The sequence below is a fragment of the Pan troglodytes genome, chromosome 4, assembly GCF_028858775.2.
Source record: "Pan troglodytes isolate AG18354 chromosome 4, NHGRI_mPanTro3-v2.0_pri, whole genome shotgun sequence".
NCBI classification, from domain to species: domain Eukaryota; kingdom Metazoa; phylum Chordata; class Mammalia; order Primates; family Hominidae; genus Pan; species Pan troglodytes.
This window is the reverse complement of record NC_072402.2, coordinates 96,486,642-96,630,820: the sequence shown is the minus strand read 5'-3', so window position 1 is coordinate 96,630,820 and position 144,179 is coordinate 96,486,642. Positions and strand designations below refer to the sequence as shown.

General features: G+C 36.9%; 1 protein-coding gene and 1 non-coding gene across 8 annotated transcripts; one reads left to right on the top strand and one right to left on the bottom strand.

Annotated features, from left to right (window-relative positions):
• Positions 1–25,166: 25,166 nt before the first annotated feature.
• Positions 25,167–99,025, top strand: CHD1 (chromodomain helicase DNA binding protein 1). Of its 7 annotated transcripts, XM_054684458.2 has the most exons (37): positions 25,167–25,697; positions 27,700–27,900; positions 49,164–49,365; positions 50,354–50,470; positions 51,292–51,356; positions 52,920–53,069; positions 53,176–53,447; positions 54,543–54,768; positions 55,484–55,584; positions 55,815–55,993; positions 56,931–57,058; positions 57,810–58,026; positions 59,576–59,665; positions 60,656–60,846; positions 61,566–61,754; positions 65,050–65,212; positions 66,052–66,204; positions 68,620–68,691; positions 71,019–71,168; positions 72,137–72,285; positions 72,883–72,979; positions 73,083–73,178; positions 74,526–74,702; positions 77,693–77,853; positions 79,140–79,181; positions 80,526–80,656; positions 81,693–81,831; positions 82,051–82,201; positions 83,436–83,552; positions 84,356–84,484; positions 84,971–85,234; positions 85,613–85,753; positions 90,662–90,840; positions 94,175–94,271; positions 95,232–95,283; positions 95,856–96,066; positions 97,502–99,025. In XM_054684458.2, exons 2-37 carry the CDS (start codon positions 27,848–27,850, stop codon positions 97,845–97,847), a joined length of 5,397 nt encoding a protein of 1,798 aa, XP_054540433.2. In that variant the 5' UTR covers positions 25,167–25,697; positions 27,700–27,847; the 3' UTR covers positions 97,848–99,025. The 7 variants fall into 7 exon arrangements, 5 of the variants coding, with proteins under 5 accessions (XP_054540433.2, XP_054540434.2, XP_009447676.3 ...); XR_010157279.1 differs by lacking the exon at positions 94,175–94,271; XM_054684459.2 differs by lacking the exon at positions 84,356–84,484.
• On the bottom strand, positions 64,449–64,551 carry LOC112209302 (U6 spliceosomal RNA). The gene has a single exon (XR_002944048.1). It is a non-coding gene; the product is annotated as a U6 spliceosomal RNA (small nuclear RNA).
• Positions 99,026–144,179: the final 45,154 nt, after the last annotated feature.

Here is a 144,179-nt window from a genome sequence, read left to right as displayed (position 1 = left end):
TATATTTAAAAAAATAAAATACACCACATGCGGTGGTTCAGCCTGTAATCCCTTTGGGAGGCCAAGGCAGAAAGATTGCTTGAGCCCAGGAGTTCAAGGCTGCAGTAAGCTATGATCATACCACTGCACTCCAGCCTGGGGGACAGAGTGAGGTCCTGTGTCTTAAAAAATATATAATAAAATAAAATGTCTAAAGTCAAAGTATGTCAAGAAATAAAGATGCTTAGCTAAGTATTGTATTCAAATACATATTCTAGTACTCACTACACAACATGGTGTAACTCAGTATTAATAACATAAAGTTATATGTCATATCATTATATAACATTTGCATTATGCTTTATTGTATACATAATTTTCATTTTGGGGGTGCTGAATTTGTGTTTTCTTCGTGAAATTAAAGAATCATTTAATGATGTCATAAAGTGTGTTTGGTTGCAAAATATTTTTGAATATTATTGGTGTTCAATTTGTGAAATACATGACTAATCTCACAGCATAACCATTTGGAAAGCCAAATGATCCACTTCAGTTTGTGTGATAGTTAATACTGAGTGTCAACTTGATTGGGTTGAAGGATACAAAGTATTGATCCTGTGTGTGTCTGTGAGGGTGTTGCCAAAGGAGATTAACATTTGAGTCCCGGGGCTGGGAAAGGCAGACTCATTCTTAATCTGGGTGGGCACCATCTAATCGGCTGCCAGTGGGACTAGAATAAAAAAGCAGAAAGAAAAATGTGAAAAGACGAGACTGGCTACCCTCCCAGCCTACATCCTTCTCCCATGCTGGATGTTTCCTGCCCTTGAACATGGGACTCCACGTTCTTCAGTTTTGGGACTCGGACTGCATCTCCTTGATCCTCAGCCTGCAGACGGCCTATTGTGGGACCTTGTGATCATGTGAGTTAATACTTAATAAATTCCCATATATATATCCTATTAGTTCTGTCCCTCTAGAGAACCCTAATACAGTTTGTATACTTTATAAATGTGGAATTTCATATATCAGTAGTGCTAAATTAAAGTATACCTTTATATATATATAATATATATATTATATATATTACTTCAGTAAATTTATTTGTTCAGTAAATATATATATTTGTTCAGTAAATATATATATAATTCAGTAAATATTTATATATATATATAACTTCAGTAAATATACTTGTTCCAGAAAAGTTACATGTAAGCTGACCTTTTAAGGACATAGAACCTCACATATATATTTTCTTAATTTTTTAAAATTTTATTTTACTTTTAACTGACAAATAATTGTCTACTTTCTTATTTTTTGTCTTTAATCAGCAGTGGCTATGCTCCCACTACTTCAAGTCTTTCTGCCCTTTATACTCTCTATCAAGTAACTAATGATGTGAGAATAAATGTTTAAATATCTTAGAGCTCTCCTATTATAGCCTGTGTACACCTACATAAACACATAGGCATTCAATGCATATTTATTGATTTTCAAAAGGATAAAAGAGTTTATTTTATATATGTACTGTGCCAGTAAAGTAAATCATGTTCCAAAAGTGCTAATGGTATATGTCTTAGTCCATTTGTGTTGCTGTAACAAAATACCACAGACTGGGTAATTTATACAAAATAGAAATTTATTCCTCACAGTTCTGAAGGCTGGAAAGTCTGAGATCAAGGCACTGGCATTTGATGTCTGGTGAGGGCCTTCTCACATGGCAGAAGGCAGAAAGGTAAAAAAGGGAATGGATGCTGTGTCCTTGCATGGCAAAAGAGTGGGAGAGAGAAAATCCACTTCCGTAACCCCTTTTATGGCCTTAATCACCTTCGAACAGCCCCACATTTTATATTACCACATTGGCTAATAAATTTCAAATATTAATTCGGGGTGTGATATTCACACCACAACAGCATAAAAGGTCACTGGGATTATTTTATTCTCCTGAAGTCTTGGGACTATTTAGTTTCCCAATAAGTTTGCTCTTTTCCATGTTAAAAACACCCTAGGTCAAGTCACAGAGAACTTTTAAGGCCAAAGATTATACTACCTAGGGAGTGGTACATTCATATTACTTGCCCCTTTCTCTCAAGGGCTTTTTTTTTTTCTTGAGATGGAGTCTCGTTCTGTTGCCCAGGCTGGAGTGCAATGGCTCAATCTCCGCTCACTGCAACCTCTGCCTCCTCCCAAGTTCAAATGATTCTCCTACCTCAGCCTCTGGAGTAGCTGGGATTACAAGCACCTGCCACCATACCCAGCTAATTTTTGTATTTGTTGTAGAGATGGGGTTTCACGATGTTGGCCAGGCTGGTCTCGAACTCCTGACCTCAGGTGATCCGCCTGTCTCAGCCTTCCAAAGTGCTGTGATTACACACGTGAGCCACTGCACCCAGCTCTCAAGGGCTTTCTACATGAGTATATCTTAAACACAAAGTAGCTCAGGTGTCACTCACCTGGCCTACTGGATCCTTCCTGAAATTCTCCCTTAGACTGTCATTAGCTGTATGTATCTTCTGCTTTTTACCTAGCTATCACTTTACCTTAGGAATGAGGCCAACAAAAGGCAGGGTACAGGTGGGAGGGAACAAAGCTGTACTGCCTTTATATAACCCTGATTCTAGAGTCTTGAAGATTATTGCCTAGGGGAACTGGTCTTCACAGAGTCCAAAAGGCTTGCATGGTACCTAGAGTGCTCAACAAATTTATTAAATGTCATCAAAATGCAGTTGGGGTAAAAAGAATCAGGTATATTTGCTGACTCTTGATCTATGCTCTTGGGGTTATTTACATCTGTGCATTGTATCTACTGTATCCCTGTGGTGGGATTACTACATAATGGTGTGCTGCTGCTTATCCTCAACTGCATCCAGAGAAATCATGTTGGTAGCCTGAAACTGGCTGTAGTGGGGGAATTTTTACCACAGAAATTAGCAAACTTCTGTGAGGTGCAAATTTTTCTGGAAAAGACCATGCAGTAAATATTCAAAGCCATTTTTTTGTTTGTTGTTGTTGTTGTTGTTGTATTTGTTTTTTAAATTGACATTAGAGACAGGGTCTTACTATGTTGCCCAGGCTGGTCTTGAACTTCTGGCATTAAGTGATCCTCCCATCGCAGCCTCCCAAAGTGCTGAAATTATAGGCATGAGCCACAATTCCTGGCCCTATACCAAAGCTCTTTGGAAGTAGTTTCAATCGATTTCTTCTGCAGGAACTTTTGACACTTTCTCAGGTCACTTACTCTTCAGTCTAAGGCTACAATAGCAAAGTACCACAGAATAGGCAGGTGAGATGACAGAAATTACTTTCTCATAGTTCTGGAGGCTAGAAGTCTGAAATCAAGGTATCAGTAGGGTTGTTCTCTTCTGAGGCCTCTGTCTTGGCTTGCAGATGACTGTCTTCTTGTGTTACCACATGGTCTTCCCCAATACCTGTTTGTAAAAATTTCCTCTTCTTATAAAGACACCAGTCATACTGGATTAGAGCCCACCCTAATGACCTCATTTTAACTTAAATGACTTTTTAATTTTTATTTTTTTGAGACAGAGTCTCGCTTTGTCACCCAGGCTGGAGTGCAGTGGCGTGATCTCAGCTCACTGCAACCTCTGCCTCCCAGGTTCAACTGATCCTCCCACCTCAGCCTCCCAAGTAGCTGAGATTACAGGCGCATGCCACCACACACAGCTAATTTTTGTATTTTTAGTAGAGATGGGGTTTCACCACATTGGCCAGGCTACTCTCAAACTCCTTGCCTCAGGTGATTCGCCTGCTTCGGACTCCCAAAGTACTGGGAATACAGGCATGAGCCACCGTGCCTAGCCTTAAATGCCTTTTTAAAGACCCACCTTCTGGGGTACTGTGGGTAGGCACTTCAACATATACCTCTGGAGAGGGGAAACAATTCAGCCCGTAATACCCTGTAGCGAAAAATGCTGCAGGTCAATGCTTAACAATCAGCTGTCCAAAAAGAAAAAGGCCCGAATTGTAGCATTTGCTAACTTCTGTGGTAAAATTCCCCCATTACAGCCAATTTCAAGCTACCAACATGATTCCTCTGAATGCAGTTGGGAAGAGATAAGCAGCAGCACACCATTATATAGTAATTCTACCATGGAGATACAATAGATACAAATAACCTCAATGCATAGATGTAAATAACCCCAATAGCATAGATTGAGAATCAGCAAACTTTTCTGCAAGCTTTTCTGGAAAAGACTAAGCAGTAAATATTTTCGCATTTGCTCAACACTGCATCATAGTAAAAAAAAGAGCCAGGCTGGGTGCAGTAGCTCATGCCTCTAATCCCAGCAATTTGGGAGGCCGAGGTGGGTGGATTGGTTGACCTCAGGAGTTCAAGACCATCCTGGGCAACATGGCAAAACCCCATCTCTACAGAAAAATACAAAAATTAGCCGGGAGTGGTGGTGTGTGCCTGTGGTCCCAGCTACTGGGAAGCTGAGGTAGGAGGATAGCTTGAGCCCAGAAGGTCAAGAGTGTAGTGAGCCTTGATGGCACCACCGCACTCCAGCATGGGTGACAAAACAAGACCCTATCTCAGAAAGAAAAAAATAAAAATAAAAAAAGGAGGTATAGATAATATGTAAATGAAAAAATAAAAAGGAGCCATAGGCAATATGTAAATGAATAGGTGTGGATGTGTACTGATAAAACCAGTTTTCAACTGGCCTTTGCCTAGTGACAAGAGTTGGGGATATCTAACGGGATAACTGCTCCGTCATCAGCTTTCAACCAACCTGCCTTGTTTTGGCCTTACTCTCCTTCCTCATCAAATGCTTAGACTACTAGTTGCAGGCACCTCCTGAACCTTCTCAGGTTAGATCAGTGGGGCAGTCATAGGAGGTACACCACTAACATCTCCATTTTAGATAGAACTTGCCATTCAGCTGCAATGAATACCAGTAAGCTAACTGCCTCCATCTGCAGCACTGTCAAGATCTACCACAGCATACCAGTTGAGGCAACGTCTTCTCTGGCAGCCCTCAGCCAATGACTGAACATGGCAATGGTATGAGGGTCTAGTCATTTCTGTCCAATGTTGAATTTCCCTAACAAGCAATATTTTCCCCAGAGTTCCACAATGGGTTAGCTGAGATTTTGCTAGATATTTACTTATTTATTTGTTTTAGAGTCTCGCTCTGTTGCCCAGACTGGAATGCAGTGGCACAATCTCGGCTCACTGCAACCTCTGACTCCCAGGCTCAGGTGATTCTCATGCCTCAGACTCCCGAGTAGCTGGGATTACAGGCATGAGCCACCACACCTGGCTAATTTTTGTATTTTTTAGTAGAGACAGGGTTTCACCATGTTGGCCAGACTGGTATCGAACTCCTGACCTCAAGTGATCCACCTGCCTCGGCCTCCCAAAATACTGGGATTACAGGCATGAACCATCCAACCCAGCCTGATTTTTAGATCTACACCACAGTCTGTGTCTTTTTTCCCCCATCATTTTTCCAGTATTCTTGTACTCCTGAGTTAATGTTATATTCTCCTTCCTGGAACATCCAAAGTGAACCAGTTGGTATAAGGATTAGTGGTCTGAATGTTTATGTCTCTCCAATATTCATATGTTCAAATACTAACCTTCAAGGTGATAGTATTAGGAGGTGGGTGGGGCCTTTGGGAAGTTATTAGCCCTCATGATTGGCATTAGTGCCTCAGAGAGCTAGTTTGTCCCTTAAACTATGTGAGGGTTGCCGGGCATGGTGGTTCACGCCCGTAATCCCAGCACTATGGGAGGCTGAGGCGGGCTGATTACCTGAGGTTGGGAGTTCAAGACCAGCCTGACCAACATGGAGAAACCCTGTCTCTACTAAAAATACAAAATTAGCCGGGCATGGTGGCACATGCCTATAATCCCAGCTACTCGGGAGGCTGAGGCAGGAGAATCACTTGAACCCGGGAGGCGGAGGTTGCAGTGACCCGAGATTGTGCCATTGCACTCCAGCCTAGGTAACAAGAGCATAACTCCATCTCAAAAAAAAAAAAAAAAAAAAAAAAAAAAAACTTGAACTTTCCAGCCTCTGGAACTGTGAGAAATAAATTTGTTATTTATTAGCCAACCAGTTTATGTTATTTTGTTACAGCAACCCTGTAAAAAAAGAAAAAAAACCACATTCTGTTCCCCACAATCCCACTCTCACACTAAACACAGAACACTTCTGTGAACAGATGTGTGGGGGGCTATTCCCAAAACTAAGCAATTCTCCACTGGACACCAAATGGGTATTATATAATTGAATTCAATTCTGACACTATCTACCTGGACTAGTGTAATCCACCTGGCAATTTACCTGGAGATAATGTCAGATCCCCCAGTTTGAGGGTTCAGCCCCACAAGATTGCCTTCACTTCAGATTTAAGTATTAGGTTGTCACCTATACTCTGACCTGCTACAAATCAGGGTTCCCACAACCTTCTTCCAGCATTTAATTAATTTGCTAGGTTGGCTCACCGAACTCAGGTAAACAACTTATATTTGCTGGTTTATTATGAAGGATATTATAAAGGATAAACATGAACAGACAGATGAAGATAGATAGGATGAGGTAAGGGGAGGAAAGCAGGCACAGAGCGGCCATGCTGTCTCTGGGTGTGCTAGCCTCCCAACATCTCTGTATCTTCAGCAACCCAGAAGTTCATCAAATCATGTTGTCCGAGTTTTTATAGAGCTTGACATCCATCCAGCCCCACTCCCTTTCCTGGAGGTTGTTGGGTGTAGTTAAAAGTTCCAATCCTCTCATCCTGTAATCACCTGGTTTTTCTGGCGACTGGCCTGATCCTGAGGCTATTTAGGGGCCCCACCCTAAATTATCTCATTAGCATAAACTCAGATGTGATCAAGAGAGGGATATTATGAATAACAAGGAAATTCCAAGGGCTTTAGCTCTGTGACAGGAACTGGAGACAAAGACCAAATTATTTCATATTATACCACAAACTCAAACAAACGGATAGATGGGGCTTGGGGTTAGATCAGAACTGTCCCACTGTTAATGGGATATGTGATTGCTGGAGCATGGATAGTTCCTAGAAGAACGTGGTGGCTCAGTCATTAAAACTTACAGGAGTGGCCGGGTGCGGTGGGTTACACCTGTAATCTCAGCACTTTGGGAGGCCGAGGTGGGTGGATCATGAGGTCAGCAGATCGAGACCATTCTGGCTAACATGGTGAAACCCCGTCTCTACTAAAAATACAAAAAATTAGCCGGGCGTTGTGGCGGGCGCCTGTAGTCCCAGCTACTCGGGAGGCTGAGGCAGGAGAATGGCGTGAACCCAGGAGGCGGAGCTTGCAGTGGGCCGGGATCACGCCAATGCATTCCAGCTTGGGCTACAGAGCAAGACTCCGTCTCAAAAAAAAAAAAAAACAACTTACAGGAGTGACTTGGGAGAATGTTCTGATGCAGAGCAATGCCCTTGTTGGGGCAAAAATTCAGTGTGTGTGTGTGTGATAATATCTACAAGAACAATGGAATTGGCCAGCTATTATAAAATTACATTAAGGCCTACAAAACGTTAATGAAAATCTGAGAGCTTGTTAACAAACAAGTGAAAACTTACTGTGTAGGCCAGACAGCTTCTTTAGTAGCTTACAAAGAGGCCCTTATCTTTTTGTCCTGGGAAAACAGAAAAAAGCTGGAACACCAAACTCAGGACTTAACAGTCAAGAAGATTAAAATACAATTGAAGCCAAGGTTAGGTTGTTAGTTGGAAAACTTGGGACTCTGGCATACAGGATGAGGACAGCTAGGGGGATACCCCCAAAGATTTTGGCTGTCAAATCTCCTCTGAATTCAGTCTGCAGAGGCTGCCTACCTTTCTTACTGAAAGCTAGTACTCAAAAGTAGATAGTTCCTGAATAAGGCAACAGAGGGCCTTCTTGGAAACCTACCCTATCTCTCATGACTGTCAGACCAGTATCTAGGATTAAGTCATGGCCCAAATGGGAATGTGCTAGGCCTAATGTATACCCCCAAAAGAAGCTGCAAGAATTAGTCAGAATATATTGGTAGGAAAGAGAGGAGTATGTGGGACTGGATGTTGAGGGTGTTTGATCAAGAAGGCTGAAACATAAGACTGGAAAAAAGTGACATTATTAAGTTGGAGGCAATTTGAGGATATGAGATTTAATACTCTATCGGGGTCCCTGAGGAGGGTGCAAACTTCCGGTTAGGATGGTTACTAGAAGCAATTGCCCATGTTGAGTGAAGTCGAAATGCCTGAACTGCTAAAGGCAGACAGTGAAGAACAGGATTTAAAGGGATCAGGGAAATGGGTAGGCTGGAGTAGATACATTATGTGAGGCCAGCAGCCCACACAAGAATTATGTTCCATGGGAGGGCCTGGAGGACACACCATTCACTAAGGCCATCAGGAATGTACTAGTAAGAGAGGCACTAGCCTCACTAAAAAGTTCAGTGCCAGTTCACCTTTGATAGTCAGAGGTAACGGTAGAAGATACTATCACAGAACTTGGCTTATCAAAAGGAATGGGAATGATGGGCCCCAGAAGCACATTAAATGCCAGGGGGCAGGGTTTATTGCCAGAAGTCAGGGGGAGTCACAATTATCATGACCAGCAAAATCAGAGTGACAGTCAAGGGGGTTCAACCCAAAACAAGTTTTAGAGTTGGCTAACAGAGTTCAGTGTCCCTATGTGCAAAAGAGATGGGGAGGCAACAAGAGTACTGCCTCACATATATAATCAAAAAAAGCAAGAGTGGATGGGGAGACTAAGAGTGGTTATCACAATAAAAAGCATCATGATCCCTCACTCAATTGCCAGATCTGAGCCAATTTTCAGACTGGGAACCTGTTGACAGGTGGCCAGATCCCCGGAGGGAAGGAACCCATAATCATATACTGTAATGATTCTTCCTATCCTTTCCTAAAGGGATCTAGGCCTTTTCTCAGGTGACTGCACACTGGAAAGTGGGGAATATTTAGACACTTCAGGGAAGACAGACACAGGGTCTGAGTTGACATTAATACCTGCAGACCAACAGTATCATCTTGGCCTTACTAGAGCAGCAGCATATAGGAGCCAGGTATTAGGTTTGTGCAAAAGTAATTGCAGTTTTTGACATTAAAAGTAATGACAAACTTTCAATGTCAAAAACTGCAATTACTTTTGCACCAAACTAATAATAAACTTTAGTCTTGGCCAAATCCTGGCTTATGATGTGTACCCTGGGTCCATGGGAACAGCTGATGGTCCCCAGTCCCTGAATGTTATATTTGGTATAGACATGCCTGGCAGTTAGAGTAATCTCTACATTGAGTTTTAGGTCCTGAAGTTAAGAGCTATTATAGTTAGGAAGGCATAGACATGCTTGGCAGTTAGAGTAATTTCTACATTGAGTTTTAGATCCTGAAGTAAGACCTATTATAGTGGGGAAAGCTAAGTAGAGTCTTGGAAACTTCAGACAAAAGAGTAAACCAAAAGCAATATCTCACATTTCAGGTGGGGATGGAGAAGATTAGTGCCAACTCTTAAAGACTTCCAGGATGCCTTGATGCTGATCCCTATCATATCTTCATTTAATTCACCTGTCTGCCCCCCACAAAAACCAGATAAATCCTAGACAAGGACCACAGGCTACTGCTAGTCCAAGTAGTAGCCCTGATTGTAGCTGCCAGAACTATATCTTTAGTAGAGCATAGTATGGCCACAGGTACACAGCATGTGGTATAGCAAAATGAGCACATAACCTTCTTGACAGTTATGCTGCCCACTCCTTTAATTTTATTTATTTATTTTTTAGAGTTGTTCCATCCATACCTCAATTATCCGAATATTTTTAGCAACTTGTTGCTATGGACTGAATGTATGCGTCCTCCCAAAACTCAACCCTACCCCCTAATGTAATATTAGCAAGTGCGGCCTTTGGTAGATAATTAGGATTAGGTGTGGTCTTGAGGGGACACTAATCCCATGAGGGATTAGTACCCAAGAGGGCTTGCTTCTTTCTGCTGTCTGCCATGTGAGAGCCCCACAAGTAGGCAGTCTGCAGCCCAGAAGAGGGCACTCACCAGAACCTGAATATGTTAACACTATCTTAGACTTCCAGCCACCAGAACTGTGTGAAACAAATTTCTGTCATTTATAGACCATCCAATCTATAGTAATTTGTTATATCAGCCTGAACTAAGACACTTGTCTTTCAGTTTTTCAAAAGCATGCAACAAAATTTTCATAGAAACAGTTGCCTTCTTAGTTCATCAATTTCCATAATTTTTTCAATTACATAATAGCAATAATGTGCAACTAGCATTAACAGGCTTACCAACACACAATAATCTCTTAAAACATACAATTCAACTTATAGGAAAAGTAATGCATATTGTATTAGAGTAGCTTACCATCTGCAAACACGTAGATTCATCATGCCGATGACAACAGTTTTACAGATGGAATACATAGGGTCTGGCATTCATTCCAAGGAGTTAAGTGGGGCTCAGTTATGAGTGCATTTACACTCAGAAAGAATATGATTTTCCTCTTTCTCCCAGCTTTGTGTGGGGGGTGTTGTGGGGGGGATTTGTGGGAAGGGATAGAGGGTAATATAGTGAAATTTTTGCTCTTTTCAACTCTAAACAGATATGATTTTATCATATGCCTGCCCCAAACCACTATTAGTCCCCATTGCCTTCAAGAGAAATCTCTTTAAAACTAGTGTATAAGGCCCTATACCATCTCGGATCCCCACCATCTTTTCAGTCTTAATTTCTACCTTGTGCCATTTTCTGCTGCCAACTTTTTTTTCAAGCCAAATCAGAGGAGATCATGCTTTTTCACGTACCCATGTCTCTTCCACTCAGTCTGGGATGAATTTTCCCTTTTTTTGGGTGATTAGATAACTTACTGTCCAAACTGTGACACACGTGAGAAAGGGGACACTAATGAGATAAAACAATGGGAAAGCAGATGCAAACTGGGGTAGTACCCTGCAAACTGGCCTATGGTCACCCCACTCGTCATTGGCCCAGTGAATTCATCATCACTGTGAACTCACTACCTAACACTCAGTGCGTGCTTCAAAAATCTTAGCTAAAATTTATTATGTACTGTACGATCTATTGCTGTTTTTACTGCTCTCTCTAACCTTGGTCACCACTTACACATATAGAAACTTTGTGTCAGTTACAAAATGTGCCCTTTCTTCTTGGCAGCAAATTCCAGACTATATGGTGAATGGACACCAGGCTGGATTTCACAACTTTCCCCTCCCATGAACATTTTTGTGTAGTAAAACAAATTGCTCAATGCGTCTCCAACTATATATCCTGTATAAAAATTAAGAGGTTGTAAAGATATTGAAACATTCCACTAAAATACATGTCAGATGCCATCTGAATTTTGGGTGAGATAAGATGCAAAGTGGATCTGTAGTAAGAGAAAGAAGTATCAAATACCTATCTGGAATTTTATGCAGTGAATATGAGAACACTGTGAAAATCTATTCGGAAGTAATAAATTTGTTACACATAGAAACAGTTGAGTATTTTACAAGTGGAACATAGGGCTATAATATTACTTTGGGAAAACACATTGCCAATATCAACCTAAGAAAAAGAAAAACTGATATTCTTCTCTCTCCAAAGTGGGCTTTGATAAATTATGTATAAAATGTTCAATTTGTTTTAAGAAATCTATCTTAACAAATCTATCAGTGTTTTTGTTGTTTTTCAACACTTTTGCAGTACTTTTAACATGGTACATACATTAAAAATATTAGCCATTAGGCACTTAAAAAAACCCCAAAACTTCAAACTTCGTAACCTTTAAGATCCTGACTTTCCTTCTAGGTCTACTCCATGTACCCTACTCCTCTATTACCCATTCTCTATATCTGTAACACCAAATATTTTTATTTAAAATTGCTTGCATTAAAATAGCAATTTAAGATACAATTTTTAAAATGGGCTCCATTTAAAAGTCTAAGCTTCATCAGGTTAAAAAACTTAACAATTAAAATATGCAATTAACAAATCAAAGTGTTGAAAGGCTCACAATTAAAAAAAAAATAGCCTGTGCCTCATCTCTCCTCCCCATCTCTGTTTTCTATTTTAAAGAGACAAACACTTTTTAGCTACTGAAAGCTGTTTATTCTGCTAGCAAGTTCCATTTTTCTAAATAATATATATTCCTAGCTACTTCTTCATTTATATATTTTAGACCTTATCTCTTGACTTCTTATTAGTAGGATTTTATCAGTTAGGATGCCTCAATTTGTAGTAATCACAATCCCACCTAGTTTAAAAAATGAGAACTACAGCTGAGCACAGTGGCATGTGCCTGTAGTCCCAGCTACTCGGGAGGGAAGGATCACTTGAGCCCAGGTTTTCAAAAACAGCCTGGGCAATATAGGAAGACTCCCGTCTCTAAATAAATAAAATTTTGAAAAATTTACAAAAAAAAGGAGAAGAAATGAGAACTGCATTTATTTTCACAACTGGAAGCACAGAGTTTATGAGAAGCCTCAGAGTCAGCTTCACCCAGCAGCTCTAGCTCCATTTCTCTGTAGTTCCCTCAGTTCTCTTCTCTTCTGTGTGATGTCTTCATCTTTACATTGATTGCGTCTCTCGTGGAAGCAAAAGAAATGTAACAGTTCCTGGTTTCACAACAACACACCCAACACCCAGAGGCAAAAAAGAAGCTCATTGTCATCTTTCATTTAAAAAAAAAAAAAGCCTCCTCTCTGAATTCCTAAACAAACCTCTCATAACTCTTTATTCCAAATTGGGTTATATGCCCATTCCTTAACTATGCCCTATGGCCTAGGGAATGCCATGAATTTATTGGCTTAGATCTGCCCATCCATAAATGTAGTAGAGTGGCAAGCAGGATGGGATTATACTAATCAATTTAAGTTAATCAGGCTGAACTCTAAAGCTGGACCATGTGGCCACTATCCTATGGGAGAAAGACAGATGGAGGTTGGATCAATAATGCCAACTTCCACTATGGGCATTTAGCACTCACATGCTACATCCACCCCTACCACTCCAATAGAACTACTGTCTATCACCATATTTTTAAAAATCAATAACAATATTTACTTCACGTTGACAATAGATGGTAATAGGGCACGATGATTTTGTTTCCTTTCTGTGTAATTGTTATGCTTCACTGGCAATTTTTAATTGCTTCTTCTTAAAAATCCTACAAAATTTACTTTTAATACATCCTTAAGTTTTCCAAATGTTTCATCATATCAGTTTATCAGGGAGCTTATGTATTAGTAACGGAGAAGACAACAGACAAGACAGGTAAAATAAAGTAATTGCAAATCACGATCATTACTACGAAGGAAATACACAGGGTAATTAGAAAAGTAACAGAGGAAGCCCTCTTTGGAAAATGTTTTGGAGGCCTCTCTAAGGAAGTGACATCTGGCCTCAGACCTAAAAGATGACAAATAGCCCTATGTGTGAAGAGCCAAGGAAGCATTCCAGGAACAGAAATGACCAGAGCAAAAGCCTGCAAGTGGAAAAGAATTTGGCAGGCTTGAGGACAGAAAGCAAGCCAATTGGCTGGAACATAATGAGTAGAGGGGAGAATGATAGGGGATGGGATTTTGGAGAGTTAGACTGAAGTGAGATCATGCAGGCTCTTGTAAGACTCAATGGAAAGGAGGTTGAATTTTTCTGAAAGAGTGCAAAGCAACATGATTTGTTTTACATTTTTAAAGACCTCTCTCTCTCTGATTTCTATATGAGAGTGGCAGGCAGGGGGAAGGCACAGAACAGAAATGGAAGTATGAAAAACAGGCGGAAGTCCTACCACCATTCTCTTCCTTGCAGCAGTTCTATTTTACTGTAGATTTGGGGCTATACAGAGTTTTTTTCTTAAGTTTGAACCCTTTTCAAAATGTCTAATTAGCTTATTTTATTAATGTATTGTCATTGAAAACTGCATGTTGATTTAACTGTGAAAACCCATAGGACAACAACATGGAGAGCTAATTGTACTTCTTTTCCCTTCCCATCAAATATGTCTATTTGTCTAGGCTAATTATTTTTGATGAGTTAGGTAGGTTCATATACTATCTCCTTGGGAGCTTTGTTAATGGCAGTATATGAAACAACAGTTTTGCACAGTTTTTACTTACATTTCTCTAAAGTGATATTAACTAGGCAGAGGAAAAAACAGAAACATGATTCATAATAACAAATGTTAAGAAATGATAAAATCAAATTGATTGAAAAATCATTTCTTAAAAGTAAAATATTCATGCCTTATACCTGTTATACCAAGTCTAATTTCAGGCAGTTAAAAAATTAAGATGTATAGAGAACTTAAAAAATGAAAAGAAAGAGAGAAGTTTCTAGCCAAATGAATATTTTTACTTCCTCAAATTAATGTTAATACAAAATTTGTAAAAATGAATTCAGATAAAAATTAAAAAATAATTTTTTAAATTGTTGAATGAGTGCTCACTCTATTATCAACTCTATTTCTTACTTACTTATCTTCAGCAGTATCTGCCTCTTCCAGCCCTTTCCATGTCACAACGCTCTCCTACCTTAAGGTCTTTGCATTTGCTCTCCTTCCTACTTTTCCCACGGTTCTTCCTACAATCAGCTCCATCTCATCCTTCCAGATACAGCTCAAAGAAGCCTTCTCTGACCACCCTAACTGCTCTTCCCATGTAAATGTCTCATTACTCTTTCTGATAGTACCCTATCTTTCCTTTACAGAAATCATCCCAATATCTTATTTATTTATAAAGATAGAAGGACTTGCTATGATGCCTAGGTGGGCCTCCACTAAAGGTCGTAGACTCAAGCAATCCTCCCGCCTCAGCCTCTCACGTAGCTGGGACTACAGGCATGTACCACGGCACCCAGCTTCCATTTAGAATCCTGTTATTTACTTATTCATCTGACTTTCTCCTCCTCCAATTTCAAACTAGAATGTCAACTCCAAGTGAGAAAAACCCTGTCCTTCACACTGTTTTCCTAGTACTTGGCCTGAGGACAGGGATAGAGAGAGCCTTCAAGAAATATTTGAATTTATACTGCAATCTGTGGACTCAATACAAATTTAACTAGCTCAATTACAGTATATACTGTATGCAGCAGGAGTATGATAGGACATAATAGGCCCTTGTAATCTTACAAGGCATAAATTAATTGAACCACTTCCTAACCAGTTATTAGAAAATCTGGCTACACCCAGTTTGGATTCCCTTTTATAGAGTCCTTCAGGTACATTCCCAAGTGAAAGACACTGAGGTTCCTCATTTGGGGTAAGGGTACTCACTCATGGCAGGTGCAGATTCCTTTGAATTGGAGAATGGGAGGTGCCTGAGAAGTTGAGATAGTCTGTGGTCTGGGTCTACTGCAGACATTGGGGTTTTATGGCATGCAACTGCTCTACTGTGAAGGATTGCTTGCCAATTTTCTTTTAGGGGAGATTCCTTTTGTATTTAGTTAATGCTGAAGACCTTAGTGGGTCAGCTTTCTCCTTAAGTTGTCAATTCTTCTGAACTTCTGTTTCTTAGCAACAGCTGGGACTCTGTCCATCGACATTGTTCTGTTTTAGCCTCACAAGCAAACAAGAGAATAAGCAGGCATGCCAGCTTGCCCTTTAGTCATATCCCTATACACACAGTGCATTCCAATCCTAGTTGCTATTGATAGATGGTGTGAAGTATCATCATATTTCTGTGAGGCATGAAAGGGGGTAGGCAGTAGAAAATATTTGGGGAGGAAGCTGAGGAATTAGAGTTCTTTATTATCACTTGCACCTCCTTGAGTCTTATTCCTAATACTAAGATTTCACTTTCTGGTACTCAGTGTAAAAACTCTAGTATTAGAAAAAATGTGGCAAAAAAATGCTGCAATTAAACACGCCTCTCGAATAATTTGATCTGGTCAAACATTCTCAGACCATAGGCTACAGGCAGAAATGGCTTCCAATAATTGTCAAATTTGCAGAGTTTGCTCCAATCTGCTTTGTTTCTGGAAAACTTGTTTAGAATGCCTCTCTTTTCCAATGTGCTTTTCAAAACTCATATATAGTAACCAATATACTTGACATTTAAAAATATTTGGCTACCAAATTCTGTAATGCAACACTCAATGACCGAGTTCTAAAACACTGTTGGAGAAAGTCTGGATAAAAGGATTCACTGCTGCATAACACAAACTAAGTTTCCATCTTAATGGTGGAAAGTCCACATTACCCACCTATCTCACCTTGAATCAGCCATTGTCAGTTTCTGTGAGGTTTGTTATTTGCAACCCCATTCACAGTCAAACTGAGGCAGGGCTCTTTCAGTTGCAACTGGCTGAAACCCACTCAAGCTAGATTAAGACACAAAATTTTATTTTAAGGATAAATTATTATAAATAATTCAAAGATAGGGAGCAGACCTATCCTTGCAAAGCACTAAGATCAGGAACCAGAAAGCTATCAGGAACTGAGGCAGCTACAGTATCTGTGTCTGGTATGTCAGCACTGCTTCATGAAAGCAGACTCCGGGGTCAAATTACTTGGGTTTTACTATCTTTAGCACTTACTTTAAGCAAGCTTTTTAGTTTCCTTACCTGTAATGTAAGGATAATAGTACAGGTTGAGCACCCCTAATTAAAAAGCTGAATTGCTCCAAAATCTGAAACTTTTTATTATTATGTTTTAAATACAGCTGGGGTTTCACTATGTTGCCCAGGCAGGTCTTGAACTCCTAGATTCAAGCAATCTTTCTGCCTCATGAAACTTTCTGAGCACCCACATGACACAGCAGGTGGAAAATTCCACACCTGACCTTGTATGATGCATCACGTGTTTCATGCACAAAATTACTGAAAACATTGTATAAAACTGCCTTCAGGCTATGTGTATAAGGTATATATAAAGCATAAAATATAAAGCATAAAAGAATTTCATGTTTAGACTTGAGTACTCATCCCCAAATATCTAATTATATATACGCGAATATTCCAATAACCCAAATCCTAAACACTTCTGGTCCCAACCATTTTGGATAAGGAATACTAAACCTGTACCCAAATTCATAGACTTATAGCACTTAGAACACTGGGTGACACAGTAAGTAATCTGAGATTACTCTTGTTCTGTATCACAGCTCTCAGATTCTCCACATGCTGCTTGCTACCAAACAAAGCAGCCCTGGCATAAGGTTATATTTTCCCAGTTCAAGTGATCAGCAGTCTGACAAGCTTCTCTCAATCCTAATTTTAAATTCTCAGAAAAATCTGATTCATTCAGACAGGGTTCTGTTGTTCAACTAGCTAAAGCCAGAGGTGTTAGGTCACCTAATGCATTCTTAACTGCTGAGGCCCATTCCTGAATGTGTGTGGACGTTTCTCAGTGGTGAGGGATCATGAATCAAGGCTAAAATTTTAAAAATGTTTTTTATACTTCTCTCAGCTATCTTCTGTTCTTTTATAGTCACAAAAAGTACCCAAGTAAGTGACTTATTCAATGTCATACAGCTAATGAAAGATGAAGCTGTGATACAAAACTAGGTCTGAAGCTGGTCCAAAGGTAGTGAGTTATCTCAATTGGTTGTTCAGTCAGGTCTAGATTGAACTCTTGTTCTACTCTTTCCCTCCTTCTCACTCTTGCACTTGACTAGTCTTAAAAAACAAACAAACTAGGTCTGATTCCAAATCCCATATTCCTTTTACCAAATAATGCATTAGAGTTATTTATATTTATTGAGAATATAGTATGTAGTTGACCCTGTATTTAACCAAGCTTGAGACAGAAGACTTCAAGTAGTTAAGAAGTGGCTTTGCTGTTTTTCTTATATTTAGTAATTAAAAAACACTGTAGTATAACATATATAAAGTTCACAAAAAGTCAACGTGCGGCTTGATGAACTTTCTCATACGCATACACCAGTGTAACATTCCAGATCAAGGTATACATTTCCATCACTTCAGAAGGCTCACTGTGCCCCTTCCAAGTCAATACCAACCCCAGAAAGGTCAATATCATCCTGACTTCTATCGTCGATTAGTTTCGCTTGTTCCTGAATTTCATATAAATGGAATTATACAATATGAATTATTTTGTGTTTATTTCACTCAATGCAATGACTGCGAGATTTGTCTATGTTACTGTGTGTAGCATTTTCTTTTTTATTACCAGATAATATTCCATTTTATGAATATGCTTCACTTTGTTCCAGTTTGGGGCTATAATGAATCAAACTGCTATGAACATTGTTACACGAAACTTTTAGTAGCCACATACATTAATTTCTCTTGCGTATACACTCAGGAATGAAACTGCTGAATTACAGGGTAGGATAAGTTCAGCTATAATGAATACTGCATATCAGTTTTCCAAAGTGGTTGTAACCAATTTGCACCCTTACCAGCAATAACAGTTTGTTACACTATAAATTGTTAACAAGAAAAATAACATTGCAATCAGTCTATTATGCTAGTCACATTTCTTTGTTCTGAAAAATGTATTTTATTTGAGGCTCCTTTGTTACTGGTTATAAGAAAGGGTGAGTTTTGGTTAAGCTGTTAGGTAGAGAGTAGATCCTCATTCATTAGCACCCTTACCAAACCACAACTCCAATCTGTGTAAGATTTCACTGGAAAATACTACCTAGCTTGCCATCGCTTACAGCAAGTTTTTTCAACAAGGGCACTCTTGTCATTTTGAGCCAGATAATTCTTTCTTATGAGAGGAGAGGGGGCTGTGCAGTACACTGTAGGATTTTTAACAGTATCCTGGCCTCTAACTACTATGTATGAATAGTGCCAACTCCGCAAAACCCACCCACTGGGACGACCACAAAAATGTTTCCAGATTTTGGCAAATGTTCTCTTTTGGGCAAAATCCTCCCTACTCAATGGCCATTACCAACCACTGTTTTATAAATAGGTGTCCTGTCCTACCCACATGTCATCTAAACAAAACGTTATGAGTCAATACTGTGTTAATAGGATGCTGTCAATGATTTTTCAACAATGGCACATTAGAATCACCTAGGGGAGCTTTTAAAAAAATGCATGTGCCAAGGCCCCACCTCAGAACCATGGAATATAATCTTGAGCATTTTTAGTACACAACTCCTCAGTTAATTCTAAATTTTGGCACAGCTGAGAATTATGTATCTTCTAAACATATTACTCTTCCCAGGAATATATGCTTTAAAACAGATTTCTATCAATGACTTTTCAAGCATTAGTAGAGGATGAAGTATAGATTTGTGGAATAGGAGGTTCTCAGTCTCAAATCACACCAATTAAGTGACCACCCATAGCCCGTAACTGTAAATGATGGTATTGTTCAGTTCCTGTTTGAAAAAAAACAATGAAAACAAATTCTCCCAAATCAGACTTTGAAGATATTAATGTATTTGTTTTTTAGATGATTAATATGTGCTAATCCTTCCACCTAATTCTTATACAGCAACTGGACATTATTCACCACTCTTTCCATGAAGCCTTACTCATCTTCAGTAGCACAACACCCTGCTGGTAACTGTGTAACTCCTCCTTATCCAGTTCATCTTCCTCTACCTAGTCAAAAATAAACTGGAATTCTTCACTGCACACACTTAGGCTGTCTTCCAAGTTTACTTCATGAATACTCAAGACTTTAATTTTTCCCTACACACTTCACACTTAACAGCTTTAATTTTCAGTCTAGACTTCACTTAGCTCCATGGTTCTATCCAGAAACCTCCTGGGCAATTCAAAGGCATCAGAAATTCTGTAAGTCTTTTTTTTTTTTTCCCCCAAGACAGAGTCTAGCTCTGTTGCTCAGGCTGGAAGGCAGTGTCGCGATCTCGGCTCACTGCAACCTCCGCCTCCCAGGTTCAATCCATTCTGCCTCAGCCTCCCAAATAGCTGGGACTACAGGTGCATGCCACCATGCCCGGCTAATTTTTTAATTTTTAATTTTTAGTAGAGATAGGGTTTCAATGTGTTGGCCAGGATGGTCTCGATCTCCTGACCTTGTGATCCACCCGCTTTGGCCTCCCAAAGTGCTGGGATGAGCCATCGCACCCGGCCCAATTCTGTCTTAAACCAAATGTAATGATCTCCCTATCTATACATCTCCAAATACATTACTATATAAGTGAATGTCATTCAGCTGCAAATGACTAACATCCCTCCTCCTCCTAACCCTGCCTGAATCCAATCCCATCAAGTTTTGTTACCCTTCCCAATTCTACTTCTCTCCACCTCCATTACACTATCCTAGTCTATCATGTCATTTCTAACCTCTCTTATCTGCCAAAGACTCCTGACTTAATTAGGAATACTGTATCTACTTCAACCCACATCTAATCCTTCTTTGGGATTTATACCTAAAGTAAAAACTTTCAATTTGCCAGTCCCATCAAGCTACCACCCAGTTTCAAATCCTTCAATAGCTTCCTCATTGTCTTGAAAAACATACTTCACTTAGCCTTTGGGCCTAGTGTCTATGTAGCCTCATCTTGTCCAGCTGCTGTTTGCTCCAGCAGAACCATGCTTCTTAGAGTCCCTTATAGATAGGATGGCCCTGCAATTTACTATCCAAACCTGAACACTTCTGAAAGTGAATACGGCCTGTTCTTGGCAAACTGGCAAGTGCACTGACGTGATCTCTCTGACCCCAGAATCTTTGCCCATGTTGTTTCTTTTACCCAGAAAGCAGCTCTTGTACTTCCCTTTCTTGCCTACCTAATTCATATTAATTCTTCAGCTCTAGACCACAACGATCACATCACTTCCTTGAGACTTTTCTGACTAGGGTTCTTTATTATGGATTCTCACAGCACCGTATGTCTCTTCATACTATTTCTCTAAGTTGCGATTTTATAGTGTGACTGTGTCCTGAACTAGGCTTTAACTTTGAAAGTGTTAGTTTTTGCTGTATTATAATCCCTCCCTACCCTCAGCAGAATGTCTGGTATGTAATACATTCTTACATTTGTATTGAATGAATATCAATACAATGCACTGGGGCACAGTACTCTTTGCTCAAGGACCTCACAATGTAGTATGGAAACAAATGCTATATTGTGATACAATGACATGCCGCACTTACAGAATACTCAATTCCATGTCCTAAAAGGGAGGTCAGAGAGTTTTCTGACAAGTCTTATAGGTTGTCGGCACAATTGTGTCAAGGTACTCAACAGTTCTTGGGCATTTACTTAAACAAACTTATGAAAGATTGACCCATAAGATAAATGGGTTATATCCACTTACAATGAGAGATACCTTTCCAGTGACCTGAAGAAGTGTCTAGAGTACCAAGTGTCCATTAGGAATGATGAGAGGCAATACTGAGATTAGTCTGTGAAAAAATTAAGTAACTAAAATACTAGGAATATATGACATGTACATACATCTTCATATATGTTTAGTTTACAAATATATGTGGTATATAACAGGGGACTGATTTAGTTAGATTTCAAGTTTGAAGGAAACCTAAAGGATAAGCTGAAGGGAAAGATAAAGAGAAAATAGAGGCCTAAACTAAGCCCGGTAGTGGGAGTTAAAAAGAAAGGATGAATACAAAATTTCTGCATTAAAATGAGTGGTACCATTTGTCCCTCAGTATCTGCAGAGAATTAGTTCCAGGACCCCCATTTACCAAAATCTGGGGATGCTCAAGTCCCTTATAGTTGAGCCTCTGTACCTGCAAATCCCTGCAGGTACAGAGGACCAACAGTATTTGGACAGCAGTGAATAAAGAATCTGGGCAAGGGCCGGGCATGGTGGCTCACGCCTGTAATCCCAGCACTTTGGGAGGCTGAGGCAGGCAGATCACCTGAGGTCAGGAGTTTGACACCAGCCTTGCCAACATGGTGAAACCCAGTCTCTACTAAAAGTACACAAAATTAGCTGGGTGTGGTGGCGCGTGCCTGTAGTCCCAGCTACTTGGAAGGCTGAGGCATGAGAATCACTTGAACCCAGGAAGCGGAGATTGCAGTGAAATGAGATAGCACCACTGCACTCCAGCTTGGGTGACAAAGTGAGACTCTGTATCAAAAAAAAAAAAAAAAAAAAAAGAATCTGGGCAAGGAAATGAGTGATACAGCATCAATGCAATAATTTTTAAATATTTTTGAGGTTGGCTACTTAACCTTCTTTCTTACTCTGCGTGCACACTTAATTTTTCAGTAGAGGATGGAATCTTTGTATCTTCTTCAATGCCTATTAGATTTTATACATACTTGCCTCTTAGTATCATCTCTAACAATTTTCTGTTTGAAATTTAGCTTTTAGTGATTCAAGAATTTATCATTCAAAATCCCCAAATACAGTGACCATAAAGAAGGTGGATGAGCCGCTGGTAGATATCAGAATAATCTGGGAAACTTCCCAAATACTACCTAGAACCTAGAAATTCTGCATATCAGCAGAGGGGAAGAATAGGAGTGTCAGGCACGTGTAGTTACAAAAGAACTTTCCAGGTGACTGAGTCCTATCCCTTGCCCAACACTGGGAACTAAACTCCTCTAATTTCTTATTAGGAAAACAGAAAATGTACAGCAAATCTTCACTAGAAGATGACTTAGGATTTCATGGTTTCTATTCAGAGGACTTTGTAAATTTAAGAATCATATTGGAAAGACTTTCTCTGGTTTTGCAAGGACATGGGAAATACTGTCACAGGTTGAGATTCTAGGGTATTTTAATAATGTCCCGATTGTTTTTGTGGTTTCTCATATGCAAATCCTCCAGGCAACAAGGACATAATTATGGAATTAAAATCTTAACCCTGGCATCCAAAAAGCTAACAAAGGAGCAAGTTATCCTGTTTATGTTATATATTTCACAATTCTGGATATGTGGTTCCCAGCCTATCCTCACCTAAGGATACCCATTTAGTACTTTACCTAGTAAAGCATATCACAATTAAGGACCCACAAAATGCTGTCTTAGATTCCGGAAAAGTAATATTCTTCCCAAAGAATATGAAATTTAAAAAATGAGAAATTAAATAGTAACAAAAACCTCCTGGTTAATGTTAATTATGTGGAATTTTTTGTTAGTCATGTGTTGAGATTATCAACTGTTTGGCTATTTAGTACCACTAAGTAGAGATAAAGCTAGTTTATTCAAATAAAGTGACACTGCAAATTTAACTATGTTGATAACAAATCATCAAAAAAGTATCTTTGGATTACCTACACGCTTTTTAAAAAATGAACTGGCAAGATTGTTGCAATTTTCCACCTACTGTGTACTTCTGCAAAGCAATAAAGTATGATTTTACTCGAAATCTAAATCTCCAATGTTCAATATTTTATTACAAATTGGGCAAGATCTTTTTTCGAATAGCATGTTTGATGGCACAATATGACAGAATAGCATATCCAATGGCACAATTAGTAGTAAAAAAACAAAAAACCAGCCTGACGTGCTTCCGGAAAACATAAAATAGACTGTATATACAGTAATTCTTTTCATAAGACAATGACAAAATGTCAGAGTTGTAATTGAGGACTTTATTAACTGAACTATACTTCTGATTACAACATTCTGTGTATGTTAATAGTTTCTCTGGAGAAATTACGGGCACAGGAAGTTCCTCTCATTAAGGATATTAACATAAAGCTTAATATGAAAAATTAGCACTCAGTTCAGAAATGACTTCAGAAATGACTTCAGAAATGACGATTTGTATGATCTTTTCATTCCTCACAACCCAGTATTAAAACTGTCTAATATTGCAAAGGATGGTAGTGTTCCACTTCGTTTTGCTATTCAATTATTGCTGATAGATACATGTTTTCAAAAAGGCCATTGGCATCTGTTTGCTTTCTCCTACTTCTCCAAGTGAATATACCCTTCAATATGTAGTAAATACATATGTGGAGTTATGTTTTGAGATTTTTTTGAAGGATTTGAACCAAACTGTTTAAACAGCTGGCAGCCTAAAACTGGAATATTTCCCACAAGGGAAAAATAATTATTTGGGGAATGCATGTTACCACAAACTCATCTGACTTGGAAAGTGCGCCTTTACACCAAATCAAATAACTGAACAATGGGATTAGAAACTTTTAATTATTATTAACCTCGGCCACCGGGCGCCGTGGCTCACGCCTGTAATTCCAGCACTTTGGAAGGCAGTGGCAGGTGGATCGCTCGAGCTCAGGAGTTCAACACCAACCTAGCAACATGACAAAACCCCGCCTCTACAAACATAAGTAAAAAACAAAAATCATTAACCTTGAGTGAGTCAAGTTCATCTGCAGACTGAAAAAAATCAAGTGTAACAGAATTTTGATTTAAAAAACGCTTTCAAAAAAGCATTTCAAAATGCTCTAAGTATGTTTCAAAAATACACTTAAAAATATGTTTCCAACACACTGAAGGGATTTAACTAAGGTCCACAGTTACAGTTACGATACAAACTGTAAGCTAAAAGGCAGCAACTTAAGCTGAGACAGTTACTAACATCCCTCGAGCAGCGTTTTTTGTTGCGATTCGGCGCCGCACCCTTCACCCCGCCCTCCGGGGAGGAACCTAGAAAGGAAGGGTGGTACATTTCTAAACCAGGCCACCCACACATGAATCAAGCGGCATCACAGGCTGTCAACAACCGGGTCTCTATTTTCTCTCCTCCTCCGGCGCCCCGCCCGTGCGGGACATCAGCTCCCAGGATGCGTCAATCGCAGATCGCCCAAGCGTAAGAGGTGGCGAGAGGCCACCACGGTTGCCCAACAGTTGCGTTCCCAGGTTGCCTGGTGTGACGCAGCAGCCCCCGCCCGGACCCTGAGGCCTGGCGCTCCGACTGAGCCGAGGCCTGTGCTACCCGACACTCCTTGCGACCCGGCCCCTTAGGCTTATTCAGCGCGGCCCTTCCCGGCTTCCCGAGTCCCATCGCAGTCTCTCCCCACCCCCGTTCCTCCCCGGTTCCTTGTCAGTGTCCGCCGCGATGTCCTTGCGCAACCATCCCAAGTGACATTAGCGCCCATACCCGCACGGAGCGAGCCTGAAGCTCCCACTTCCCGGAATTCAACGCCGGGCCGCTAAGGGCGGGCACCCAAGCGAGGATCAGCGGACTAAGGCCGCGACCAGAGTCCAGCGGTCTCCGCGCAGTCAGAGTCCGACGGCCTCCGCGCATCCGCCGTGCGCACTCCCATTCGTGCGCGTGCGCGCACTCGCCCCCCCGCCCCGCCCCAGCACCAATCGCTTTTTTCCTACGCCCACGACCCTTCAACGTAGTCCCTCCCGCCTCCCGCGCGCGAGCAGAAAGGCTTCGGCGTGCGCGCGCCCGCCCGCCTCGCGCTCTGTCGGGAAGGGGAGTGAGCAGAGGCGCTTACGTCGCGCGGGAGGCGGAGGCGACGGCGACCTCGGTGGCGGCGGCGGCGGCTACGACGGAGACGGTTGCGCTTGCTTGCTTTCTCGGCGTCATGGCGGCTGCCGGGGGCAGATAAGCGGAGGGAGCGGGAGCGCGCGCGCGACGGCGGCGGCGGCGGCGGCGACGACTCGTTACTTATAGCTCTTGCTGCCCTCGCCCTTGGTGCTTCAATAATGAATTGTTAGCTCCACTCCGCAGGGGATCGCGCGTTGGTGCTGCGGACCGGGGCTTCCCCTTCCCCTCCGCGTCTGTCCCCTTCCCCCTCCCCCGCACGGACTCTTGCTTACCCCGAGACGCCGGAGCCCTAGGACTCGGCGGCGGAGATCCCGGGCCTGGGCGCGGGGGAGGCTGTCCACCCGAGTCGGCTCCCTCCGCCCCGCCAAGCCCGCCGGTAAGAAAGGGGGCGGCGGGCGGGTCAGGATGTGGCGGAGAGGACAGGAACCGGCCGGGCGGAGGGCGGGCGCGGCGCGGTGCCCAGGCGGCGGCCCAGCGGCCGGGTGAAGGCCGGGTGGCTCTGTGAGTGCCGGTGGCGGTGTACGGGCCTGGCGCGCAGGGGGCGTGTGAGCGGCGAGTACAGGCCGGGGCCGCAGAACCCATCCTTGCGCCGGCCCGGCGGCCCTGCCCCGGCCTCTTCGGCTTGGTGCCGACCGGGCCGCGAGAGGAGACCCGCAAATGGCTAGCACGTAGCCGGTGCGTGGGTCCTGCCGCGACCCGGGCTCCCAGCACGTGGGGAGCGGCGGGAGGGGGAGGGGGCGGCGGCTCGGGCGAGCCTGGGAGGGCGCGGGGCGGGTCTCCGGGAAGTTTGAGGCGGGAAGAGGGACTCCTGGACCGGGATGGAGGCCCTGGGAGAGGGGGGCAGGTCCGCGAGGGAGGCTGATTGGAGCGCGCTGGATGGATGAGTGAGGATGGTTTCCAAACCTCTTTCGAGTGCCGCTTTAAAAACTTAGCAGGAGCAAAGCAACTGCTAAAAGACAGAGGATTGAAGAGGTTTAATAACTTAGGGTAGTCATTGTGGAGACGCTTGAGAGGACACAGCGCTGTGTGCGCTTGGAGTTTCAGAACTCAGGGTTGTGAAAAGGGTCTCAGAGGACTTATTCGGATAAGGGAGATGAAGGAGAAAGGAAGTTAAAATGTACAGAGAAAGCCATTTTGAGGGACGAAAGGAAGGTGAAAAGGAAAGAACGAAAAGGGGAGTGAACTTTTTAAAGGAAGAAACGGGAAAGGCAGTTTGTTAACATACTTAGATTTTTTAAGACTTAATTGTTCAGTAAGGCACTTTGACTAGGGTTGAGATTAATATTTAACATTAGGAATAAATGTTGAGTAGAACGGTTACTTTTTAGATAACCTGTTCTTGCAGAGTCTACTGGACAGTAGTCTAGAGAATTAACATCCTGATCCAGATGCAGACTTTGCTATCATTGAGTTGGTAACAGTCTGTTTCCCTCCCTCTTTTGTGGAATGGAAATAATCGTAGGAGTGAATTCTCTTTGCTGAGGTCGGAGGACAGCTCTGCTCTCAGTTGGCTGTCTCGGTACTTTCTGGCTGGGGAAGGATCTGACGTCTCCTTCCCCCGCTTCTTCCTCTCCCTCCCCTGCCAGAGATCTCCTTTGTTTATTCGTGGATGGCTTGTAGGTGATTCTTCAGTGTTGTACTGAAATCTTTAAAGGTGGAAATGGTGTGTCTTGGTTCATTATTCTTGCCCCAAATTTTTTACGTAAAAAATCAGATATAGTGTATATTCTATTACCTTTTCAATTTTTTTCACAAAATAAAAACCAAGTGCAAACTGGTTAAGTATTATTTAAATGTTATCATCCCACTATCCGTTTACCTGTTAAATAACACATTTATTTTGAGCTATGCATTTTTGTTGAGAGTGTATGGTATCTTTTATTTGCCTGTTTCTCCCATGGGAGCGTTTTCAGAACTTTCTCACTCAAGTGTATGAAGTTCTTGGTGATAGGAGTGAGGGCTTGATTAAAGGTAACCTCCTCCCACCCCCCACCCCCACTTCATTTATTCGACCAAGTTATCTAATAAGACTCCGTTATCTACTCTTGGGATGTATGCATATGTTACATCGTATCACCTTGCTTTAGGAGTCTATAAAAACATTGTTAGTTGCAGTTAGTCTCTAAAAATCTTTTCACTCCACAAATATTTTAATTTTTTCTGTCCGAAGTGTATTAGCAGTAGCATACTAAATTCTAGTTAGTCAGGAGTGTAGTTATTACAAGTCTAGATATTTTAAGTATTTAATAAAAGGCCCCCACTTCTTCCTTAACAGCTGTAGTCTAATTGGGCTACGTAGATTTATACGTTTTAGACAGGGCTTAATTTACCTTTTTTCTGCAGGAAATTTTGTTAATTTATTAATATATTTTCTTTAGGTGAATCAAAGGAGAGTCCCAGAAAACCTGTGACTGTTGAAGAAAATTCATCTGTGAATTTTTATATTCAAGGAGTCAGTATTTATATTCATCTTTTAAACTGGGAAGATTTATATTTTACTTTAAAACTTCTTGATAATAATTTACAATGAATGGACACAGTGATGAAGAAAGTGTTAGAAACAGTAGTGGAGAATCAAGGTAAGTAAGCACTTTGTTATCAATTGTTTACTATGAAGAGAGTTGAAAACTTGACTCTTTTTTCTTTATTGTTATTGTTGTTATTTAGTTTTCGTCATAGGTAGCAGAGTTTTCAGGTTTTCCTCTTAGCTATCCAAATACTAAAAAAATTCTGATATACGAACCTTTTTTCATAATACAGGTTTTAATTATTTTTTTCATTCAGATACACAGTAGATCTTAAATATAGAAAGTTTTTGTTTACTTAAATCTATTTGGAAGTTTATATTTGAGCTAATAATTAAGCTGGAGCATGTATAATAGATTTAAATTGTTTTGACTGTTAGTGAAATTTCTAGATGAAGGCAATAAAAATTTTTTCACTCATCTTTTTCTGGCATTTTGTCTTCTATACCTGTACTGTCCAGTGTGGTAACCACTAGCCACATGTGGCTATTTGAACTTCAATTACAAAATATTCAGAATTTACTTAGTCATACTAGATATATTTCAAGTGCTGAATAATCACATGTGGCTAGTGGCTACCATATTGGACAGCACATAGAAAACATTCTATCACTGGAGAAAGTTTTAGACAGTGCTAAGCCAGACATTTGTTGAAATATTACTGTGGCCCTTTTTTATTTTCAGATTGGAGTTTTAATTATCTGTGAAGGAGTTAAGAGTTCTTGCTTGGGTCAAGTGTTTGCAAAGAAGATTCTTTAAATTCTGTAGCTCTCAAATTTTGAGTTATCTGCACATTAGTTTACAATCCATGTAGTTATATGCATTATCATATATAGAAATTAGGAATGTGGGCACTGGAGTCAAACTGTTTGCTTACCCTATTTCTACCTCTTATTAGTTGTGTGAATTAGGGCAAATTACTTAATCTCTGAGGCTCTGATTTTTGCCCCATAAAGAGGGGATTAAACTATTGTTTATCTTATTTAAAGTTCACGGCTGGGCTTGTTGGATCCTGTTTGTAATCCCAGCACTTTGAGAGGCTGAGGAAGGAGGATCACTTGAACTCAAGAGTTGGAGACCAGCTTAGGCAGCATAGTGAGACCTTGTCTCTAATTTATAAAAAATAAAATTTAAAAAAAATTTGAGGATTGAGATGCTTCATGTAAAGGGCTTAAAATATTTTCTGAGATAATGAGCACTGAATATTTGCTTATTGTAACCAGCATGTTTTGTGTAACACAGGATACTATATTAAAAAAACCTTAATTACAGTGATGGAGACATGGGGGTGGACAAGAAACAGGAAAGTTTTGGCAATTAGGAAGATTAAGAAAAAATGTTAGATAGAAAACTAAATAGTGGTATTTGTATTTGATCTGAAACTTGGACTTTTCTTTTTCTTTTTTTTTTTGAGACAGAGTCTTGCTCTGTCGCCCAGGCTGGAGTGCAGTGGTGTGATCCCGGCTCACTGCAACCTCCACCTCCCAGGCTCAAGTGTTTCTCCTACCTCAGCCTCCGGAGTAGCTGGGATTACAGGCGCTAGCCACCACTTCCAGCTAATTTTTGTATTTTTTTTGTAGAGATGGGGTTTCGCCACATTGGCCAGGCTGGTCTTGAACTCCTGGCCTCAAGTGATCCACCTGCCTCGAGCTCCCAAAGTGCTGAGATTATAGGCGTGAGCCACCACGCCAGGCATGACACTTGGAATTTTCTGACCTTGCTAGTTATACTTTAGTTTATCAGCTTTCATACATACTGTTTGGATAAACAAGAACATCATAGAGAATAAAATAAGGAACAGTTATGGAAAGCAGCATTATTACTTGAACAAGTATTGGTCTAGGAGTTATAAAACCTGAGTTGATGCTATCTCTGCATTAATTAAAACTCATATGATTGCCTCAACTCTAAGGATTGAACTGATATTGAAGTTTCATTTTAAGTAATTACAAAGTGCATCGTAAAGTTTCAAATAGTAAAGTTTTACTAGAATCACCAGAGTTGAGGTTTAATTAAAAGACTTTTGAATCTCAGCTTTGATTCAAATCTCTATAGGTATGTTGACTACTGACTATAGTTAAGTAAATAGAAGAGTCATATTGTCCACCCACAATTTTTTTTGTTGTTTTCTTTTGTTTTGAGACAGGGCCTCACTCTGTCACCCAGGCTGGAGTACAGTTGTGTAGTCTCAGCTCACTGCAGCCTCTGCCTCCACCTCCTGGGCTCAAACGATTCTCCCACCTCAGCATCCTGAGAGGCGTGCATGCCACCACACTCAGCTAATTTTAAAATTTTTTGTAGAGATGAGGTCTCACCATATTGCCTCAGCTGGTCTTGAACTCATGGGCTCAAGCAGTCCTTCCACCTTGGCCTCCCAAAGTGTTGGGATTACAGGTGTGAGCTGCCATACCCGGCCTCACATTTTCTTATTCATAGATGGAATGGAATGGTTAGTAGGTAGAAATACCTAGAGGAAACAAAGGAACCAAACTACTCATAAAATAGGAGATAAGACTCGAGAGTAAATCTTCTGGTTGGATATGCAGACAGATCATGTGCTGGTATATTCTGACTACTTACCTGTTCCAATATTTTATATATTTTTCTGCTGTATCTAAAGCGAGGAGGAGTAATAAGTCCAATTTGATACTACAGGTGAAAAAAAATTAAACCTTGTGGCCGGGTGCGGTGACTTACGCCTGTAATCCCAGCACTTTGGGAGGCCGAGCAGGCAGATCACCTGAGGTTGGGAGTTCGAGACCACCTTGACCAACATGGAGAAATCCTGTCTCTACCAAAAATACAAAATGAGCTGGGTGTGGTGGCCTGTAATCCCAGCTGCTCGCGAGGCTGAGGCAGGAGAATTGCTTGAACCCAGGAGGCAGACGGAGGTTGCAGTGAGCCGGAGATCGCGCGATTGCACTCCAGCCTGGGAAACGAGTGAAACTCCGTCTCAAAAAAAAAAAAAAAAAAAAAAATTAAACCTTGCGAAATCAAATTTAAGGAATCCTTTACAATGCATACTCATCTTAAATAATTGCAAAGCATATTTCTTTAATTATTCGGAGTTGTTAATTCTGCTATACAGGTTTTGTGTGCTTCTGAAAAGTGTGGTTATCAAGTTATCTAGTTTTTACAACTGCCTTGGAGTTTATCAGGAGAGAGACCTTCTTTTTTGCCTTCATTTTCTTTCTTACCGCTGCTATACTATGCTCTACTGTCATTAACACTCAATTCCCACTCCCTTCCCCAGAAGCTTTTGTCATAAGACATTACAAAGAAGGGAGATTGTGCCTAGTTAAAAGACTGAGGAGGTGAACTTTAGAGGTAGAGGGATTTTCTTGCAAAAAAAACTAAAGTTTCTATAACTATGAATATTAATATAGAGTAATTTTTTTTCTTTTTTTTGAGCCAGAGTCTTGCTCTGTCGCCCAGGCTGGAGTGCAGCGGTATGACCTCGGCTCACTGCATCCTCCGCCTACCGAGTTCAAGCAGTTTTCCTGCCTCAGCCTCCCGAGTAGCTGGGACTACAGGCATGCACCACTGCATCCAGCTAATTTTTGTATTTTTAGTAGAGACGGTGTTTCGTCATGTTGGCCAGGCTGGTCTCGAACTCCTGACCTCAGGTGATCTGCCCGCCTTGGCCTCCCAAAGCACTGGGGATTACAAGCATGAGCCACCGTGCCTGGCCTCTAATATAATTAGATTAGAAATATACTTTGTTTCTAAAGTTGATATTCATTGTAAGTAGCTTTTTAAAGTAAATTTTGGTTTTTTAGTGGCTAGAATTCTATAATGTATTTTTGCTTCAAAATTTCCTTTTTCTTTTGTGAAAGTTTATTAAACGGAATAGAATTAAGAAAGAATTCATTTGGCATTTGCAGGTTACAGTTAGCTTTCTATTGAAAAAAAATTTTTTTAACTATTCTTTCTGTCTGGAGATCTCTCTATAACTATTCACTGAAAGGAAGAAGAATACACAGGAAAAATATGTCTCTTTGGCTATGCTATTGCTGACAGTCTTGAAATTTAGTTACTAAGAAATGTGGGCCAGGATGCACCTGTATAACAGTTACAGCTCAACACAAAGTTTTATGTAACTGAAGTGAAGCTTTTTAAAGATAATGCTGGAAGATTTCAAAGCATCAATTTGCAGCTGTGTGGATTTGTGGTGGTATTTGCAAGCAAATTTTTCAAATCCTGGTAGACTTTTTTTTAGTGTGTGTGTGGTTTGTTTTTTTTTAATTGAGATGGAGTCTCACTGTTGCCCAGGCTGGAGTGCAGTAGCACGATCTTGGCTCACTGCAGCCTCCGTCTCCTGTGTTCAAGCAGTTTTCTGCCTCTGCCTCCTGAGTAGCTGGGATTATAGGTGCCTGCCACCACGCCCCGCTAATTTTTGTATTTTTAGTAAAGATGGGATTTCACCATGTTGGCCAGGCTGGTGGTCTTGAACTCCTGACCTTGTGATCCACCCACCTCGGCCTCCCAAAGTGCTGGGATTACAGACATGAGCCACTGCGCCTGGCTGACTTTTTTTAGTTTTAAATAAGTTATCTTGAGTGATGATTTACTTCAGGAATGGCTATATGGTTAAAGATCAGAATGGTGTATGAGTTACCTTTCAAAGATTACTTTTCTGTATGTAGTCATAATGTGTGGGCAAACATTAATGTGATGTTACCCCTTTTACTCTGCTTAAGTAGTTGCTTGTTTAAGATCTTGATGACTGATGGGTTATATATGGTGCAGTTTTGTGTTTTAAAATGAGTATTACTTTATGATGAATGGAGAAAATGTTTAACCTTTTTTTAAAATGGGAAATATTTAAAACTACAGAAATAGAAAAGTTGCACCAGTTGTGGTCCGTGGACCAGCGGTGTTGGCATCATTTGGGAGCTTATTATAACTGTAGAACCTTGTGCCTCGCCCCAGACCTACTGAATCAGAATCTTCATTTTAACAAGATTCCAAGTGATTCTTATGTATTAAGTTCATATACATTTATATGAAGCTGTTCATCTGGAGTCATAGCATCTTGCCACTTTGTTATTGATGTTGTTATACATGGTTTTCATTCTCTGCGAACCTCCAATTAACTGTGTCTTGAGCAGGACTAGCAAGAGGCTAGGTAAGTTTCGTTTCTCCGGAAGCAGTAACAATAGCAACTGATGATTGTTGAGCTCTTACTGTGCCTTAACCTAGCATGATGCACATAGGGCATTGTGCATTACTTGAATTATCACAGTTCATCCTCACAAAACTTCTGTGATGTATACATTGTTATGATTCCCACTTTCCAGATGGGGAAACAAGATTTATAGCCATTTTATTTATTTTTTTATTCTTTTTTAAAAACTATTACCTAAACTCTATACTTGGATTTCATTGATTTTTCCATTAACTCCCTCTTTTCTGTTGTGGGATTAAATCCAGAGTGCCACATTGCATTTAGTTGTCACGTCTCCCCAGTCTCCTTTGATCTGTGAGAGTTTCTAAGTCTTTCCTTAGTTTTCATGGTCTAAACCATCTTGAGAAATACTGGCCAGGTATCCTGTAGAATGTCTTTGAAATCTAGATTTGTCTGTGTGTTTTGTTTTTTTTTTTTTTTGAGACGGTGTCTTGCTCTGTTGCCCAGGCTGGAGTGCAATGGCGCGATCTCACCTCACTGCAACCTCCGCCTCCTGGGTTCAAACGATTCTCCTGCCACAGCCTCCCGAGTGACTGGGACTACAGGTGTGCACCACCATGCCTGGCTAATTTTTGTATTTTTAGTAGAGACAGGGTTTCTCTGTGTTGGTCAGGCTGATCTTGAACTCTTGACCTCAGGTAATCCACCCACCTTGGCCTCCCAGAGTGTTGGGATTACAGGTGTGTGAGCCACCACACCTGGCCTTGTCTATTGTTCTTAGGATAAACTAGGGTTATTGGTTTTTAGAAAGAATACCACAAAGATAAAGTGTGCTAGTCACATCATATGGGAAACATGTTATCCTCATGACATTACTGGTGGTGTTAACCTCTCACTTGGTGAAGGTAGTATTTGCAAGTTTCTCTACTGTAAAGTTACTGTTTTTCCCTTTCCATAATATATTCTTTGGAAGCAAGTCATTTTGTCTAGCCTACTTTCAAGAGGGTTGGGATAGGAATTAAATTCCATCTCCTGGTGGGGGGAGTATTTACATATATTAAATGGAATTTCTGTAAGGAAATTTCTAAATCGTTTATATATGTATGGATTTATGTATGTGCTTTGAGTTGTAATCCAGCTTAGTGGATTACAACTCTATAAAATACATATTTGTATATATTTATGTATAATAGGTATTTTATGTATCTAATGTATAATAGTTGACTTTTTTGTTACTTAAATTGATCTAGCCTTGGCTCTTGGAAGCTTTTTTAGGTTGGCTCGTATGTTTCTTTTACACACTGCCTTACTTTTACCCTAGAATCAGCCACTCTCCAAGGAGCCTTGGTTTCATTTTTTTGGAGAATGGCATTAGAAACCAAGATTTGGGTACTGGGTGTGCTTGTTGGTATTCAAGTGTCACTGCTTTTATTTCCTCTCAGTGAACAAAGTAGACAGAGCTAGGTAATATATGTAGATATACTATGTATACCTACGTATCTATAGTCATTTCTGTATCCTTACGTCTGTATACATATTATCTCATACATAAACGTGAGTTCATACCGATGGCTCCAACTCTAATCCTGTGTTATAGGGTTCATTCTAACCTTTCTTATTGCTTTGTAACTTCCTTACTCAACAATGAGAAACCTGGCTCTGACCATCCACCATTTGTGTGCTTATATATTCACTCATAATATACATGTAAAGCAGTTTTAGAATTTTTAGGATATACTTTATCGAGAGAAACTAATTTCGCAACTAAAATACGGTGTTTACATACAGTACACTTTAATATTTAGCCTTTAAGTTTCTAGTCAAAACACTGTTTTCTGATGTTGGTCAAGTTCATTTTTCTCTCACCCCTTTGAGTGTAATTATGTGATAAATTTGTAATAAAATTAGATTCATTTGTCACAATCTGCATTCCATCCTGTGATCATCATCATACTGGTTGATTTTTAAAATTTGCATATATTAATGCTTATTCAATGATGCACAGTTCTTTGGGTTTTAACAAGTGCATAGAATCATTTATTCTGTACTCCAGTAATGTACAGAACAATTCCTTCATCTTAAAAGGTCCCAGATCTACTGAGCCAGAATTTCCATTTTAATAAGATTCCCAGGAGAATTGTATTCATGTTAAATTCATATGCATGTATATGAAGCTATTCACCTGTAGTCATTCAGCATCTTGCCATGTTGTAAAGTTATACATTAACTTCAAGAAAGATTAGTATAATCTAGGGGTGATAATGGAATAGCCAGTTTAAATATGCAATTGAGTATATTCAAATTTGTGGGGCCAAATGGGCATGCAAGTGAGGTAAAAAGAAAATGGAGGGTAGATTACTAGAGTCACTTAATGAGCTATTTGGAAAGTTTTCATAGCATGCTTTAACTTTTGTAATTTTAACAATGATAAGAAATGTAGTTTGAAAAGAAAGAACAAATGATATATATTCAGAAGGGTGTTGGAGAGGAAGTTTTTTTTTTTTTTTTTTTTTTTTTTTAAGAGTCTTGCTGTATTGCCAGGCTGGAGTGCTGTGGCGTGATCTTGGCTCACTGCATCCTCCAACAAGTGATTCTCCTGCCTCAGCCTCTCAAGTAGCTGTGATTACAGGCATGCGTCACCATGCCCAGCTAATTTTTGTATTTTTCGTACAGACGGGGTTTCACCATGTTGGCCAGGATAGTCTCGATCTCCTGACCTCGTGATCCGCCCACCTTGGCCTCCCTAAGTGCTGGGATTACAGGTGTGAGCTACCGCGCCCGGCTCAGGAAGATGTTTATGGAAGTCATAGTCCCCCATTAAAGAAGTATGCAAGTCCCCTAATAAGGAGAATGTATTTGACATCTAGCTTTGCAGTTCTTTACCTGAGGTTTATTCATTGTTAAAAGTTTTTGGCCAGGCGCGGTGGCTCACATCTATAATCCCAGCACTTTTGGGAGGCCGAGTCGGGTGGATCACAAGGTCAGGAGATCGAGACCATCCAGGCTAATATGGTGAAAACCCCGTCTCTACTAAAAATACAAAAAAATTAGCTGGGCGTGGTGGCGGACACCTGTGGTCCCAGCTACTCGGGAGGCTGAGGCGGGAGAATGGCATGAACCCAGGAGGCAGAGCTTGCAGTGAGCCGAGATTGTGCCACGGCACTCCAGCCTGGGCGACAGAGCGAGACTCCATCTCAAAAAAAAAAAAAGTTTTTCTGTGACTTAGTTCCAGGTGAAGGAAGGAAAAAAAAAGGAAGCATAGCAGAAAAAACACTGCCAATGGGGACTGTATTCCCCACGTGAATGGGTTGGAACCACTAGTTTTAGGGAGAGATTCCAGGAATCTTGTACCAGAATCAACTTGTATATGTGACTGAGAAAATTAGTGTTTATGATTGAAAATATATTATGTATCACTATGGTATGAGGTGACTGTTGAGTCAGAAGTCAACTTTAAATGTTAAATTGCACTCAGAAGTTTCTTTGGTGTAGATAGATTGAGATCTAAGTTATTGAGATTAAAATATGTAGAGACAAAGCTGGAGATGTGCAAAGTTCTATTCAAACTACTGACTTCTGGAATTCAGTGTCTACAGTATCTCTCAGAACTGAGGCATAAGGCACAAGAATAGCGGGGTACTCTTTTCTTAATGAGAATGACTCCAAATAGCTATTTCTCAGTTCCACTGTTGTTGCTTTCAGAAATACAAGTGTTTGTTTTCAGATAGTTATTTAGATGATTGACCAATTACTATGTGGTAGATATCATGGGATTCTAAAATTTGAGTTCCTTTAAAGCTTATAATCAAGAAAGAGATAAAAGTCTTCAAAAATACATGTATATGTCAGGTGGACACTGTAAATGCAGAGAGATACTAAAATCTGTGGCCAATCAAATGTAGGAGTGAAGTTTGATCATAAGGACAAGTATCAAGCCCAATATTAATTAAGAGGTTTTTTTTTTTTTTTTTTTTTTTTGGTTTCTTTGTTTTTGGAGGGATGGGCTTAAAACCATGATAATCTTAAATTTCACGTATGTTAAAAATGTCCTGGTGATGTGACTTTGGTGGTAAGGCATTTAGACAGGCTTAAGCAAAAAGCAGAGTGATTTAATTTTTATACTAAGGAAAAGTATGTTAGTAAAAGCTAATGAGTCCTAGGATCAAAAGTTTTTATGTCAAGGCATGGGGCCATTGGAGAAGAGTGAAGTAACATTCTAAATTCCTACAAGCCTAAAACAAGGAGTCTTTTTGTTTTTATGCTTGAGATTGATTATTATTACTTCTGTAATACTGTTTTCACAGTTCTAAATGATTCAGTTCTCAGTTACATTAGTAAAAGGCAGAGGTTGGATATGAAAGGAAAATTTATAATAAAAGAATCAGAATTAGTTGTATAAGGGGTACCAAAATTTCTAATCATCTTTTATCTATTCCAGTTTTGGAATGTATTTTATAGTGAAGGATTAACCCAGTGTCCACCCTAGCATCTGATACATACTACATTGTTTATTTCGCATTTTTTAACCAAATGACTCACAATAAAAGCAGTTTTTTCTTAGGTGCAGTACACACCCATAGGTATATGCAGACAGATGAAATGCCACATAACAAATAATTTTGTTTAAAGTTATATATTGCTGGTAACTTCATTTTTTTGTGGCAGTATTCATTAAAGTAATTTAAAAGCATATAAATATTTTTAAACCTTTTTTTTTTTTTTTTTTTTTTTGAGACGGAGTTTCACTCTTGTTGCCCAGACTGGAGTGCAATGTTGCAATCTCGGCTCACCACAACCTCCGCCTCCCGGGTTCAAGCGATTCTCTTGCCTCAGCCTCCCGAGTTGCTGGGACTACAGGCATGCACTACCACACCTGGCTAATTTTGTATTTTTAGTAGAAACAGGATTTCTCCATGGTGGTCAGGCTGGTCTCGAACTCCTGAACTCAGGTGGTCTGCCTGCCTTGGCCTCCCAAAGTGCTGGGATTACAGGCGTGGGCCACCACACCTGCCAAAACCTTTTTTAAAAAGCAAACTAAATATCAATAATCTCTTTAAAATTGAACTTTTATTTATTTATTTTTTAAGATGGAGTTTTGCTCTTGTTGCCTAGGCTGGAGTGCAGTGGCACAGTCTTGGCTCACTGGAACTTCCACCTCCTGGGTTCAAGCGATTCTCGTGCCTCAGCCTCCCAAGTAGCTGGGATTACAGGCATGTGCCACCATGCCTGGCTAATTTTTTGTATTTAGTTAGCACGGGGTTTCACCATGTTGATTGGACTGCTCTTGAACTCCTGACCTCAGGTGATCGACCCACCTCAGCCTCCTAAAGTGCTGGGATTTTGGGTGTGAGCCACCGCGCCCAGCCAAAATTGAACTTTTAAATGTAGGCATTATTTGTGTTAACTTAAATATTATTATGAATAGTTTGAAGTTTATATTAAAGTAGTGACAGTAGTAAAATGAGCCCCATGTACACACCATATAGCTTCAACATATTTTATTTCATAGCCAATCTAATTTAATCTCTTAACTCCTGTTACCCTCTCCCACCTCACTTGATTTTTTGGAAACATAATTTCTCTGTGTGTGAGACTTCTGCCTGAAAAAAGTCATTAAGGTTTGCCTTGTTGTTGTAACTATAAATTAGAGAATTAGAGATCTTCATTCATGTCATTGATACTATAATAAATTTTAGGTGTATGATAGGAAACTATTTTTCAGTGACTTTTCAATGTATATATCCATAGCCCTTATTTCTCATCTGCTCATTCTCTGCTTACTAGAAAATATTTACTTTTGAGTTTATCCTGGGTTCAACACAACTAAGTAATAATCTTTGAAATTAGTCATGTTAAAAGTTACTCTTCCTAGTATCTCTCCACTTTTAGCAGTTTTAAATTTCTTCAGTTAGAAACTTTAAGGAGATAGAATCATATTGTACTTTAAGCAGAGTTTATAATACAGTTTTGTCTTGGATTGATAGTTTAGAATGCTGAAAGGAACTGTTGTTTTGCTGGTCAGTCTTAACAAAGCAGTGGAACTACCTGGTTTTCAGAGTTGTACAAATGAGAAGATGTTTTCCAGGTTTTCTGAAACCTTTTATAGTTTTTATTTGTACTATTTCATCAAACTTTGTATTTATGTGTGTGTATACTTCATCATGATGTAAAATGTATTATATAGGTCATGGTCCAAAAAGTTTGAAAGCCGTTGCTTGACTTTGGCCACTAATTGTTTTTTTGTTGTTGTTGTTGTTAATGTTTAGCATTCAGTCGTTACCTACTACTTTCCAGATTCTTTCTACAGTCATGCTAAAGTGGACAGTGGTCTATAAAATAACTAAAATAAAGGTCCTGACTTAATGATCTTCAAGACCTAGTTAGGAGAGAGATATATGTATAAAAATAATTGTAATATTGTGAAGGAATTATTAGTAACATGAGCAAAGAATTGTGGGAACATGAGCTAGAGCAATGATCTGTGCCTGGGGAAACCACGGAATGGCTACCTAAAGGACATAGTTTTGAATAGTCTTATTTTTTAATAGTCTTGAAGAGTGAAAAGTTTTATTGATTGCTTTGGAGAGAAAGCATTCTCCAGACAGAGGGAAAAGTATGGAGAAAGATAACGTTGCTGAATTCTGAAATCACTCCCTATAAAACCATACATGTAATTGCATTTCCCCCATTTCCAGTTCCTCAATCAGGAATCGGACCAGTTGTATTTTATCTTTTTACTTTCACATAAGGTATTTTTTTTTCTATGGCATTTTGTTCCCAATAGAAACTCTAGCTCAATACTCATTAGTTGAAGAGATGAGCAAGTGAGTTAAAATTGTGTATGTATAAAACCTGTTCTTTCCAAAATGTTTATTTCACAAATGTTAGTACAGTGTGTTAGCTAGAGAAACAGGGTACTATATTAGAGAACTAAAAACACAGGGGCTTAAATATAACTACTTCTCTTTCACTCCTAGTTAAGGGAGTTCAAACCTTTGGACAGCCTTACTCTTCTTAATGTATGGCTTCCAATACTAGTGGTTGCCCTTTTCAGCTAGCAGGGAGAAGATGCAAAGGGGGAGGATTTAAGGCAAGCCACTTCATTTTTAAGGCTGTGATGTAGAAATCACACATCACCATCACTTCTAGTTCTATTTCATTGGCCAGAACCTACTCACATGACTACACTGAGCTGTAGAAGATGCTGAGAAAGGTAATCTTTAGCTGGGTGGGCATGTGTCAACCTAAACTGGGGGGATGGTTGTTAATACTAGAGGACAAACAAAATAGATACTGGGTGGATAGGGAGGGTCACATTTTCTGCCACAAACATTAAGGAATTTTAAAAAAAAAAAACTACTACTCTCATCGTAAGAAATGAGTGGCTTTTTTCTGAACTTCCTTTCAGTTCTCCATATATATTCGTAATTTGTACACTTGTTATTACAGTGTTGGCATTTGTTTACACAGCCTTCTCTGAGCTTGAATGTATTTGTATTATGAAAATAAAAGGATTAAATAAGAACCTAATATCTGGCACATAGCACCAACTAATAACATCTTTTCCTTTTTTTATTAAATAATTAAATAATTAGTTCTATGTGGCAGAAACCTGAGGCTCATCTAACCAGTGTACAGATATAAATACAACTAGAGGGAGAAGAAAGGGCTAGAGAGCTAGGGGAAAATAATTTATGGTTGAACTTCAGAACATCAAGTTAGTCCCAAATTTACCCTATGGGGGAAGTGTGCGCCCAAAAATTCTTTCAAGAATTCCCTAAAAGAAGGCTGCCTCCCCTTTTTTTAAGAGTTAGGGTCTGGCTCTTGTCCAGGCTATAGTGCAGTGGCACAGTTGATAGCTCATTGCAGCCTCGAACCCCTGGGTTTAAGGGATCCTCCTCCCTCAGCCTCCTGAGTAGCTAGGACTGAAGGCATATGCCACCTCCCCCAGCTAAGTTTATATATTTTTTTTGTAGAGATGGGATCTCATTATGTTGTCCAGGCTGATCTCAAACTCCTAGCCTCAAGTGATCTTCCCGCCTCAGCTTTCCAAAGTGTTGGGATTACAGGTGTGAGCCACCATGCCTAGCAAGAAGCTCTTTCGAATGACATTGACACTTAAGCAGTAGCTATAGGTGGAAGGGAACAAGAGGCATAGGATGAGAATTTAGTGCACTATCCTGTATTCTTTAGTAAATAAAATTCTTTGATTTGTTTATTTATAGCTCTCTTTGTCAAGCACACAATCCTCCATTATAATTCTGTGGAAAATTAGTTTACCTTCTATCAGGGTTTCCCCAGCACCCCCAACTGGAATCTAATTCAGCTAATCACTGTTAACAGGTTAAAAAAATAAAGGAAAGAAAAAGTAGGGAAATTATATGTACAAGAAAGAACATCTTTATGTGCTAAGGACAGAAGTAAATAAATGTATATGTTATTTAATATAATTGAAAATAAATAACATCTAAGGCTTTGGTATAAGCTGTCTAATTTACGTATAATGTTTAAATACACGTAAACAGTCTCTTCTCTAGTGCTACTAGCACTTGCCGAGGTGACTTTTGTATACATTTGACTTTGCTTTCTTTATTTTATTTTATTTTATTTTTTTGAGACAGAGTCTTGCCTTGTCGCTCGGGATGGAGTACCATGGCTCAATCTTGGCTCACTGCAACCTCTGCCTCCTGGGTTCTAGTGATTCCCATGCCTCAGCCTCCTGAGTAGCTGGGAACACGAGCATGTGCCACCACACCTGGCTAATTTTTGTATTTTTAGTAGAGATGGGGTCTCACCATGTTGGGCAGGCTCGTCTTGAACTCCTGGCCTCAAATGATCCACCTGCTTCATCCTCCCACAAAGTGCTGGGTTATAGGTGTGAGCCACCGTGCCCAGTTTGACATTTGCCTTCTTTAATGTTCATTTTTATCTTTTCAGATTTTTTTTAAAAGTTTTGTTAAGTTATTTTATTTCTGTTGGCCTAGTTTGGCCAATTTATTGACACATTATACATTAGATAATTGTATTTTCATTTTTCATACATTGAATGTTTACTTGCCTGTTATGTTCACTTCTGTGGCTTTTAAATTTTTCCATCATTGTACATTTTCACTACCTGCAAAGAAGATTTCACAATCTTGGATGTTAATAAAGAAAACTTGTGATATAGTAGGTTGCAGAAATCACACCTCTTACACTTCAGTATATATTTTTAAATTTTTTTTTCTTTTAGACCGTTCTCTGTAACAGTATGTATTTTAGAATAAAAAAGGTATTCTTTTACTCAAGGCCTATATTGTTTATTAAGTTCAGGAAAATTTACACTGATTTAAGAGTACTTAAATTCTCAGTCTGCATTCCAGTTTGTTCAGTCATCTTTCCGTACAGAGATTACATACTGCATTTGACTGTCGTATCTCTTTAATCTCCTTCATTCTGGACAGTTCCTCTTTCTTTGTCTTTCATGACATTGGCATTTTGAAAGACTATAAGCTAGTTATTTTATAGAATATATTTCTCAATTTGGGTTTTTCTGGTATTCACTTATCATTAGATCCAAGTTATGCATTCCTTACTCTGCGTACCAGGCTGGAGAACCATGTTGGTAATGATATATCTTCTAAAGTGTTTCACAGCTGGAGCTCACATTGTTTGTCTGTCCCTATTAGTGATGCTACATTCAATCACCAGGACATGGTGTCCGGTTTCTCCACTGTGATTTCTAATTCATCTGTTACAGCTAAGAAGCAATTTGTGAGAAGACACTTTGAGTCTATGTAAATTATCCTACTCAGCAAACTTCCCCTAGATGTAGTATCCATTGATGATTTTTTGCCCAAACCAGCATTTTCTGTGATGATTGCATAATTATGGTTTTCTAAGACTAATACCCTTACCAGTTGACATTCAGAGCTCTATCAGAGCCCTCCTCTGTGTGTCTGTTTCTGTCGTCAGCACAGACTCAAGGGTTCCTGTTTTATTTACTGAGCGGTGATCCTTAACTGTCTTTATTTTTATGCTCAAATCAGATTTGGTCAATGGAAGCCCCTTCAAGTGGGCTCTCATGTTCTTTTGTTTTTCCTCTGTCCTTTTTGACATGCCTCTCTCTCTCTCTCTCTCTCTATATATATTTTTTTTCATTTTAGCACAGGAAGGTTGTTAGACTCATCTTGTATCTTCCCTATTGCAGCCTTAGAGCCTGCCATTTCTCAAAGGAGCTGTAGTTTATTTAAGTGTGCAGTAGTATTTAGAAGTCAGGATCTAGGTGCTAGGTGATTGTAAATTTAAAACTTCAGAGAGGATGAGTTTACATTGGTTGATTAAATAGCACATCAAAATACACACTGTCATAAATAAAAAAGATATCTGCAGAGGGCCATTTTTTTTTGTATCACTATTTGTAGAATCAGAGAACTGAAAACAACATGTACATCCTTGAGGCACATGAAACTATGGTGCATCTACAAAATGGAGTATATGCAGTTTCACAAAGAATAATAAGTCCACTACTGCAGAATGATCTCCAGGATATAATGTGTATATAATCTGCTACCATTTATTTAAGAGTGTAAAATATGTTAATGATTATTTGTGAAAGGGGAATATAAACATTCTTATTTGTAATTTGCTCATGTTAAAAAAGGGGAAAATAAAAAATTTTTGAATGGTTACTATAGGGGAAGAGAGGACATAGTGTAGAGGAGTCAAGAATGGAAGCTGAACTTCTGACCATAGCTTGTTCTGTAGCTCTGAAGTTGGATCCAAGTAAATAAAGCAACATAAAATCAAAATTAGTAAGAAAGCAGTCTCTATTTTAAAAAGCAGATGGTCCTAACTGTGCCAAATTGGTGGTCACACAGAGATACATTATTTTACCTGACTTTATAGCAGTTATTTGACTGTAGAAGTGAGTATTCCTGAAAACAAAAAGAATTGCATAGTCATCTTAACTTTAATAATCATATTGTTTATGATAATGGTATTATTTTGAAACTATTAAAATTGAAATAAAGCAAATAAATAGTGCCATTTGCAACCAACTCAACCCGAGTGATGACATGAACATACAATGGAAGTAAAAAGCTTGAAGTTTTGAATTTGAATTACATGAATTCTTAATGTAGTTTCTCTACAAATACACACATCCTAGCTCATTCCATTGAAACATCCTAAATAAGGCAACCAGTCCAGTAGTAATAGGTTCACCTAGTACTTAGATTGCAACTTAGTTTCTAATTTATTATAAATAGAAGGGCTTTTTGATAAAATGGCTGGGTTATAGCCTCAGGCAGGAAATACGCAAGATGAGCCTGGTACATCCTGTCATACTAGAAAGGCAGGCAGGTTATCAAAGACTACTTCAGGTCTTGTCAGAAGGACTTAAGAGCTAATAAAGGGTTTCCTGTTGGAAAAAGATGGGAGAGTTTGGAAATCAACAAGGATGCTGACAGATTAAAATTTATAAAATAAGTTCAAATCCATGAGTTCATAATGGGACTTAAAAAATTGTTGGTCTACTTTGAAGGATGCTGGCGATTTAACTCATTTTGAAAACTGGTAAATAAGGAAAAGAAATAAAACCCCTTTTCTTCATGAACTATACCTCAGAGTTAACAAATATGATGAGGGAAAGTTTCTCTTTATAGAAGTGTAATGAAGAAAAGATGTTTTGGGTAACTGATGAATGATGTCACCATTTTACTGCCTCTTATTAATGGAGGAAGACATATCATCAGTGGCTGCTAAAAATACTAGGTATGAAGTGATGGGGAGCTTTATAATGGATGGATAAGGCTGGCAGTACCTGAATCCACAGATTTATACTAAATCTCACACAAAAGAAAACAACAAAACATTAAATGCCATCTGGTAGAAGTCCACAACACCACGTATAAACTATTCTTGTCAAGAAGAACTGAATTTGAATCTGATCAAGCCTCTAGATATAATAGCCAGTTTATAAGAAATACAAGGGATAGAAAAATATGTTAAATGATAACACAAGGGTGCGCTTAGCAAAATCTGGAAAGCAGAACAGTGGAAGAAACAATTATGAGACTAAAGGGATAGCCTGATTGGATATTTAATATTCAGTGTACTTAATTTAATGTTTAATAATATTAAATATCTTTAATATTAACAAAGTGATCTTTTAAGAGATATTGGTATTGCAAGTGTTTACAAATAGTTTCTTAGTTGAATCAAGATTGGTATGAGTTGCTAATTGTGGAGCTGGGTGATAGATTCATGATAATTTATCATATTGCTCTATAGTTTATATTTGAAATTGTATATTAAACTTGAAAAGACACTTTAATTTGAATTACTGTTTTATCTTTTAACTGTGGTATTTCTCCTTAATTTACCCTAAGAAAACACTATAATTTTATCACAGTACCTATTAATGGTGGTTTTTCTTTCGTGAATTGAGGAAAAGAATTCAATGGGTTTATTTATTTATTTATTTATTCTGTGGGTGTATTATCTGAATTAAGAATTCAGTGTTTTTAGCAATCTACCTACCACTTTAATACTGTTGTGCTGGTGAGATTTAATACACTTTAAGGATAATTCAAATGTTGTACAGATATTTCAGTTTTATAAAAGATTAGTAATACTGGTTATTACCTAAAATAAAATATTAATTGGAGATCAGAGATTTAATAGCCAAATTTGTGAGTTTTACATAAAATATGTAAAACTGTGTCCCCTATATCTCTTTGATTTACTTATTTAGTTATTCATCTATCCATGAAACATTGTACTCTTCATTTAATGCTTGACATAAGAGCAGCAAAAAGCAATCCCAGCGCTCAAGGAACATAAGATCTTAGGTAGGGTACCTGAAAACAAAAACACTACAGTGATTATTACATCGTTTGCTCATAACCAAGATAGAGGTATATATTCCAGAAGTTTTGGGAGTGCTGTGGAAGTAAACCTGATTTAACATTGGGTTGGGATACAGTTGGCAGAGATTTGCTGGAGGAGTAGCTGTGAGGTGGGACTCAAAAAATTACATAATAAAAAGAAAAGAGAAGGAATGGTACAAAGGCAGGAAGTGGAAAGAGTAAGTGGCTTTCAGAGAATTACATGTAGCTTGCCATAGCTTGAACTTAGGGATTTAAGTGAGCAACTAGTTGAAAATAGATTGGAGAATTAGAGAGAGATCCTGAAAGGTCTCATAGATGTTTGTTGAACTTTGTTATAGAACAGAAGACAAAAAAGAAAGGCCACCATCAGCTTTTTATTTTAGAAAGAGCATTTGCAGCAGTAGGTGGAAATAAAATTACTTTATTAGGGAGAGGCTTTTCACCTATTTTAGCTCAAAGTTTTAAGTCTAATTTTTTTTCTGGCCCCATGTATATTTTTCTTTCATTTTTAAAAATCTCTTTTTAAAAAAATCATGTAAAACATTTACGTAATTCTAAAACTGAAGACTCATTTCAATTGCTGTTCCTTCTACTCTTCCCTCCCTCTCTCTTTAGGCGATCATTTTCAAATTAGTTGGGTTATTCTGCCATTGTTGCTTTTCAAAAAATACAAGCAAATATATATAAATATTTTTCTTTCTTATGCAAAAGAAACATTCTATAAACATTTGGTATCTTTTTTTCACTTAAACTGTATCTTAGATCATTCTATAGCAGTAAATAAGATATTCCTTACTCTTTTTGCTTTTTTTTTTTTTTTTTTTTTTGAGATGGAGTTTTGCTCTTGTTGCCCAGGCTGGAGTGCAATGGCGTGAACTTGGCTCACCGCAACCTCCGCCTCCAGGGTTCAAGTGATTCTCCTGCCTCAGCCTCCCAAGTAGCTGGGATCACAGGCATGCGCCACCACACCCAGCCAGTTTTGTATTTTCAGTAGAGACGAGGTTTCTCCATGTTGGTCAGACTGGTCTGGAACTCCCGACCTCAGGTGATCCGCCCCCCTCTGCCTTCCAAAGTGCTGGGATTACAGGCATGAGCCACCGCTCCCAGCTCTTTTTGCATATTCTTTATCGTACTAAAGAACAACTCAATAAAATAAATACTTTATTCAGTATTTCTAATACCCAAGGTAAAGACATTCTAACAATAAACCTGTGCAACTAGAGTAGCATAGCCTCGGGCTGTTGCTTTTATCTCCAGCCAGTACTACTGCCTAAAGAATATGAAAGGAAAGATTTCTGTATTCATTTAAGAATTTTGATTTGTTAACAAGCAGTTTTTACTAGCTATGCATCTGGAATGACTAATGACTAATAAGAATTACAGGCCCACAATAGCCCCCACAATTTAATCATTCATCTGTCTACTGTTCACATATTTATTGAGCACCCATCTGTGTGAGGCACTCTGCTAGGTATTCTGGAAAAAAATTGAGTTTCATAAATATCCATTGTGTCATAGATACAAATTTAAGACATCATGAGGTCTACTTGTTAACCTTACTGTGTATGATCTCTACTTTCAAGATCTTCAGAGGAGATACTTTATTGCTACTAGCAGAATAATTTAATAGAACTCACATTCCTCAAAGAAAGAGATACTCTTTTATTTCTTTGCTGAAGAATTCATTTAACAGCACTTTCTTCTAAGTGTTTTCTGACTACTGTACCAAACTTGGTTATATCTTTAGTGCTCCCCATACATGGGAATCAGTTGTCTTAAACATAGCAAAGAATGATATTTATTCATTTATATGACTGTCTCAAGGTTAAATAGTTCTTTTGATGATAAAGACTTCATCTCATCTCAGTCTGTCCCCAGTGCCTAACACATGATAGTTCTCAATAAAGTTTATTGAGTAAATGAAATATTTTGCTTACCTATTATGTTAAGGGAAAAATAAAGTTGTATGTCAGGAAAAAAAATCTTCTAATATCCTTGCTAAAATTTCTCGCAAGGTATGCAAGTAAAATATGGCCTTAAAAATTAAAATTTAATATGCTGTTTTTGGACCTCTAAACTATGTGACCAGAGAGGAGACATGATGGCAAAAATGATCTTCATAGCATATGCCTTTAAGAAGCAAATTTTAATTTACTGTTTCTATGAATACAACATTTATTCCATTAGATTGAAAAACACAACAATGCTTATTCATACTTTAAGCATTTATATATCTCACCTGTAGAATCAAAATTCTTCCTGCAAACTTTTATTTCTCTGTTCTCGTGCAGAAATTACTAAATTCTTGCTCTGGAAAAAGAGAATTACTGTGTTGTCTTAGAGTAATACCTCCATCTGGTGGCATTTTAGAAAATTACAGAAGAGGACAGGAAACTTGTATTTTCTTGTATATCTGTAAACTGTATTACCTGTGGTTTCTCATAAAGCCAAATGAAATTACATCAAAAGTGGAGTCAACCATATGTACCAGAAATTTAATGCCCTAGTTTTCAACATATAAACAAATGACCTTGGGGATAATTATATAATCAACTGTTTAGTCCAGACTATTTCTGCTCTATCTTGGACTAAAAATTAGAAATGGAAAAAAGGATAGTTTATGAAATGTTAATTGCTTTTTTATGTGTGTGTATACACGTTAGGAAATATGAGAATTTGCTATTTCAGATTTATTGCTACAGATCCATAAAGAACTTATTAATAAGTGATTTTCTCAGACAAGCAGTGTTACTGATTTTTTAAAATAAATTATATTTTATCATAGCTCAGTTATAATAAATTATGTTCTCCTGGAGTGATAGAGATGGAAACTTGAAAACAAGCAGAAACTACAAATAAATTTCTGCCTGTTACTGTAAGAATTTTTTTTTAACACATTTAATCTTTTCTTCACACATTTCTTACTTTATTATTGCTAGAGCTTTATAAAGGTAGGTACCATGCCTTCAACTTCTTGACTTCTCAAAGTTTCTAACACAGGATTTTGTACTTAGTAGATCTTGCATATTGTCTTAGAAGAAGATTACAATCTTATTGCTTATGTTTTAGCCATAAAAATCTATAAAATATATCATAAATCTATCAAGTATGTAATAATCTATCACGTATAAATAAATTATCAACTATGGCAGTTGTTACTATAGATTAAATCAATTCCTTTTTCTTTTTTTTGGCCAAAGATAGTTGAAATATTAAGTATGAAGTAAAATTTAATGATTTGGGGCTTTCTGCTGACGTCTAAGAAAAATTAAATTCCTAATGAATTTTGTTTGAAATTGTTTATTTTCAAATTATAGCCAGTCGGATGATGATTCTGGGTCAGCTTCAGGCTCTGGATCTGGTTCGAGTTCTGGAAGCAGTAGTGATGGAAGCAGTAGCCAGTCAGGTAGCAGTGACTCTGACTCCGGATCTGAATCAGGCAGTCAGTCAGAGTCTGAGTCAGACACTTCCCGAGAAAACAAAGTTCAAGCAAAACCACCGAAAGTTGATGGAGCTGAGGTAATCAATAAAATACCCAATGAAAGGTAGATTGCTTGTATTACTTTGGGAAAATTTAGAGGATTGGTTTATACCATTCTTAATCTAGCTTTTAGAGAAGACAACATTTTAAATTAAAATTTACTTTTAGTGATTCTCACATTCATGGTGGTACACCTGTGGACTAATTGGCTTGGAATAGATGCATTTTCGAACTAGAAAACACAAAGTGTAAATTACACACAGGCAAATAAAACGTTTTCTGCCTCTTAGGCAGAAATTGAGTTTCATAAATATCCATTGTGTCATAGATACAAATTTAAGACATTGTGAGGTCTACTTGTTAACCTTACCGTGTATGATCTCTACTTTCAAGAGCTTCAAAGGAGATACTTTATTGCTACTAGCAGAATAATTTAATGGAACTCAGATTCCTCAAAGATAATGATGGAATAGGGTAAGGGGCTATTCTGTTTGAAAAAAACTACAAGAGATACAAAAACTTGTCTATACTTCGTGGTAGTATACAGTGTTACTCAGAGTACCAGTCTGTGATGAGATAAGATGCTTGAGGGCCAGAATATAAATCGACACACAGCTTCCTTCATAGAGAAAAATGTTGCTACCGGCCCCCCCCTCAAATCTGAGCTAAAACAATGTGCCTAGTGACATCGTTGATGTATATTCTGACTCAGCCTCTTCACCTCACACTGATAAAATAGGTAACCACACTATGAGTAGCACTAATACAAATAATACTCTTAGCATCAAGAGGATATTGATTAATATTGTCTGTGGAACTCAACACACCATTTTTTTTTATACATAACTAGAGCTCAGCATTTTATTTAACTATATTGCAATGATAATTGTGTTACATATAGGTAAGGAATATAGTCTTTATTACTTTGAGGCAGTAAAGATGGTGGTATAGTTTTTCAATAAATTAACCTTTTTTTTGCAGTTTTCTTAATACTTCTTCATTCACTGGTTTATATTTCTATTATAGTTTTGGAAATCTAGTCCTAGTATTCTGGCCGTTCAGAGATCTGCAATCCTCAAGAAGCAGCAACAGCAGCAGCAACAACAGCAACATCAAGCCTCATCTAATAGCGGATCAGAAGAGGTGCATTTTCATCATGAGCTATTATTTTAAAAGTGGACATGCTGCTGAATCAGTTAACTAGTATTTGTGAAATTATTAAAAATAATAAGTGCTTTGAAAGAATAAGTAGGAAATACTTTATATATCAAGAATCTTGAAATACAGATTTTGCTTTATCCAGTAATTCCAATTTTAGGGATTAATCCAAAATAAGCAGTGGGACATTTGTGTGCATTTGCTCATCACAGCAAAATTAGAAATAAACTAAATGTGAACTCTGTGGGAAATAATTAAATGTGATGTGCACCTACACGCATATACATGTATGAACGAAGGAATATTATATCATTAAATCATATTTGTACGAAATAATAACAGAAATCTCAACATAATATTTTTGAAAGAGTAGGTGGCCACTATAAACAATGTAGTTTGTGTGTGTGTGCAAGCATGCATACATGTATGTTTGCACAAAAACATTCAGGAAAAATTATAACAAAAAGTAATGGTGAAGGAAAAATTCAAAATTTGGCATGTTGGCACCTAGAATTTCTTGTTTTGGCTATACTAGGCAACAATAATGGTCTCCAGTGAGGGTAGATTTTAAGGTTTCATACAAAGTGCTGACATTTTGCTATTTACTTAATTTCACTGGCTATATTAATTTGCAGTAAAAATGTTATTACTTTCAGCTAGTTAACATAAATAAAACTACATTGAAAAAAGGCTTCACAAGTGCTGTTATTCTTAAAGTGAATGTTAAATAGTATAGCAAATAAAAATTTAATATGGTTAAATTCTAATCATTAGTGGATGATACTGACTTTATTTCTTTTCTACAGGATTCCTCTAGCAGTGAAGATTCCGATGACTCATCAAGTGAGGTCAAAAGGAAAAAGCATAAAGAGTATGTCATTTTGTTCAACTGACTACTTCATTTTAGAAAAATCCTGATTATTTCGTATTTCTTTCTTTATGAAAATTGTTGCCAAAAGGAGACTCTTCTAAATTCTTAGTTCATGGCATTTTATGAAGTTAATTTACACCATTACACAATTTAAAGATAAATCTTTAACATTTATCTTTCTGTGACCACCTGAGGGTATTATGCCATTTCTTTATCTCCTGTAACTCCCCCTATATATTTTTTAACTTTAATGATCTCCCTAGTTGTAATATCAGAAAATCTTAATAACTTGGGAATATAGGAGTATAGGGATGACAGGATGACTGATTTTGGATGGTTCTTATAATTATGTTAATAGCTATCCTTACTATTCAGTTGCATGTGAAATTTACTTCATACCGTAGAACTCATTTTAGAAACTCACTGTAATTTCCTAAAGATCTTGACCCAGAAAGTATTAAGAATACTTCAGATTCTCAATCCATGTTTATTTTAATGATTTGGAAACATTATTCCATTTTCTTGTCTTTTATTTTCCTATTTGCCTTTGATATTCTGCATATTAGATTTGTTACTTATTTTTCCCAAAAAAAGATTCATACCTTTTTAATGCGAAGATTTGTATCTTTTATTAGTCTGTTCTATCTTTTATTCTGAAAATTCAATCATTTATCTTTGGATTTTTTTTCCTTTCTCTTTCTACAAATCTCTCTGGTCCTCCTATTAATAGATGTATATTGGATCATCCAGTTTTTTTTCCATTATAAAAATACACAACGGAGACTTTTTTTCGGTGTGCAAGCCCTGAAAAGATCTCAAAGTAAAAAATTTGCTTCTACTGTTTTTATCATAAGCAGATTTTATCATATATGCTTGTTTATGTAGCCTTCATCATAGTTACAATTGGTGCAAAAGATACAGAGCAATGAAGCAGAAGCATAGCTGAAATAGGATATAGTGTATTTGTAAGAATTCAATGTGTGCCTTTCATTTGAACTTCTTATGATAGCAAAATATTAGCATCCATTATTTTTCTCTACATGTTGATTGGAATGAAATAGACTTAATAGACTAAAAATAATAATACAGGTAAGGTACTCAGATTGAATATTTGAGATGGTACTACTGTTGCTCTTTTTTTTTTTTTTTAATTTTTCTATGTTTCTTAATGAACGTGCACTATTTAAAAAATCAGTTTAAACAGGTGTTTTTCAAAATCACAACCTCTCGAGGATTAAAATGGCATAGATTAGTATCTCTTTTTTGAGAGGGCAAGTAGAATAATTTTATGAGATTTTCATCTATAATGAAAATTAAAATATCATTTATTTGCTGTTCACTGACGTATAACTAAGTGATTAGCAAAACTAGAGTTGTGAGAGAAGTCTATGAAGAATATTTTCCAGAGTGTTTTTGTTTTATAAATATTTCATTTTTAGCATGAGTAAAAACAACAGTATTTTTGATAATGAATATAGTTTGGTTGATTTGATCATCTTTGTATTAGAGATAAAACTTGCCATATAAGTACAAATAAAAATACTTTATAAATTTTGTCTGCAGTGAAGATTGGCAAATGTCTGGGTCAGGATCTCCATCTCAGTCTGGTTCAGATTCAGAATCTGAAGAAGAGAGAGATAAAAGCAGTTGTGATGAAACAGAATCTGATTATGAGCCAAAAAACAAAGTCAAAAGCAGAAAACCTCAAAATAGGTATGGTCTCAGTTTGGTGCTGAAAATTGATTGTGGAAAGTATTTGTTCTTTTTGTATGTAGTTTCTCAAATCTTTTTTTTTTTTTTTCTCTTTGCACTTTCCTAGATCTAAGTCAAAAAATGGAAAGAAGATTCTTGGACCAAAAAAGAGACAGATTGATTCATCTGAGGAGGATGATGATGAAGAAGATTATGATAATGATAAAAGAAGTTCTCGTCGCCAAGCAACTGTTAATGTTAGCTATAAGGAGGATGAAGAAATGAAAACAGATTCTGATGACCTACTGGAAGTCTGTGGAGAGGATGTTCCTCAACCTGAGGAAGAGGAATTTGAAACCATAGAAAGATTTATGGATTGTCGGATTGGGAGAAAAGGAGGTAGTTTTTAAAAAACCATTTATTGTTTGGTTATTTAAATAATATTTACAGGAGTAGAGGGCTGGGCACAGTGGGTCGCCCCTGTAATCCCAGTACTTTGGGAGGCCGAGGCCGATGGATCAGGAGTTCTAGACCTGAGGTCAGGAGTTCTAGACCAGCCTGGCCAACGTGGCAAAACCCCGTCTCTACTAAAAATAGAAAAAGATTAGCTAGGTGAGGTGGTGCGCGCCTGTGGTCCCAGCTACTTGGGAAGCCGAGGCAAGGGAATTGCTTGAACCCACGAGGCTGAGGTTGCAGTGAGCTGAGATTGCACGACTGCACTCCAGCCTGGGTGACAGAGCGAAACTCCATCTCAAAAAAAAAAAAAAAAAGGTAAAGTATTTAAGATTTTTCTACAGTGTTGAAAGCTAAGAGGGTGGATTTGTTGTTGTTGTTGTTTTACTTATGTTTTATAAAAGCTACTTTGCTTAGCCTGAGTACCTTCTTAATAACCACCTGACCACATTTCTTTCTTTCTTTGTGACAGAATCTCGTTCTGTTGCCCAGGCTGGAGTGCAGTGGCGCGGTCTCAGCTCACTGCAAGCTCCGCCTCCCAGGTTCACGCCATTCTCCTGCCTCAGCCTCCCGAGTAGCTGGGACTACAGGTGCCTGCCAGGACGCCTGGCTGATTTTTTGTATTTTTAGCAGAGATGGGGTTTCACCGTGTTAGCCAGGATGGTCTTGATCTCCTGACCTCGTGATCCGCCCGCCTCGGCCTCCCAAATTGCTGGGATTACAGGCGTGAGCCACCGTGCTGGGCCTCCACCTGACCACGTTTCATATATTGTGGATAATTATAGAATAATGCTGTGGGATCTCAGGTGGATCTCTGTCTTTTTATTTTTTCTAATTTGAAAAAGGAGGGGATTATATTAGATAATTCTGAAATTCTCCGTTTTATTTATGAGCAATAGAATTTCCCATAAGTTTCTATACCCCCAATACTTTATTTAAAAGAGTATATATTTTTGTACTCATATTATTGAAATTTTGAGTTGAAATATAATCCTACAACAGAATTAATTACATGGAAGGATCTTGTGCTTTTGTTTTCAGCTACTGGTGCTACTACAACCATCTATGCAGTTGAAGCAGATGGTGACCCAAATGCAGGCTTTGAAAAAAACAAAGAACCAGGAGAGATTCAGTATTTAATTAAATGGAAAGGATGGTCCCATATCCACAACACTTGGGAGACAGAAGAAACCCTCAAGCAGCAGAATGTTAGAGGAATGAAAAAATTGGATAATTATAAGAAAAAAGATCAGGAAACAAAAAGATGGTAAGTATGCTGTATATCATATACTTCTTTTAATAGTTCAAAGATTACTAAGCCTTTATGTTAATAAAGAATACATAGTAACATTAAATGATAGCCTAAAATAGCTATAGACTTTATAATACAGTTGGCTGTCTTTGTCCACAGCTTCTCTATCCTTGGTTTCAACCAACCGTGGATTGAAAGTATTCGGAGGGAAAAAAAACAACAATAACACAAATTAAAAACAATACCATGTAACAACTATTTGCACTGCATTTACGTTGTAAATGTAAAATTGGGTATTATAAGAACATCTAGAGATGATTTAAAGTATGGGGGAGGATGTGTGTGGGTTATATTTTAGGTACCATGCAATTTCATATAAGGGACTTGAGCATCCTCAGATTCTGGTATCTGTAGAGGATCCTGAACCAATCCCCTGCAGGTACTGAGGGATGATTTTATTCCATCTCAAGGTAAAACTCCTAGGGGTATACCTATCTAAACCTATCCTTGGTAACAGTCACATAGAGTGTGTCTCATACATTATAAATTACAAATTTTTAGTTAAAAATTAATGATGCTTTATTCCTGTTTGAGTTTCTTTATTACTCAAACTTGGCCCACACGGTGGCAAAATGGGAGATTTTGTGCTACAAATAGTGTTGGGGATGGGGGAGTGAAAGGTTATTTATGGGAGATTTTTAAGTCTATTCCTGGATTAATAATTTTTCAGGTTGAAAAATGCCTCTCCAGAAGATGTGGAATATTATAATTGCCAGCAAGAACTTACAGATGATCTACATAAACAGTATCAAATAGTGGAACGTATAATTGGTTAGTGATAAATGATTCTGGTTAAACTTTCTTTTTATGCTTGAAATAATCTGAAAAAAGTCATAAGTTTGCCACTTACATATCAAACACAGTAGCTTGCTCTTAGTAAAACAGTATTGTAAACTAGATAGCTAAATTTTACTTGTGTAGCCTTTACTAAGAATTATGTATCTGATGATTAAATGTAAAAAAAAAAAAAAAAAATAAGTAAATGCCTGATTCTCTCACAGCTCATTCCAATCAAAAGTCAGCAGCTGGTTATCCTGATTATTACTGCAAATGGCAGGGCCTTCCATACTCAGAGTGCAGCTGGGAAGATGGAGCTCTCATTTCCAAAAAGTTTCAAGCATGCATTGATGAGTATTTTAGCAGGAACCAATCAAAAACCACTCCTTTTAAAGATTGCAAAGTGAGTATTGTCTAACATTTTAAATTATTAAAAATATATTTATACATTATAAATATTTACAAGCCTAAATACAAGAGTTGGATCCTGATTTCAGATAGACTAAGGGAGAATATTTCTTGGTTAATAGGTCTTACAGGAAGTGAACTTCTGCAATTGCTGTGTGTTTTTTAGTTTTAGTTTTATAATTTTTTATTTCAAACTTTCTCTTTTAAAAAAATTGTAAATGATGTTTTCGTCAATGTATCTTCTTAAGTGTTGTCTTTTATCTTGTTGAGCATCACTATGTCAGAAAGATGAGTTGGTTATGGTGATTGTCAGGAAGGGTTGGGAGAATAAACAGAAAAAACCCCTTGGAAACTAGAGATATGCTCAATTTTAAAGATAGTGGATATTTTCTTAGAAGGTAGAGAAAAAGGAGAGTGATATAGGAAAGTATCCAGAACTACCTTGCACAATACTTTCTGCATCCTTGTAATTTACCCAGAGTTACTAGTGATGTGTTGAGATCTATGGACTACTAGACTTTCTTTCCTTATTACAAGAATTACATTCTTCATAGGGATAACTTGGAATTCAGAAATTGAACGGTAAGCTAAGCCAGTTTTATGGTTTGTTTGTAGCTTAAGGCTGGAGTGATGGTTTTGAACAATTTAACGTAGGTTTTGCTTGTGAAATACATGAGACTCATATTTTGGCAGGAAGTTAATTTTCTCTATAAATTTTTGTTTAAAAAGGCAAAATATTTCACTGTTCATTTTTGTAGAGTAGTAGAAAACAGTATTGACTGAATCCTCAGGTACATTTTGAGTAATGGAATCTCTGAGCTTGATGATTAGAGATGAAATTTAAGAATTTATGGTAAAGCTGAGGCTTTCATCTTTTAGTATAATTTCTTATATTTAATAACTCTACATAATAATGTTTATTTCTACTAAAGGTATTAAAACAAAGGCCAAGGTTTGTAGCCCTGAAGAAGCAGCCATCCTATATTGGAGGACATGAGGGCTTAGAATTAAGAGATTATCAACTGAATGGTTTAAATTGGCTTGCTCATTCTTGGTGCAAGTAAGTATATTTTGAATCATCTATTTAATTTGACAGAGTAAGAATTTACCAATACAGGATTCAGAAAAGATTTCCATTTACATAAAGGATAAGACTCTTTGGCAGTTTATATGCTAGTCTTTGTATTTCCTAGTTTGTATAAACAATACTTACATACTAGGAAGAAAATCCAGTGGAGTTGGAGTTTAATTTGATTGTTGCCTTTTTAAAATATGTTTTTATTCAGTTTAAAAATCAAAATGCATGTCTGTTCTCATCCCATGCTATTCCTGGAATATTTCTCTTTTTCCTAGTTATTTTAATATCCATTTACTCTTCTACATTTTTTTTCTATCTTCTGTGGCCCCCCACTCTACTTTTGTGAATCTCGCTTGCAATTTAGCTATAGTTTTTTTTTTAATCTGTGTTCTTCCTATATACTTTTTACTTATTTAATATATCTGGACTCTACTACTAGTAGATGAATTGCATTATTGGCTTCATAATTGATTAAACCTAATACTATTAATCTTTAAGCCTCTTCTGGCCCAAAACGGTCATCTCCTTTTACTTTTCTTACAGCATAGTGATTAAGTCTTTAGCCAGATACCTTTACATTTATTATTTGTAGTTAATAAAAGTGATATATTCTATATAATACCTATCAGATTAATTTTATTTAACTTCATAAAAACATATACACATGATGTAAAAAGGTTTCTTTGTATATTTGAATATTTCCTTGCATGCTAATTTTTTTTTAACTTTGTAGAGGAAATAGTTGCATACTCGCTGATGAAATGGGCCTTGGAAAAACAATACAGACGATCTCATTTCTGAATTATTTGTTTCATGAACATCAATTATATGGACCTTTTTTATTGGTAGTACCGCTCTCCACTCTTACTTCCTGGCAAAGGGAAATTCAGACTTGGGCTTCTCAAATGAATGCTGTGGTTTATTTAGGTGACATTAACAGCAGAAACATGGTAAGTTGTTTCCCTGTAAATGTAGAAATCAAAATGTACTTGTCTTTGAGATCAAGTGTTTTTGTTGTTGTTGTTTTGAGATGGGGTTTCACTCTGTCTCCCAGGCTGGAGTGCAGTGGTATGATCTTGGCTCACTGCAACTGGGACCACAGGAGCACGCCACCACTCCTGGCTAATTTTTTATATTTTTTAGTGGAGACAGGGTTTTACTGTGTTGCCAGGCTGGTCTTGAACTGAGCTCAAGTGATCTGCCTCCCTTGGCCTCCCAGAGTGCTGGGATTACAGGCATGAACCACTGTTCTTGGCCTAACAAGGATGAGGGGTTTTGTTTTGTTTTGGTCTGTATAACAGTCTTTGTTTCTGGCATAGAACTTGCCACAAATAAGTTCTCAGTACATGTTTAATTGACTGTAACAAAGTCAGTTTTGGTTTAGTGTTACTTAGTATATATATTTGACTGTTTTTTTGGTGGGTTTTTTTTTGTTTTGTTTTCACTCTGTCATCCAGGCTGGAGTACAGTGGTGTGATCTCGGCTCATTGCAACCTCCACCTCCCAGGTTCAAGTGATTCTTCTGCCTCAGCCTTCCAAGTAGCTGGCATTACAAGCGCCTGCCACCAGGCCCGGCTAATTTTCATATTTTTAGTAGAGATGGGGTTTCACTATGTTGCCCAGGCTGGTCTCAAACTCCTGACCTCAAGTGATCCACCTGCCTTGGCCTCCCAAAGTGCTGGGATTTACAGGCGTGAGCCACCATGCCAGCCTATTTTACATTTTTAATGGAAAATTTCAAATATGCACGAGAACAGACAGAAGAATGTAATAAACACTCATGTTCTTAAGTTTCACAAATTTACTGCTAGTTTTGTTTTGTCTATACCTCTACACACGACTTTCCTAGTTACTGTGAAGCAAACCCCAGACATCATATTTCATCCATAAACATTACATTATTAAATGAATTAATCACTTATGTTTTCTTAAATAAGACCTTTTCGTTTGTGAAAGATGTGCTTTAAAATTGTGTTTACTTCGTTTTTTAAGAAATGCTGTGGTATTTATGTTTTATTTATAAGATTTACATAGCATTTTGGATTATATAAAGAATAACTCTGGCCGGGCATGCCGGCTCATGCCTGTAATCCCAGCGCTTTGGGAGGCCAAGGTAGGTGGATCATCTGAGGCTGGGAGTTCGAGACCAGCCTGACCAACATGGAGATACCCTGTCTCTACTAAAAATACAAAATTAGCTGGGCGTGGTGGTGCATTCCTGTAATCCTAGCTACTCGGGAGGCTGAGGCAGGAGGATCACTTGAACCCGGGAGGTGGAGGTTGTGGTGAGCCGAGATCACGCCATTGCACTCCAGCCTGGACAACAAGAGGAAAACTCTGTCTCAAAAAAAAAAAAAAAACACAAAAACTCTTTTATTACATAAACATATATTAATAGTTACTTACATATTTGAATGGATTTTAATTTTTAGATATGTAAGTAAAAGTATAATTTGCTTGATGTTTGTCTTAAAAATTGTCCTTCAAATTTCTTAATAGATAAGAACTCATGAATGGACGCATCATCAGACCAAACGGTTAAAATTTAATATACTGTTAACAACTTATGAAATTTTATTAAAGGATAAGGTATGTATTTATTTCTCACGTGTTTTTGTCTCTTGTATATCAGTTTTTTCTTTATCATATGCTGTGGACAAGATGAGAGAATAGCCTAAATCGTGAGTCAGCAAACTATAGCCTGTGGTCTTATTTTTTTAATGGTGCTTGAACTAAGAATGGTTTTTACCTTTTTGAAAGGTTACATTTAAAGGGTCTTAGAAAGAATATGTGACAGAGAACATATATTTATCTGCAAAGTCTGAAATATTTCCTATCTGGCTCTTCTTAGAAAAAGCTTGCCAACTCAATCGAATGAAACCAGTTTGTTATAGTGCATATTGATTTGTAAGCTCTTTAAAGAAGAGGAAGATACCTAACAGGATTAAGCTACCACTGTGTGAAGCAGTGAAGGCTTTATAGATACTGCCTTATTTAATTCCTCCATCTACTTTATATTCACTTTCTCTAATTTATGGAAAAGAAAATCAGTCTCAAAAATGTCTCAAAGAATTTAATGAACTTGGCTGTGGTAACACAGCTCTTAAGTAGCGGAATCAGGCCTGCTCTAACTCAGAGACCTAAGTTTAAGAGATTTCTACAGTTCATAAAAGTTGTACAAAGAATTGTACCTACGCTTGGAATAAGACACTGTTCTGAATTTGTGTCATAGTTTTTTTTTCATATTGACATTAATAGAGGCTTCTATTGGGGTTAGGCTAAAAATCTTTCATAAAAATTTTAAATGACACTGCTGATTTTTCTCCGTTAATTATCAGTTTATAAGCTAATAAAAACTTTGGCTTGATATTACATTCTAGTGGTTAAATTTGTCATAGAAGGAATATGTGCTGAGTTACTTGTGTATTGTAATCTTGAGATTACGATTTTTTATTTGAAAATTAGACAAAGTTTGTTTTTAATTTTTATTTCATTTTAATAATTGAGTTCAGATTAAATGGGAAGGCTAAATTTGAATTCCGTTTTTCTCTCAAAATACTGTTTTTCTATTATTTTAAGGCATTCCTTGGAGGTCTAAATTGGGCATTTATAGGTGTTGATGAAGCACACCGATTAAAGAATGATGACTCACTTCTGTATAAAACTTTAATAGATTTTAAATCCAATCATCGTCTCCTTATCACTGGAACTCCTTTACAGAATTCCCTCAAAGAGCTCTGGTCTTTGCTACATTTCATTATGCCAGAAAAGTAAGACAACTTTACAATTTTAATCATATTGTGTGGATATTATGTTTAGTGGGAATAAACCCAGGTAATAAGGTCAGTAAGAGTTTTTATTGCCCTAAAAGATTAGATCACAGATTACTAAAATTTAAAAAATTTTAAGAATTTTTTAAAAAGGAAAATGAGGTCAGGTAGTTTGTAATACTATTTGAATTTTTCAATTTTGTTAATAAACTTAAGCCATGTGTAATAAATCACAACAGTTGATTTTGCACATTTTCAAAATACACCTTGTTTGAAAAACTAACACAGTACCATTCTTTGTATTTAACAGTAGGAGTAACAACAATGAGGTGCTGGTAATCCCTTTTTCTAAATGAGGAAAACTAGACTAGACAAGGCTAAATAAGTTCCCAAAGGTCACTACTTGTTCTCTTTCAGTAGGTCCAGAACTTTAAAAGTATATTTTTTTGAGAAATATTTTAGTGATAATTACTCCCATACTTCAAAATACTTCATATTCACTTGATTCAAGAATCATAACTTATAAAACAACTAATTATATTTCATCATGCATCTTCTTGGGAGGGAGATTTTTAGAGGTAACTAAGTTTAGCTAATTTTTTTTTCTAAAAATCTGTAGTATTTTGTTTATAAATGACTCCCCTAAAAAAAAAAGTTCATACACAACATACACAATTTGATTTTTTCTAGTAATTGTTCCAATTTCTTAAATTTTAAAGGTTTTCTTCCTGGGAAGATTTTGAAGAAGAACATGGCAAAGGGAGAGAATATGGTTATGCAAGCCTTCACAAGGAGCTTGAGCCATTTCTGTTACGCCGAGTTAAGAAAGATGTGGAAAAATCTCTTCCTGCCAAGGTTGAGCAGATTTTAAGAATGGAAATGAGTGCTTTACAGAAACAATATTACAAGTAAGCTGTACACAGAACACAGTTCTGAACTTCTAATTCTGAAAACCTTCCATGTCTGTGTCCTGCTTTTGGTGCCCCCACCTTCTCTACAATAGTGTCTTAGAGCAATTGCAATTCTCGAGTTTCAGAATAAGTTTATTCTGCGTCATTAGGAGGCAAAAGGAGATTTAATGACATATCCAAAATTATGAGTGACAACACTGAGTAATTCATCTTCTAACACATAATTAATTGCTTTCCTATATATCATACTGTTACCTTATAAAGAGTTTAAGTGTTAGGATTTCCACAATAATAAAGGTATTATATGATTATGACAATTAACAGATAGAGGCCAAAAAAAGAAACTTAGAAAAAAATTTTAGGCTCTGCTGCTTTTTGAAGAGTATTAACAAATCATAGCTGGTATAAATTTTGTATGTCAAGATCTATACAGTAGGACTTTTCAAAGAATCAGAAAGGAAAATGTGTTCTAATATCTGTTTAAACATTTAATTGCATAAAAGGAAATATATTGCTACATGCATTTGGAGTTTCAGAAACATTTATATTCTATGGTAAATCTATAGGTGCCATACATTTGAAAGAATATACTTAATTGCATAATTATTTTTATTATGGAAAATGTCAGACATATACAAAAATAGGATAATTTAATGAACTCTTATACCCATGACTCAGCTTCACTTTCTTTCTTTTTTTTGTTTGTTTGTTTTTTGAGACGGAGTCTCCCTCTGTACTCCAGGCTGGAGTACAGTGGCACAATCTTGGCTCACTGCAACCTCCACCTTCCGGTTTCAAATGATTCTGGTGCCTCAGCCTCCCAAGTAGCTGGGTTTACAGGTGTGCCCCACAATGCCCTGCTGATTTTTTTATTTTTAGTAGAGACAGGGTTTTGCCATGTTGGCCAGGCTGATCCTGAACTCCTGGCCCCAAGCGATCCACACGCCTCAGCCTTCCAAAATGCTGGGATTACAGGTATGAGCCACTGTGCCCAGCCCTAGCTTCCCTTTCAACTCATGCCAGTCTTTTTATGTATCTCTGGTCATCCCCATTTCCCTCAGTACCTGTCCTTTTGAAGCAGATTGGAAATTTTTCCATAAATATTTTTCTGTGTATTTCTAATAATTGATTTTTAAAAATACTAGTATCACCTGGGCACAGTGGCTCATGCCTGTAATCCCAGTACTTTGGGAGGCTGAGGCAGACAGATCACTTGAGCCTCAAGAGTTTGAGACCAGCCTGGGCAACATGGCAAAACCCTGTCTCTACTCAAGATACAAAAAACTTAGCCAGGAGTGGTGGTGGGTGCATGTGGTCCCAGCTGCTTGGTAGGCTGAGGTGGGAAGATCGCTTGAGCCCATGAGGCAGAGGTTGCAGTGAACTGAGGTCATGCCACTGCACTCCAGCCTGGGTGACAGAGTGAGACCCCATCTTAAGTAAATAAATAACCCACTTTAAAATTTTCACAATTTAGGAAATTATTGCTCCCTCAGCAGAATCAATTTCTTGATACCAATATTCAGTATCAGTGTTCAAGTTTTCTCTGTTGTCTCAAAAAATTTTTTTACGTTTACTCGAATTGGGATTGAGATAGGTTCATATATGGCAATTGATTTGTCTCTGAGTTTATTATCTATAGGTACTTCTTTTTTGTTAAAATGTATACGATGGGGAAAACAGTTATTCTGTAGAATTTTTCCACATCTAGATTTTGCATAGTACTTCCCTCTAAAATAGTTTGACAGTATCCCCTGTATTTCCTACAGATTGGTAGGTAGATGTAGGTGCTTGATAATATTCAAATTAATAATTATGAGAAGAGTATATTTTGTAGTACACAGTGGCGATTATCTAATTTTGTTATGGGGTTCTTTTAAAAAAGCAATGCATTTTGTAGAATATTTGGAAAGAAAAGTCAAAGTAGGAAGAAGACACATTCACCTGTAATTCTCTTAGTGCTAGTCATATATCATGGATGTTGAACTTAAACTCTTCAAGGTACTTTTTGACAACTAAGGTAATAAGATACTACCAAAAATTTCTGGAAAAATTCTTAGAATTTTTACCTCTAGAGAAATTAATAATAAATTTTTTCTGGATAAGGAAAAATATTCTTTATTCTTGATTACCTCTTAGGGCATTGAGCATCGTCCATGGGTTTCGTTTTGCTTTTCATTCCAGTTTTGGGGAACTGCCTGTATAACTAGTGGTAAAGAATGGTAATAAAAGAGTATGTACACTAGATATTTGAGACTTTCAAGTCCCTTCAAAAACTGACCTTGTAAAAAGGAAGAAAATAAAAGGTGGAAAAGGTCATGGTGAGAGGAAATTTTTCTTTTCTTTTTTAAATTCAGCTTTTATTTTAGATACTGGAGGTATATGTGCAGGTTTGTTACATGGGTAATATTGCATCCAGGTAGTGAGCATGGTACGCAGTGGGTAGTTTTCAACCCATGTTCCCGTCCTTCCCCCCTCTAGTAGTCGACAGTGTTGTTACGTGTTTATGTCCATGTGTGCTCAGTGTTTAACTTGCACTTATAAGTGAGAACATGCGGTGTTTGGTTTTCTGTTTCTGTGTTAATTCACTTAGATTATGGTCTACAGCTCCATCCATGGATATTATTTTATTTGAAGGGCATTATTTCATCCTTTTTTTTCTGTGGCTGTGTAGTATTCATGGGATATATATACAAAAATATGGAGTGTTCATGGATTTCCATGTCATCCTTGTACGGGGACCATTCTAATCTCTGTATTGGTCCAGTTTTAGTATAAATGCTGCCGAAGTGAGCACAGGAATTGTTACATATAGTTTGGAGTAGTAAAATAGCACCAAGATGTTTTCTATAAGTTGCATATGTATTGTGTAATTGCAATCTAGAGAAGGCAGTCGTGGCTAAAACCAGGTATCCTCAGGTTTCTTTTAGGTCCATGCAAAATACTCAGTTTCATTAGCTGTCTAATGCAGTAAAAGTTGTAAGAAGATTCAGATAAATAATGCAGCTGACCATCTTTTTAGCAAATTTGAGGGGAAAGGATTAATACACTGTAATAATTATGTTACATTAGCCTGTTCTGTGTATAGCTAATGGTTCAGAAAACAAGTTGTGTTCTCATGAGTATTATGAAAGAGGTTTGGTCCATTGTATATACAGCTGTGAATTTTATAACGGTACAGTTTTACTTTGGTACTATCTTTGGCTTTTTTTTTTGTTTGTTTGTTTTAATGCTTTTAGAATTTATCCTGGTAATTGTTCTGCTAAACATCATTTTCATAATTTTTTTTTTTAAGATGGATTTTAACTAGGAATTACAAAGCCCTCAGCAAAGGTTCCAAGGGCAGTACCTCAGGCTTTTTGAACATTATGATGGAGCTAAAGAAATGTTGTAACCATTGCTACCTCATTAAACCACCAGATAATAATGAATTCTATAATAAACAGGAGGCCTTACAAGTAAGAATTTTTAAATGTTGTTACTTTGTGATAAAGTTCTAGAAATGTTGATTTCACTTACAATCGAAAATGGCTCAATGCTTTAACATATTGGATAAAAGTTCTCTTTAGTTAATGGTGCCTTTCTATAATGGTCTCAGTTATTAATCTTTGTAGAAAAGACTTTAAAATTCTAATTTATGTAATTATTTTGATGAATTTTCTAAAAATAGGTCTCTCAAACCATGGCCTATAATAACTTATCCAGCAAGAAAATCCCACAGTATGTTCATAATTATGAAAAAATCGTTAATAGTAATTGTGCTGCATTTGTGATTTGGTAAATGGTAATCTAAAGGACATCTTGACCTCACATCTTAACCCTTCCTGGTACTTCTGGAAGATAAGTCAGAAGTGCGAAGGCACAGCTGCAATCCAGCCACTGTAGTGCATTGAAGGGCTAGGATCGGCATCTAGAATTAATACATTAGAATGCATTTGCTTACTCTTTTTAAACCTTTGGTTGCTTAGTTGCTGCTGCTTCTGATGTAATTGTTCTTCAGCTAAGATTTTTGGAGAAACACTGTGGTATAGTAACTAGCAAACAGAGTGAACAGTACTTTTTTCCTCCCCGACAGTATAACAAAACCTAGGTGTGATATGGCAAAGGGTATTTTAGCTTCAGTCATAGAGTGAAATGGTAAAGGTCTTAGAAAATTTTGAAAAGTGAAATAAGTTGTTTTCTAACGTGAAAATTTAAAATCTCAATTTAAAATAATTCAGGCAACTAAAGTGTTACGTGGACAACTTACCATTTATGTCTTTTAACATATAACAACTTGAATTTATTGTTTCTGTAGCACTTAATTCGTAGTAGCGGAAAATTGATTCTTCTTGACAAGCTATTAATTCGCCTAAGAGAACGAGGCAATCGAGTTCTTATTTTTTCACAAATGGTGCGGATGTTAGATATACTTGCAGAATATTTGAAATATCGTCAATTCCCCTTTCAAGTAAGCATTTAATTGTATTTGTTGTTTTAAATTTTATCTAATTCCTGTGCATATTTTACAGAATTAACTTTGAAATTATTTTATAAGTGTTTAGGTTTTTATATAAACTGTACTTTTTCTTTAAAAAGATGTATCTGCTTTAAAAAATATTTGTCATTCCCTGTTTTTCTTGACTTTACATATTGCAACAAAACAATTTTTCTTCCTTTCCTGTGATTTTTATTTTCTTTTAATTCTGTCTTTTTCTTCTATGCTTGCTTTAGATTTTAAAAACTGAACTAAGGCAGAGTTTTCTTGATAGATCTAAAAGCAGGGGAGCCTTTAGTCTTCAATCTGAATGAGGAAAACAGCCAGTAGTCTCTGAATGTGAATGCTGCCAAGATTCTGATGATTGGTGTGCTCATAGTTATCTGACACAGGGTTTGTTGAGTAAAACTAGACAACTTTACAGAAGAAACTAAAGACCAAAATTCCCTTCCATCTATTCAAAATTTATATTGAAGTTCATTCAATATAACTAAAGCTAATATTGATGAGTAAAGTCAGGTGCTGTTTTCAGTACTTTACATCTAATTACTTAATTCTCAAAGCAGTTTTATGAACAGTACTAGGAACATAGCAGACATTGTGTAGATACAGCTAGTAAATGCTGTATATTTAGTGCAGATAGTAAAATAGCAGTAAAATTATAATAATGGGACTGAACACACAATCCCTGCTTTGTCAGAGCTTATCTCTTACAGGAGACAGACATCAAGCAGGTGATTACAAATAAATGTAACATTACAATTCTGGTAATTGTTGTGAAGAAGGACAGGTGTTTGGTGATAGGAATATCATTGAGAAATAATTGCAGTCATTTAGGGGAAAACGTAGAAGACTACCATTAGTTGAGGTTTTTGAAAACACCTTTATTGATACGTAATTCCCATATCATACAGTTTACTCATTTAAAGTATACAATTCAGTGGTTTTTACTATGTTCACAGATATGTATAATTGTTCGACAGGTGGTTTTAGAACATTTTCATCAGAAAGAACCTGTAGCCTTTAGCTATTCCTCTTGTCCTTCCATTTGCCTTCCTCTTCTGCCCTGTGTTGATTTGTTTTTAAACAAGTTATTGTGTACATGGTCAAACAAAAAATTAGTTTGACTAATTTTGAGTGTTAATAAGCGCCACTTCTCCGTTGCTAATTCCTTCTCATTCCTAGGTCACTTCCTGGAGAGAATAATTTTTAATTTTATTTGGTTTAGGTCATGCCACAGTAATGAGATGCCACTATTCTTAAAATTTGTACTAATTTGTATTTTAGTGGAAAAGAAAAATTATTTTAATTTTTTAAAACTTTAATAGACATGTTTTCCTACTTTGAGTAGGTGATAATTAAGAGCACTTCATTTAAACCACTTAGAATACATCATTTAAAATGTTTATATTTTTCTTCGCAGAGTTAAAATTCATATAGTAACAAAGCAAAGGTAGGCATATGGCTTCCCAAAATACTAGTTTAATTCGTCGGTTAAATGCATGGATCATAGTAGACAAGTTATTTCTAGTCTATAACCAGTTAATAATTATAAAATCATTGCCATTTCTGAAGTGAAATAGCAGCTAATGTTTAATAAGCGTTCAGTATGTTGTAGGCACTGTGCTACATGTTTTCCTGTGTTCTCTCACGTCTATGAAGGAGGAACTACTATTATGTCTGTATTGTTTAAAGCGGAACTGACATGGTGAAAAAGTTTGTGGAGAAAAGTCAAATCACTTGCTCAAGATACCAAGTGAATAAAATACTCATTTGCTGGCTGTTGACTAGAACCCATGATGCTTCACATCAATAATTTTCAAACTTTAGTGTGCATCAGAATTAACTGGATGGCCTTTGCTAAACACCTTCAGTAGGTCTGGGGTAGGGCTCAATAATTTGCCTAGCTATGTTCTCAGGTGACACTAATGCTGTTCTAGTAACCACACTGGACTTAATCAGTGTTTTTAAAACTGAATTGTAACCTGTTAATGGATCTGTGAATCAGTTTAATGGGTTGCACCAACATTTTGAAAGTAAAATGATAAAACATGAGAGTATAACATAGTATATCATGTCATGATATGAAACTGTTTCAGGTGTTTGTAAACAGCTATGTACTCAATCACATACTTTTAGAATGGGGACTCAGGCAGAATAGTATGACAGCCTATGCTGTATTTACTCTTGAGGGTGCAGTCTTAGTGATTTGGAGCACAGACTAAAGACAGAATGCCTGAGCATTATTTTACTGTCTAGTAAGTACTTTCTATTATAGTTTTAGCAAAGGACATGCTTCACATTTCTACTTAATTTTATAATTGATTTTAATTGCTTTGTAATACTTTGATTCTGTTATATGTAGTATTTTAATGTGTTTTATTCTAGAGATTAGATGGATCAATAAAAGGAGAACTGAGGAAACAAGCTTTAGATCATTTTAATGCTGAGGGATCAGAGGTATGTATTAGTGCTTTTAAAATTATAAATAATTTTGATTTAGTATCAGTATATTACATTATTATATTCAGACATTTTTAATCTTCATATCTAGTTTGATAAAAAAAAGAGTGGTGTTAGCCACCTTTGATTAGCAAATGAGGTTTTAAAGTCACTATTCTAGTTTAAACCTAAGGATTTTATCTTTGAGACAGAGTCTCGCTCTGTGGCCCAGGCTGGAGTGCAGTGGCACAATCTCAACTCACTGCAACCTCTGCCTCCCAGGTTCAAGCTATTCTCCTGCCTCAGCCTCACAAGTAGCTGGGATTACAGGCACGTGCCACTGTGCCCGGCTAGTTTTTGTAGTTTTAGTAGGGATGGGGCTTCACCATGTTGGCTAGGCTGGTCTTGAACTCCTGACCTCAGGTGATCCACCTGCCTCAGCCTCCCAAAGTGTTAGGATTACAGGCATGAAGCCACCGCGCCCAGCCAAGAATTTTACTCTTTATTATCAATAATGTTTCAGCATGGAACAGTTAATTTAATTTGCTTCAAAATAAATTAGCCAGATTGGGCACAGTAGCTCACCCCTGTAATCCCAGCACTTTGGGAGGCCAATGCAGGAGAATCGCTTCAGACCAGGAGTTTGAGACCACCCTGGGAAACAGTGAGACTGCTGTCTGTACAAAAAAAAATAAAAATAAAAAGTAAAAAAAATAAACTGGGCATAGTGGCACTCGGTTGTAGTCCCAGTTACTTGGGAGGCTGAGTTGAGTGGATCACTTAGCTCAGGAGTTTGAGGCTGCGGTGAGCCATGATCATGTCACTAGACTCTAGCCCAGGCAATAGAGTGAGATTCTGTCTCAAAAAAAAAAAAAAAAAAAAAAGGAAAGAAAAAACCCAAAAACAACAAAGTAGCCCACTTTCCTTTAAAAAAATTTTTTTTTATTTCCGTGGATTTTTGGGAAACAGGTGATATTTGGTTAAATGAGTAAGCTCTGTAGTGGTGGTTTGTGAGATTTTGGTGCACCCTTCACCTGAGCAGTATACACTGAACCAAATTTGTAGTCTTTTATCGCTCACCCCCTCCTACCCTTTCCCTCTGAGTCCCCAGAGTCCTTTGTATCATTCTTATTACTTTGCATCCTCATAGCTTAGTTCCCTCTTACAAGTGAGAACATACAATGTTTGGTTTTCCATTCCTGAGTTACTTCACTCAGAATAGTAGTCTCCAGGCTGGGCGTGGTGGCTCACACTTGTAATCCCAGCACTTTGGGAGGCTGAGACGGGCGGATCACGAGGTCAGGAGATCGAGACCATTCTGGCTAACACAGTGAAACCCCATCTCTACTAAAAATACAAAAAAATTAGCTGGGCGTAGTGGCGGGCGCCTGTAGTCCCAGCTACTCGGGAGGCTGAAGCAGGAGAATGGTGTGAACCCGGGAGGTGGAGCTTGCAGTGAACCGAGATCGCGCCACTGCACTCCAGCCTGGGTGACAGAGCGAGACTCCGTCTCAAAAAAAAAAAAAAAAAACAAAGAGTTCGAGACCAGCCTGGCCAACATGGTGAAACCGCATCTCTACTAAAAATACAAAAATTAGCTGGGTGTGGTAGTGCGTGCCTGTAATCCCAGCTACTCGGGAGGCTGAGGCAGGAGAATTGCTTGAACCTAGGAGGCGGAGGTTGCAGTGAGCCAAGATAAAAAGAGTGAGACTCCGTCAAAAAAAAAAAAAAAATTATATACATATATATATATATATATAGTCTCCAATCCCATCTAGGTTGCTGCAAATGCCATTATTTCATTCTTCTTTATGGCTGAGTAGTTTTCCACTGTGTATGTATACCACAGTTTATCTTCTTGTTGATTGATGGGCGTTTGGGCTGGTTCCACATTGTTGCAGTTGCAAATTGTGCTGCTATAATCGTGTGTACAAGTATCTTTTTCATGTAATGACTTTTTTGCTCTGGGCAGATACTCAGTAGTGGGATTCCTGGATCAAGTGGTAGTTCTACTTTTAGTTCCTTTAAGGAATTTCCACGCTGTTTTCCATAGAGTTCTTTTTTTGGTATATGCCTTTTATTTTTTAAGGAAATAAAATTTACAGTTAGAGTTGAAGCGTCATTCCTTTCCTATCCCGTTTTCTTTCTTTTTCACCAGAAGTAAACACTGTATTGAATTTGGTGTTAATAACATATATATTTGATTTTGGAGTCTTTTTGTTGATTGGTCTTGCTAGATGTTTATTAGTTTTAAAAACTGCCTTTCTGTTTAATTAGTACCATACTGCTTACGTTCAGAAAATCAATTGAAAATTTTTTCATTTTGATTATTCAATTTCTTACAGGATTTTTGCTTTTTGCTGTCCACAAGAGCTGGAGGTCTAGGGATTAATTTAGCCTCTGCTGACACTGTTGTTATATTTGATTCTGATTGGAATCCACAGAATGATCTTCAGGCACAGGCTAGAGCCCATCGTATTGGGCAAAAGAAACAGGTATTTTTAATTTTAATTTATATTATGTTGCTGTTTTAGAATTCTTTTTTTTTTTTTGGAAGTGATTTCAGTTTATCCTCTAGAGGATAAGATCACTGTAACAGTCATACTACTGTTTAACAGATAGGATACTGAGGAACTTGGTTTACCAAAATCACCTGGAGAGTCTGACAGAATTGAGATAACTATGCATATATAGGATCATGTATTCTGTTTTGATCCCGTATTCTAGTCGTAACTATAAAATGCAGTGTTTTTCATTTTATAATAAAAACTTTAAAATGTCTTTACTTGCTTATTTTAACTTGAAAGGGAGTTTGAGTAGCATATGCTACCTTTCTGTTAATCTATATTTTGTCCATGTGCTTACAAGATTCTCCACATGTAAACGTGACCCCATTTTATAATTGTAACAACATACCCTTAAATGGTGGTACTGAAACTTTACCTAGAGAAATAGGGAAAATTTACTGCAGAACCTTTGACCTAGAGAAATAGGGAAAATTTACTACACCAATTCTTTTCAATTTTGGAGAGTTTGTTTTATGGTGGGTTTCTTATTAACTTGGGGAGTAGTTCATAGAATTTTGCATTATATAGAGTGATGAAACATTAGAATCAAGGCAACGAGTATAATAAGGCTATCAGAAGTTTACATGCCCCCCCCCCATTTTCCCCAGGTAAATCATAACATAAAAATTACTGTCATTCCTTTAAAAAAACAAAAATAAGCAAATGCAATCTCCTTATCAAAATATTAAGAAGGAAGGAAGGATATAGTTTCAAAATAGTCCCTTAAGTTGAGGAACTCTAGCTTTAAACATGTTTTTTAAATTTTCATTTTGCTTTTAACCAGTGAAAACTTCATATAGAATGAGCTTCAATTTGTGTGCCAGTGTTTAGGCACTTGAGGTTAGCAAAACAAATCCTTTATACTGCAATTTGTTTCCTCGTGTGTATTTTTACAGGTGAATATTTATCGTCTAGTTACAAAGGGATCAGTTGAAGAAGATATTCTTGAAAGGGCCAAAAAGAAGATGGTTTTAGATCATCTTGTAATTCAAAGAATGGACACAACTGGGAAGACAGTACTACATACAGGTTCTGCCCCATCAAGGTGGTTACTTGATTATTAAAAAAATGTCATTTTAGAGTCAGTAAACTCATATTTTTGATATGTTACATCACTGTAGATCATTGAGGAAATGTATTCAGAGTTGTACTTTTTATATTTTGGAAGACTTTGGACTAATTTCTAGTTAGAAGACATACTTCAATACCTGGTTTCATCGCTACAGATTTGTAATTTTAGGGGTAATCTCTTTCACTTCTATGCCTCAAGTTCCTTATTTTAAAATAAATATACTGCACTAGGCAACATCGTGAAACCCCACCTCTGCAAAAAATAAAAAACTTAGCTGGGCATGGTGACACACAACTGTAGTCCCAGCTACTCAGGAGGCTGAGGTGGGAGGATCAGTTGAGCCCGGGAGGCAGAGGTTGCAGTGAGCTAAGATTGTGCCAGTGCACTTCAGCCTGGGTGACAGAGGGAGACACTATCTCCAAAAAAAAAAAAAGGATTCTAATACTTGATTTGTCTAACTTCTTCATGTAACTGTTGTAAAGGTGAAAATGTCAGTAATTAATAAAAGTGCTGTGTAAATGTTACATTTTTAACTGTTAATGTTAAGCATTTTTGTTTTTCCTGTTTTAGTTCTACTCCTTTCAATAAAGAAGAGTTATCAGCCATTTTAAAGTTTGGTGCTGAAGAACTTTTTAAGGAACCTGAAGGAGAAGAACAAGAGCCCCAGGTAAAAAAAAAAAAAAAAAAAAAGCCTGCCTCAGAATATGTGTCATATATTTGACAGGATGAAAGGATTCAAGTATATTTAAATATTGTCTTTCTAATTATAGGAAATGGATATAGATGAAATCTTGAAGAGAGCTGAAACTCATGAAAATGAACCAGGTCCTTTAACTGTAGGAGATGAATTGCTTTCCCAGTTCAAGGTAGATTTAAACAAAATTTTCCTTATAATTACATAAATTGAGAGGAATTGAGTTACGTCATTTAGTGGTTTGTTAATCTTTCTTTAAGCATAATCAGGAAGATTGCTGTGTTATGTAAAAACTACTCTCTCTTGTTCAGACAAACCAGTAGCAAACTGATTTGAAAGAGACCAAACCCATTTATGAAGTTACATTTAGTTGGGTGGAAAGAGCTGTTGTTTCCTAATTAGCAACTAGAATAGTGTTTGGCAAATAGCATGTCCTTAAATACTTGGGTAAATAAATGAATCAGTGTGATCTCTTACTTAGATTTCCATGACTGAAAGCTTTCAGCTGATACTTTTTTGAAGCAGTTTTTGACATTAACTTATCACAAATAAGAAAACTCAAGTAAATCAGTCAAAGTAAGCAATAAGCTACTATATATTGGTACTTAATATCCCTGGTTTGTTGAGGGTCAATAAGTTGAAAGGAGTCCTAAAACAACGTAAGTCAACTGACCTCATGGAGTAAGTTAAGTGCCATTTGTTTGAAGAAACAGGTTTCTCTACATCTTAGCTGTTTTCTATGAACTGTGGTTTTTAAAGATCAATTCATTTCATGTGTTCATTTGTCAAATATTTATGGAACACCTACAGTGTACCACACACCGTGAATAAAAAACTTTTATAATTTTAATGAATCATTCTGACTACTTTGTGGTTGATTGACTGTAGTGAGGAAAGAGCTATAGCAGGGGGAGATAAGACAGAATGTTGAGTAATCCTGGTTAAGAGGTGAAGGTTTCTGGAATTACAGGCGTGAGCCACTTCGCCCGGCTGTGATAGTTAGCCTTAATGGGTGCTTTCTGTATACCAGACCTTGCATAGTACCTTAAATGTGCTATCTTATGTAATCCTCACAGAAATTAGTGTGCTCTCAAAGAGCTCTATGTCTCTGCCAGTAGCTCTTTAGATAGTGTTTTTGTGACCATAAAAATGATATTAGATTGTTCTACAATACTTGATAGGTGGACTGGTCTGAGAATTTCTGCAGATTATTTAGCATGTTAATAGTATAAATTACTTTTTTGTTGTTCTGTTAACTGCTCTTAGTTCTGTGATGCTACTAATTTTGTTGAGCAGTAGGGCAAAATAAAATCATTCCTAGAGGATTATTAGATGTCATTTGGTTTGATCTGCTTTGCCATAATGAAGAAATGAATCTAGGTTGTTTAGAAGTTATATTTGGTTTAGTCCACAGCCATGTTCATTATCCTAAGGAGCATGCCAGTTCTTCCCCTTAAAAAAAAATTTTAGGGATCAATTTTTCTGTAACAGTTACTCTTAAAATTCTGAAATTTATCAGGTTGCCAACTTCTCAAATATGGATGAGGATGACATTGAGTTGGAACCTGAAAGAAATTCAAAGAATTGGGAGGAAATTATTCCAGAAGATCAAAGAAGACGATTAGAAGAAGAAGAAAGACAAAAGGAACTTGAAGAAATTTATATGCTCCCAAGAATGAGAAATTGTGCAAAACAGGTGATTTTGCAATTTTAAAGATATTTCTATAAAGTAAGAGTATTCAACCTGGGCTGATTTTGTTTGTTTCTACGAGGTATCAGTCCATAGTTTTCTTTTCTTGTAATGGCCTTGATTTGATAATGTTTGCCTCATGAAATGAGTTGAGAAGTGTTTCTTCCTCTTTTATTCATCTTTTCAAAGAACCCGCTCCTGGTTTCATTGATTTTTTGTGTGTGTGTGTTTTTAATTTCATGAGTTTCCACAATTTATTATTTCTTCCTTTCTGCTTTTGATTTAATTTGCTGTTTTCTTTCTTTTCTTTTCTTTTTTCTTTGGTGACAGCATCTTGCTCTATTGCCAAGGCTGGAGTGCAGTAGCACAATTCTGGCTCGCTGCAACCTTAACCTCCCAGCCTCAGATGATCCTCCCACCTCAGCCTCCCAAATAGCTGGGACTACAGGTGTGTCCCACCACACCCAGCTGATTTTTGTATTCTTTTTGTAGAGATGGGGTTTTACCATGTTGTCCAGGCTGGTCTGGAACTTCTGGGCTTAAGTGATCCATCTGCCTTGGCCTACCAAAATGTTGGGACTATAGCACGAGCCACTGCACCTGGCCTCTTTTATTCAGTTTCTTAAGGTGCAAGCTTAGATATAGAAATGTAATCTCTCTTTTCTAATATCGGCATTTAATGCTACAAATTTTTCTTTAAGCGTTACTTTTTCTGAATCTTCCAAATCTATTTTTATATTTTCCTTAATTTAAAAACATTTTAAAATTTCCCATATGACTTATCTTTGACCCACAGGTTTTTTTAGAAGTATGTTTTAAAATGTTCAGATATTTAGGAGATTTTTCAACTATGTTTGTTAATCATTGGTAGTTTAATTCTGTCATGTTCAGAAAGCATATTTTATGTAATTTTAATTTTTAAAAATTTGTTGGTGTTTATTCAGTGGCCTAAGTAAACAAATACCAAAATTTTGAATAACTGTAATAGTGCCATGCCAAGCTATATTGCCAAAAAGGAAAAAAATTCTAAGACTAATTTCTTTTTCTAGTATCCTTTGGTTTTTAGGATATAAGATTTTTTGTCTTGATTGCTGAGTTTTTTCGTGCTTCCTTAAATTTTAAGCCTGGGGCAAATGAGGGGCTTGCCCCACTCTAGTCCCTGCCCTGCTACCATTCCCCCAAGGGTAGAGCTTTTTGTTTTTTCTTTTCTTGCAACCGTATTAGATCTTATTCTGTTCCCTCAGTTGAGCAGATGAGAAGGGTCTGGCAAGGCTTCCTTCCTGTTTCCACAAAGGTGACTGCTCACTTTCTCCAAGGCTGTACCATGGAGGAAAGTTTTCTCCAGTCTTCCTTCTCATGAGCACCTGGTGGAAGTTCGTGACAAAGTGCTTGAGAGTGGGTGCAGGTCCTCCGAGTTTTGGCTGTTAGGTCCTGTGATCTCACAATAGCGTACACTCAGCCATTAGCAGATTTTAGCTGATCTCCTCTTACCTGCTTGTATGGTACTTGATTTCTGTCACCTGTGCTCTTCACAAATGAGCCACTGTTCAAGTCCTCTTTTTCTCTTTTTGTAATCTCCTGTATATCCTTACATTTAGATGTGTAGGTTGCCGTGTGATTTCATCTCTCTGATGTTAAACAGAAAAATTATGATTTTGTACATCAGATTTGTTGTTAGAGTAGGAGCAGTGCCCCTACCAAATTTCTACATAACAGCCAGAAGTACAGCCAAAAATAATGCTTTTGGCCTGAAAGTAACCATGCATGTTATTTCTTGTTTCTGTTTATTTCTCCAAACCCCTAAGTAGTTTTGTTTTAGAGTGTGTGAGAATGCAGCATTGCATTAGATCTTGTGAAAGGATCAAGGGAGGTTAGAAAAAAAGGTCTAAATACCATTTTTTACTTCATTTAACTTTCAGCATATTAGAGGTTCGGAATATGTGCCGAGGCTTTGGAAAAACTCCCAAGACTTACAGAATATATGTTTTGATGTATCTTATTAAAATTAATGGATGTTACAAATAGCCTTTTATGTGGGTTCAACTGGCATTTTTTTCTTTCGAATATCTGATTTGTCTAGTTAGAATAGCAATATGTGGATATTAAGCAGAACGGAAAAAAAGACAGCTAATCAATCTGTTCATCCAGAGATAGGACTGATAACATTATCACAGTGTACATCATTCTAATTTTTAAAAATTGATTATCATTTGCCAAATTAAATTGGAGTTGTTTTAATTTGGAACTTTTTCTTCTTTTTGACAGTATGTCATGAATGTTAATTATTCTACAACCCCATTTTTAATGGTGTCTCAGCATTCTATCGTATAGATTTGTCTGGTCTCTCTTTGATGAATATTTAGATTATTTGCTTTTTGTTTTTGAGACAGGATCTCACTGTGTTGCTCAGGCTGAAATGCCATGGTATGGTCATGGCTCACTGCAGCCTCAGCTTCCTGGGGTCAAATGATCCTCCCACCTCAGCCTCTCATGTAGCTGGAACTACGGGTGCATGCTACAAAAATACCTGGCTAATATTTTAAATTTTTGGTAGAGACAAGGTCTCACTATGTTGCCTAAGCTGGTCTTGAACTCCTGGGCTCAAGTTATCTTCCTGCCTTGGCCTCCCAGTCATGCTGGGATTACAGGCATGAGCTGCTGCACTCAGCCACATTTTTCTTTTATGATGTAAATTACTTTATTGATCGATGTTTCTTCACAGTTCTGATCTCCTCAGGAAAAATGCCTAGAGGTTATGTTGCTGCGTCAGTAGAATAACTTTTGAGGCTTTTAATATAATGTCTGATTACCTTTTAAATCAAAATATCCACCAGAGGTATATATTTTTCTCTGTTTGCTCTTTAATTTTGTTTATGGAATGTTTTTGATACATTTAATAACATTTTTAAGATTCTGACCATCTTTTATAATGGTTTTTGCTCTTAAGATACAAGCTGTTTTTACACTAAGGTTGGGTAAATATTTTCCAATTCCAGATTAGTTTCAATGGAAGTGAAGGGAGGCGCAGTAGAAGTAGGAGATACTCTGGATCTGATAGTGATTCCATCTCAGAAGGGAAAAGGCCAAAGAAACGTGGAAGACCACGGACTATTCCTCGGGAGAATATTAAAGGATTTAGTGATGCAGAAATTAGGCGGTAAGGTGTTTATAAGACAATCGCTTCAACTTGGTTTTAGTAGAGTGTGAAACTAAAATGTAAAAACGCCGTAATTTTCAAAAATTGTGATGAAGTTTTAGAAGAGGCAAATCTGTTACTTGAGTAGGAATTGGGTGGTTCTGCTTTTGGGTATTTGTTATAACTGAACAAAACAAGTTTGGTGTCTAATCTTTGCATGTTATTTATTTATTGCTAAACTGCTTAGACTACACAAATTTTTTTATTAATTTGACTCAATAGTGATCCTTTCGAATAATAAAAGTAGTTTTGATGCATTTGATTTTTAAAAATTCTCACGGTGTTTATGACTCCCAAAGTTACTAATTTTTTGTGGAAATTCTGTATTTTTCTAGTTTCTTAACAACAGGGTAATTTCCTTTTTGAAAGTAACCCTGTTAAAAGCATTTCTGATATGTTCAAGTAGGAATTGAGATGAGGTAAGATTGGCCAGGCAGGATATATTTATTGTAGTGTCCATTCAGAATATGTTTATATATACACATTTATTTAAGAGGAATGGGATAACAGCTTACTTTTGTTTATGTAATAGTTTTGGATATGACATTTATTAAAATCTTATTCAGTTTTGTATTTTGAAAGTTTCTTTGAAGCCATTGTAACTTTTTTTCTTTTAAATCTTAGACCTGACAAAATTCTTCCTCATTCTTTCTACCAGAAAATTTAATACATTGTTAGCCTTTTTAAAAGGCACTTTCATGACCACCTGAATTGCTGTACTTTTCGTCTTTAGTTGAGGAAGCATTTCGACTTCTACTTTACCTGGATATTTTTCCTCATTTATTAACCACTTACGTAGCTTTCTTAAGTAAAATTTTAATTTTGCATTGTTGGTGTAATACACATCTGAATTAAAGCCATTCAGTGAATTTTTATCAGCACTTGGAATGTGAGGAAGTGTAATATAAATTGATAATTATTGTGGAGACACTTCCTGTGGTAGCTTCAGACCTTCTTTTGGTCTTATGAAAATAATGAAGTAATTTTTAAAACAAAATTTAGCTTCTATTGTTTTATTTATACTGATATCTAAACATCATCCTGGGTGTTAATTTACCTTGTCTTACCTGGTGTATCTTAATGTTTTAACATTTTTGTTTTTAGCATAGTTTATTCATTCTTCTTAGATAACAGTGCCTTGAATTTTTATACTAACAAGTATTTTCTTATATCTGTAAATATCAGAAATACATATATTTTTAGTGAATACTGAAGCTCACATTTACCAAACAATTATTTTCTCTTAGGTTTATCAAGAGCTATAAGAAATTTGGTGGTCCTCTGGAAAGGTAAATACGTTTATTATTCTCATAGAATAATGGAATGTGTTACATGCTGTCACCTTTATTTATTTGTATTAACATTCAGTTTAGCTACTTTGTTAAATTTGCTTTTAATCGGCATTTACAAAATTAATGTACAAGGGAAATTTCAGATTGTTTTTAAAAATGTTTTTATACTGTGTTTAATTTCTAGTCTCAAATTTCTTTCCTGTAAATTATCTATACATGTTTAAATTGCACTTTTATGACGGTAAGGCACTTTTTACAATCTTTATCTCATTTTTCATCAATAACTTAAAAGTAGCATGAGCAGATTTATCCATAGAGGGGCTGAGTTACTAAGCCAGCCCTTTTTTTTTTTCTTTTTAAATGGAGTCTCTCACTGTCTTCCAGGCTGGAGTGCAGTGGCGCGATCTTGGCTCACTGTAACCTCCGCCTCATGGGTTCATGTGATCCTCCTGCTTCAGCCTCTCGAGCAGCTGGGACTACAGGCGCATGCCACCACACCCAGCTAATTTTTTTTTTTTTTTTTTTTTTTAGTAGAGACGGGGTTTCACCATATTGGCCAGGTTGGTCTAGAACTCCTGAACTCAGGTGATCCACCTGCCTCAGCCTCCCAAAGGCTAACCCAGCCTTTTAACCAGCTCTGCTTTCCCTAAGTAGAGATATTTTCTTAAGTTTCTCAAATTCATTCTCTTATTATACAAACTGTATTAAAATTCAAATTAAGACAGTTTTTTTGAAGTTATTAGATAATCTCAGTAATTATTGTGATTTGGATATTCTTTGCCCTTTGTTGTGGCCAACCCACTGTCTGAATATAGATCAGCAAAGACTCAAATTAGTTTATTTTTTTACTCTTAAAAAATCCCTTCAAAAATAGATATATTTTGTTTTATTTTGAGATGGCATACTTAAAAATGAAATACGTGCATAATTATTTTAGATGAAAAAATGTCTTGAGTATGAATCATTCATATTATCTATTTGGTGCACAGTAATAAAAAGTTACAGAACTTTACTCAGCTTTTGTGTTTACAATTATAAAGCTTTACCACTTCATTCTGAAATCTTAAAATTTGATCAGTTATTAAAAGGTTTTACAGAATTGGTATATAATCTTCCATTTGCTCTATAATGAATTAAACTCATTATTATTGAATATATAAATGAATTGTTTGTCTGCCACGTTGTCCTGGTTTTTATGTGTTTCCTGCCATTTATGTGAACAAGAATATATAGAGCATGCAGTAGAGTGATATTCAGATCTTGAAATAGGGTGAAACTTAATCTTAAATGGCACCACTTCATTTAACATATTTACCTGAAAATTGGATTATTTTGTTACAGATTAGATGCAATTGCTCGAGATGCTGAGTTAGTTGATAAGTCAGAAACAGACCTTAGACGACTGGGAGAATTGGTACATAATGGTTGCATTAAAGCATTAAAGGATAGTTCTTCAGGAACAGAACGAACAGGTAACATTAAAATGAGAGTGATTTAAAAGAGAAGTAAATGAAAGTTTCAAAATATGCTTTATTGAGCTAGATATTATATCTTAAATTATTTATTCATCAGTCTGAAAAGGTTATTTATAAAACAAAGTAAAGCTATTCTGGGTAATAGGAAATGGAGAACAGAATTGCAATTCGAAGGCAGTAGAATCTGTTTTTAATTCCCCTGACATTTTCTGTCTGGGAGGTAAGGTCAGAAATTACTGTTTTATACACACACATATGTACATTCATAGATATATGTGTATATATACACACACACAGTACAATATGTATAGTATCTATAGGTTTTTTAGTATAGATGACTGGGAAAATATGCAAATATACACATATGATATTGGTTTGGGACATAATTATTTTATTATTATGCTTATTTTGCTGTTCATTTACCTGAATAAAAATTATTTAGATAAAATTTAATAAGCAGACCGGGCATAGTGGCTCACACCTGTAATCCTAGCACTTTTGGAGGCTGAGATGGGAGTTTAGCTTGAACCCAGGAGTTTGAGACCAGCCTGGGCAACATTGTGAGACCCTGTCTCTAAGAAAAATGAAAACATAAAAATTAGCAGGGTGTGATTGTGCGTGCTTGTAGTCTCAGTTACTTGTGAATTGAGGTGGGAGGGTTGCTTGAGCCCAGGAGGTCAAGACTGCAGTGAGCAATGATTGCACCACTGCACTTCCAGCCTGGGCGACAGAGTGAACCCTGAGTCATCATCCTATAATTCTTTATTTAGAGGCTGACGGTATTAGTAGATTGATCCATCTTATGTAATTGGTAAAACACTTAGATAAATACTTTTCGTGAATTTGCATCTGCAAGATTATAATCACTTGTTCATATGTAATGAAGTTCAAGGTTTTCCAGTAATCTCTTAATAATATAAATAAGGAATACTTATTGTTAAATAACATAAGTAATAGCATCAGTTGCTTGGTGTTTTGTAGAATTATGTTTTATACTTTTAAAAATACTGGTTTTTTTTTTAAAAAAATCAAGGTGGTAGACTCGGAAAAGTGAAGGGTCCAACATTCCGAATATCAGGAGTACAGGTGAATGCCAAACTAGTCATCTCCCATGAAGAAGAATTAATACCTTTGCACAAATCCATTCCTTCTGATCCAGAAGAAAGAAAGCAGTGAGTGATTTATTTTCTCCATTGTAAGATTTTTGTTATTCAATAATTGCAAAATCAATGTGCTGAATTTTTATGGTGTTATTGGCTAGTTTTGAAAAAAAAAAAAAAGGAAGAAATAAAGCATATTATTTTGAAGTTCTAATGACTCACGTTTTTCAAAATTAATTTTTCAGTTAAGGCACTTACAAACTTATCATTAGTTATTAACTTTGATGCCAGGTATACTATCCCATGCCACACAAAGGCAGCTCATTTTGATATAGACTGGGGCAAAGAAGATGATTCCAATTTGTTAATTGGCATCTATGAATATGGATATGGAAGCTGGGAAATGATTAAAATGGATCCTGACCTCAGTCTAACACACAAGGTATTTATCTATTTCTGATTCTGTTAACCATTCATGTTGAATTTAATTTATTCTAATTCTTGCTTTTAAATTATGTTGGAAATAATGGAAATCTGGAAACCAAGGCACTAGCTGGTTGTGTGACCTTGGTGCGTTTAGAAGATGCTTTGCATGAAAGGATCAAATTTAAATGATTTCTGAGATTTTGCGTTACTGTGAAATTATATGTTATTAAGGCATTAGGTGTATTATTTTTCAAATTATGAGGTTAAAAGTCTTATTCCATCATTAGCTTTAAAAAAATTTTTGATGCATAATAGATGTACATATTTTTGGATGCATGTGATAATTTGATACAATCATATAATATATAAAGATGCAATCAGGGTAACTGGAACATTTATCACCTTAAATATTTAGGAACATTTAAGTGATTCTTTTCTAGCTATTTTATAATGTATAGATTATTGCTAACTATAGTCACCCTACTCACCTATCAAACACTAGGTCTTATTTCTTCCATCTAACTATATATTTGTACCCATTCATCATTAATTTTATTATTCCAGTAAGACAAAATCCTTAAAATCTTTTATATTTATTTTTAAAAAACATCGGCATTGTAGTATCTTTGGTCATTTGGTTGCACTGTGCTAGCTGAAATCCATTTTTTTTTTTTTTTTTTTTTTGCCTAAAATGCGAAACACTGGGAGAACTTCCTTATTGTTTATCCTGTGTGTTGGGAACCTTTAGATATTGGTGCTTTGTCATTTGTTACTGTGAAGAAAAAATTAAGTAGTCTAGATTCCCCTGTAAAACTTTCCTCCCAGTGTATGCTTTAGGTCTTCTTCTAGAAGGATGACATCTTGTATTCTAGGAATTTCTGTGTACATTATATATAAGTACACTTTTACTGAGAAGGGAAGGTGTTTAAGGATTATATAACATTTAATAGTGGATGTTAAGTACACTTTTGTATATTTGAAGGAAATTTACAACCTTATGCTTTCTATTTTCATTTTGAAAGATAATCTGAGAGTTTTTGAAGTTTAGAATTCATTCTCAGAAAAATTAAATTTTTGGCTCTGGCATACGTATAAAAAATACATTTTGCATTGAGTTTATTCCTACAAATATTAATAATTGAAACTTGTTGGTGAACTATATATATGTTTAAATGGTTAAGCATTTTTTAGCCAGTACATTTCTCGTGTTATTTATTAAGACAATCTGAAAAAATTTATTGCTTTTTCAGATTCTTCCAGATGATCCCGATAAAAAACCACAAGCAAAACAGTTGCAGACCCGTGCAGACTACCTCATCAAATTACTTAGTAGAGATCTTGCAAAAAAAGAAGCTCTTTCTGGTGTGGTAAGTTAAAGCCCACATGCCTAAGACCAGTTTACTTTTTAGTAAGGTAAATTTTGTTTACTTCACCATGCTAAACATCTGAAGTCAATATGAGCTTATATAAATGGATTTTTCTGTAATTAAGTAGTTTTATTTGATGTTGCCATATTTAAATTTTACCTTAAATTATCTCAGCATACATGTTAAAACTGGTGAATCATAGCTTTCAGAAGTAGGATTCTGTTTTTTTTTCTAGTTTTTGAGAGGGATAGAGAAAACTCGTTTAGCGTGCGGAGTACTTTTTGAGAAATCAAGCCTACATAGCCTACATGACTGTTTTACTTGGAGTCATTAGAATGCTTAAGGGACAGCGTCATAGGTTGCCAAGCTTACTGAAAAAGAAGGAAAAAGACACCAAAAAGGAGGTGATTGGAAACTTAGAGCAACTGTTAGAAGTTTACCTGTGACCATAATGTCAATAACTACCTGTGTAGCGTTAAAAATCATTCCTAATGCAGTCTCTTGTGCTATAGAATTAAGCTGAAGGCCATAATAATCTCAGAGGGTAAAAAATTTGTTTCTACTTCTCTCTGATCCTTTTTTTAAAGGAATAGTAATTGGCTAGTATTTATTATTTACATTAATATTATATTTGACTCATTAAGTTATATCACCTTTATTGAGTTTCTGATGTTGGTACAGCTTATTACCAATAGACTAAGGATCAGGTAGGAATATGTGTTCTAGCCCTTGGATTTAATGTTTATGAAGTTTTTAAAAATGAAATCTGTAGAATTGGTTAAAATTAAAATAATGATTTTTAGGGAAGTTCAAAGAGGAGAAAAGCAAGAGCTAAGAAGAATAAAGCAATGAAGTCTATAAAAGTGAAAGAGGAAATAAAGAGTGATTCTTCTCCTCTGCCTTCAGAGAAGTCTGATGAAGATGATGATAAAGTAAGAATGTGTTTTAGAACAACAGCCTTTTCTATGGAAAGGGAATATGGCATGTTTTTGTGTACTTTACATTTAAAATTTGAACTAGTCCCTTAAAATTTATATTTTAGGTACCGAAGTCTGTGTGTGTGTGTGTGTGTGCGCGCGCGCACGCGCACGCACTTATAGTTCATAACAGTCTCAATTATAGAACAGAATTCTAACTGTCCAGTAGATATTATATAGCACTAGAGGCATAGAGCAAAGGTCCTTCCTTTTCAAACATTTGCCAATTCGATGAGCTTCTGTCTCTTTTAATTGTATTATGAACTTGAATGGGACTGGCTTACTTTAGTTTATAGGAAGGTAAACATTGCATGTATCATTATTAGGGGGATTCTGGGCTCTTTCAGAATCCACATACATGCAATCTGTAGTCATATGAAGAAAAATTAGTTGTTGTTAAAATTTGGTTAGTAATACATTGGCCATACTTGCACTTTCCAGGATGAGATCAGTTCTGTGAAACATCCAAATAAAAAAATTAAAACAGAAAGAGACAGTGAAGAAAAACCTGAGCCAGATGTTTATATAAAGAAGGAACCAGAAGAAAAGAGGGAAGCAAAAGAAAAGGAGAATAAAAAAGAACTTAAAAGGGAGATAAAAGAAAAAGAGGATAAGAAAGATATAAAGGAAAAAGATTTTAAAGAAAAAAGAGAAAACAAAGTAAAAGAAGCTATACAGAAAGAAAAAGACATAAAGGAAGAAAAGGTATGCAAATCATAATAAAAAATGTAGAAAGTAAAAACAATCAGCATATTTACATTTTAGGAGACTAAATTGCATATCAGCCCTTATTAGTCTCAATAACTGAGTTCTTCAGAAGCATGTTTGGGTATGCAGTAGAGGAGAATAGTAGGTCTGAACACTCTTTAATGCTTTACCTTCAGAGTAACATTACAGAGTAGCTTTGATTGTTTCCCCAAATAAAATTGGGGAAAAAAACAAATTAAAATAGATGAGGATATTCAATGAGAATGAGCACTTGTAGAATAAAATGAGACAGTAATTATTTTCTGGAAGTGTTAGTCATTTTGCCTTTGTTGCTATTGGGGTTTTGTTTTTGTTTTCTTCTCACTTTTTCTTTAGTTGAGTGAATCCAAGTCTGATGGTAGGGAAAGATCCAAGAAATCTTCAGTGTCAGATGCTCCAGTTCATATCACGGCAAGTGGTGAACCAGTTCCCATTTCTGAAGAATCTGAAGAGCTGGATCAGAAGACATTCAGCATTGTAAGCCTTAGACTTTCTGATTATTAGTATTAACTCATAAAACATTTAAGTTGAAGTTTGTCATTTATAGCATTTAATTTAGAACTGCATTTGAATTTATTGTAGATTGATAAAAGCAATGTATTTGAAATTTGAAGGGTGTCTTTTTTTTTTTTTTTTTCTTTCTTTTTTGAGTTAGCATCTCACTGTCGCCCAGGCTGGAGTTCAGTGGTGCAGTCACGGCCCATTGCAGCTTCAACCTCCTGGGCTCAAGTGCCCCTCCTGCCTCATCCTCTCGAGTAGCTGGGACTAGAGGCATGTGCCATATACCCAGCTAATTTTTAGTTTTTTGTAAAGATGGGGACTTTTTATGTCACCCAGGCTGGTCTCGAACTCCTTGGCGTAAAAGGGAGATAAGCCTGGGTGTGGTGGCTCACACCTGTAAACCCAGCACTTTGGAAGGCCGAGGCAGTGGATCACCTGAGGTTAGGAGTTTGAGACCAACCTGGCCAACATGGTGACACTCTACTAAGAAAAAAAACAAAAATTAACTGGGTGTGTTGGCGAGCACCTGTAATCTCAGCTACTCGGGAGGCTGAGGCAGGAGAATTGCTGGAACCTGGAAGGCTGAGGTTGCTGTGAGCCGAGATTGCACCATTGCACTCCAGCCCGGGCCGACAACAGCGAGACTCTATCTCAAAAAAAAAAACAAACAAACAAACAAAAAAAACGAAGATAAAAGGAGGCCAAGGTGGGCCCAGGTGCTGGGATTACAGGCAGGAGCTATCGCACCCAGCTGGTGTCTTAAATTTAGAAGCAACTCGGAAAGACTTTTTAATAAAGACTTTTAAGAAGAGGGGTTTAACAAGTACTTTGAGTGAATTTGTTTTCCTCCAGCTCGTATTTCAAATTTTTAAATTCCCAATGCCATTAAAAAATAAATATGTACACACACACACACACGTGTAATAGTGCTTCTTATTTATGGTTAAGGACTAGTTTTTTTCCCAGTCTTTTGCAGACCAATATATTTTTTAAAAAATACAAGAAGAATGAAATGTTTCACTAGAAAAGTGAAATAAGAAAAAATTATGTACAAAATATGAGCCTAATGTTTTGTTAGTAGATGCAGTAGCTATAACGTTGCATTGTCAAATTACGAGTTTCTAAACAGGCTCAGTTTTTGTACCGATGTTGTTTTGGACTGGCAATATCTCATATCTCTTGTCAAATATACTGATTCTCCATGTTGTCATGCCTTTGCGTTCCTCAAAGTGAGGGAGAAACTATCTGTGCCTTTATTCTGAAGACCTTATTTACTGAAGATAATTATAATTTATGTATTTATTTATAATTTACTCAATGTATGTATTCATAATTTATTTACTGAATATAATTATATACTTATGTAATTACATAATATAACAGTATGTATGTGCTTAATAGTACTGACTCTTGAGGCAGAATGCTATTTGGTAAGTAAGTATGAAGATTAAATGAATTGGTACATGTAAAGTTTACAGATCAGTGCTGTCTTCAGAAAAGCTCAGAAATTGATAGTGATTGTTGTAGATGTTGTTCCTAAATTCAGACATGTGAAGCAGATAGAGTGAGACTAAAAAGTCCAATTGCAGAGCAAAACCAGGAAGAAATAATAATGTTAGAGAAAAAAGGGCTGAGTGATATGAGACCGATAATGTAGTTTGGCTTTAACTAGGACTAGGAAATGTTTCCTTACAAGCCACAACTGAAGGAAGCACTTATAGTCTGATATATAGATGTGTCATGTTTATATATAGTTACAATATACACAAATTTATATATAAATATATATTCCTATATTTCCTTTTTAGAGATTTCTAGCATCTGAATCTTTTATACTAATTGGAGCAGTTAACATACTTCAGTCACTTGTTAGACTTGGGTGTCAGCTTTATCACTAGTATTAATCAAATGCTATACTTCAAAGAGGGAAAATTTCACCTTCTAAAATTATATTTGTTTTCAACCCATTATGTCCTTCTAGATCCCCAGCTTATCCTCTTGTCCTACTTTCTCTTCTTTTGCACCGTGACTAGACAATGTTGATTTAATGAACCCACTAATGTATTTCCTACTGATTCCACAACATGCCCTAATATAGTTCAAATATTGTTCATGCTCTTTAAATATATTGGTTTTTTACCAGTCCTCTTGTTCTCCCTACTTTGAGCTGATGACATTCTTCCAGTCACTGGGAGTATTGGAGACATTCAAAGCTGCTGCAGCTCCTATCTTCCATTTTATTTATTTGAGCCATATTTTTTATCTCTGGACTTTTATTTTTATCTCCTCTGCAGGTTCACAGGCTGGAATTTCTTCTTTTTCAAGGGTAACCGTTTTTGTTTTTGTTTTTTGTTTTTGTTTTTGTTTTTTACCTACTCTGTATTGGGTGGGAGTCGGGGGAGGTGGTATTCTTTAGCTTTTTTGAAGTGAAAACATTAAACTTTTCACTGGAGCTACTTCCCCTTCTCTATGTGGTCTACTAATGAATTAGGTGAAATTGTATCTCTTGCCACTTTTTTTTCCCTCACATTTCTTTTTTAATCTTCGGACTTTTTCATGTAACTGCTGGAATGGAAAAATTCCTGCTGTGCACAATGCATGAATTTCCTCTCCATTAATCTTAAATGATATTGTGTGTATCATGGAAATGAAGACTGGAATAGTTCTTAAACGTGGACTCTGTAGCCAGACTTTCTGGCTTGTATAGGATTTTACCTCTAAGTAAGGAATTCCATTGTATTTGGGAATAGCTCTAAGTAATTATGAAATTCAATGGCCTTTTCTAGGTCGTCACTCTCTAAACATATTTGCTTCATTTGGCACCTTGATTTTCCTTTTACTGGTTGTCTTCCTAAATGACAGTATAATTTAGCAGTCAAGAAAGAGCAGAGTCTGAGGTCAGTTAGAGCTGGGTTTGACAGATGTCATTGTATTCTAAGTTTCAGTTTCTTCTATAAAATAGATTAAATACTATTGCAAAGGACTATTGTCAGGGTCTATTCTTATTGCTTCCATCCTACTCATACCTCAGTTTGTACTCCACATAGCAACCAGAGTAATCATGACTTAGAGGGAGAATAAAGTCACACCGTTATATTTCTGTGCCTAAAACACTCCAGTGGCTTTCCATCTCATTTAGGAGAAAAGATTCTTAGCCTGAAACCAGCCTCGTAGCATCTAGTCACCTCCCATCGTTGCCGGCCACTTCTCTCACTTACTTGGTTCCAGCGACACTGGCATTCATACTTTTTTAAAAAACATGTCAAACAAGTTTTAGGACTTTCATGTTTGTTTTTTCCTCTACTTGGAATGGCTTACTCCTTCATTTTCTTTAGGTGTCCTCTCAAACATTGCCCTTCTCTGAAATCTTGCTTATGATAAGATAGGAAGCTCCCTGCTCTTTCTTCCTTTATTTTTCTTTATCACAGTTGTTGTCATCTGACATACTATTTCTTGTTCATTTACTGGCTCTCTTATACTAGAGTCCAGGTTCCATAAAGGCAGGATCTGTTTTACTTACAGCTCTATTTCCTGCATCTGGAACAATGCCTAGAACATAGTATGTACTAAACTTACATATGTTGGATAAATTATTTTCTAACAGAATATAAACTGCCAAAGTTGAACAAAAAATAGGAAACATAAAAGCAATGAATAAACTAAAAGTTAGAAAGGAAATTAAAGATTTTCCCTTTCTTAAAGCATCAGATCTGACTGAATTCTAATTTTATTTATAATAAGAGAGGTCCTTCAAAGCAGTGGTGTGAGGATTTATTATTTTATTTTTTTGAAATAGGGTCTCACTTTTGCCTAGGCTGCAGTGCCAGTGGCATGATCACAGCTCATTACAGTCTCCTGGGTTCAAACAGTCCTCCCACCTTGACCTCCTGAGTAGCTGGGACTACAGGTGTGCGCCACCATGCTTGGCTAATTTTTTTTTTTTTTTTCTTTTTGGTATAGAATCAGGATCTTACTGTTGCCCAGGCTGATCTCAAACTCCTGGACTCAAGTGATCCTCCCGCCTCAGCCTCCCAAAGTGCTGGGGTTACAGGCCTGAGCCACCATGCCTGGCCCAATTTCTTAATAAATGATGTTGGATTATCTAAATGTATTGTCTGATGTTGACCCATCATCCTTATATTCCTAGAACTAAACCAGCTTGCTTTCTGTGAATGTGATGTTAAATTTTTATTTGTTTTTGCATTTACAAATTTTATCTGATGGTTGCCTTGTTAGTAATATTTTTATTCTGATTTTGGTATAAGGTTATAGTTCCTATTGCTACAATAAAACATGCAATTCTTAATATGTCATCCTTTTATTAGCATGTCAGGAATGTATAGGCCAAGGAAAAAGTTACCCTTTGACCCTCTACTCCCCAACCACCCAAAATATGAAGAGCAAGCCATTATTGCCACCTTCTGTTATCACAAAGGTTTGGAAGAATACAGTTTATATATCTAGCTATATTGATTTTAATAGTTTTGCTAAAATCATTTTACCCTGTATTTAGTGGATAGTAGGGTATTAAATTATACTCTGAAATATTTTACTATCTTTTAATAGTCTATATTTAAGACTCCTTAGAATAGTGTGCTACAATATAAAAAATAACCATTTTTGTAGAAGCTAAGTAAAATCCAAAACTTTTACTTACTCAAAGACTGATTTTAAATGATAACGGAAAGGCTTGCTTTCCTGAAGAAAATCTAAAGGGGAAAGAACCCTGATGTATAAGATTTGTGAAGTGAGATTTAATTGCTTATTTTGCTATCAAACAGTGTTATAATATTATACTCATGTAAATATCATTGAAGGAGGTAGATCTTGTTGAATTTAGGTTTTTAATACATGTGTTTATATTCTTGTTTTCTCATTTTAAAGTGTAAAGAAAGAATGAGGCCTGTTAAAGCAGCTTTGAAACAACTTGATAGGCCTGAGAAAGGCCTTTCAGAAAGAGAACAACTAGAACATACTAGACAATGTTTAATAAAAATTGGAGACCATATCACAGAATGTCTAAAAGAGTATACAAATCCTGAACAAATTAAGCAATGGAGAAAGTAAGTGATACACTTTTCAGGAAGTGTTAAATTTATATTATATAACTGTCTTTTTTTTTGTTTGTTTTCTTTCCTGATTCTGAAGTTTAGGTAACAAGATAATTTTTAAAGAGGTAACCTATGGATGATTGTTTTAATTTTTCTCCCTTTAATGTTAAATTTTTTTATTTATGAGTGGTTACTTATGTATCATGGTATGTAACAAGTGGCATCTCTGCCTTTAAAGAAATAGTGAAAGCTGTTTCATTAAAATTCAGATTGCATTTTATTTGAAAAAGTCTTTGCAATTTACCAAATTATTATCAGTAATATCTTTCGAAGTTGGTGTTCCCACAAAGTTTATTGTTGCTTGAATTTAGCAATTTACCTCCTGGATACATGTATAAAGATGTAAAAATTAACATCCTCACGCAATGTAAAATGCAAAAAATTAGGAAAATAAAGGTAATGTAGTGCAAATTGTTCTTAAAGCTAAATTTAGCTAATCTAAAGGATTATATTAAAATTCTTCTCTACTTTTATTAGTGTAAAAATGCTTGGCTTCTATCTTTTACATTTAACTGGAACTATAAAATTTGAAAGCCTGGCAACTTCTCTTTTAAATAATGCCTTTTGCCAAGAATGGAGGACCACAGAATGAAAATACTTAGTTGTATCTTCACCAATTTTTTGAATCCTTATAATTAGGGCTTAGATTTTTGAGGTTCAAAGAGTTAGAATATCTACCTTTTCTGCTTTCTAGATGAGAAATAAGGAACATCTTATTGAAATTACACAGTGAATTTGGTTGAAAGTAAATTTAAAAATGAGCAAAGAATTAAAGAATTTGAAATAAAATTTTAAGTAAAATAAAAAAAGTTACACAGTGACATACAAATAGGTACCATTTCAAATTCGGTTTGTTATAAGGAAAGGGTGGGGAAACCTTTGGAAGAAGAGAGACTAATAGCCAGGAGACTTAACTTTTTCATTGTGTTCTGTCACTTTACATCCTAAGGCTATGCTCTCACCTCACTTTTCTTTACTCAGTTGGGCAGATTACCTTTTTGGTTTTCCCCTGTTTGGTTCTCAGTTACTTTGATTTCATATTCCTTATTGTTCATTCCTGCTGCCACTCTCTCTGGTTAAACCAAATTCCCTTAAGGGGGAGATGGGGAGGGAAAGAGGGAAATATCCCATAAAGCAAAATAGCTTTTGCTGTCTTGGAGAAATTTTATTTTGATTTATTTATTTTTTTGAGATGGAATCTTACTCTGTTGCCCAGGTTGGAGTGCAGTGGCGAATCTCAGCTCGCTGCATCCTCCGCCTCCTGGGCTCAAGCTATCCTTCCACCTCAGTCTCTTCGGTAGCTGGGACTACAGGCCCACGCTACCAGGCCTGGCTAATTCTTGTATTTTTTGTAGAGATGGGGTTTCACCATGTCAGCCAGGCTGGTGTTGAACTCCTGACCTCAAGCAATCTGCCTGCCTTGGCCTCCCAAAGTGCTGGGGGGAATTTTTTTTTTTTTAATGCAGAAACAAGAAAAAAAAGTACCTTATATTAAGACCTATCATTGGCTGACCCGATCCCCTCAAGAACAGTCATTGTGGGCTGGGCACAATGGCTCGTGCCTATAATCCCAGCACGTTGGGAGGCCAAGGTGGGCGCATCACAAGGTCAGGAGATTGAGACCATCCTGGCTAAGACGGTGGTCTACTAAAAATACAAAAAAAAAAAAAAAAAAAAGTAGTCGGGCATGGTGGCATGTGCCTATAGAACCAGCTACTCAGGAGGCTGAGGCAAGAGAATCGCTTGAACCCAGGAGGTAGAGGTCGCAGCTATTTTGCTTTAAGGGATATTTCCCTTTCTTTCCTGAATGAAAGAAGATAGAGATCTAAACCACAATTACAGAACAGTTGGCATTAAGCAAGTGTTACAGTAGGTTACCATAAGGATCTTTTTGTTTTTTGCTTACAATTTTTTTCAATATATTTTTTGACCAAATTTCTTAAAAACAACTGAAATGCAAGACTAGTTTTTATTTAAAGATGACTGTAATAAAGTGATGGCCAAAATAGAATGTATATTTGTATTTTATTTGTCTTATCAAATATGCCTCATTCTAGCTGATCCTTTTAATAGTATTACTTGTAGAAAATGTGAACAGATATTTACTATTCCATTTTACAGAAGAAAAAAATGGATTCAGATGAAAAGCATTTTAGGGCTGGGACTGGAGAATGACAAAGGAAACACCTAGGACCTGAACTGTTTAAAAGAGGCACTAATTCTTAGGTTTGTGTAAGTGCTGACGCTTGCCTCAGCTCTGGTGCTTTGTTCAAGATCAGACAGTCATTTGGATGATATAATTAAGACCAGAATCTGATTCCTGACTAGATTTTTTGGGGGGAAAATATATTTTTATAAGGAATTTACTTAGGAACAAAAAGGTACTTTATTAACTTCCTACCTTTTACCCTTATAAGTTAATCGTAGAATGTAGATATGTTCGAGATAGTCTGTGAATTTATATAAAGGCTAGATGAATTTTCCTTCTTCTGTGGATTTCATTTCAGTAAGGTATCATTCAATATATTCTCAAAGTTCATTTTAAAAATATATTTCAAGGTAAATATTATACCTCTAGTGTATATTTGAATCTTCTAGGGATACTACCCTAACTTAGAACCTAACATTCCTTTTCTTTTTGGAGGTATATTTGACAATTACAGTTCCTTATATATTTAAGGTATACAGTTTGATGGTTTGATATACACATGCATTGTGAAATAATCACAGTCTCTGATTAATTACTGATGCCTCCCTTGGGATGGGAAGAGATAGCAAACTGTACCTCATTTATGGTGTTTGGTTGTGTTACTCTTGGGACCATTACATTACCATTATTAAGTGACAGTTAACTTTTTAATGCATTATTTAAGACAATTCTTTACAAGCATAATTCATATTATCTGATGGTATTTCCACTCCAGTTATTAACATACCTGTCCCTTATATGCATAATCAGGATCACAATATGAATCTGAGTCACTTCCTGATTTAATTTATGTCTTTGGTGCATTTCAAATTAGGATTGTACTGCTTTTCACTCTAAAGACTATAAAATGAAGCGATTTGGAAGAGAAGTAAAATTTAATGTTTAGTTTCACTGGAGTCTTATTCATATATGAAGTTTTGAAAAAATGCATAGGAAAATTAATATCCTTAAGAGTTTGTTCCATAGAGGGCTGTGTATGTGTATGTGTGTTTGTGCCTGGAGGGAAGGAGTTCCATGAAAAAAACTAAATATTTTCCACCAGACTAACTTAATTTGCCTTTTTTAAAATTCTTCTAGAAACCTGTGGATTTTTGTATCTAAGTTTACTGAATTTGATGCAAGAAAATTACATAAATTATATAAGCACGCTATTAAAAAACGGCAGGAGTCTCAGGTAAACTTGACATCATATTTTTTCCCTGAATTTATATAATTAAAACCTTGAGACATTCTTTTTACAGAGCAGTTTGATTAATAAATACAGAATGAATAAGATAAATTTTAAAAATCACCATTGAACCACCACAGTAATAATTGTTGCAGGCAAGATTCACAGAAGAGAGGTAAAATTAGTGGGCAAGAAAACAGGATATTGGCAGATCTCCTCTGAAATGTTTATTAGTTATAAAGGGAAAATAATAACTTTATAGAGAAACTTGCCTGACCCACCTTAAACAAGTGATCAAAGTTAATGTCACCAATAGTTAAGACATATCAGCATCATGAACCCTCTGATACTGAGAAAGGTACATCACTTATGTGGAATTCTTGCCAAAAATATATAAGTGTTATTATGTGAAAATATCAGACAAGCCCTACTTGAGGGATATTCTATAAAATAACTGTCTGCTACTCTTCTAAAGTGTTAAGAGCATGCAGTAGACTAAGGAGCTGTCCCAGAGGAAGACGTGACAACTAAGTGTAATATGGGCTTCCAGATCGAATCCCCGAGCAGATAAAGAACATTAGTGGAAAAATGTGAAATCTGAATGAAGTCTGTTCTTCAATTAATAGTGTTATACCAATGTTAATTATTTGGTTTTGATCATTATACTATGTTTGTATAAGATATTAACATTAGGAGAAGCTAGATGAAGGGAACTCAGTATTTTTGCAACCTTTCTGTTAAGTCAGTTTATTTCAAAGTGAAAAAATATCTTTAAGTCATGGGACAAGTAGTTCATACTTTAAAAATGGAGATCTATAAATGTCATACATGTATATATACACACATAAACATTCTAATATCTTGTGTGAAGACTTCATTATCAGTATTTTCTAAGAATTATCTCTGCTTTTTTGTAAGTTTGTGAAGTCACCTAAAGATTCTTACACATATGTGCATTTATTTTAGCAAAACAATGATCAAAACAGCAACTTGAATCCTCACGTGATTAGAAATCCAGGTATGTAAGCCTTACTGATTGGGAAAATAAATTTAAAAAAATTTTTTAATTTTTGTTTTAAATAAACCAAATGATAAAAAAGGTTCTTACCTTGTTTTTATTTATAAGTACCTTTATATTAAGGAGATACAGTAATTCTGATACATGCCTACATTATTATGTAAAATGTATTCTCTTAAACTGTAGTTCATTTTAGTTTATTATCCTTTTAATCATCCTTTTCTCAGTTTCTAGAAATTGTAGAATGACTGTTAAAATGAACAAATACTCTTTTTTATGTAATTTGGAATAGTAATGCATTCTTTCTGTATCAGAGTCACAAAAGTATAGTCTGAGAAAGGAATAGGTCCCATATTTTTTAGTTTTTGTGACATTTCAGAATCAAGCGACCTTTTTTAATTAATCCTTAGTACTGCTTTTATACACCATTTCTAAATGCTTTAACTGCTTGTATTTGGGAACCGATTTTGTTTTGGCAAGGGTTGAAACGAATTCTTGTTATCTATCAACTAAGTTTTTTTTGCCACATATTATTTTTAAGGTCATTAATAAAAGTTGTACTTATCTAACAGATGTGGAAAGATTAAAAGAGAATACAAATCACGATGATAGCAGCAGGGACAGTTATTCCTCTGATAGACACTTAACTCAGTACCATGATCATCATAAAGACCGACATCAGGGAGATTCTTACAAAAAAAGTGATTCCAGGAAAAGACCCTATTCTTCTTTTAGTAATGGTAAAGACCATCGTGATTGGGATCACTACAAGCAAGACAGCAGGTAAACTTGGCAGTCACTTTAGAAATTTTGCTTATGCATGTTTTTCTCCTTATCATGATGTTCCTGTATTTGACCTATCAGCCAATTCAATCTTCATGCAGTCAAAACAAATCTTGTGAAATAAAGGTGTTGTATATAATTAAGAAAAATGTATATATTTTAAGAACTGAATTTCTCTATAAAATGGATTTTGAATTATAAAATTGAGATCAAAATATGTAGTAAGGTGATGTAGGGAGTTGTATGATTATAAATTGCGTGGGGTTCATTGTTGGTTTTGAAGAATATTGGCTCAAATACTCTTTAAAATATAATAAGTGGGATAAAAGCTTGATATAGTGATTCAGGTTTGGTTTAGGAAATTTTGCATTCCATATTTTTAAAAAGTCGGGAAAAATTAATATATGTGAACACATCTCATTGAGGTAAAACTTAACCTCAGCAATCTGGAATATTATTGGAACCAGGAAGGTTTTTTGTTTATTGTTTTTTGAAGCCTTTGAACAGTAAGCAACCTCAGTGTAATAACATCAGAATACTTTTTATTCCTTTATTGATAAAGAAGTATTTTCGGTAGTTAATGATCACTACTAAAAGTAAACTTGAAAACTGAGATTTATAGTATTTATGCTTTTATAGTAAGTAGAAGAAACAAATTAGAAGACATTCTTTGTATTTTAGTGTTCATTACAATAATTTCTTTGAGAACCTCTGTCAACACTATGAACACATCAGTTGTAGAATGGCTGTTATTTGAAGGGGTCAAATAATTAAAAGGAAAAGGCAGATTTATAGTATATATTTCACAGGCTTATGCAATATAGTTACAGTTGTGTGTGTGTCAGTTTGGAAAAGGCACTCATTTTAGAGAATAATTCTCATTAAACTGCCACATTTATTTTTTATCAAGCTGTCACATGTTTGTATGGAGTAAATTTCGTAATGATTCATGTGTCGAGTCTTACTATGTAACTAGTCAAACTTGAGGAAGCTTTTAATAGGCATCAGCAACCAGTGAAAAATTTTTCAGCATAGACTGCATTCTAGCATTTTTAAACTTTTTCCTGCTTAGAGGTTGATAAAAGGCTCTGGTCTCAGGAGTATTTCAGATAGTTGTAATAATCTTAATTAAGATGCAGTCATATAAATGATGTGTAAAATAAAAAGCAGCTAATTATCTAAAATAGCCATGTGAAATTAGATGTTATTTTAGGGGTTTTGTATGGTTCGCTTTAGTTTTATGAATCAAATAGTTTTTCCAAAGAGATATATCCAGTGATTTTTGAGTTAATTTAGTAAGTTTTATAATGAAACACTGAGTTTCTATACAATTAAAAACATGTTTTAAGGTATTTTTATGTTTTTTAGTTATCTTTTATTTGGAAACATTTTAATTTGCATGATTTGTCTAAAATTCTCAATTTTTCTTTATTAGATATTACAGTGACAGAGAGAAACACAGAAAACTGGATGATCACAGGAGTAGAGATCACAGGTCAAATTTGGAAGGAAGTTTAAAAGATAGATCTCATTCTGATCATCGTTCTCACTCAGATCATCGGTTACATTCAGACCACCGGTCAAGTTCTGAATATATGCACCATAAATCTTCCAGGGATTATAGGTATCACTCAGACTGGCAAATGGACCACAGAGCTTCCAGCAGTGGCCCTAGGTCACCACTAGATCAGAGATCTCCTTATGGCTCCAGATCTCCATTTGAACATTCAGTTGAACACAAAAATACACCGGAGCATACCTGGAGTAGTCGGAAAACATAACAAAAACTGATACTTCGTCTTTCTGGACTTTTCTTTTAGCCATATATCATAAACCAACACAGTAATTGCCTTACATGACTTGAAAGATATAAACAGATCTTCTATCAGTAGCAGTATTGTTACTTCTTTCCAGGATGCAAGGTCTATTATCCCAACAGAAGAGAAAATATTTTTATATTTAAGGATTATGCTGCACTGTACTACAGAATTGTAGTACGTTTTTTTGTTTTCTTTTTTAAAGAAATGGAAAATGTTTACTATTACAGGGACCTCAACACTGCCCTCCCATACAGGCTGGATAAAACTGTTTTTAAGTCAGTGATTTTAGACTGACCTCCATTTAAATTATGTTTATATATGAACTTTACTCTGACCTGTGATCACGTTTCAGGAAGGAATGAAAGAGAGTTCTTTCTTAATAAAGAAAAACACTCAAGGACTTTGTTCATTTCCAAAGCTACTTGTTTACATTGTACACTGCGACCACCTTGCCGCTTTTCATCACAAGCTTGAATATTTAAATTCTGTACTTATATCTGTAAAATAGCCAGGAATTTCCTGTTTGTGATCTATTATGCCTTTTTACAAAAAAAAATGGCTGTAAATTATTGTAAATATTAAAGGAACTTTCCTTACTTCCTTCCCTTTCTCAGGCTTTTTTTGACTGTTCCTTTCCCTACCAACTCAGGCCTTCTTATTAAAAAAAAAAAAAATCAGTGTAATAACACTTTTTAATGATTTGTCTTGATGGAATTATTGTTTAGAATGTAAAAATGGGGAAAGGGGCCACTTAATTCCATTAGTCCTCTTTTTATACTGAATATTTTATTAGATACATGTTATTCCCTTTTTTTTCCTTTTTTAGTCAATATTGTGTTTGTAGTTTTAAAAAATGGCGAGATATGTAAAATCTAAACTGCATGCTCTGGAAACATTTTTTTCAGATGCATCTGGTTTTAAAGGGTAGGTGTATAAACACTTTTCAGAATCCAAAATGGCCAAAAGTTATTGTAAATCCGTTTGTTTTCCCGTTTCATGTGGGCAATAATGTCAAATGTGCTATGCAGCCAGGTTAACATTTTAGATAAACTTGATTGACTTTTAATATAAACTGTTACAATGCACACTGATTGTATATAAAAACGTTATATATGACAAATTAAATTTAAGAAAAAGGATATGTGGGCTCCTGTAATTTTCTGCTGCATTCTTACTCCCTCAAGCACTTACCACCACCACCACCGCCCCCCACCCCCGTTTTTAAGTAACATTTTGCTGCCAGAAAAAGTATTTTGGTAAGCAGTTGAATATTTGTAATGTGTAGCATTACAACTAAATCTGTTTTGGAGACTATGAATATTCCTATGAAGTAAAACTTAGGTCATAGACATTTTTGTTGGCCCCTTTTGGCTTCCTACAGATATTATTATGGGATGCTTTATATTTATTCACAGATTTTTATTTTGTTTTATATTCAGCGGGAAGTTTTTAAGTCATGTGGCACACATTCTTGCATGTATGCTTTGATGTAACAAATTTGAATCTTTGATGAATATAAGTATGTGGACATAATTTCTCTAGTATTGCTCTGTGTGTCACTGTTAGTTAGCTGTGGGAGCAACCTACAGATATTTGTCCATAGGTGTATTTTTTAATATTTTCCTTTGTCCAATTAGGTTTATGTGTATAAAAGCTTGTGGGTTTTTTTGCTTTTTGTTTTGTTTTGCAGTAATTTCTCTTTCTGATACAGTTACCCTGAAGAAGAATAATGCTTTGTTTCTTTTCTGGTATATGAGAGAACATGTGAGGGAGTAGCTCAGTTTTTTAAACATCTAATTTATAATTAAATAGTAATGAAGGTAGTCCTGGCACACATTTTTGAAACTTTTATCACTTTTCTTTACATTTAGTATGACTATTTTATTCCACAAGATAGCATTTGACTAATTCATAATGCTTAAGTCATAAGATGGTGGCTGGCATTTTTTAATTTATTACTTTTTAGCTGAGATATTTGCATTATATTGTACAAATTTCACAGAACAATGTTGCATTTTCTGAGATAAGGCTCTAATTTTTTAAATAGTGCTACATTTAGTTGAAAGTTTCAGTCAGCTAGTTAGCTGAGTTGAATGAAAAATATAGAACTGTATGTACATTTATCAAATGACAAAATATGTTCATTTTTTGTAAGAAATCAGTAAGAAAAATTAAGACGCAATGGTGAAGAACATTAGTACATAAATATAGCAGAACATTCTACATAAAATATTCTGTTTTCATTCTGCTCTTATTTTTATCCAGTTATGTTTAATTTTTCAAGGGTGAGAGATTATGTACTGTACCAATTAACCTTCCACTTTTATACAATAAATAATTCTTACTAAAAGCAATAGCCTGTTTGCTTATAAAGATAATCTTTGTTTAGAGTATGTTAGAAATTAATTTTCAGACTATGGAAAATGAGTTTGAATAATTTTATTTTCAGAGTGAGTAGCTTAATGAGAACCTTTTTAATTTTATGTAATATAAATTATATATATAATTTCTCTTTTTGTAGTTAATATGAAAAGGTTGAGTAGGTTATTCATTTTCATGAAGTTTATCAAGAATATGCTCTAGGAGTAAATGGCCTGATTTTTACTCTACCCCATTACTATTTCTAACTAGAAAATAATCTTTGCACCCCAAATTAGCTGTCATAGCTTTATAAATACAAATAGCTTTATAAATACAACAGCTTTAAAAAGGGATAGGGATTTGGAAGAGCAACTAATTTTTAAATACAGGATTTTAAAAAACGACTTTCAGCTTCATAAGAAACTGCAAAAATATTTTAAAATATTTGTGAGTTAATATGTAAAAGCACATTAATATAGATGCCTCTATTAAATATACATTAAATACTCAATTTGAAAATGCAGACAAAACTTAGATACATTTTAGCACTGTACAATAATTGTAGTGAATGGAGGATGTTTTAGAGGACACAACTAGATAGTAATGCGACAAATATTTTGAGATAGTGTCAAAATGTGTGTGAAAATTTCTAAGACATTATAGATATTTGGAAGAAAGTTTGAGATTATATTTTCTGACAATAACTAGTAATTGATTTTGTAGAACACTTCATGCTAATTTTCTTTAAAAAATTAGGACCTAATAGGTTGACTCCATTACAGAAATTCATTGAATTCTCATAGGAAGATCTAGGAATAGGAAATCTTAGCTATGGTGTAAAAGGATGAAAGATGAGATTACTGGGGAAAGTAGGATTAATAAAAAATGTTAAAAGGTTGTTCCAAGTACCTATACAAATTCTCTAATGGGGCTTCATGTGCTGGATTTTCTACACTAAAAGGCCACTAACCATTCTGCCCTTTAGCTTAAAAAAAAAATTACATCTATATTTGAAACAAAATTTGTAGTTCCAACTCCCAAATGAATGAAATCATTTTAATTTGATGTTCTACTCCACATTTGAGTCCTGATCTAAATATGAAACTAAAGAGGTATGAACAGTCTAAAACTCCTAATGATTCTATTAAATGAGCTAAGGATATTGTTTCTGTTGGTGATATGCAAACTTTATGTGACTGAAAAATGTGTGATGTATTGTCATTTCATTATTGTTGACTAATATTAATTAGATTTCCAGTCTAGAATGAGCTATGGAACTGCCACTAGTTACTTTTTTTTATTCCTTCTGTTTACTTTTCAAATCTTTGATTTGTCTCTAGTGTTCTGCAGGCTGACTATATTAAGTCCTGGTGTGGTGGTTTTATTTATTTATTTATTTTTAATTTCTTTTTTTATCAGCTGTTGCCTCTTACCCACTTCTTTTTACTTTCTGGAATCCTATATCATTGCTATCATAAGACTTAATTTCTGATCTCTCTCTTTCTCAACAGCTGTACTATTTTTCTCTTCCTGTTTCTAGTGCTATCTTCAGCTTCAACCACTATCCTGAACTCATCTCCACTTAGACAGCTAATAGATATGTAATATTAAAATATGTAAAACCAAACTCAACCCTTTTACACGAAGACATTAAAAGTTTTAAAAATGCAAGGCTGGGTGCAGTGGCTCACTCCTGTAATCCCAGCACTTCGGGAGGCCGAGGCAGGCAGATCACTTGAGATCAGGACTTTGAAACCAACCTGGTTAACACGGTGAGACCCTGTCTCTACTAAAAATACAAAAATCAGCTGGGTGTGGTGGTATGCGCCTGTAATCCCCACTACTCGGGAGGCTGAGGCAGGAGAATCACTTGAACCGAGGAGGCAGAAGTTGCAGTGAGCCAAGATCACACCACTACAGCATGGGCGACAGAGTGAGACTGCCTCAAAAAAAAAGAGAAAGTTTTAAAAACTAGGGTCTTTGATAAATGCATTCACAGCTTTCTGCCTAAGGCACTTCTACTTAGCTATTTCTGTTCTTTTTGCTTCACTTCAGCCACTCCTGTCAATGCAAAGAAAATACTTCTTGATCTTTGCATTATTGTCCCTCTATTAAAAATGCTTATTTGTGACTTGTACAAAACTCGTTTCCTCAATTCAGGTTTCTTTCAGCTCAAATGTCATTTCAAGTCTTGAAATTAGTACCCTGCCCCATCATTTTTAAAAATCCCTTATCTTGCATTTTCTTCTAGCATTACCACAGCTTATATATTTGGTTCATTTGCCATTGACTGCTTCCCCACTAGAATATAAGTTCCATTGGGGCAGGGACTTTATTTTGTTCACTGCTATATTCTCAGTACTTAAAACAATGCCTTGTATCAATTATATTTTCATTTTTTTAATGTCCTTCCCGGAAATGCTATGCCCTATAAATGGCCAGCATTACCAAACTTTTTGTCTTACCGTTGTTAACCTGATTTGTTAGTATTGGAAATTATCGTATGCCTTACTATCTCATGGATTACTTGAGTCTGTTTACTAACTTCCAGTTTTTAAACTTGACTGATAAAAATCACCGGAGGTACTTGAGAAATATAGAAAAACATAAGCCTCATCTCTAGGAATTAAAATGGCAGGGAAATGCTCCAAGTAATGGGGCTTTAATATCTCTTTCATTTACCTGAATAATTAATATAGAGGTTAATTCCACTGTTATAAATAATACAGTAATGCTTAAATGAAAAACTGGTTTCTGTAACTATACGGCTACTTAGGAAATATAATTGATACTTTGCGAAGAGATATGCAGAGATGTGGTATATAATAGGAAAATATAAAACATTCTGATTTGTCTATTGCTTTACCTTTCTTATGAACCTTCTTCATTATTATTTTTTAAATTAGAAGTGAAGTCTTGCTATATTGCTCCAGGCTGGTATCGAACTCCTGGGATCAAGGCAATCTTCCTGCCTCAGCTTCCCAAGTAGCTGGGATTACAGACTCAAGCCACAGTGACTGGGTTGTCTATTCCCTTATCTTTCGAAAGGAAATATGTTTTTAGGTATCATGATACACTATCTTTCTTAACGCACAAGAACACGACTTGTAAAAACACTAAGAGAAATACGTTGTATTTCCAATGTTTTTAAAGTAAAATTGCAAAAGCAAAAAATATTCCCTCTCTTGCTGTTACTTGCTAGGTTTTTCCCATTAAGAAATTTACATCGTGTTTACCCAAGTTAAATTCACCTTCTCTAGGTGTACAGCATGATGAGTTTTGACAGATTATGCAGTTGTTGTAACCATCAGCGTACTTAAGATATAAAATATTTCCATCTTATCAAGTAAGTTCTCTTTTGCTCCTTTCCCCTATACCAAGCCCTTGGCAATCACTGATTTGTTCCTATAGTTTTATTTTTCCCATAATGTCATATAAATGGAATCATATTGTATGTTGCCCTTTGAGTTTGCCGTTTGCTTAGCATGATGCTTTTCATTATCCATGATTTTGCATTTATCAGTAGTTCATTTCCTTTTATTGCTGAGTGATCCTCCTTTCCCAGGTTGGAGTGCAGTGGCACAATCATGGCTCACTGCAGCCTTGACCTTTTAAGTATGTCTGTGATTCATTTTGAGTTGATGTTTTGTATGTTGTGTGGAACACACAAAGTTGTGGTTTTTGTTATTGCTTAAATATTATATATCCAATTTTTTCAGTACCATTTGTTAATAAGACTGTCCTTTTTCCACTACATTTCTTTCTTATTTATTTATTTATTTTGAGACGAGATCTCACCATATTGCCCAGGCTGGTCTCAAACACCCATGCTCAAAGCCATCCTCCCAACTCAGTCTTTCAAGTAGCTAGGACTATAGGTGAATGCCACCTTGCCTGGCTTATTTGATTTTTATTGAAAATCAGCTGTTCATATATGTGTGAGTCTGTTTCTGGGCTTTCCATTCTGTCCCATTAATTTATATTTCTGTCTTTATGCCAACACCACACTATGGTGATTACTGTAGTTTATAGTAAACCATAAAATCAGGTAGTCGTGAGTCCTATTTTGCTTTTTAAAAATTGTTTTGGCTTTCTCTTTAATATTAAAAAAATTGGATCTCAGGCCGGGCATGGTGGCTCATGCCTGTAATCCCAGCACTTTGGGAGGCTGAGGCAGGCGGATCAGAAGGTCAGGAGTTTTGAGACCAGCCTGGCCAACATGGTGAAACCCCGTCTCTACTTAAAAAATACAAAAATTAGCCAGGCATGGTGTTGTGCGCCTGTAATCCCAGCTACTCGGGAGGGTGAGGCAGGAGAATTCCTTGAACCCGGGAGGCAGAGGTTGCAGTGAGCTGAGATCATGCCACTGCACTCCAGCCTGGGCGGCAGAGCAAGATCCATCTCAAAAAAAAAAAAATTGGATCTCAATGAACTACAATGTTTTGTTCTAAATTAGAAAGCATGCTGGGATTTTGAGATTGCATTGTTTACATAATCAATTTGGGAAATACAATTTAACAATATTGAGACTTCTAGCCCATGAACACAAAATATGTCTACATTATTTAGGTATTTTGATTTTTCTTATCAGCATATAGCAGTTTTTTGGTGTATGCAATCTTGTAACATATACTGTTACATTTATCTTTGGTAAATTATATTTTTGTGCTATTTAAATTTTTTTATTTTCAGTTTTTAAGTGCTCATGTTTTGGATTTGACCTTGTGTCCTTTGACCTTGTGTCCTCTGATCTTGCTCAATAACTCATTGGGTCTAATAATTTTGTTCCAGATTCTTTGAGATTTTCTGCATAAATGATCATGTCTTTAGTGAAAAGTTTTATTTGTGCCTTAGGTTCTTCTATGCACACGATCACATCTGCAAATAAAGACAGCATTAATTCCTCTTTGCAATCTGTATACTTTTTTTTTCTTGCTTTACTGCACTAGGTATGACCACCTATACCATGTTGACATGGGGGAGAGGTGGAGAGTGGATATCCTGGCTTATCCCTTATCTTACAGTGGAAGCATTTAGCCTTTCTTCATTATTATCTTAGCAGTTAAGTTTTTTAATAGATGCCTTTTATCAGGTTTTGTAATTTGCCTTCTACATTTTTAGAGAAGTTTTATCATAAATGTTGTCTGTTGAGGTGATATGTTCTTTCACCTTAACTTTTAAATGTCTGTATGTTCTGTAGTGATCTTTCCTTTTTTTTTTTTTCTGATATTAATCATTCATCTCTTTTTCTTATTCAGCCTAACTAGAGGTTTGCCAATTTTGTTGATATTTTTAAAACCAGCTTTTGATTTTATTTTGTATTGCTTGTCTTTTTATAAATATATATATTTTAAGGCTTATTTATTTATTGAGACACAGAGTCTTGCTTTGTTGCCCAGGCTGGAGTGCAGTGGTGCCATCATGGCTCACTGTAACCTTGAACTCCTGGGCTCAAGGGATCCTCCTACCTCAGCTTCCTAAGTAGCTAGGACTACAGGTATGCACCACCATGCCCAGCTAATTTTTTGTAGAGAAGGGGTCTCACATGTTTCCCAGGCTGGCTTTAACTCCTGGCCTCAAGCGATCCTCCTGCCTCAGCTTCCCAAAGTGCTGGGATTATAGGCATGAGCCACTGTGCTCAGTCTAAAAGTTTTAGGTTCATGGCAAAATTGGGAGGAAGGTACAGACATATACTCTCTAGTCGCCATGCATATATAACCTCCCCATAAATGGAGTATTACATTTGCTTACAATTGGTGAATCTGTATTGACACATCGTCACCCTAAATCAATAGTTCACTCTTGGTGTTGTATATTCCGTGGATCTGGATAAATGTATAATGATATGTATCCTTCATTACAGTATCATACAGAGTATTTCCACTGCCCTAAAAATTATGTGCCCCTCCTATTAATTCCCTCTCTCCCTCAATCCCCTAACTTATGGCAACCCCTGATACTTTTACTGTCTCCATAGTCTTTACCTTTCCAAGTGTCACAGTTAGAATCCTATAGCATGTAGCTAGACTTTTCAGATTGGCTTCCTTCACTTAGTTATAGGCATTTAAGTTTCCTCCATGTTTTTCATAACTTGCTAGCCCATTTTTTCTTAGCACTGAGTAATATTCTGTTGTCTGGATGTACCATAGTTTTATATATCCCTTCACATACTGAAGGACAGACATCTCGATTGTCTTCAAGTTTTGGCCATTATGAATAAAGCATCCATGTGCATGTTTTTGTGCAGACATACATTTTCAACTCGTTTGGGTAAATACCAAGGAGGGCAATTACTGGATTACATGCTAAGAGTATGTTTACTTACAGAAGAACCTCTCAAACTGTCTTCCAAGTGGCTATACTATTTTGCATTCCAACCAGCAGTAAATGAGTTTGTTCCACATCTTTGCCAGCATTTTGTGTTGTCAGTGTGCTGGACTATAGACATTCTAATGGGTGTTTAGTGTTATCTTGTTTTAATATGCATTTCCTTGATGACATATAATATGGAACATCTTTTCATATGCTTATTTGCCATGTGTACATCTTCTTTGGTGAGGTGTTTGTTCAGGTCTTTAATCCCCCCTTTTTAGAAAATTGGGTATGTTTTCTTACTGTTGAGTTTTAAGCATTCTTTACATATTTTGAATAACAGTCTTTTATCACATATATCTTCAGCAAATATTTTCTCCCAGTCCGTGTCTTGTCTTCTCATTCTCTCGACAATGTCTTATACAGAGTTAAAACAAAAAACAACAAAAAAAACCCTAAACTAATTTTAATGAAGTCCAGTCCAGTTTATTATTTATTTCATGGATTGTGCCTTTGGTGTCCTATAAAAAGTACAATACTGATAGATGCAGGAGGCATATAAGGGTGCACAGGTCCTTGTCTGGGCATGCCCACAACAGACTGGGGGCCTGCATGCATGCACTGGGAGAATGGGGTGGAGACACCAGGGATTCACACCTTATGCAGGGGATGGAGTCTGCCTCTTCAGCTTGTGTATGGTGGCCTGGTATTCAGTCTGTGACGTGGAGGCCTGTTGGCAGGACCACCTCTTTCTTTGCTGAGAGCTTTCTTTTTGCCTACTCCTCACCCTTCAGTGTGCCTGTGTGCCTAATTTTTCCTGGTTGTGAGATAAGAACCCAGATTTTAGCTGAACTAAGGAGCAAAAATTCTGTATCATTTTGGTTCCTGACGTGGTGAGTAAAATGTGGACAAAAAAATTTCTTTCCCTTTCATTTCTGAGCCTTGTTGGACTTCTTCTGAGGGTAGAGGAAACTCTGCCCCCCAACCCCCGACCCCTTGTCGCTCTTGGGGGTCAGGAATGTTGGTCTTGGTCCAACCCAGCCTTTTCTATGGCATTTTGCTTCTTTTTATTCGGGACTGTAATGTCACCTATCTTTTCTTTTACAATATTGGGGGTGTTCCACTCCCACCCCAATGGCCGCAGGTGCACATGTGGGACAAATGGGTGAACAGCGGCTCCCTGCTCCCCTTCCCTCCTGGCTGAGGTGCATGGCTGAGTCCACCGCATGTGCATGCCATGTCCAGTGGCCATGCAGGGCAGGAATGAGCCACCACCACCGCCCAGCCCAAGGTGGCCTTGGGGGCCCAGGCCTTGTGTGGCCATCTGGACAGCATTTCCCGCTAAGTACCCACAGAGTCTTCCCTTCCCCCAACCGAGGGCTCCAGCTTGGTCCAAGACCCAGGGAAGAAACAGCAATTAAAAGTTTCTCTTGGCTTGGTGTGGTGGCTCACACCTGTAATCCCAGCACTTTGGGAGGCTGAGGCAGGTGGATCACCTGAGGTCAGGAGTTCAAGACCAGCTTGGTCAACCTGGTGAAACCCCATCTCTACTAAAAATACAAAAAATTAGCTGTGCATGGTGGGCAGGCGCCTGTAATCCCAGCCACTTGGGAGTCTAAGGCAGGAGAATTGCTTGAACCTGGGAGGCAGAGGTTGCAGTGAGCCAAGATTGCGCCATTGCACTCCAGCCTGGGCAACAAGAGTGAAACTGTCTCAAAAAGAAACAATTCTCTCCCTGTTGGAGAAACCCATTTGCATAAGAATAAGAGGTTCTTCCTTCAGGCATCTTTCCAGCCCTGCATTTAAGCTGTTGTTGTTTTTTTTTCTTTTCTCCACCCCGTCAGAGTTAACTTTTATGTAAGTTTTTTTTTTTTCCTTTTAGAAGATGTTTCACCAGGTCAGGACCCCAATTCCTTTTCCTTGTTGGAGGAGTACTCAATTCCACAGCTTCACCTTAGCATTCAGCTTATGATAAGGAGTCCATGCAACCCCCTGAGGCAAGTCTTTTGTCCCAAACTCAATTCCAAGCTTCGAGTTGAAGCCCAGGGAAAGAAAACTGTATCTGAGGGATTCAGAGGCAGACGATGATGGAAGTTAAAAGGCACAGCGCAGGTGAGCATGACTAATTGCTGCTGATTAAGCCAAGCTTCCCATTTCATGGATAAAGGTCATGCTAGTATCCATGGCATAAATGAGATCTAGGGAACTCAAAAGCTACTGACAGCAGGGGACATAGGACATACATGGGTAAGAGAGGATAATCCTATCCCCTAGGCCCCACTGTTAACATGGGTGAAAGCTGCTTTGACACTCATGGGCAGCACCCGTGTGCTGGTGACCACCCGGTGTTGTGGTCACCGGGACTCAGGGATATAAATAAAGAAAGAGGGATGACTCACTTTCTCTACCTCATGTACCCCAGGTATTCACTAGGAAGAGAAGGGAATCAGGGATGCCGCTTTCCCCTCTTTCTAGATGCGTAGCCATTCATTTTCAGTCTGCATCTCTTTCAAATGCATCCTGAGTCCTGGGGCTCTTTTGAAAAAATTTTGCCTTTTTCCTCCTCTGTCCTTTCTTCACAGATGGGTGGTTGTGTCCCCATGCTGCAGGGCACTCCCCTCAGATGTATCCTCCAAACTGGGAAAAGTTAATTTCCCAAGCCTTAAACTGGTTGGCTTGGGATTGAGCTTGAGGGGAGGGAAGCCAGAAGCCTGACGTGCTGGAAAAAGGATAAGAGTTTTTTTAAACCAGTCGGGCTTTTGGCCTCCCTGTCCCTGTGCAAACCAGTAAAGAGAATGATAAGGATCACTGTTTATATTCTCTTTAAAGTTTTAATTATGAAAAAGTATTTGTGAAGTTGGCCTTAAGCTGTAGCCAATCTGGTATGCCTTGCATGTCTCTCTGTATGATTCTGTCAGAAAGAGGGGTACCTTAGGATGCGATGTGGGCCTGGGACTCCATAGGCCCACTGTTCAACCCAGCCTAGCAAACCGGTCAGTGGCAAACTTTGCTGCGGGTCTCCATCTTGTTTTACTTCCTTGAAAGCGTGACCTGTAACCACGTGGCAGTGCTTTCTTTTAGCCTCTGCCATTTTACAATGGTGGCCTGGGTTCAATCCTGGCTTAGGTAATGGGTCCTTTCTGGTTTGATTCTTGATTCTCTTTCTGGTTTGATTGTTGATTCTCTCCCCCTTCATGAACCACCTTCAATTTTCCTTTCTCTGAGCACCTGGGAGGTTACCTTTGGTAAAATTCAAAAGCCAGAAACATTGGCTGCTTGGCATGGGTAAAATCAGGTAATAAGGGATTTAAAAGGATTTTCTTAAAGAGCACTCAGCTTAATTAAAAGTGGATATCCAAGTTATAGGTATATTTAAAAGGCCTTTATGTTTTTCTCCTCTTGGATCTTATTTTGCTGGAAAAAGGTTGTTTTCTCAGTTGACTGAATTCTTTTTCTCCATTTTTTCTTGCCACCCTTAATGCACACATGAGAGGCCCTAAGATAATTTCTGATGGCCTGGTGAAAACAGAAAAGGTGCCACTAATTCCATTTTTAGAGAGACCTCTGTTTTCCTCATGGAGCTCCAGGAATTAGAGGCAGATGGATTCCTTTCAAAATCTGCTTTTGTCTTCCAGCTATACCTGTTTATTAGGCCCTAGGAAGTGCATGCTTTCCTAGCCTTGCTCTTAAAGGGCCCCACTTAGAGGCCAATAGTCCAATAAGGAGATTGGTGAACAGAAAATCTTTTTTTTTTTTTTTTTTTTTTTGAGACGGAGTTGCGCTCTGTCACCCAGGCTGGAGTGCAATGGCACGATCTTGGCTCACTGCAACCTCCTCCTCCCAGGTTCAAGCAATTCTCCTGTCTCAGTCTCCTGAGTAGCTGGGACTACAGGTGCAAGCCACCACGTCCGGCTAATTTTTGTATTTTTAGTAGAGATGGGTTTCACCATATTGGTCAGGCTGGTCTCAAACTCCTGATCTCAGGTGATTCACCCCTCTCAGCCTCCCAAAGTGCTAGGATGACAGCCACTGCGCCTGGCTGGTAAACAGAAAATCTTATAACTACTGAATCTGCTTCTGTTTGTCTGTGTGGTTATGTATGTGTTGTGTGTGATGTCTATAAAAAAGAGAGCTCTAATTAATTGGCCTAAAGGAAAATAAGTGCTTAGATCAAATATTTTTGAAGGAAAAATAAAAGCTATAATGCCTTTTAGTTCATGTGACATTAATCTTTGAGTAATAAAAACAGTCTTGGCTGGGCATGGTGGCTCACGCCTGTAATCCCAGCACTTTGGGAGGCCGAGGCGAGCAGATCACAAGGTTAGGAGATTGAGACCATCCTGGCTAACACGGTGAAACCCCGTCTCTACTAAAAATACAAAAAATTAGCCAGGAGTGGTGGCAGGCACCTGTAGTCCCAGCTACTCTGGAGGCTGAGGCAGGAGAATGGCGTGAACCTGGGAGGCGGAGCTTGCAGTGAGCCGAGATCACACCACTGCACTCCAACCTGGGTGGCAGAGCGAGACTCTGTCTCAAAAAAAAAAAAAAGTCTTAAAGATTATTGGTAAAATGCAAATGTAGCTAAAATGGAAATAGGTGGTCTAAATTCTGTGGGTCAGATAGTAGATTTGCTAAATGTTTTAAAGTTGTAAACTGTTTCTTTGGCCTTTGAGAACTTGCCTACTTTACAACATGGTAAGGCCTGGGGACATAGGCCTTAATCTTAGTAAATAATCATTAATCATATAATCTTAGTAAAATATAAGAAGGCATGGAAATCTAAATTTTTGCCTATGGTAAAAGGATTGTTTTAAATTAGATAAAATAAAGCTAAAGATTTAAGAACGTTATGGAAGGATTGTAAAAATTAATCTTGCAAAAGAAATACTGTGTGTAAACATTGACTAAATTCAATAGTGTATTAAATTGTTTTTCTCTAAATTCAGCATTGAAATGAAAGCACAACAAGTTTCCCTTAAGGCAGTAATCTGCTCTTTAGCAAAATCTGTAAAGGGTTATGAAAGGTTATAAGAATCTTACCTAATGGTCAAACTGGTTAAGATCAGATAGAATTGTCTGTAAGTTTTCATTAGAAAATTGGGGTTGACATCAATAGTAAACTAATGTAAGGGCAAAATTTGGCTCTCTCTCCCATGTACAAGATTTTTGTGTAATAGTAAAGGATAATGAAAGATTTCTGTTTGCCTTGTGGATAGGCTTCCAAAGAAAATAAAGAGAAAGCAGGAGACAAACTGTTTGGAAAGCTAAGTTTTTCCCTCTTAATGAGTAAAGGTTTTTGCTTTGTTTTAAATTTTTTGAGTCATCATTTTGGCAAAATAAATAACTTATGGTAATACAGAATTCTATTTCATAGCATTAACAGGCTTCCCAAAATCAAATTTCAGCCTCAAGATTGTCTTTCCTGACCCCTAGCTCTTGGATGGTACAGAGGACCCCTGGAGCATCCAAAAGAGAGGTAAGCAGGATTATTTGACATGTTTAGGTATGTGTGATTGCCAATATGATGTTTAATCTTCTTCGGATTGTACTTTAGGAAATAATATTAATATTTGTTTCAGAATTGTCTGAGATTTCTAAAATTCTAATGACTGAGTATATGCTATCGATCACAATTAAGGTTATTATGTTAAATTATTATAAACCACAGAGATAACCAGATTTCTTTGTCAATTGTGTTTTGAGAGTAACTACCCTGGACATTTTGTTATTCGCAGACAATTGTTATCTTGTTTTGATCCTCCTCAAAACATGGTTTATAATCAGCTATAGAATCTTGACAGGTGCTCTCAAATGCAGGTTTCTGATAACTTTGGGGATTGTGACAATGGAATTAAAAAAAGTACAGGACTCATGAAGAACTGAAGTGTTTATGAATATCAAGCAAAGCAAGAATAAACTGAATGGACTGACCTAACAGAAAACTGAAGTAATATTTTTTGGCTTTTGCTTGGAACATTGCTGATCCTTGTTTTGTTTTTCAGAGTCAAGGATATGTATTTTGAGCTATTTATGGGCTTTAATAATTGAGTAAGGTATACTCCTGTGAACAAAATTTGGAGCATATTTGTTTTTTTCTCTGACTGGCTTCTTCAGGATTTGGAAACTTGTCATGAGTGTTCTTGACTTAAGGCAGTATAGTTGTTTGCATCAGTGCAATAACAATCCATTTCCTTTTGCAACAGGATGCAATGGGAGAAACTGGTTGTTTTGCCAAGGCTTTGACTGGAAGGGTATGCTTCCCTTTAAGGAATCAAGCTTGACTTGTAGAGCCGATAAAAGCCCCTTGGGAAAACTGACCTCATACCTTGTCTACACAGTCCCTGTACAGGGTTCCTAATCTATGGTGAGTAAAGAATGTCACTTTTTAACAGGTCCCGGAACCCCGTGTTCTTGGGACCTCAAGAAGAGTGGAGTTTACCCAACTCATAGGTATTTGAGGGTACAAACCCATAGCTGGGCTTGGCTTTCAAAAGTCCTATCTGAGATTCCTTGTGGAACAGAATTCCATCAAAGCCTATGTCAGCTGAGGCAGGGGAATCGCTTGAACCCGGGAGGCAGAGGTTGCAGTGAGCCGAGATCGTGCCACTGCATTCCAGCCTGGGCGACAAGAGCGAAACTCTGTCTCAAAAAAAAAAAAAAGGCCTATGTAAAAACAATTATTCTTGCTGCACTTTATGCAAGTAATCAAGCCAAGTATTAAGACTAAAGTCTATTTTGCAAACAGCTCAGGTTTATCATGATTTATTTTTAACAAATTGGAGAGAGAGAAATTATGTTTTGAAATTTATCATACATTTGTCATTAAATTCTAAACTCATTAGTTGTTTTTAAGTTTTTGCCTACATTTTAGACTAACCCTACTTGTTCCTGTGAACCAACCAGCAATCTCCGGCTGCAGCTCAGAAGGAACAAAAGGGATGGCTAATGTAAAAATCTAGATCAATATTTTAATTCTGAGTAATTATCCTGCAACTCCTACCAGGTGATGGGAGTAAATAGGTGCTCATAACCTGGAGGTTTCTTTTTGGGAAAATGAGCCCAAGGGAGCTCACCAAATCCAAGCCCCATGCACCCAAATCTTAGCAGGCATAACTGTAGCCACTAGTTATCTGCGCGTGTTGGAAGTCTGGGGATTTTTGAGCTGTCCTTACCCCTTTTTGTTTCGTTTTGCTACATGTTTTCTAAGAAGCCAGTTTGTTTCTTCTTACCTTAGGCCACTGAACTCCAAACGATCATGTAATCGGAACCTTAAATGGTAGCCCCCTTTTACCGAGGACCCTTACTTAGGCCTCCGAGGGAGATATGATTGCCGTCTTCCTAAAACAGTGCCCTCTGTCGGCAGGAAGCAGTTCAGATCGTTCTTTGTCCTTATCCTTATTCTAATGGCAGTTGGATGTACTTCTTTAGAGGGGGGAAATGATAGATGCAGAAGGCAGTTAAGGGAACCTGTCTGGGCATGCCCACAACAGACTGGGGGGCCCGCTTGTGCGGGGTGGAGCCACTGGGGATTTGCACCTTATGCAGGAGGAGGAGCCTGGCCTCTTCAGCTCATGAAGGGTGCAGCTCCAGAACTCGAAGCCCTGCTGCTTTGGTACGGTCTCCAGGCGCGCGAGGGTCCAGCCTTGTCAGCCGCGCGCCGCTGGCTCCGGGGGCGCCGGGCCCGGCTCCCGCCCCGCTCTCGCCCGGTCGCTGCCGCCGGGAGCGTCTGCAGTGCTCGCGTCTAAGCGAACGCCTGCACACCGCGGGGGCCGCTGTCGGGCCTGGGCTCCAAGCCGCCACCCAAGATTTCTACTTTAATCTCTAGGTTGAGTCCATTCTGTCATCCAATAGATTTTGCAGACTTCAGTGTTCTCCCAGTTCAGTGAGGTCTTAGGATACCTGCCTTTCACCTGTGTATCCACTTGACTGAATATCATGTCCAGAGGTGGAACTTTCTTTCCCTCAGCCTTGTGTAGCTATTGCTACGTCCTCTTCTGTTAACAGCCTATCTTTTCCCTCATGTAGTTAGTTGTTTTGTAAGGAAACATGAAGAAATTTTTGTTCTTAAATTCAGTAACTTAACCAGAATATGTGTTTATGTTTATGTTGATAATCTGTATACTTTTTCTACTGCAGATTTCATTATTTCTAACATTTATGCAAGTTATTTTAAGAAAATAATATCTATGAATACATTTTCTGTTTCATTGTCCTCCTTTTCTACAATCTTCTATACAATTTCTTCAATCTATTTTTTTATTTTTATTTTTTGAGAGGGAGTCTGGCTCTGTCACCCAGGCTGGTGTGCAGCGGCGTGATCTCTGCTCACTGCAACCTCTGTCTCCCGGATTCAAGCGATTCTCCTGCCTCAGCCTCCCGAGTAGCTGGGATTACAGGCATGCACCACTACGCCTGGCTAATTTTTGTATTTTTAGTAGGGACGGGGTTTCACTATGATGGCCAGGCTGGTCTTGAACTCCCAACCTCAGGTAATCTGCCCACCTCGGCCTCCCAAAGTGCTGGGATTACAGGTGTGAGCCACTACACCTGGCCTCAATCTGTTTTTCTTATTTTGCATCTGCAGTGATTGTCTTATGTCTTTCTCTCTAGGCCACTGATTTGATTTTCAGCTGTGGTTGTTTTGCCCCATGCTGTTTCTAATTTCTTTATAATTTTTAACAGTGGTGTTTTGGTTTTTAATGTTTACCTTGGTTTCATAAATCTCCCTATTCTTTTGTTTTGACTGTATAGTTCTCCATTCAGCTTTCTAGTTTAGCTAACTTTCCATTATTACAAACAACCCTGAGATTAATATCCTTGCATATGTCCTCTCATAGGCTGAGCCTGTGTAAGAAAACTCTCACATATGTACCCAGGAATGGGATTACTCAGTCACAGGGTCTATTTTACTTTATTATTCCATTTGACAAACTGTTACCAAATTGCTCTCCAGAGGGGCTGCACCAGTCTACACTCCCATTTGTAGTCCGAGACTCTGTAGTCCCAGACTCTGTAGCCCCTTATTTATGTCAATGATCGACATTATCAGACTTTCTTTTTCCCCCCCAATCTTATAGGTATAAAGTAGCATCATCTTGCTTTATTTTAAAAATTCTCCCTTTTGTTTTCACTGGTATTTCTCTCGATTAACAATGAGTTTGACATCTCTTCATATATTTTATACTCCTTTGAGTTATTTTCGTCTATGGATTGCCTGCTCATATCATTTATCAATTTTTATATTGATTTTCCTTTTACTTGTTAATTATTGTTCCTTTGGAATACTAAAAATTAGTTCCTTATTGGTTCAAAATATTGTAAATATTTTCTTCCAACCAATTATCTGTCATTAACTTTTTCTTGTTTCCCAAAGCTGATATTGTATTTAGGTACCTTTAGACAAATACATTGTCTTGTTTGTTCCTTGCATATTTTGGCCTTCAGATTTTAAAATTAACTTGTACAAATTAAAAAATATGCACAGGGCAGGGTACAGTGGCTCACATCTGTAATCCCAGTATTTTGGGAGGCAGAGGCAGGCGAATCACCTGAGGTCAGGAGTTTGAGGCCAGCCTGGCCAACATGGTGAAACCTCATCTCTACTAAAAATACAAAAAAATTAGCCAGGTGTTGTGGTGGGTGCCTGTAATCCCAGCTACTTGGGAGGCTGAGACAGGGGAATCACTTGTACTGAGATCACGCCACTGCACTCTAGCCTGGGCGACAAAATGTGACTCTGTCTCAAAACAACCAACAACAATAACAAAAACAGAAAAATATTCTGTGATACATTTGATGCAAAATTTTTCTGGTTGGATTTATATTTTTTGGTTAATGCAAATAATTATAAAGTAGTTAATGCCTCTGTTATAATGATGTATTTGCAATATACTTGTGCAAATGTATAAATATTTTATGTATAAGTATTTTTATGTTTTAAATTGTTTTATTCCATACTCCTAAAGTATTAAATAATACTGGAATTAAATACATGAATACATTTACAAATATATATAGAATCCAGTTGGAAGTTAATCTTAGAATTTGCTTTATTTATCTCACTTTGTAAATAAGAAAATAGAGACACAAAGAGGTAAATTGACCTAAGTGGATACAGGTTAATTATTGACTTCACCAATCTCATCTAACATATATGCTTATTTCTTAACTTTGGCCTGTGTATATAGTTCTGATGTCTATGATTTATTCACTGCTGAATCTTTCATTCAACTATAACACAGGAAAACATGTTTGTCAAAATAGATTTTTCAGATATTAGACAATTCTTGTTCACATTACCTTGATCATGTGTAACCTTCATTATTGGTCTTCTAGGGTAGAGATAATATTTATTCTTGATAAATTTGGCAAAATTGAGACTAGGATATGGTACTTTGGCAAAAGTGTTCTGCTATCATAACAAGTGGCATATGTCTGTAAAGCAACTTTTCAGAATGGACATCTCTCACTATCTGCATATTTGAGAAAGTTCAGGATACAGTTCAGAGGCGGTAAGTACTCTCTTATTTATAATATCTAATTAAAATAGTAAGATGACTGAGCAGATGCAAATATTTTGCAAAACAGATGCCACTAAAAGGCTTTGGTAAGGATGCATGTAAATATGTAAATGTTCTTTCCAAAGACTGTCCTATTTGATTAAGAAAAAGAAACACCACGATAACAATAGACTCCATTTATTTCACAAGAAACTGGCAAGCTTTGGTGACTTTTTAATGTGTCAACTTGGCTAGTCTACATTACACTTCCCAGAATTTACTGTCCTGTGTGTTGCCAGTTAGAGTGGGCGGGACATTTTTGTGCGAGATTCAGAGGGTAAAAGTGAAGAAGCAGCCATTTTATGGCCTAGACAGCTCGTTGTTTGTCTGTTGGATCACCTCCTGGCATGAGTCAGTGACCAGGCCTGCACCTGTTCTACCCTCCCCTGAAGTCAGTGTCTCCGACTCCTGGGCCAGGTGTGTGTGTTTAGCACCTTGATGAAAGGCCCTTGCTTCTGCAGGGCTTGTATTTCCTTAAGGCGAGAAGCAAAAAGAAATGACATATTGGTCAGTGTGTTCTCATGGGCTCCAATTGTGCTTATGAGTTTGAGACTGTCCTTGGTCTTCCTCACTTTACACCCATCTTCTTTCCCAACTGTCTACCGTATGGACTGAAGAGTTTCAGCATCAGGTGCAAAGTCTACAGCCTTACAGAGACTGCTTAACCAGCTCCCAAAGTTGATAAGGTCAAATCCCTGTACCAAGTCCCTCTATCTATCTATCTATCTATCTATCTATCTATCTATCTATCTATCTATCTAGTCGTCATAATCATCTGCCTCCTAATAGTTCTTTCCTGATATATTTCTTCATTTATTTGAAGAAGTATGACTAAAATTTCCTTCTAAGCTATATGTGTTATATATAGCACATATGTATTAAAATAAAATTAAGGATTTTGAGTTTTTCACTTTGTATTTGGACCTAAACCAAGAATGACTCTTCTTCTTCTTCTTCAACTATCAGGAACATTTGATAAGGTTGATCTGACTCTTCTTAACTCTGGCTGCATTTTACATATTAATGTGCACTTTGGGCTGCAGAAAATCCTTACTAGACTGATTTAAACACTGAGGAGAAGTTATCTTCCATAGTCCTGAACTATTTTGTCTCAAGGATAATTCATCAACAATTTAATGATGTGATTGAGGACCCAGGTCCTTTCTATTTTCTACTCTGCCATCCTGAGATAGTTTTCTTCAATACCACAAGATGGCTGCTGCAGTTCCAAGAGGAACAAAGGCTAGAAGAAGGGGAACTTCATTTCTCAGCAGCGAAACTCTTTCCCAGAAGTCTCTACAGCAGGTTTTCCCTCACAATGCATGGGCCAGAACTACTGTGTGTGTGTGTGTGTGTGTGTGTGTGTGTGTATAAACATATATGCAATTATATATAACATATACAAATATATACACACATATATTATATATAGAGATATATATGCCAATCTATGACAAGATGAATGGAGCACAATGATCAGCTTAGGTAAATTAGGATTTACCCCTGGAGCTGGGAGTAGCTCACCCTTCCCAGAGTGAAGTGGGCAAAATAGAATAAATTGGGATTGAGATAGCAAGAATAAAAGAGAAAAATGAATGAAAGGGAAATATGCTCCTGAGAGGCCAAGTAGTGCTGCTACATAGTAGTGGATGATTTCCCTCCCTTAAATCAGACCTCTTTTTTTCTGTCTGTTTGAAATCCTTAAAAATGTACCAAGCTCTCTGATATGGTTTGCCTGTGTCCCTACCTAAATCTCATCTTGAATTGTAGCTTCCATAATCCCCATGTGTCCTGGGAGGGACTTGGTGGGAGGTAATTGAATCATAGGGGTAGGTTTTTTCTATGCTGTTCTCATGATAGTGAATAAATCTCTTGAGATTTGGTGGTTTTATAATGGGCAGATCCCCTGCATACCCTCTCTTGCCTGCTGCCATGTAAGACATGCCTTTCCTTCTCCTTCACCTTCCACCATGATAGTGAAGCCTCCCCAGCTATGTGGAACTGTGAGTCCATTAAACCTCTTTTTCTCTATAAATTACTCAGTCTCAGGTATTTCTTCATAGCAGTATGAAAAAGGACTAATACACTCTCTTTTGTTCTTTTTACACATTCTTCCTTGGCAATGCCATCTACTTTCGTGACTTTAATTATAATGTTTCAGTAGATGATTTCTATATCATTGCCAATGGTGACCTCTCCCAAACTCTAGAGTGCTGTTTTCAGAGGCCCATTGGACATTTTCAACTGGTTGTCTTCTGTACTTCAAACTCTGCTTAATTTTTTAGCAACCCATTTTCCTTCTTCAAAGCATTTTCCCTCACCTCAGTTTCTGTATAACCTATTTTCTGATCAGTAGAATTCCAGTTAATTATGGTTTTGCTCTGACTGCAAATTGTGAAAACAAGACACACACATACAAACAAAAATAAGACACTGCATTTCACCTATACTTTAGTAATTTAGTATTAGGGTGAATAAATATTTTATACTACTGTGGTATTCAAGATTGCCCTATACTGGTCCAGAAAGAAAACGGCAAGAGTCAGAGTTTACTAGTGGCTAGCTGCTGTCAGAAAGTGAGGTCAGACTCCCTCCTAGTCTTTGCCTTGGGTCTTTCACCTCTTTGCTCCATTCCAGTGAAGTTTTCTTCTATATAGTCTGTCTTTTTGAAAGTGTCACCTCTTCTCTCACTTCCAGAATGCAGAGGATTCCAGAGTGCCTTTTCTACTTTTTAATTTTTTAAATTCCCCCAATTTGTGTGTGTCAACCATTTAGTTAACTTTTCCACTTGAAAAAATGCAGTAGAAAACCAGACACCATGTTTCACTCTCTCAGTTAATAGTAACAGTTACAGCAGCTACAACTCAGGATACAACATCACCAATGCTGCTCAGAGTCCGTTTATACTGAAATTAAGTTCTTTACATCAACACTGTCCATAACCACTGGCTAGTGTACATATGAACTAAAAATTCTAGATTTGGAGAGAAACCAGTGCTGCTCTGATCGTCTGCTCTGCTTCTTCTGTTCCTCAATTCATGCTTAGAAACCTTTCATGTTACTCTTGCTTTTATCAGTTTGCTTGCCTGTGGGAGTTTGGGCCTGCTGACCCTGCCCACTGGAAGAGGCTGCTTGCTGTGCTACTTTCTGCTTTCACATTGTCCAATCAAATGTGTAGTCATATTGGTGGTTCAGGGTCCTGAAAAGAATGCGGAATAGCTGCTTCAGATGGGAGCTATAGTTGCTATCTGAGTTGAAGTACGTGATAAATTCTGCAGGAAACCTCTTACATAAAACTGCAACAGTAGTGAACATCTTGTTTTCACTAATCTTTTTATAATTTTGTTTCTTCGTTGCAGCCTTTAGCCCTTGCCTATTTTTAAAACTTTATATTTTTTAACTTTTATTTTTGCAGAGATAGTGTCCTGCTATGTTTCCCAGGCTGGTCTCAAACTCCTGGGCTCAAGCGATCCTCTGACCTTAGCCTCCCGAAGTGCAGAGATAACAAGCATGAGCCACCTCAACCAGTCCCTTTTCTATTTTAGTTCTAGCCACTGAAGCTATAAAATGTCAATATGAATAGTCAAATTATTTAAGGAAGTGGTTTAAATTTTAACTATGTTACCAATATTAATTTGTATTTGTATTTATAATGCACTATATTATAATAAATAGTATTAATTTAAAATATGCTAGTCTTTTCTTTTTGAGACGGAGTCTTGCTCTGTCACCTAGGCTGGAGTGCAGTGGCGCAATCTCTGCTCACTACAAGCTCCGCCTCTGGGTTCACGCCATTCTCCTGCCTCAGCCTCCTGAGTAGCAGGTAGTACAGGCGCCCGCCACTATGCCCAGCTAATTTTCTTTTGTAGTTTTAGCAGAGACGGGGTTTCACCGTGTTAGCCAGGATGGTCTGGATCTCCTGACCTCTTGATCCGCCCGCCTCGGCCTCCCAAAGTGCTGGGATTACAGGCGTGAGCCACCATGCCTGGCTGCTAATCTTTTAATTAAAAACTTTTTGTGTGTGTGGAGATGGAGGTCTCACTATCTTGCCCAGGCTGGTCTTGACCTTTTGGCCTAAAGTGATCCTTGCATCTCAGTCTCAGGATTACAGGCCTGAACCACCATGCCCGGCCCCTAATCATTTTTCATTTTTCCAATGAATCCTTTTCTATTTAATTTATTTTGAGTGAATTTGTATTATTTACTACCAAGTCATCAAGGTATCACCAGTATATCATTTTCACATACCACATTTAAAAAAAATTTAAGTGGTCAACTGTCAAAAGCTGCTAAGTAGTTAAAATAAGAGCAGGGAAGGTTTCAATGAATGTAGTATCACAGAATTAATTTCTGATCTTGACAAGAGAAGTCTCAGCTGAGTGGAAGAAAATTATTCCAAATGAATACTACTGAGGGAAGCATGTGAGGTGAGGAAATAGAAAGTGTTACTATAGGCAACTCTTCCAAGAAATTTAATTTAGACAACATTTTCAATAAATTTAAAAACACATTTATTTTCAATAGAGACAGGAGTCTTACTATGTTGCCCAGGCTGATCTGGAACCCCTGGCCTCAAGCGGTCTTCCCACCTCAGCCTCCCAAAGTATTGAGATTACAGGTGTGAGCCACTGGACCCCGCCCCAAGAAGTTTAATGGTGAGGAGAAACAGAGAAATAGGTCATTAGCTTCAAGATCATGTGACGTTAAGAAGGATTTCGAGGAATGAGGTGGGGGTGGGGATTGTTTTCAAGAGAAGCAGATACTTGAGGATATTTTCGGGGGATGAAAATGATCCAGTAGAGAGGGAAAAATGACAGTAGATAGTTCTGATTTTAGTTATTTAAGGAACGCACAGAAGAGCAGATAATTGCAAGGATGAAGCCTTTGATAAAAGTTACAGGGGTCAAGTGTCAGAGCAGTCAGGGAGGAGCAATCATACGGGTATGATTGCTCAAAGTCTGGTTGTTTTAGGGGCTGGATATTTTTTCCCAATACCAACCCAGCTCATTACCTGAGAAAAGGAGAAGGGAGGAAGTTCAATGGAAATATTTATGTCAGAGAATGGGAAAGAAAACCCTTAGGAAGATGGCACTATCGTGACCAAATAAGTAGAAATGACTAAGCTACTAAAAGAGATTATATTCTGTATCCTCTAAATGGACAGAGCTACTTATCTTTCAAACATATAAAGTAGCAATAACGACAATTGGTTGCTATTATTGAGCATCTTACTTATGTGCTTTTTTAATTTTACAAGGCAACTGTAAGGCTAGAATTTTTTTTTTCTTTTTTTTTTTTTTGAGATGGAGTCTCGTTCTGTCGCCCAGGCTGGAGTGCAGGGGCGCAATCTCGGCTCACTGGAAGCTCTGCCTCCCGGGTTCACGCCATACTCCTGCCTCAGCCTCCCAAGTAGCTAGGACTACAGCTAATTTTTTGTATTATTAGTAGAGATGGGGTTTCACTGTGTTAGCCAGGATGGTCTCAATCTCCTGACCTCGTGATTCACCCACCTCGGCCTCTCAAAGTGCTGGGATTAGAGGCGTGAGCCACCATGCCTGGCCAAGGCTAGAATTTTTAAATTACTTATTAGTTTATTTTATTTTTAAAAAACATTTATTTTAAGTTCAGGGGTACATGTGCAGGTTTCTTACATAGGTAAACTTGTGTCATGGGGGTTTGTTGTACAGATTATTTCATCACCCAGGTATTAAGCTTAGTACCCATTAGTTATTTTTCCTGATCCTCTCCCTCCTCCCACCCTTCACCCTCTGCTAGGCCCCAGTTTCTGTTGTTCTCCTCTATATGTCCATGTGTCCTCATCATTTAGCCTCCACTTACAAATTAGAACATGCAGTATTTGGTTTTCTGTTCAGGGATTCAAGTTCTTCCTGATTCAGTCTTGGGAGGGTGTATATGTCCAGGAATTTATCAATTTCTTCCAGATTTTCTAGTTTATGTGCATAGAGGTGTTCAAAATATTCTCTGATGGTTATTTGTATTTCTGTGGGGTCCAGTGGTAATATCCCTTTATCATTCTGATTGTGTTTATTTGAATCTTCTCTCATTTCTTCTTTATTAGTCTAGCTAGTGGTATATTTTATTATTTTTTTCAGAAGACCAGCTCCTGGATTTGTTGGTCTGTTGAATGGTTTTTGGTGTCTCTATTTCCTTCAGTTCAGCTCTGATTTTGGTTATTTCTTATCTTCTGTTAGCATTGGGATTTGTTTGCTCTTGGTTCTCTATTTCTTTTAGTTGGGATGTTAGGTTGTTAAATTGAGATCTTCCTATTTTTTGATGTGGGCACTTAGTGCTATACATTTCCTTCTTAACACTCCCTTAGCTGTGTCCCAGGGATTCTGGTACATTGTGTCTTTGTTTTCATTCATTTGAAATCACTTCTTGAGTTCTGCCTTAATTTCATTATTTACCCAAAAGTCATTTAGGAGCAGGTTATTTAATTTCCATGTAGTTATATGGTTTTGAGTGAATTTCTTAGTCTTGACGTCTAATTTGATTGTGCTGTGGTCTGAGAGAGTGGTTGTTGTAATATCAATTCTTTTGCATTTGCTGAGCAAAGTTTTGTATTTGATTATATAATCAATTTTAGAGTATGTTCCATGTGGTGGTGAGACGAATGTATATTTTGTTGCTTTTGGGTGGAGAGCTCTGTAGGTAGCTATCAGGTCCATTTGATCCAGTGCTGAGTTCAGGTCCTGAATATCTTTGCTAATTTTCTGCCTCAATGATCTGACTAACATTGTCAGTAGGATGTTAAAGTCTCCCACTGTTATTGTTTGAGAGTCTAAGTCTCTTTGGAGATCTCTAAAAACTTGCTTTATGAAGCTGGGTGTTCCTATGTTGGGTGTATATATATTTAGGATAGACAGGTCTTCTTGTTGAATTCATCACTTACCATTATGTAATGCCCTTCTTTGTCTTTTTTGATCTTTGTTGGTTTAAAGTCTGTTTTGTCAGCAATTAGGATTGCAACTCCTACTTGCTTCTGTTTTTCATTTTTTTGGTAGATTTTTCTCCATTGCTTTATTTTGAGCCTATAGGTGTCATTGCATGCGAGATGAGTCTCTTGAAGACAGCATACCAATGGTTTTTGTTTTTTTTTTTAATCCAGATTGCACTCTGTGCCTTTTCATTGGGGCATTTAGCTCATTTACATTCAGGTTTAGTATTGATATGTGTGGATTTGATCCCATCATCATGATGTTAGCTGGTTATTTTGCAGTCTTGTTTATGTGGTTGTTTTATAGTGTCAGTGGCCTATAACACACTATGTGTGTTTTTGTAGTAGCTGATAATGATCTTTTCTTTCCATATTTAGTGTTTCCTTCAGGAGCTCTTGTAAGGCAGATCTGGTGGTAACAAATTCCCTCAGCATTTGCTTATCTGAAAGCAATCTTATTTCTCCTCTGCTTATGAAACTTACTTTGGCTGAATATGAAATTTTGGGTTGAAATTTCTTTTCTTTAAGAATGCTGAATATTGGCTTCCAATCTCTTCTGGCTTATAGAGTTTCTACTGAGAGGTCCTCTGTTAGTATGATGGGGTTCCCTTTGTAGGTGACCTAACCTTTCTTCCAAGCTGCCTTTAACATTTTTTCTTTCATTTCAACCTCGGACAATCTGATGGTTATGTATCTTGGGGACGATCTTCTTGTGAATTATCTTACTGGAGTTTTCTGCATTTCCTGAATTTGAATGTTGGCCTTTCTGGCTGGGCTGGGAAAGTTTTCATGGATAGTGTCCTGATGTATGTTTTTCAAATTGGTTCCATTCTCCCCATCTCTTTCAGGTATACCTGTCATTCATAGATTTGTTCTCTTAACACAGTCCCATATTTCTCAAAGGTTTTGTTATTTTCTTTTCATTCTTTTTTCTCTATTCTTGTCTGCCTGTCTTATTTCAGAAAGATAGTCTTCAAGCTCTGAGATTCTTCCTTGGTCTCTTCTACTGTTAATACTTGTGATTGCATTATAAAATTCTTGTAGTGTGTTTTTTAACTCTATCAGGTTAGTGATATTCTTTTCTATACTGGCTATTTTGTTTGTCAGCTCCTGTATTGTTTTACTGTGATTCTTAGCTTTCTTGGATTGGGTTTCAATGTACTCCTGCAGCTCAATGATCTTTGTTTTTATCCATATTCTGAATTCTATTTCTGTCATTTTAGCCATCTCAGCCTGGTTCAGAACTCCTCCTGGAGAGGTGGTACGATCATTTACAGGAAAGAAGGCACTCTGGCCTTTTGAGTTGTCAGAATTCTTGCGTTTGTTCTTTCTCATCTTTGTGGTTGAATATTCCTTCAATCTTTTAAGTTGCTAACCTTTGGATTTTTTTTTCCTTTTATCCTATTCGATGATCTTGAGGGTTTGATTGTGATATAAGGTGGATTCAGCTGATTGGCTTCATTTCTGGAAGATTTTAGGAGAGTAATGCTCAGCTCTCAACTCCTAGACTGCATGCTTTAACTGAGGGGGACTTGTATTGAGGCTCAATGTTGTTCTCTGGCTCCTCAAGGTTAGAAATCCACTGTGCTGGGGGAGGGGGCCCACGGTGCTCCCAGACTGCTGGTCACTGCACTCTGATGGGTGGTCTCAGCCTAAGCATTTCATAGTGCAGTGGCAGCATGATTCATTCTCATTTGCATGTGCCAGAAGCAGCACTGTGGGGTGTATGCTCCATCAGCTGTAGCAGGGTGCTAGTGGGTGCTGGGATGCCTGCCTCCATGGAGGGCACACCACAGTGGCAGAGGCAACACACATGCTAGAATTTTAACCATTTTATTGTTGTGGAAATTGGCCTAAAGAAGTTAATTCTTCCAAGATCACAGCTAGTGATAGGCGGGGATAAAATTCAGATATATAGTCTTTCTCAAATTTCATCATCCCCTACTCATACCACTGAGCCATGCTTTCTCCGTAACGTGCATTCTTGTTACTGACAGTGTCAGACCATGGAGACCCTGGGGACAGTGATGGGTAAGGAGAAAAGATGTTATGGGGACACTTATACAAAGGCAAACCTCTACAGTTACACAGAGAACACAACGAACCTGTAGGTGCATTCAGTTAATTGAATGTCTTCATCGTGTCTCTGAATATGATGCAGACATTGTATTGTTTGGATCTCTCTGGAAAGCAAAAATCTTGCTTGGTTCACACCAAATCACAATTATTAAAGGCAGATAAGTTGTTTTTCTATGGTCCATTTTGTTCTCAAATCCTAGTTTTCAAAATCCTTTTACTACATCCAGATTTTGCAAAACTTGCTATTTGTTTAATGCAACAAAAGGAAATGAAATTCCTGTGTTTCCAAAATGCCACAGGTCCAAATTTGTATCTCATGTGTTTTTGACCATCTTAACCACCAGAGGGGAGTATGAGTCTACCTATTAAACTGAGCCGCAGATGGGTTTACTTTTAACAGGTGTTTGGTATGAAATGCTTGGTCTCAGACTTCCTAAAATAATTTCAAAAATTATGAATCCCATTTAACAGTTTAAGTTGATATCTAAAACTTTTCCAGATAAGACATAATTTTTGTATGTTATAATAAAGGATATAATTTCTAGTGCATTTTAAATATTGGAATTTGTGATGGTTAATATTGAGTGTTAACTTGATTGGCTTGAAGGATGCAAAGTGTTGTTCCTGGCTGTGTCTGTAAGGGTGGTGCCAGAGGAGATTAATATTTGAGTCAGTGGACTAGGAGAGGCAGACCTACCCTCAATCTGGGTGGGCACAATCTAATCAGCTGTCGGAGCAGCCAGAATAAAGCAGGCAGAAGTATATGGAAAGACTAGACTGGCTTAGCCTCCCAGCCTATATCTTTCTCCTGTGGTGCTGGATGCTTCCTTCTTTCGAACATTGGACTCCAAGTTCTTCAGCTTCGGGAGTTGGACTGATTTCCTTGCTCTTCAGCTTGCAGGTGGCCTATTGTGGGACCTTGTGATCATATGAGTCAATACTCCTTAATAAACTTCCTTTTATATATACATCTATCCTATTAGTTCTGTCCCTCTAGAGAACCCTGACTAATATGGCATTTTAAAATAAAATAGTACATTTTTCATATATCTGAAGGAATCTAAATAACATAGCAGTTTGATACTCATCACTATCCATTAAAAAATTATATGGTGAGGTGTTGGGGAGGGACTTGTGCTTCCTGTGGGTGGTGCCCCTCTCCCAGCCCTGCCTAGACTCATCCTTGTATTCAATTAAATAAGTTCTTTTTTTAATTGATAGATAAGTTCTCTCTCTCTCTCTCTATATGTATATATGAATATTTATATATATGAATATTTATATATAAACTATTTTAAATGTACTTTTAAAACATACTTTTACTATTAAAAGTAACTATTTAAAACTATTAACTATTTAAAACATACTTTTCTGTTTTTATTGAATTAATCATACACATAATATAAGGACAGAAATACCTCCACAAAACTTTTGTAAAACAGAGCAGTCCCTTGCCTCCCCCAGCTCACCCCCAGCATTGTCTACTTCCCTTCTTAACTCTCTTGATTGATTCTTGTGGTTGTAACTGACTTAAATCTATATAAAAGGTATGTATTTCTACTTCTCACTATTACTGTTTTAGGCATTAACTATTAACTTTCTATTACGAAAGGATTTAGTTGAATTTTATCTCCAGCTTCCCCTCCCACGGCATCCCCCTGCCACATCTTTCCTGTATAGATATAACTTTAATAAGGACAATGTTCTGGCAGGCATGGTGGCTCATGCCTAATCCCAGCACTTTAGGATGCTGAGGCAGGAGGATCACTTGAACCCAGGAGTTGGAAACCAGCCTGGGCAACATGATGAGACCCCATCTCTACAAAAAATACAAAATGTAACTGGATGTGATTGCACGCACCTGTAGTCCCAGCTGCTAGGAAGACTGAGGTGGAAGGATAACTTGACCCTAGGAGGCGGAGGTTTCAGTAAGCTGAGATCATGCAACTACAGTCTAGCTTGGGAGACAGAGTGAGACTGTCTCAAAAAAAAAAAAAGAGAGCAATGTTCAGTGTTTACATTATCATGACCATGTAAACAGTTTGTTGATGAACCAAGCAGTATTTTGTGGTTACTTTTTTTTTGCTAGCACAATATTTTATCTTCCTTGGAATTTTTAAGTGTCTTGTTTGTCAATATACTTGTTTTTTTTTATGTACTTAATTTAGTCCCAAACTCTCCCTTAATTGTGTAAATCTTCAATTATGATGTTCAAACACATTAGATACTCTATCAATTTCATCTCTTTAAGAAGTCTCTTCCAAAACTTTCTAACCTTTCCCCTTCAGGACTGGTGGGCTTCTACCCTGGTGTGTAACCGTAGCCTTGGGATTTTTCTTCATTCTGTAAATGGGGGTTCTCTTAGTCTCCCTCCTGTGTTGGATTCCCTGGTTCCTGGATCTCCTATCTTCCTCTTTGGTTTTTCTCTTATTTTCTGGAGTGTATTCTCCAGTAGCATTCTAAGAAAGGATAAATAGGAATTAAGTTTTTGAGAATCTATTTCTAAAAATGTCTTTTTTTTCTAATCTCCCACTTAATTGATAATTGGGCAGACTTTAAAATTCTAGGTTGGAAATAATTTTTCTTTTTTTCTAGTCAATGTGCAGTTTTCATGAAGGTAGTAGTGAGGTTCCATATCCAGGCAGTTTTTATGTTGATGATTATTTCAATTGAACTAGAACATTACATTTGTGCATTACTGAGAATGGGAGCAAGTATTTGATAACAATCAGTTTTCCATGTTTGTATTGAAAATGAACCTGAAGTTAAAGAGCGATTGCTCACTGAAAATGGCTTTAGTTACTTTCTTGGACACGGTGTGGATGAGTTATCACACTAAAATAACAACCGCCACCAAAGCAACCTGTACGGTTGGATTGGGCACAGTGGCTCATGCCTATAATCCCAGCACTTTGGGAGGCCAAGACAAGAGGATTGCCTTAGCCCAAGAATTCGAGAACAGCCTGGGCAACATGGCAAGACAGAAATACTCTTTACAAAAATCTCTCTAAACAAAATTTTAAAATTAGGTGGGCCCGGTGGTGCATGTCTGTAGTCCCAGCTACTCGGGACACTGAGGCAGGAGGATTGCTTGAGTCCAGGAGTTCGAGGCTGCAGAAGGTATGATTGTGCTACTGCATTCCAGCCTGGGTGACAGAGCGAGACCCCAACTAAAAACAAAAAGGAACCTATAAGGTTGATTGCTTTGACACGTGAGGTTAAACTTGTAGGTTTCATGTAGTTCTGGAAAATTTCTTCATGTTCTGATTACGCATTTGTGGGGTTGGGTACTTAAAGTTTGTACAATAATATATCATTGATTTAATTCTCTGAAAAATGAAAAAATATTAGGTGCTTAAAAAGAGTAACACTCAGCAATGGAATAATTTGAGCCACAATTTTGTCTTCTGATGAAAATTTATATCTTATTTTCAACATATAAACTTGTGAGATTTTGGTTTTGAAGTGTTAGATTCTGGCTATTCACTAGAGTAACACAACATGAAACTAAAAATATAATCTTTCCTGGCATTTTCAGCATCATGATGAAGTGTTTTAATTTCATCTCTCCTTTCCAAAAGTCATGTGAGCAACTTTCCTTTCAAAATCTCGGTAACTGTAGTATGAAAAAGCATAGTTATTTACTTACTCATTATTTCTTCATATAACATGAAGAAAGGAGTTATAGTAATTACCACAACTTAATTATCTTAATAATTTTACAATTTCACCTAGTCCTGAATCATTCATGGTCAGGCGTCATATTTTCTTCACAACTGTTTTCTGTGAATAAAGTAGTGCATACATTGGCATTAATGTATAACCTATTTTATTTGCAATTTACCTCTTTTCTTTCCTTCATATTCAATTGGAGCATATGAGTCACCCATTTGTATCCTATGTCAGGGGCTGGTAAACGTTTTTGGCAAAAAACCAGAGAGTTAATATTTTAGGCTTTGTAGGTCCTATGGCCTCAGTTGAAACTACTTGGCCATTGTAGCATGAAAGCAGCCATAGACAAGACATAAACAAACAAAGGTGCCTGTGTTTAAAAAATAGCATTGTATTTATGGATACTGAAGTATTAATTTCACAAAATTTTCATATATCAGGGAATATTGCTTTTTATTTTATTTTAAAAACCCTTTAAAAATATAAGTCTATTCTTAGCTGGAGGGCTAATAGGTGGTGGGCCAGATTTGATCTGTGGGCCATAGTTTGTCAACTCCTGGCCTATATTATGGCTCAAAAAGAAAACCAATTAACCAAGTCTGTTCTCATGTAGTCTGGGTTTTCAGTGATAAACGAAACAAATAAAAATCATCAAATGCTCACTTTATATGTATTACATATATGCCCAAATCTAAATCATACATTTACCATTGGTAGTAATTTAACAGTAAAGTGAATTATCTGCTAACACAAAGAAGAAAATTATTGCTCTAACACTTTTATACCATTTATATTATATCTAACAGTGTCATTTGAAAAATGAATTTTACCAGTAGCTTAATTTTTTTATTTGTTCATTGGCAGGCAGATATGATTTTTTTTTTGTTATGGTAGCCTGAACAGACTAAGACATTGATATATTTTAATATTTCTGTTTCTAATTATATTTTTACAGTTCATGTAAGGCATTCAGAAAGAAAAGCCGGCATAAACATGAGAAGGAACCCACTCTTGTCAGAAAAATCCTCGGTGGGAGCAAAACTGGATTTTTGAAACTTGGGAAGATAAAATACCTATAAGTTTTAAAAAACAAGGCCCTCAGTGACACAGGTGACCTTGTACAGAACTCAGTGCAAGATTTCTAAGATGCAAAACGAGGCTAGAAAGAAGGCAAGTGACATCAGGGAGAAACTAACATTTCAGGCTATGGAGTTTAGTGAATAATATATATTTTTTCTTTTTTTAATTATTTCAATAGTTTTTGGGGAGCAGGTGCTGTCTGGTTACATAGATAAATTTTTTAGTGGTGATTTTTGAGATTTTGGTGCACCCATCATCCAAGCAATATACGCTGTACCTAATATGTAGTCTTATCCCTCATCCCCCTGTCCCATCCTTTCCCCTGAGTCCCCAGAGTCCATTACATCATTCTTATGCCTTTGCATCCTCATAGCTTAGCTCCTGCTTGTAAGTGAAAACATAACAATGTTTGATTTTCCATTCCTGAGTTACTTCACTTAGAATAATGGTCTCCAACTCCATCCAAGTTGCTGTGAATGCCATTATTTAATTCCTTTTTATGGCTGAGTAGTATTCCATGGTATATATGTATGTATATATACCATATTTTCTTTATCCACTCATTGGTTGATGGACGTTTAGGCTGGTTCCATATATTTGCAATTGCAAATTGTGCTGCTATAAACATGCATGTGCAAGTGTCTTTTTCATGTAATGACTTCTTTTCCTCTGGATAGATACCAAGTAGTGGGATTGCTGGATGGAATGTAGTTCTATTTTCAGTTCTTTAAGGAGTCTCCATACTGTTTTCTATAGTGGTTGTACTAGTTTACATTCCCACCAGCAGTATAAAAGTGCTCCCTTTTCACTACATCCATGCCAACATCTATTTTTTTTGAATTTTAAATTATGGTCATTCTTGCAGGAGTAAGGTGGTATCACATTGTGGGTTTTGATTTGCATTTCCCTGATAATTAGTGACGTTGAGCATTTTTAATATGTTTGTTGGCCATTTGTGTATCTTCTTTTGAGAATTGTCTATTCATGTCCTTAGGCCACTTTTTAATGAGATTTATTTTTCTTGCTGATTTGTTTGAGATCCTTGTAGATTCTGGATATTATGCACTGTTTGTGAAGATTTTCTCCCACTCTGTGAGTCATCTGTTTACTCTGCTGATTATTTCTTTTGCTGTTCAGAAGCTTTTTAGTTTAATTAAGTCCTATCTATTTTTATTGTTGTTTCATTTGCTTTTGGGTTCTTGGTCATGAACTCTTTGCCTAAGCCAATGTCTAAAAGAGTATTTCCGATGTTATCTTCTAGAATTTTTATAGTTTCAGGATATAGATTTAAGTCTTTGATCCATCTTGAGTTGATTTTTGTATAAGATGAGAGATGAGGATCCAATTTCATTCTTCCACATGTGGCTTGCCAATTATCCCAGCACCATTTGTTGAATAGGGTGTCCTTTCCTCACTTTATGTTTTTGTATGTTTTGTTGAAGATCAGTTTGCTGTAAGTACTTGACTTTATTTCTGGGTTCTCTATTCTGTTCCATTGGTCTACCTGTCTATTTTTATACCAGTGCCATGCTGTTTTGGTAACTATAACCTTGTAATATAGTTTTAAGTCAGATAATGTGATGCCTCCAGATTTGTTCTTTTTGCTTAGCCTTGCTTTGGCTATGCAAGCACTTTTTTGGTTCCATATGAATTTTAGGATTTTTTTCTAGTTCTATGAAGAATGGTTATGGTATTTTGATGGGAATTGCAATGAATTTATAGATTACTTTTGGCAATATAGTCATTTTTACAATATTATTCTACCTATCCATGAGTAGGGGATGTGTTTCCATTTGTTTGTGTCAACTATGATTTCTTTCAGCAGTGTTTTGTAGCTTTCTTTATAGAAATCTTTCACCTTCTTGGTTAGGTATATTCCAAATATTTTATTTTATTTTTTACAACCGATGTTAAGGGAGTTGAGTTCTTGATTTTATTCTCAGCTTGGTCACTGTTGGTGTATTGCAGTGCTACTGATATGTGTACACTGATTTTGCATCCTGAAACTTTACTGAATTCATTTAGTAAAGACCTAGCAGCTTTTTGGATGAGTCTTTAGGGTTTTCTAGGTATACAATCATATCATTGGTGAAGAGTGACAGTTTGACTTCATCTTTACCAATTTGGATGCTCTTTATTTCTTTCTCTTGTCTGGTTGCTTTGGCTAGGACTTCCAGTACTACGTTAAATAGAAGTGGTGTAAGTGGGGATCCTTGTCTTGTTCCAGTTCTCAGGGGGAATGCTTTTAACTTTTCCTGGTTCAGTATAATGTTGGCTGTGGGTTTGTCATAGATGGATTTTATTATCTTAAGGTATGTCCCTTCTATGCTGATTTTGCTGAGGGTTTTAATCGGAAAGCGATGCTGGATTTTGTCAAATGCTTTTTCTGCATCTATTGAGATGATCGTGTGATTTTTGTTTTTAATTCTGTTTATGTGATGTATCACATTTATTGACTTGCGGATGTTAAGCCATCCCTGTGTCCCTCGTATGAAACCTACTTGATCATGGTGGATTATCTTTTTGATATGCTGTTGGATTCGGTTAGCTAGAATTTTGTTGAGGATTTTTGCCTGTATGTTCATCAAGGATATTGTTCAGTAGTTTTGTTTTTGTCTGTTTGTTCTTGTTATGTCCTTTCCTGGTTTTGGTATTTTGGTAATCCCAGCTGTATAGGATGATTTAGGGCGGATTCCCTTTACCTTTTGGAATACTTTCAGCAAGATTGACACTATTCTTCTTTGAATGTCTGATTGAATTCAGCTGTAAATCCATCTCGTCCTGGACTTATTTTTTGTTGGTAAATTTTTAATTACTATTTCCATGTTGCTACTTGTTATTGGTCTGTTCAGGGTTTCTATTTCTTCCTTAATCTAGGAGGGTTGTATATTTCCAGGAATTTAACCATCTCCTCTAGGTTTTCTAGTTTGTGCATGTGAAGATGTTCATAGTAGACTTGAATGATCTTTTGTATTAATATTTCTGTGGTATTTTTGGTAATATCTCCTGTTTTGTTTCTAATTGAGCTTATTTGGATCTTTTCTTGGTTAATCTCACTAATGATCTATTGATTTTGTTTATCTTTTCAAAGAACAAGCTTTTTGTTTCATTTATCTTTTTTATTTTTTTGTTGTTGTTTCAATTTCATTTAGTTCTGCTCTGATCTTTGTTATTTCTTTTCTTCTGTTGGGTTTGGGTTTGGTTTATTCTTGTTTCTCTAGTTCCTTGAGGTGTGACCTTAGATTGTCTATTTGTGCTATTTCAGATTGTCTATTTATGCTATTTCAGACTTTTTATGTAGGCGTGTAATGCTATAAACTTTTCTCTTAGCACCACCTTTGCTGTATCTCAGAAGTGTTGATAGTTGTGTCACAATTATCCTTCAGTTCAAATAATTTTTTTTAAATTTCCATCTTGGTTTCATTGTTGACCCAAAAATCATTCAGAAGCAGATTATTTAATTTCCATGTATTTGTATAGTTTTGAGAATTCCTTTTGTAGTTAATTTCCTATTTTATTTCACTGTGGTTTGAGAGAGTACTTGATATAATCTTGGTTTTCTTAAATTTATCGAGACTTGTTTCGTGGCCTATCATATGGCCTCTCTTGGAGAATGTCCCATGTGCTCATGAAAAGAATGTATGTTCTGCAGCTGATGGGTAGGATGTTCTGTAAACATATGTTAAGTCCATGTTTTCTAGAATGCAGTTTAAGTCAATTTTTTGTTGTTGACATTCTGTCTTGATGACCTGTCTAGTGCTGTCAGTGGAGTATTGAAGTCCCCTACTATTATTGTATTGCTATCTATCTCGTTTCTTAGGTCTAGTAGTAATCATTTTATAAATTTGGGAGCTCAGTGTTAGGTGCATATATATTTAGTATTGTAATATTTTCCTGTTGAACTAATCCCTCTTTGTCTTTTTAAATTGCTGTTGCATTAAAGTCTGTTTTGTCTGATGTAAGAACAGCTACTCCTGCTCAATTTTGGTTTTCATTTGCATGGAATATCTTTTTCCACCCATTTACCTTAAGTTTATGTGAGTCCTTATGTGTTAGGTGAGTCTCTTAAAGACAGTAGATTCTTGGTTGGTGGATTTTTATGAATTCTGCCACTCTGTATCTTTTAAGTGGAGCATTTAGGCTATTTACCTTCAACATAAGTATTGAGATGTGAGGTACTGTTCTATTATTAGTCATGCTAGTTGTTGCCTGAATACCTTGTGTTTTTTAAATTGTATTATTGTTTTATAGGCCCTATGAGATTTATACTTTAAGGAGGTTCTATTTTGGTGTATTTTGAGGTTTTTCAAGATTTAGAAATCTTAGCATTTCTTGTGGTGCTGGCTTCGTAGTGAGTTCTCTCAGCATTTGTTTGTCTGAAAAAGATTATTTCTCCTTCATTTATGAAGGAGATTATGTATCCAGTTTCACTGGATACAAAATTATTGGCTGATAATTACTTTGCTTAAGGAAGCTAAAGATGGGCCCTAATCTCTTCTGGCTTGTAGGATTTCTGCTGAGAAGTTTGCTGCTAATCTGATAGATTTTCCTTTATAGGTTACCTGATGCTTTTGCCTCATAGCTCTTAAGATTCTTTCCTTCATCTTGACTTTAGTTAACCTGATGACTATGTGCCTAGGTGATGATATTTTTGTAATGAATTTCCCAGGTGTTCTTTGAGCTTCTTGTGTTTAAATGTCTAGATCTCTAGCAAGGCCAGGGAAGTTTTCCTCCATTATTCTCTCAAATAAGTTTTCCAAACTTTTAGATTTCTCTTCCTCCTCAGCAATACCAATTGTTTGGTCATTGAACATATATTAAACAATTATATTTGGTCATTGAACATATATTGAACAGTTATATTTGGTCATCGAACACAATCCCACATTTCTTGGAGGCTTTATTTATTTTTTAAAAATTCTTTTTTCTTTGTTTTTGTTGAATTAAGTTAATTTGAAAACCTTGTCTTTGAGCCCTGAATTTCCTTCTTCTACTTGTTCTAGTCTATTGTTGAAGCTTTCCAGTGTATTTTGTATTAGGCTGGTGCAAAAGTAATTGTGTTTTTGCCACAATACTACAGTAATATTTCTCTAAGTGTGTCTTTTATTTCCAGCAGTTATAGTTGTTTTTTCTTTATCATATCTATTTCTCTGGAGACTTTTTCATCTATATCCTGTATTGTTGTTTTAATTTCTTTAGATTGGTTTTCACTTTTCTCTGGTACTTCCTTGAGTAGATTAATAATAAACTTTCTGAATTCTTTATCTGGCAATTCAAAGATTTTTTCTTGGTTTGGATCCATGGCTGGAGAGCTAGTATGATCTTTTGGGGGTGTTATAGAACTTTGTTTTGTCTTATTACCAGAATTACTTTTCTGGTTCCTTTTTATTTGGGTAGACTATTTCAGTGGAAAAATCTGGAACTCAAGGGCTGCTGTTCAGATTCTTTTGTCCCATGGAGTGATCCCAGGTGGCTTTTGACCTAGCCACCCAGCAGGGATACCAGATGCTGGGCTGGTGCTAGGGAATGTCTGCAAATGTTCTGTGATGTGGTCAGTCTTCAGGTCTCCCAGCTGTGGCTACCAGCACCTACTCTGGTGGAGGTGGCAGGGCAGTGAAGTGGACTCTGAGAGTCCGTGGTTGTAATTTTGTTTAGTGTGGTGGTTGTCTCAAATACTGCTTATGCTAGCACTGAAGTTATCACGTGGAAAGACTCAGGACCTCTCGTTAATCAGGATGTTGCAGCACTGGAATTAGCTGTTTTCTCCTTCTTTGGAGCAGGGTTGTTCTGTTATGGAGTTACTGTAATGGGCTGAGTTGGTTGGCCTCCAGCCAAAAGGTGGTGCTTTCAAGAGAGCACCAGCTGTGGTAGTAGAAGGGGTAGATAAGCTTGCCCTAAGTTGGCCAGAGTAAGTATTTAACTTTCTCAGGCGACAGTCCGGGCCATCTAGGTAAGAATAGTTAATTGTGATATTCTAATTTTATAATAAATTTGTTCCATCCCAGCTCAGATACCTTTATACTTTTGGCACAAATTGTAGCCAAAAAGATCCCAGATTGAGCATAACTGATCTTTGAGAAAAATCTGTATTTATGAGAGGGTGTGTGTAGGGGGATGTGTTATTTAAATTTGATTTATGGCTTTTGTGAATTTTGGAAAATATTCAGCCATTATCTCTTGGAATATACTAAGTATATTAGTCTGTTCTCATGCTGCTAATAAAGACATACCTGAGACTGGGTAATTTATAAAGGAAAGAGGTTTGATTGACTCACAGTTCCACATGGCTGGGGAGGCCTCACAATCCTACATGGCGGCAGGAAAGAGAACATGTGCAGGGGAACTCCCTTTTATAGAACAGCATGGGAAAGACCCACACCCATGATTCAATGACATCCTACCAGGTCCCTCCCATGACATGGGGGAATTATGGGAGCTACAATTCAAGATGAAATTTGGGTGGGGACACAGCCAAACCATATCACTCAGCTTCCATTTTCCCTAATATTTCCTTCTGGAGCTCTTATTACTATGTGATGGACCTAAAATTCTATTTTCCATGTCTCTTAAACATTCTTAATTTTTTTACTACAATCTATTTCAAGCATAAGATAGATAAATTATAGAAAACAATATAACCTGCACCAGTAGGACATCTTTGTCAAACTATAGCATTTTGCTATAAATGTTTATTATACATATTTTTGAGAAATATAGACACAATTATATATAGATAAGCATATATGGATATAAAGATGTTTTTGAGAAATTATACATATAATTAAAATATCCTGGGTACTATCTCTGGATCTATTGTTCTTCCTGCTTCTCTCAAATTAACAATGATTCATGATTTTATATTTTTAGTACATAAATATATCTTAAAATTTTATATCCAAGCTAAGCATTTTGATATAATCAGATATATCAATGTTTTCTTCATGTCGTTTGCTTCTTCTGTTTTTGGTATATTGTTTAAGAAATTCTTACTCAATTTAAGGTTCATATATAAACAAATATATCTATATTTTCTTCTAACATCTAAAAGTGTTTTTCTTTTGACATTTATGTCTTTAAACCATCTGGAGTTTATATTCATGTAGGGTGAGGTAAAGATACATTTTTTTTGAAGATGAATAAACAATAGTTCAAGTGCAATTTATTAAATACGTTATTCTTTTCCCATTGATTTGAATTGTCAATTCCATTGTATGTCATTTCTATATATATGCTGGGGTCAACTGCTGGTTTCTGTTTCACTAGATTGTATTTCTAATTCTGAGGCAGTATAACATTACTTTAATTGTTATGTGTTATGTAAGTTATTCATTCCTAGTAAGACATGTTGTTTGGACATATTCTTCAAAAGTATTCTGCTTTCTCCCCAGTATAACAAAAGGCGTTTACTTTTTTATGGTTTTAAAAACCTTCATAGCAATAAAGTGTAATAGGTATATAAATTTGATTAAATATCAGTTGGTAGTTTGGTCATTTATATGTCATCAGAAAAAAAACAATCATTTATTGAATACCATAATTCTGCACAGTTTCGTAAAAACTGATTGATTTTACACGAACAGTTGCTATGCCTGAAGTCCTCTAGAGCTGTATGTTGCTATAGACAAGTATTCTAACAGATAATGTACTGGGACTGGTGGCAGTGGATCAATTTTCCAATAAAGTTTGTTTATCATATATTCATCATTGGACTTAATCACACTTTTCTTTTTTGGCTGCTTGTGCAAAATCATTACATGTTTAGATTTATTTGCTTTTGCACATACAGATCTGCATTTTACATTCACACTAGAGCACTTCTCCCTATTCATACTTCCAACTTTATTTTGGGTCACAGTATTTATATTGCTATTTTTATCACTTCTTTTAATGTTTAATGAGCTACTTTTTTTAAATAATTTTTTTAGTATTTATTGATCATTCTTGGGTGTTTCTCGGAGAGGGGGATTTGGCAGGGTCATAGGACAATAGTGGCGGGAAGGTCAGCAGATAAACATGTGAACAGAGGTCTCTGGTTTTCCTAGGCAGAGGGCCCTGCTGCCTTCCACGGTGTTTGTGTCCCTGGGTACTTAAGATTAGGGAGTGGTGATGACTCTTAACGAGTATGCTGCCTTCAAGCATCTGTTTAACTAATGAGCTACTTTTGATAGATGGGTATATTTTCTTTGAATTAGAATGATAGCAATGAAACATGCAAATGTAACACATTATTTAAGTGATAATATTCAATTAACTTGAAAACACTGTGAGCCCAAGAGACAATATTTCAGTTTAGTTGAATGTTAAGCAAGAGTTTCTTATTAATACAGTACAAACTCTTAAAGCCTATAAATTATTAGAACAGAATAAGATTTCAGCAAAACTTATAGTTAATCTTACATTTCAAATTTACGAAATATGTATAAATAATTGTTGTAAGTTTAAAAAACTTTTTAATTGCTAAACAGACAGATGATCCTTCATGGACCATGAGGGACAGAGTCTGAGGCCAGCACTGTGAAAAGCCCTGTTCTTAAGCATTTGCTTCAAAAGTGCCATAGCTTTGTACTATGTATCAGAGAAGTAGAACCTTAATAATCGGAAGACATATACTTCGACAGAAGAGCTATACCAACCTCAAATGTAGTCAGAAGTAGACTCTAACATATTTTTCAATTTCACTCTGTTGCTCAGGAAATTCCCTATGATATCACACGATTCATATCCTTTCAGTGAACCACACACAGCCAGTGATCAAAGGATAGTCATTTTTATGATTTGAGAAGTTTGTGTGGATGTTTTCATAATATTTTAGAAGTTTCAAAGAAATCACATTCCTGGTTTAAAAAGGATTAAAGTGTTAAAAGGCTTACACACACACACACACACACACACACACACACACACACACACAGAGCAGTTCCCATGATCCTTTACGCCTGAATCGTATTCCCCAAAAGCAATCACTTAAACCTTTAGCTTTTGTTCCCCTAGTATTTTACCTCTATATTTCTACCTATTGCTTTTTCCCAATTTATCAATTTTAAGCATTAATTTCTTTTCAGTCAACTTTTCCAGCTTGAATAAACTTGCTCTATTTATTTATTTATTTATTTATTTATTTATTTATTTATTGTATTGAGACATGGTCTCCCCCTGTTGCCTTGGCTGGAGTGCAGTGGCACAGTCTCAGCACCGCTACAACTTCTGCCTCCTGGTCTCAAGCAATCTTCCCACCTAAACCTCCCAAGTAGCTGGGACTACAGGCTGGAGCCACCATGCCTGGCTAATTTTTATATTTTTTGTAGAGATGGGATTTCGCCATGTTGCCCTGGCTGGTCTCGAACTCTTGGCCTCAAGTGATCCACCTGCCTTAACCTCCCAAAGTGCCGGGATTACAGGCGTGAGCCACTGGGCCTAGCCATATATTTTCTTATATTCCAAAAAGATTTTATGTAGATTAAAAGATATATAACTAATCTCTAAGTGCCTCCATTTTTAACCGTAAATGGATATGATAACATAGGGTAACTATGAGAACTAAATGAATTAATATTTGCAAAGTGCTTAGAACAGTGTCTAGCATATGGTAAATTCCATATGAGTTTTTAAAAATAAAATAAACCATATAGCAAAAAGATGTAACTGCAAAATAAGTGAGAAAAATGATGCAAATAAAAAACAAAACAAAATGCAAAACACAAAACAATTCCCATGAAATCCTTTACACTAATGAGAAATGGATCACAATCTTGGCTTTGAGCTTTCTGATACCAAGGCAGAATATGAATGACAATCACTTATATTGTTTGCAGAGTCTACAATTTAAAAACAAGAGCTAGTATGGTTCCTTACATTAAGAAGAGAAAGAAATGCATCCTCAGATCCAAATATTTTCACTAAGTTTCTCATAGTGAACATAGTGTTGTTGGGCTGCATCTCATCATCCCATTCAGTCACATCATAAACAGTTCATTGAGCACATTCTAACGCTGCTGAGGACCTGTGTAAGACCAGGCATTGTGTTTCAGTTCCACACCATCTTTACGGCCTGGGTTAGCTTAGGAGTAACTTTAAGAATGTCATTAGTGGCTGGACACAGTGGCTCACGCTTATAATCCCAACACTTTGTGGGCCTGAGGCAGGTATGGGTAATACAGTGAGATCCATTTCTTTAAAAAACACAAAAAATTAGCCAGGGGAAGTGGTGCCTGCCTGTAGTCCCCGCTACTCGCTACTCTGGAGGTATAGGTGGGAGGATGGCTTGAGCCTGGAAAGCTGAGGCTGCAGTGAACTGTGGTCGCACCACTGAACTCCAGCCTGGGCGACACAGTGACAACCTATCTCTAAAAAAGATTGCATAGAGTTGGTTGAATAACAAGTTGGTTTATTAAGCATGTAAGAATTGTATCTAAAATAGAAGCAAATAAGTCCTGAGAAATGGCCAGAGAGATTCTTCTTTGAGTAACATTCTGTAAGAGTATTACTTGGTTGTTCAGATAATTTTTTCATCTTCCTATTGATTCTTGGCAGTGTTCTGAATAATTGACTTTGCAAGATAACTGATCATGGAACAAATGCAATATTAATCTACACATGATACAATATTATGCTGAATAGGGTGTCAAAGGGAGAGCTTTCTTGCAAAATATTTCATGAGAAAGAGATTGCAGAATTGCTGCCGGGTGAGCCATCCTGTTATACATAATAGATCAGTTAAGGAAGAGCTCCAGGTGAATGGGGACCATATAAACCAAACTGTAGAACTGAATCATCCAACGGTAGGAGACAGAGGTGTTGCAGGTCTGGGGCTTGGAGCTATAATGTCTTAGATATCCATTTGAAACACTGTTTGCCTGCCCTTAAAGCAAGAGTTTGGAGGTTAGTCACTGCTTCTCTTTATCAGTTTCATATTCCATGGGAGGAGTGAAGAGAAAGAACATTTTCTTCTTTCTTCCCTGAAATTTGGGCATATTTTCTCCAGTTTTCATTTAGTGATTTCATTATTACTATCAACATTTTAAGCACCTGGAGATACTTGGGAATGGGACAACAAGAGGAATGAACAATGTAATGCAATATGACCTTAAGAAGTTCATTTTCAACAGCATGAACAAGGATAACGAGGTCAATTTAGTTTTTCAAGTGGGTTGGTATAATTCAGTGAGCTTGAAAAGTGGAATGACATTCTCAAGAGAACAAGGAATGTATAGTTTGTAAAGTAAAAGCAAATCTTTGAGTTTTTTTCTGACAAAAAAAAGTTACCCAATGTACTACTAACACAGTCAGAAGATAATTCATTAAGAATATTTTTAGTGGTGGCTCGCTCCTGTAATTTATCACTGTGGGAGGCCAAAGTGCGAGGATCACTTGAGGCCAGGAGTTCAAGACCAGCCCTGGGCAACAAAATGAGACAGTATCTCTTACAAAAAGATAGAAAGAAAGAAAGTACTTTTAGGCCAGGCATGGTGGCTCATGGCTGTAATCCCTACACTTTGGGAGGCTAAGGTAGGAAATTAATGGGGAACAGTGGTACATGTTTTTAATCCTGCTTACTCAGGAGGCTGAGGCAGGAGGATCACTTGAGTCCAGAAGTTTGAGGCTGCAGTGAGCTATGATTGCACCACTGCAGTCCAGCCTGGGTGACAGGGTGAGACCCCATCTAAAAAAACAAAACAAAACAAAAAAACCAGTAATTTAATCTTAGGAATTTTAGTTCATAATCTCTACCTGTTTGGATATATTCTTCCCACTTTAATCAGATCACCATTTGCTAGCAATTGCGCTCATTGATACTACTGCCAACTTGATGAATGAAATGGAGTATTTGAAATACTGACCCATTTATTTCTCTAAAAAACAAACCATTTCTCTTTATTTCTGAAATTTCTTCCCACACTTCCATTACCTTAGTCTCTATGAAGTTCTTACCAAATATCTAAATGCATCTCTTTCCTGTAAAAAAAAAATGAGCTTCAAAGTGGGTGATCATTACATTGTCTATTGGCTTGTTCAATTCACTTTAAGGTCATGCAAAAACTACATTATCCCAACTACAAATAAATTGCTTAAATTGAGGTCAGAGGTAGCCTAAGGAAGTAGCTTTCTTCATTGAGCCACCTGAGCCTACCGCCAGAATTCATTGACCCACATACCCAACACATGTTCACAATGGATTCAAAATGCCCTCCAGTGAACCAGCCTCCTGCGACTTTCTTCGTAATCTTATCATCCACAGATTCCCAGAGAGCTCAGGAATCAACATGTGTGTCTATACTGATAAATGGCAGCGGGGCTTACAATGAAAATGGGAGCTAGGAAATGGGACTGAATCTTTGTTTATGGAGAACAGGAGGTACAGGGAGCACTCATCTCCATCTTACCAAAGAGTGAGGCTGGAGGAAGTTCTTACTGGAAAAAATTGCAACTGAGACCTCTTAATGTACTTTTTCTCTTCCTTCTATGGTAGAATCTGTTATTTACTATCAGGACATTTCTGGTTTTTTCTTTGTTTTTACTCAGTTCACTAAATTATTATTTTTTTAACTTAATTTTTTTGGCTGAGAGTGATGGTTCATACCTGTAATCCTAGTACTTTGGGAGGCCAAGGTGGGAGGATCACAGGAAGCCAGGAGTTCAAGATCAGCCTGGGCAACAGAGCAAGATCCCACCTCTACAAAAAATTACAAAAATTAGCCAGGCATGGTGGCAGTGTCTGTAGTCCTAGCTACTCAAGAGGCTTGAAGCAGGAGGAATGCTTGAGCCCAGGAGTTCAAGCCTGCAGTGAGCTATGACTGCGCCAATGCACTCCAGCCTGGGTGACAGAGTCAGACCCTGTGTCTACACATACATACATACATACACATATAACATATATATATACACACACACATATATATTTACTGAATAACATTAAAAAATTAACACATAGTAATTATAATTAGCATATTCATAAACTTATTTGCATTTATCATTTCTTTCTATTGGGGACATTCAGTTTTCTCTTTCTGTTTTGTTTTGTTTTTAAACAGAGTCTCCCGCTGTCACCCAGGCTAAAGTGCAATGGTCAGAACTCACTGCAGCCTGGACCTCTTGAGCTCAAGCGATCTTCCTGCCACAGCTGTCAAGTGGTAGCTGGGACCACAGGTGTGCACTACCACGACCACTAATTTAAAAAAAAAAAGTAGAGATGAGGTCTTTCTATGTTGCTCAGGCTGGTTTTGAACTCATAGGCTCAAGGAATCTTCCCACCTCAGCCTCCCAAAGTGCCAGGAT

What these genes read in the sequence shown, in the direction of transcription:
- CHD1 (XM_054684458.2), top strand. Translation starts at nt 27,848, where the DNA reads ATGAATGGACACAGTGATGAAGAAAGTGTTAGAAACAGTAGTGGAGAA. An exon ending in CTAATAGCGGATCAGAAGAG is followed by an intron (nt 50,471 to 51,291) that starts GTGCATTTTCAT and finishes TCTTTTCTACAG; the next exon opens with GATTCCTCTAGCAGTGAAGA. An exon ending in AAGACATAAAGGAAGAAAAG is followed by an intron (nt 85,235 to 85,612) that starts GTATGCAAATCA and finishes CTTTTTCTTTAG; the next exon opens with TTGAGTGAATCCAAGTCTGA.